Source organism: Schistocerca gregaria, unplaced genomic scaffold (assembly GCF_023897955.1).
Source record: "Schistocerca gregaria isolate iqSchGreg1 unplaced genomic scaffold, iqSchGreg1.2 ptg000292l, whole genome shotgun sequence".
NCBI classification, from domain to species: domain Eukaryota; kingdom Metazoa; phylum Arthropoda; class Insecta; order Orthoptera; family Acrididae; genus Schistocerca; species Schistocerca gregaria.
The window spans coordinates 629126-773304 of record NW_026061780.1 but is presented as its reverse complement, the minus strand read 5'-3'; positions in this window follow the sequence as shown (position 1 = coordinate 773304).

Sequence of the window (144179 nt, the reverse complement as noted above, 5' to 3'; positions counted from 1 at the left end):
GAATTGTACTACTTCTTACTGGCTATTACTTCAACTTAGAAGCTTCTTCTGTGTTTTACTATGGTGCTTTTAGTGTTTCCGCATACCGCAGCACGCGACATAGCTTTGCAGACGATAAATGTAACCGTTTCAGAGAGAAAAGCGGCCAATGTGACGATCTGGCTTTAAGTCGATTCGATAACAAATGACGAAAACGGACGGATTTCTCAGGTTTTTACTACATATGAACACTTTTCATATTCTGCCTTGCAACGCGGCTGCAAGTCCTCCTTTCACGCAAAATCTTAAGGTCCTAGGTGATGTCCAAGCCACCAAAGCCGGCTAAAAAGTAAATAATCGACAACTAAAACTTGAATTGTACTACTTCTTACTGTCTATTACTTCAACATAGAAGCTTCTTCTGTGTTCTACTATGGTGATTTTAGTGTTTCCGCATACCGCAGCACGCGACATAGCTTTGCAGACGATAAATAAAACCGTTTCAGAGAGAAGAGCGGCCAATGTGACGATCTGGCTTTAAGTCGATTTGATAACAAATGACGAAAACGGACGGATTTCTCAGGTTTTTACTGCATATGAACACTTTTCACATTCTCCCGTGCAACGCGGCTGCTAGTCCTCCTTTCATGCAAAATCTTAAGGTCCTAGGTCATGCCCAAGCCACCAAAGCCGGCTAAAAAGTGAATAATCGACAACTAAAACTTGAATTGTACTACTTCTTTCTGGCTATTGCTTCAACTTAGAAGCTTCTTCTGTGTTCTACTATGGTGCTTTTAGTGTCTCCGCATACCGCAGCACGCGACATAGCTTTGCATACGATAAATGTAACCGTCTCAGAGAGAAAAGCGGCCAATGTGACGATCTGACTTTATGTAGATTCGATAACAAGTGACGAAAGCGGACGGATTTCTCAGGTTTTTACTACATATGAACATTTTTCACATTCTCGCGGGCAACGCGGCTGCTACTCCTCCTTTCATGCAAAATCTTAAGGTCCTAGGTCATGTCCAAGCCACCAAAGACGGCTAAAGAGTGAACAATCGATAACTAAAACTTGAATTGTACTACTTCTTACTGGCTATTACTTCAACTTAGAAGCTTCTTCTGTGCTCTACTATGGTGCTTTTAGTGTCTCCGCATACCGCAGAACGCGACATAGCTTTGCAGACGATAAATGTAACCGTCTCAGAGAGAAAAGCGGCCAATGTGACGATCTGGTTTTAAGTCGATTCGATAACAAATGACGAAAACGGACTGATTTCTCAGGTTTTTACTACATATGAACACTTTTCACATTCTCCCATGCAACGCGGCTGCTAGTCCTCCTTTCATGCAACATCTTAAAGTCCTAGGTCATGTCCAATCCACCAAAGCCGGCTAAAAAGTGAATAATCGACAACTAAAACTTGAATTGTACTACTTGTTACTGGCTATTACTTCAACATAGAAGCTTCTTCTGTGTTCTACTATGGTGCTTTTAGTGTTTCCGCATACCGCAGCACGCGACATAGCTTTGCAGACGATAAATGTAACCGTTTCAGAGAGAAGAGCGGCCAATGTGACGATCTGGCTTTAAGTCGATTCGATAACAAATGACGAAAACGGACGGATTTCTCAGGTTTTTACTACATATGAACACTTTTCACATTCTCCCTTGCAACGCGGGTGCAAGTCCTCCTTTCATGCAAAATCTTAAGGTCCTAGGTGATGTCCAAGCCACCAAAGCCGGCTAAAAAGTGAATAATCAATAACTAAAACTTCAATTATACTACTTCTTACTGGCTATTACTTCAACATAGAAGCTTCTTCTGTGTTCTACTATGGTGCTTTTAGTGTTTCCGCATACCGCAGCACGCGACATAGCTTTGCAGACGATAAATGTAACCGTTTCAGAGAGAAGAGCGGCCAATGTGACGAACTGGCTTTAAGTCGATTCGATAACAAATGACGAAAACGGACGGATTTCTCAGGTTTTTACTACATATGAACACTTTTCACTTTCTCCCATGCAACGCGGCTGCTAGTCCTCCTTTCATGCAAAATCTTAAGGTCCTAGGTCATGTCCAAGCCACCAAAGCAGGCTAAAAAGTGAATAATCGACAACTAAAACTTCAATTGTACTGCTTCTTACTGGCTATTACTTCAACATAGAAGCTTATTCTGTGTTCTACTCTGGTGCTTTTAGTGTTTCCGCATACCGCAGCACGCGACATAGCTTTGCAGACGATAAATGTAACCGTGTCAGAGAGAAGAGCGGCCAATGTGACGATCTGGCTTTAAGTCGATTCGATAACAAATGACGAAAACGGACGGATTTCTCAGGTTTTTACTACATATGAACACTTTTCACATTCTCGCGTGCAACGCGGCTGCTACTCCTCCTTTCATGCAAAATATTAAGGTTCCACCTAATGTCAAAGCCACCAAAGCCGGCTAAATAGTGTATAATCGACAACTGAAACTTGAATTGTACTACTTCGTACTGGCTATCACTTCAACTTAGAAGCTTCTTCTGTGTTTTACTATGGTGCTTTTAGTGTCTCCGCTTACCGCAGCACGCGACATAGCTTTGCAGACAATATATGTAACCGTTTCAGAGAGAAGAGCGGCCAATGTGACGATCTGGCTTTAAGTCGATTCGATATCAAATGACGAAAACGGACGGATTTCTCAGGTTCTTACTACATATGAACACTTTTCACATTCTCCCGTGCTACGCGGCTGCTAGTCCTCCTTTCAAGCAAAATCTTATGGTCCTACGTCATGTCCAAGCCACCAAAGCCGGAAAAACGTGAATAATCGACAACTAAAACTTGAATTGTACTACTTCTTACTGGCTATTACTTCAACTTAGAAGCTTCTCCTGTGTTCTACTATGGTGCTTTTAGTGTTTCGGCATACCGCAGCACGCGACATAGCTTTGCAGACGATAAGTGTAACCGTTTCAGAGAGAAGAGCGGCCAATGTGACGATCTGGCTTTAAGTCGATTCGATAACAAATGACGAAAACGGACGGATTTCTCAGGTTTTTACTACATATGAACACTTTTCACACTCTCTCGTGCAACGCGGCTGCTAGTCTTCCTTTCATGCAAAATCTTAAGGTTCCACCTCATGTCCAAGCCATCAAAGCCGGCTAAAAGGTGAATAATCGACAACTAAAACTTGAATTGTACTACTTCTTACTGGCTATTACTTCAACTTAGAAGCTTCTTCTGTGTTTTACTATGGTGCTTTTAGTGTCTCCGCATACCTCAGCACGCGACATAGCTCTGCAGACGATAATTGTAACCGTCTCAGAAAGAAAAGCGGCCAATGTGACGATCTGTCTTTATGTCGATTCGATAACAAATGACGAAAGCGGACGGATTTCTCAGGTTTTTACTACATATGAACACTTTTCACATTCTCGCGTGCAACGCGGCTGCTACTCCTCCTTTCATGCAAAATATTAAAGTTCCACCAAATGTCAAAGCCACCAAAGCCGGCTAAATAGTGTATAATCGACAACTAAAACTTGAATTGTACTACTTCTTACTGGCTATTACTTCAACTTAGAAGCTTCTTCTGTGTTTTACTATGGTGTTTTTAGTGTCTCCGCTTACCGCAGCACGCGACATAGCTTTGCAGACGATAAATGTAACCGTCTCAGAGAGAAAAGCGGCCAATGTGACGATCGGGCTTTAAGTCGATTCGATAACAAATGACGAAAACGGACGGATTTCTCAGGTTTTTACTACATATGAACCCTTTTCACATTCTCCCATGCAACGCGGCTGCTAGTCCTCCATTCATGCAAAATCTTAAGGTCCTAGGTCATGTCCAAGCCACCAAAGCAGGCTAAAAGTGAATAATCGACAACTAAAACTTCGATTGTACTACTTCTTACTGGCTATTACTTCAACATAGAAGCTTCTTCTGTGTTCTACTATGGTGCTTTTAGTGTTTCCGCATACCGCAGCACGCGACATAGCTTTGCAGACGATAAATGTAACCGTTTCAGAGAGAAGAGCGGCCAATGTGACGATCTGGCTTTAAGTCGATTCGATAACAATTGACGAAAACGGACGGATTTCTCAGGTTTTTACTACATATGAACACTTTTCACATTCTCCCATGCAACGCGGCTGCTACTCCTCCTTTCATTTAACATCTTAAAGTCCTAGGTCACGTCCAATCCACCAAAGCCGGCTAAAAAGTGAATAATCGACAACTAAAACTTGAATTGTACTACATCTTACTGGCTATTACTTCAACATAGAAGCTTCTTATGTGTTCTACTATGGTGCTTTTAGTGTTTCGGTATACCGCAGCACGCGACATAGCTTTGCAGACGATAAATGTAACCGTTTCAGAGAGAAAAGCGGCCAATGTGACGATCTGGCTTTAAGTCGATTCGATAACAAATGACGAAAACGGACGGATTTCTCAGGTTTTTACTACATATGAACACTTTTCATATTCTGCCTTGCAACGCGGCTGCAAGTCCTCCTTTCACGCAAAATCTTAAGGTCCTAGGTGATGTCCAAGCCACCAAAGCCGGCTAAAAAGTGAATAATCGACAACTAAAACTTGAATTGTACTACTTCTTACTGTCTATTACTTCAACATAGAAGCTTCTTCTGTGTTCTACTATGGTGATTTTAGTGTTTCCGCATACCGCAGCACGCGACATAGCTTTGCAGACGATAAATGTAACCGTGTCAGAGAGAAGAGCGGCCAATGTGACGATCTGGCTTTAAGTCGATTCGATAACAAATGACGAAAAAGGACGGATTTCTCAGGTTTTTACTACATATGAACACTTTTCACATTCTCGCGTGCAACGCGGCTGCTACTCCTCCTTTCATGCAAAATATTAAGGTTCCACCTAATGTCAAAGCCACCAAAGCCGGCTAAATAGTGTATAATCGACAACTAAAACTTGAATTGTACTACTTCTTACTGGCTATTACTTCAACTTAGAAGCTTCTTCTGTGTTTTACTATGGTGCTTTTAGTGTCTCCGCTTACCGCAGCACGCGACATAGCTTTGCAGACGATATATGTAACCGTTTCAGAGAGAAGAGCGGCCAATGTGACGATCTGGCTTTAAGTCGATTCGATAACAAATGACGAAAACGGACGGATTTCTCAGGTTCTTACTACATATGAACACTTTTCACATTCTCCCGTGCTACGCGGCTGCTAGTCCTCCTTTCAAGCAAAATCTTATGGTCCTACGTCATGTCCAAGCCACCAAAGCCGGAAAAACGTGAATAATCGACAACTAAAACTTGAATTGTACTACTTCTTACTGGCTATTACTTCAACTTAGAAGCTTCTTCTGTGTTCTACTATGGTGCTTTTAGTGTTTCGGCATACCGCAGCACGCGACATAGCTTTGCAGACGATAAGTGTAACCGTTTCAGAGAGAAGAGCGGCCAATGTGACGATCTGGCTTTAAGTCGATTCGATAACAAATGACGAAAACGGACGGATTTCTCAGGTTTTTACTACATATGAACACTTTTCACACTCTCTCGTGCAACGCGGCTGCTAGTCTTCCTTTCATGCAAAATCTTAAGGTTCCACCTCATGTCCAAGCCATCAAAGCCGGCTACAAGGTGAATAATCGACAACTAAAACTTGAATTGTACTACTTCTTACTGGCTATTACTTCAACTTAGAAGCTTCTTCTGTGTTTTACTATGGTGCTTTTAGTGTCTCCGCATACCTCAGCACGCGACATAGCTTTGCAGACGATAATTGTAACCGTCTCAGAAAGAAAAGCGGCCAATGTGACGATCTGTCTTTATGTCGATTCGATAACAAATGACGAAAGCGGACGGATTTCTCAGGTTTTTACTACATATGAACACTTTTCACATTCTCGCGTGCAACGCGGCTGCTACTCCTCCTTTCATGCAAAATATTAAAGTTCCACCTAATGTCAAAGCCACCAAAGCCGGCTAAATAGTGTATAATCGACAACTAAAACTTGAATTGTACTACTTCTTACTGGCTATTACTTCAACTTAGAAGCTTCTTCTGTGTTTTACTATGGTGCTTTTAGTGTCTCCGCTTACCGCAGCACGCGACATAGCTTTGCAGACGATATATGTAACCGTTTCAGAGAGAAGAGCGGCCAATGTGACGATCTGGCTTTAAGTCGATTCGATAACAAATGACGAAAACGGACGGATTTCTCAGGTTCTTACTACATATGAACACTTTTCACATTCTCCCGTGCTACGCGGCTGCTAGTCCTCCTTTCAAGCAAAATCTTATGGTCCTACGTCATGTCCAAGCCACCAAAGCCGGAAAAACGTGAATAATCGACAACTAAAACTTGAATTGTACTACTTCTTACTGGCTATTACTTCAACTTAGAAGCTTCTTCTGTGTTCTACTATGGTGCTTTTAGTGTTTCGGCATACCGCAGCACGCGACATAGCTTTGCAGACGATAAGTGTAACCGTTTCAGAGAGAAGAGCGGCCAATGTGACGATCTGGCTTTAAGTCGATTCGATAACAAATGACGAAAACGGACGGATTTCTCAGGTTTTTACTACATATGAACCCTTTTCACATTCTCCCATGCAACGCGGCTGCTAGTCCTCCTTTCATGCAAAATCTTAAGGTCCTAGGTCATGTCCAAGCCACCAAAGCAGGCTAAAAGTGAATAATCGACAACTAAAACTTCAATTTTACTACTTCTTACTGGCTATTACTTCAACATAGAAGCTTCTTCTGTGTTCTACTATGGTGCTTTTAGTGTTTCCGCATACCGCAGCACGCGACATAGCTTTGCAGACGATAAATGTAACCGTTTCAGAGAGAAGAGCGGCCAATGTGACGATCTGGCTTTAAGTCGATTCGATAACAATTGACGAAAACGGACGGATTTCTCAGGTTTTTACTACATATGAACACTTTTCACTTTCTCCCTTGCAACGCGGCTGCAAGTCCTCCTTTCACTCAAAATCTTAAGGTCCTAGGTGATGTCCAAGCCACCAAAGCCGGCTAAAATGTGAATAATCGACAACTAAAACTTGAATTGTACTACTTCTTACTGGCTATTGCTTCAACGTAGATGCTACTTCTGTGTTCTACTATGGTGCTTTTAGTGTCTCCGCATACCGCAGCACGCGACATAGCTTTGCATACGATAAATGTAACCGTCTCAGAGAGAAAAGCGGCCAATGTGACGATCTGGCTTTAAGTCGATTCGATAACAAATGACGAAAACGGACTGATTTCTCAGGTTTTTACTACATATGAACACTTTTCACATTCTCCCATGCAACGTGGCTGCTAGTCCTCCTTTCATGCAACATATTAAAGTCCTAGGTCACGTCCAATCCACCAAAGCCGGCTAAAAAGTGAATAATCGACAACTAAAACTTGAATTGTACTACTTCTTACTGGCTATTACTTCAACATAGAAGCTTCTTCTGTGTTCTACTATGGTGCTTTTAGTGTTTCGGTATACTGCAGCACGTGACATAGCTTTGCAGACGATAAATGTAACCGTTTCAGAGAGAAGAACGGCCAATGTGACGATCTGGCTTTAAGTCGATTCGATAACAAATGACGAAAATGGACGGATTTATCAGGTTTTTATTACATATGAACAATTTTCACATTCTCCCGTGCAACGCGGCTGCTAGTCCTCCTTTCATGCAAAATCTTAAGGTCCTAGGTCATGTCCAAGCCACCAAAGCAGGCTAAAAAGTGAATAATCGACAACTAAAACTTCAACTGTAGTACTTCTTACTGGCTATTACTTCAACATAGAAGCTTCTTCTGTGTTCTACTATGGTGCTTTTAGTGTTTCCGCATACCGCAGCACGCGACATAGCTTTGCAGACGATAAATGTAACCGTTTCAGAGAGAAAAGCGGCCAATGTGACGATCTGGCTTTAAGTCGATTCGATAACAAATGACGAAAACGGACGGATTTCTCAGGTTTTTACTACATATGAACACTTTTCATATTCTGCCTTGCAACGCGGCTGCAAGTCCTCCTTTCACACAAAATCTTAAGGTCCTAGGTGATGTCCAAGCCACCAAAGCCGGCTAAAAAGTGAATAATCGACAACTAAAACTTGAATTGTACTACTTCTTACTGTCTATTACTTCAACATTGAAGCTTCTTCTATGTTCTACTATGGTGATTTTAGTGTTTCCGCATACCGCAGCACGCGACATAGCTTTGCATACGATAAATGTAACCGTTTCAGAGAGAAAAGCGGCCAATGTGACGATCTGGCTTTAAGTCGATTCGATAACAAATGACGAAAGCGGACGGATTTCTCAGGTTTTTACTACATATGAACATTTTTCACATTCTCGCGGGCAACGCGGCTGCTACTCCTCCTTTCATGCAAAATCTTAAGGTCCTAGGTCATGTCCAAGCCACCAAAGACGGCTAAAAAGTGAATAATCGATAACTAAAACTTGAATTGTACTACTTCTTACTCTCTATTACTTCAACTTAGAAGCTTCTTCTGTGTTCTACTATGGTGCTTTTAGTGTCTCCGCATACCGCAGAACGCGACATAGCTTTGCAGACGATAAATGTAACCGTCTCAGAGAGAAAAGCGGCCAATGTGACGATCTGGCTTTAAGTCGATTCGATAACAAATGACGAAAACGGACTGATTTCTCAGGTTTTTACTACATATGAACACTTTTCACATTCTCCCATGCAACGCGGCTGCTAGTCCTCCTTTCATGCAACATTTTAAAGTCCTAGGTCATGTCCAATCCACCAAAGCCGGCTAAAAAGTGAATAATCGACAACTAAAACTTGAATTGTACTACTTGTTACGTGCTATTACTTCAACATAGAAGCTTCTTCTGTGTTCTACTATGGTGCTTTTAGTGTTTCCGCATACCGCAGCACGCGACATAGCTTTGCAGACGATAAATGTAACCGTTTCAGAGAGAAGAGCGGCCAATGTGACGATCTGGCTTTAAGTCGATTCGATAACAAATGACGAAAACGGACGGATTTCTCAGGTTTTTACTACATATGAACACTTTTCACATTCTCCCTTGCAACGCGGGTGCAAGTCCTCCTTTCATGCAAAATCTTAACGTCCTAGGTGATGTCCAAGCCACCAAAGCCGGCTAAAAAGTGAATAATCAATAACTAAAACTTCAATTATACTACTTCTTACTGGCTATTACTTCAACATAGAAGCTTCTTCTGTGTTCTACTATGGTGCTTTTAGTGTTTCCGCATACCGCAGCACGCGACATAGCTTTGCAGACGATAAATGTAACCGTTTCAGAGAGAAGAGCGGCCAATGTGACGAACTGGCTTTAAGAAGATTCGATAACAAATGACGAAAACGGACGGATTTCTCAGGTTTTTACTACATATGAACACTTTTCACTTTCTCCCATGCAACGCGGCTGCTAGTCCTCCTTTCATGCAAAATCTTAAGGTCCTAGGTCATGTCCAAGCCACCAAAGCAGGCTAAAAAGTGAATAATCGACAACTAAAACTTCAATTGTACTGCTGCTTACTGGCTATTACTTCAACATAGAAGCTTATTCTGTGTTCTACTCTGGTGCTTTTAGTGTTTCCGCATACCGCAGCACGCGACATAGCTTTGCAGACGATAAATGTAACCGTGTCAGAGAGAAGAGCGGCCAATGTGACGATCTGGCTTTAAGTCGATTCGATAACGAATGACGAAAACGGACGGATTTCTCAGGTTTTTACTACATATGAACACTTTTCACTTTCTCGCGGGCAACGCGGCTGCTACTCCTCCTTTCATGCAAAATCTTAAGGTCCCAGGTCATGTCCAAGCCACCAAAGCCGGCTAAAAAGTGAATAATCGACAACTAAAACTTGAATTGTACTACTTCTTACTGTCTATTACTTCAACATAGAAGCTTCTTCTGTGTTCTACTATGGTGATTTTAGTGTTTCCGCCTACCGTAGCACGCGACATAGCTTTGCAGACGATAAATGTAACCGTTTCAGAGAGAAGAGCGGCCAATGTGACGATCTGGCTTTAAGTCGATTTGATAACAAATGACGAAAACGGACGGATTTCTCAGGTTTTTACTGCATATGAACACTTTTCACATTCTCCCGTGCAACGCGGCTGCTAGTCCTATTTTCATGCAAAATCTTAAGGTCCTAGGTCATGCCCAAGCCACCAAAGCCGGCTAAAAAGTGAATAATCGACAACTAAAACTTGAATTGTACTACTTCTTACTGGCTATTGCTTCAACTTAGAAGCTTCTTCTGTGTTCTACTATGGTGCTTTTAGTGTCTCCGCATACCGCAGCACGCGACATAGCTTTGCATACGATAAATGTAACCGTCTCAGAGAGAAAAGCGGCCAATGTGACGATCTGGCTTTAAGTCGATTCGATAACAAATGACGAAAACGGACTGATTTCTCAGGTTTTTACTACATATGAACACTTTTCACATTCTCCCATGCAACGCGGCTGCTAGTCCTCCTTTCATGCAACATCTTAAAGTCCTAGGTCATGTCCAATCCACCAAAGCCGGCTAAAAAGTGAATAATCGACAACTAAAACTTGAATTGTACTACTTGTTACTGGCTATTACTTCAACATAGAAGGTTCTTCTGTGTTCTACTATGGTGCTTTTAGTGTTTCCGCATACCGCAGCACGCGACATAGCTTTGCAGACGATAAATGTAACCGTTTCAGAGAGAAGAGCGGCCAATGTGACGATCTGGCTTTAAGTCGATTCGATAGCAAATGACGAAAACGGACGGATTTCTCAGGTTTTTACTACATATGAACACTTTTCACATTCTCCCTTGCAACGCGGGTGCAAGTCCTCCTTTCATGCAAAATCTTAAGGTCCTAGGTGATGTCCAAGCCACCAAAGCCGGCTAAAAAGTGAATAATCGATAACTAAAACTTGAATTGTACTACTTCTTACTGGCTATTGCTTCAACTTAGAAGCTTCTTCTGTGTTCTACTATGGTGCTTTTAGTGTCTCCGCATACCGCAGCACGTGACATAGCTTTGCAGACGATAAATGTAACCGTTTCAGAGAGAAGAACGGCCAATGTGACGATCTGGCTTTAAGTCGATTCGACAACAAATGACGAAAACGGACGGATCTATCAGGTTTTTACTACATATGAACACTTTTCACATTCTCCCGTGCAACGCGGCTGCTAGTCCTCCTTTCATGCAAAATCTTAAGGTCCTAGGTCATGTCCAAGCCACCAAAGCAGGCTAAAAAGTGAATAATCGACTACTAAAACTTCAATTATACTACTTCTTACTGGCTATTACTTCAACATAGAAGCTTCTTCTGTTATCTACTATGGTGCTTTTAGTGTTTCCGCATACCGCAGCACGCGACATAGCTTTGCAGACGATAAATGTAACCATTTCAGAGAGAAGAGCGGCCAATGTGACGAACTGGCTTTAAGTCGATTCGATAACAAATGACGAAAACGGACGGATTTCTCAGGTTTTTACTACATATGAACACTATTCACTTTCTCCCATGCAACGCGGCTGCTAGTCCACCTTTCATACAAAATCTTAAGGTCCTAGGTCATGTCCAAGCCACCAAAGCAAGCTAAAAAGTGAATAATCGACAACTGAAACTTCAATTGTACTGCTTCTTACTGGCTATTACTTCAACATAGAAGCTTCTTCTGTGTTCTACTATGGTGCTTTTAGTGTTTCCGCATACCGCAGCACGCGACATAGCTTTGCAGACGATAAATGTAACCGTTTCAGAGAGAGGAGCGGCCAATGTGACGATCTGGCTTTAAGTCGATTCGATAACAAATGACGAAAACGGACGGATTTCTCAGGTTTTTACTACATATGAACACTTTTCACATTCTCGCGGGCAACACGGCTGCTACTCCTCCTTTCATGCAAAATCTTAAGGTCCTAGGTCATGTCCAAGCCACCAAAGCCGGCTAAAAAGTGAATAATCGACAACTAAAACTTGAATTGTACTACATCTTACTGGCTATTACTTCAAATTAGAAGCTTCTTCTGTGTTCTACTATGGTGCTTTTAGTGTTTCGGTATACTGCAGCACGCGACATAGCTTTGCAGACGATAAATGTAACCGTTTCAGAGAGAAGAGCGGCCAATGTGACGATCTAGCTTTAAGTCGATTCGATAACAAATGACGAAAACGTACGGATTTCTCAGGTTTTTACTGCATATGAACACTTTTCACATTCTCCCGTGCAACGCGGCTGCTAGTCCTCCTTTCATGCAAAATCTTAAGGTCCTAGGTCATGCCCAAGCCACCAAAGACGGCTAAAAAATGAATAATCGATAACTAAAACTTGAATTGTACTACTTCTTACTGGCTATTACTTCAACATAGAAACTTCTTCTGTGCTCTACTATGGTGCTTTTAGTGTCTCCGCATACCGCAGCACGCGACATAGCTTTGCAGACGATAAATGTAACCGTCTCAGAGAGAAAAGCGGCCAATGTGACGATCTGGCTTTAAGTCGATTCGATAACAAATGACGAAAACGGACTGATTTCTCAGGTTTTTACTACATATGAACACTTTTCACATTCTCCCATGCAACGCGGCTGCTAGTCCTCCTTTCATGCAACATCTTAAAGTCCTAGGTCATGTCCAATCCACCAAAGCCGGCTAAAAAGTGAATAATCGACAACTAAATCTTGAATTGTACTACTTCTTACTGGCTATTACTTCAACATAGAAGCTTATTCTGTGTTCTACTATGGTTTATTTAGTGTTTCCGCATACCGCAGCACGCGACATAGCTTTGCAGACGATAAATGTAACCGCTTCAGAGAGAAGAGCGGCCAATGTGACGATCTGGCTTTAAGTCGATTCGATAGCAAATGACGAAAACGGACGGATTTCTCAGGTTTTTACTACATATGAACACTTTTCACATTCTCCCTTGCAACGCGGGTGCAAGTCCTCCTTTCATGCAAAATCTTAAGGTCCTAGGTGATGTCCAAGCCACCAAAGCCGGCTAAAAAGTGAATAATCGATAACTAAAACTTGAATTGTACTACTTCTTATTGGCTATTGCTTCAACTTAGAAGCTTCTTCTGTGTTCTACTATGGTACTTTTAATGTCTCCGCATACCGCAGCACGTGACATAGCTTTGCAGACGATAAATGTAACCGTCTCAGAGAGAAAAGCGGCCAATGTGACGATCTGTCTTTAAGTCGATTCGATAACAAATGACGAAAGCGGACGGATTTCTCAGGTTTTTACTACATATGAACACTTTTCTCATTCTCGCGGGCAACGCGGCTGCTACTCCTCCTTTCATGCAAAATCTTAAGGTCTTAGGTCATGTCCAAGCCACCAAAGCCGGCTAAAAAGTGATTAATCGACAACTAAAACTTGAATTGTACTACTTCTTACTGGCTATTACTTCAAATTAGAAGCTTCTTCTGTGTTCTACTATGGTGCTTTTAGTGTTTCGGTATACTGCAGCACGCGACATAGCTTTGCAGACGATAAATGTAACCGTTTCAGAGAGAAGAACGGCCAATGTGACGATCTGGCTTTAAGTCGATTCGATAACAAATGACGAAAACGGACGGATCTATCAGGTTTTTACTACATATGAACACTTTTCACATTCTCCCGTGCAACGCGGCTGCTAGTCCTCCTTTCATGCAAAATCTTAAGGTCCTAGGTCATGTCCAAGCCACCAAAGCAGGCCAAAAAGTGAATAATCGACAACTAAAACTTCAATTGTACTACTTCTTACTGGCTATTACTTCAACATAGAAGCTTCTTTTGTGTTCTACTATGGTGCTTTTAGTGTTTCCGCATACCGCAGCACGCGACATAGCTTGGCAGACTATAAATGTAACCGTTTCAGAGAGAAGAGCGGCCAATGTGACGATCTTGCTTTAAGTCGATTCGATAACAAATGACGAAAACGGACGGATTTCTCAGGTTTTTACTACATATGAACACTTTTCACATTCTCCCTTGCAACGCGGCTGCACGTCCTCCTTTCACGCAAAATCTTAAGTTCCTAGGTGATTTCCAAGCCACCAAAGCCGGCTAAAAAGTGAATAATCGACAACTAAAACTTCAATTGTACTACTCCTTACTGGCTATTGCTTCAACTTAGAAGCTTCTTCTGTGCTCTACTATGGTGCTATTAGTGTCTCCGCATACCGCAGCACGCGACATAGCTTTGCAGACGATAAATGTAACCGTCTCAGAGAGAAGAACGGCCAATGTGACGATCTAGCTTTAAGTCGATTCGATAGCAAATGACGAAAACGGACGGATTTCTCAGGTTTTTACTACATATGAACACTTTTCACATTCTCCCTTGCAACGCGGGTGCAAGTCCTCCTTTCATGCAAAATCTTAAGGTCCTAGGTGATGTCCAAGCCACCAAAGCCGGCTAAAAAGTGAATAATCGATAACTAAAACTTGAATTGTACTACTTCTTACTGGCTATTGCTTCAACTTAGAAGCTTCTTCTGTGTTCTGCTATGGTACTTTTAGTGTCTCCGCATACCGCAGAACGAGACATAGCTTTGCAGACGATAAATGTAACCGTCTCAGAGAGAAAAGCGGCCAATGTGACGATCTGTCTTTAAATCGATTAGATAACAAATGACGAAAGCGGACGGATTTCTCAGGTTTTTACTACATAGGAACACTTTTCACATTCTCCCGTGCAACGCGGCTGCTACTCCTCCTTTCATGCAAAATCTTAAGGTCCTAGGTCATGTCCAAGCCACCAAAGCCGGCTAAAAAGTGATTAATCGACAACTAAAACTTGAATTGTACTACTTCTTACCGGCTATTACTTCAAATTAGAAGCTTCTTCTGTGTTCTACTATGGTGCTTTTAGTGTTTCGGTTTACTGCAGCACGCGACATAGCTTTGCAGACGATAAATGTAACCGTTTCAGAGAGAAGAACGGCCAATGTGACGATCTGGCTTTAAGTCGATTTGATAACAAATGACGAAAACGGACGGATTTCTCAGGTTTTTACTACATATGAACACTTTTCACATTCTCCCGTGCAACGCGGCTGCTAGTCCTCCTTTCATGCAAAATCTTAAGGTCCTAGGTCATGTCCAAGCCACCAAAGCAGGCCAAAAAGTGAATAATCGACAACTAAAACTTCAATTGTACTACTTCTTACTGGCTATTACTTCAACATAGAAGCTTCTTCTGTGTTCTACTATGGTGCTTTTAGTGTTTCCGCATACCGAAGCACGCGACATAGCTTGGCAGACTATAAACGTAACCGTTTCAGAGAGAAGAGCGGCCAATGTGACGAACTGGCTTTAAGTCGATTCGATAACAAATGACGAAAACGGACGGATTTCTCAGGTTTTTACTACATATGAACACTTTTCACTTTCTCCCATGCAACGCGGCTGCTAGTCCTCCTTTCATGCAAAATCTTAAGGTCCTAGGTCATGTCCAAGCCACCAAAGAAGGCTAAAAAGTGAATAATCGACAACTAAAACTTCAATTGTACTACTTCTTACTGGCTATTACTTCAACATAGAAGCTTCTTCTGTGTTCTACTATGGTGCTTTTAGTGTTTCCGCATACCGCAGCACGCGACATAGCTTTTCAGACGATAAATGTAACCGTTTCAGAGAGAAGAGCGGCCAATGTGACGATCTGGCTTTAAGTCGATTCGATAACAAATGACGAAAACGGACGGATTTCTCAGGTTTTTACTACATATGAACACTTTTCACATTCTCCCTTGCAACGCGGCTGCAAGTCCTCCTTTCACGCAAAATCTTAAGGTCCTAGGTGATGTCCAAGCCACCAAAGCCGGCTAAAAAGTGAATAATCGACAACTAAAACTTGAATTGTACTACTTCTTACTGGCTATTACTTCAAATTTGAAGCTTCTACTGTGTTCTACTATGGTGCTTTTAGTGTTTCGGTATACTGCAGCACGCGACATAGCTTTGCAGACGATAAATGTAACCGTTTCAGAGAGAAGAGCGGCCAATGTGACGATCTAGCTTTAAGTCGATTCGATAACAAATGACGAAAACGTACGGATTTCTCAGGTTTTTACTGCATATGAACACTTTTCACATTCTCCCGTGCAACGCGGCTGCTAGTCCTCCTTTCATGCGAAATCTTAAGGTCCTAGGTCATGTCCAAGCCACCAAAGACGGTTAAAAAATGAATAATCGATAACTAAAACTTGAATTGTACTACTTCTTACTGGCTATTACTTCAACTTAGAAGCTTCTTCTGTGCTCTACTATGGTGCTTTTAGTGTCTCCGCATACCGCAGCACGCGACATAGCTTTGCAGACGATAAATGTAACCGTCTCAGAGAGAAGAACGGCCAATGTGACGATCTGGCTTTAAGTCGATTCGATAGCAAATGACGAAAACGGACGGATTTCTCAGGTTTTTACTACATATGAACACTTTTCACATTCTCCCTTGCAACGCGGGTGCAAGTCCTCCTTTCATGCAAAATCTTAAGGTCCTAGGTGATGTCCAAGCCACCAAAGCCGGCTAATAAGTGAATAATCGATAACTAAAACTTGAATTGAACTACTTCTTACTGGCTATTGCTTCAACTTAGAAGCTTCTTCTGTGTTCTACTATGGTACTTTTAGTGTCTCCACATACCGCAGCACGTGACATAGCTTTGCAGACGATAAATGTAACCGTCTCAGAGAGAAAAGCGGCCAATGTGACGATCTGTCTTTAAATCGATTAGATAACAAATGACGAAAGCGGACGGATTTCTCAGGTTTTTACTGCATATGAACACTTTTCACATTCTCCCGTGCAACGCGGCTGCTAGTCCTCCTTTCATGCAAAATCTTAAGGTCCTAGGTCATGCCCAAGCCACCAAAGACGGCTAAAAAATGAATAATCGATAACTAAAACTTGAATTGTACTACTTCTTACTGGCTATTACTTCAACATAGAAACTTCTTCTGTGCTCTACTATGGTGCTTTTAGTGTCTCCGCATACCGCAGCACGCGACATAGCTTTGCAGACGATAAATGTAACCGTCTCAGAGAGAAAAGCGGCCAATGTGACGATCTGGCTTTAAGTCGATTCGATAACAAATGACGAAAACGGACTGATTTCTCAGGTTTTTACTACATATGAACACTTTTCACATTCTCCCATGCAACGCGGCTGCTAGTCCTCCTTTCATGCAACATCTTAAAGTCCTAGGTCATGTCCAATCCACCAAAGCCGGCTAAAAAGTGAATAATCGACAACTAAATCTTGAATTGTACTACTTCTTACTGGCTATTACTTCAACATAGAAGCTTATTCTGTGTTCTACTATGGTTTATTTAGTGTTTCCGCATACCGCAGCACGCGACATAGCTTTGCAGACGATAAATGTAACCGCTTCAGAGAGAAGAGCGGCCAATGTGACGATCTGGCTTTAAGTCGATTCGATAGCAAATGACGAAAACGGACGGATTTCTCAGGTTTTTACTACATATGAACACTTTTCACATTCTCCCTTGCAACGCGGGTGCAAGTCCTCCTTTCATGCAAAATCTTAAGGTCCTAGGTGATGTCCAAGCCACCAAAGCCGGCTAAAAAGTGAATAATCGATAACTAAAACTTGAATTGTACTACTTCTTACTGGCTATTGCTTCAACTTAGAAGCTTCTTCTGTGTTCTACTATGGTACTTTTAATGTCTCCGCATACCGCAGCACGTGACATAGCTTTGCAGACGATAAATGTAACCGTCTCAGAGAGAAAAGCGGCCAATGTGACGATCTGTCTTTAAGTCGATTCGATAACAAATGACGAAAGCGGACGGATTTCTCAGGTTTTTACTACATATGAACACTTTTCTCATTCTCGCGGGCAACGCGGCTGCTACTCCTCCTTTCATGCAAAATCTTAAGGTCTTAGGTCATGTCCAAGCCACCAAAGCCGGCTAAAAAGTGATTAATCGACAACTAAAACTTGAATTGTACTACTTCTTACTGGCTATTACTTCAAATTAGAAGCTTCTTCTGTGTTCTACTATGGTGCTTTTAGTGTTTCGGTATACTGCAGCACGCGACATAGCTTTGCAGACGATAAATGTAACCGTTTCAGAGAGAAGAACGGCCAATGTGACGATCTGGCTTTAAGTCGATTCGATAACAAATGACGAAAACGGACGGATCTATCAGGTTTTTACTACATATGAACACTTTTCACATTCTCCCGTGCAACGCGGCTGCTAGTCCTCCTTTCATGCAAAATCTTAAGGTCCTAGGTCATGTCCAAGCCACCAAAGCAGGCCAAAAAGTGAATAATCGACAACTAAAACTTCAATTGTACTACTTCTTACTGGCTATTACTTCAACATAGAAGCTTCTTTTGTGTTCTACTATGGTGCTTTTAGTGTTTCCGCATACCGCAGCACGCGACATAGCTTGGCAGACTATAAATGTAACCGTTTCAGAGAGAAGAGCGGCCAATGTGACGATCTTGCTTTAAGTCGATTCGATAACAAATGACGAAAACGGACGGATTTCTCAGGTTTTTACTACATATGAACACTTTTCACATTCTCCCTTGCAACGCGGCTGCACGTCCTCCTTTCACGCAAAATCTTAAGTTCCTAGGTGATTTCCAAGCCACCAAAGCCGGCTAAAAAGTGAATAATCGACAACTAAAACTTCAATTGTACTACTCCTTACTGGCTATTGCTTCAACTTAGAAGCTTCTTCTGTGCTCTACTATGGTGCTATTAGTGTCTCCGCATACCGCAGCACGCGACATAGCTTTGCAGACGATAAATGTAACCGTCTCAGAGAGAAGAACGGCCAATGTGACGATCTAGCTTTAAGTCGATTCGATAGCAAATGACGAAAACGGACGGATTTCTCAGGTTTTTACTACATATGAACACTTTTCACATTCTCCCTTGCAACGCGGGTGCAAGTCCTCCTTTCATGCAAAATCTTAAGGTCCTAGGTGATGTCCAAGCCACCAAAGCCGGCTAAAAAGTGAATAATCGATAACTAAAACTTGAATTGTACTACTTCTTACTGGCTATTGCTTCAACTTAGAAGCTTCTTCTGTGTTCTGCTATGGTACTTTTAGTGTCTCCGCATACCGCAGAACGAGACATAGCTTTGCAGACGATAAATGTAACCGTCTCAGAGAGAAAAGCGGCCAATGTGACGATCTGTCTTTAAATCGATTAGATAACAAATGACGAAAGCGGACGGATTTCTCAGGTTTTTACTACATAGGAACACTTTTCACATTCTCCCGTGCAACGCGGCTGCTACTCCTCCTTTCATGCAAAATCTTAAGGTCCTAGGTCATGTCCAAGCCACCAAAGCCGGCTAAAAAGTGATTAATCGACAACTAAAACTTGAATTGTACTACTTCTTACCGGCTATTACTTCAAATTAGAAGCTTCTTCTGTGTTCTACTATGGTGCTTTTAGTGTTTCGGTTTACTGCAGCACGCGACATAGCTTTGCAGACGATAAATGTAACCGTTTCAGAGAGAAGAACGGCCAATGTGACGATCTGGCTTTAAGTCGATTTGATAACAAATGACGAAAACGGACGGATTTCTCAGGTTTTTACTACATATGAACACTTTTCACATTCTCCCGTGCAACGCGGCTGCTAGTCCTCCTTTCATGCAAAATCTTAAGGTCCTAGGTCATGTCCAAGCCACCAAAGCAGGCCAAAAAGTGAATAATCGACAACTAAAACTTCAATTGTACTACTTCTTACTGGCTATTACTTCAACATAGAAGCTTCTTCTGTGTTCTACTATGGTGCTTTTAGTGTTTCCGCATACCGCAGCACGCGACATAGCTTGGCAGACTATAAACGTAACCGTTTCAGAGAGAAGAGCGGCCAATGTGACGAACTGGCTTTAAGTCGATTCGATAACAAATGACGAAAACGGACGGATTTCTCAGGTTTTTACTACATATGAACACTTTTCACTTTCTCCCATGCAACGCGGCTGCTAGTCCTCCTTTCATGCAAAATCTTAAGGTCCTAGGTCATGTCCAAGCCACCAAAGAAGGCTAAAAAGTGAATAATCGACAACTAAAACTTCAATTGTACTACTTCTTACTGGCTATTACTTCAACATAGAAGCTTCTTCTGTGTTCTACTATGGTGCTTTTAGTGTTTCCGCATACCGCAGCACGCGACATAGCTTTTCAGACGATAAATGTAACCGTTTCAGAGAGAAGAGCGGCCAATGTGACGATCTGGCTTTAAGTCGATTCGATAACAAATGACGAAAACGGACGGATTTCTCAGGTTTTTACTACATATGAACACTTTTCACATTCTCCCTTGCAACGCGGCTGCAAGTCCTCCTTTCACGCAAAATCTTAAGGTCCTAGGTGATGTCCAAGCCACCAAAGCCGGCTAAAAAGTGAATAATCGACAACTAAAACTTGAATTGTACTACTTCTTACTGGCTATTACTTCAAATTTGAAGCTTCTACTGTGTTCTACTATGGTGCTTTTAGTGTTTCGGTATACTGCAGCACGCGACATAGCTTTGCAGACGATAAATGTAACCGTTTCAGAGAGAAGAGCGGCCAATGTGACGATCTAGCTTTAAGTCGATTCGATAACAAATGACGAAAACGTACGGATTTCTCAGGTTTTTACTGCATATGAACACTTTTCACATTCTCCCGTGCAACGCGGCTGCTAGTCCTCCTTTCATGCGAAATCTTAAGGTCCTAGGTCATGTCCAAGCCACCAAAGACGGTTAAAAAATGAATAATCGATAACTAAAACTTGAATTGTACTACTTCTTACTGGCTATTACTTCAACTTAGAAGCTTCTTCTGTGCTCTACTATGGTGCTTTTAGTGTCTCCGCATACCGCAGCACGCGACATAGCTTTGCAGACGATAAATGTAACCGTCTCAGAGAGAAGAACGGCCAATGTGACGATCTGGCTTTAAGTCGATTCGATAGCAAATGACGAAAACGGACGGATTTCTCAGGTTTTTACTACATATGAACACTTTTCACATTCTCCCTTGCAACGCGGGTGCAAGTCCTCCTTTCATGCAAAATCTTAAGGTCCTAGGTGATGTCCAAGCCACCAAAGCCGGCTAATAAGTGAATAATCGATAACTAAAACTTGAATTGAACTACTTCTTACTGGCTATTGCTTCAACTTAGAAGCTTCTTCTGTGTTCTACTATGGTACTTTTAGTGTCTCCACATACCGCAGCACGTGACATAGCTTTGCAGACGATAAATGTAACCGTCTCAGAGAGAAAAGCGGCCAATGTGACGATCTGTCTTTAAATCGATTAGATAACAAATGACGAAAGCGGACGGATTTCTCAGGTTTTTACTACATAGGAACACTTTTCACATTCTCGCGGGCAACGCGGCTGCTACTCCTCCTTTCATGCAAAATCTTAAGGTCCTAGGTCATGTCCAAGCCACCAAAGCCGTCTAAAAAGTGATTAATCGACAACTAAAACTTGAATTGTACTACTTCTTACCGGCTATTACTTCAAATTAGAAGCTTCTTCTGTGTTCTACTATGGTGCTTTTAGTGTTTCGGTATACTGCAGCACGCGACATAGCTTTGCAGACGATAAATGTAACCGTTTCAGAGAGAAGAACGGCCAATGTGACAATCTGGCTTTAAGTCGATTCGATAACAAATGACGAAAACGGACGGATCTATCAGGTTTTTACTACATATGAACACTTTTCACATTCTCCCGTGCAACGCGGCTGCTAGTCCTCCTTTCATGCAAAATCTTAAGGTCCTAGGTCATGTCCAAGCCACCAAAGCAGGCCAAAAAGTGAATAATCGACAACTAAAACTTCAATTGTACTACTTCTTACTGGCTATTACTTCAACATAGAAGCTTCTTCTGTGTTCTACTATGGTGCTTTTAGTGTTTCCGCATACCGCAGCACGCGACATAGCTTGGCAGACTATAAATGTAACCGTTTCAGTGAGAAGAGCGGCCAATGTGACGAACTGGCTTTAAGTCGATTCGATAACAAATGATGAAAACGGACGGATTTCTCAGGTTTTTACTACATATGAACACTTTTCACTTTCTCCCATGCAACGCGGCTGCTAGTCCTCCTTTCATGCAAAATCTTAAGGTCCTAGGTCATGTCCAAGCCACCAAAGCAGGCTAAAAAGTGATTAATCGACAACTAAAACTTGAATTGTACTACTTCTTACCGGCTATTACTTCAAATTAGAAGCTTCTTCTGTGTTCTACTATGGTGCTTTTAGTGTTTCGGTATACTGCAGCACGCGACATAGCTTTGCAGACGATAAATGTAACCGTCTCAGAGAGAAGAACGGCCAATGTGACGATCTGGCTTTAAGTCGATTCGATAACAAATGACGAAAACGGACGGATCTATCAGGTTTTTACTACATATGAACACTTTTCACATTCTCCCGTGCAACGCGGCTGCTAGTCCTCCTTTCATGCAAAATCTTAAGGTCCTAGGTCATGTCCAAGCCACCAAAGCCGGCTAAAAAGTGAATAATCGACAACTAAAACTTGAATTGTACTACTTCTTACTGGCTATTACTTCAAATTAGAAGCTTCTTCTGTGTTCTACTATGGTGCTTTTAGTGCTTCGGTATACTGCAGCACGCGACATAGCTTTGCAGACGATAAATGTAACCGTTTCAGAGAGAAGAGCGGCCAATGTGACGATCTAGCTTTAAGTCGATTCGATAACAAATGACGAAAACGTACGGATTTCTCAGGTTTTTACTGCATATGAACACTTTTCACATTCTCCCGTGCAACGCGGCTGCTAGTCCTCCTTTCATGCAAAATCTTAAGGTCCTAGGTCATGCCCAAGCCACCAAAGACGGCTAAAAAATGAATAATCGATAACTAAAACTTGAATTGTACTACTTCTTACTGGCTATTACTTCAACTTAGAAGCTTCTTCTGTGCTCTACTATGGTGCTTTTAGTGTCTCCGCATACCGCAGCACGCGACATAGCTTTGCAGACGATAAATGTAACCGTCTCAGAGAGAAAAGCGGCCAATGTGACGATCTGGCTTTAAGTCGATTCGATAACAAATGACGAAAACGGACTGATTTCTCAGGTTTTTACTACATATGAACACTTTTCACATTCTCCCATGCAACGCGGCTGTTAGTCCTCCTTTCATGCAACATCTTAAAGTCCTAGGTCATGTCCAATCCACCAAAGCCGGCTAAAAAGTGAATAATCGACAACTAAAACTTGAATTGTACTACTTCTCACTGGCTATTACTTCAACATAGAAGCTAATTCTGTGTTCTACTATGGTTTATTTAGTGTTTCCGCATACCGCAGCACGCGACATAGCTTTGCAGACGATAAATGTAACCGTTTCAGAGAGAAGAGCGGCCAATGTGACGATCTGGCTTTAAGTCGATTCGATAGCAAATGACGAAAACGGACGGATTTCTCAGGTTTTTACTACATATGAACACTTTTCACATTCTCCCTTGCAACGCGGGTGCAAGTTCTCCTTTCATGCAAAATCGTAAGGTCCTAGGTGATGTCCAAGCCACCAAAGCCGGCTAAAAAGTGATTAATCGACAACTAAAACTTGAATTGTACTACTTCTTACTGGCTATTACTTCAAATTAGAAGCTTCTTCTGTGTTCTACTATGGTGCTTTTAGTGTTTCGGTATACTGCAGCACGCGACATAGCTTTGCAGACGATAAATGTAACCGTTTCAGAGAGAAGAACGGCCAATGTGACGATCTGGCTTTAAGTCGATTCGATAACAAATGACGAAAACGGACGGATCTATCAGGTTTTTACTACATATGAACACTTTTCACATTCTCCCGTGCAATGCGGCTGCTAGTCCTCCTTTCATGCAAAATCTTAAGGTCCTAGGTCATGTCCAAGCCACCTAAGCAGGCCAAAAAGTGAATAATCGACAACTAAAACTTCAATTGTACTACTTCTTACTGGCTATTACTTCAACATAGAAGCTTCTTCTGTGTTCTACTATGGTGCTTTTAGTGTTTCCGCATACCGCAGCACGCGACATAGCTTTGCAGACTATAAATGTAACCGTTTCAGAGAGAAGAGCGGCCAATGTGACGAACTGGCTTTAAGTCGATTCGATAACAAATGACGAAAACGGACGGATTTCTCAGGTTTTTACTACATATGAACACTTTTCACTTTCTCCCATGCAACGCGGCTGCTAGTCCTCCTTTCATGCAAAATCGTAAGGTCCTAGGTCATGTCCAAGCCACCAAAGCAGGCTAAAAAGCGAATAATCGACAACTAAAACTTCAATTGTACTACTTCTTACTGGCTATTACTTCAACATAGAAGCTTCTTCTGTGTTCTACTATGGTGCTTTTAGTGTTTCCGCATACCGCAGCACGCGACATAGCTTTGCAGATGATAAATGTAACCGTTTCAGAGAGAAGAGCGGCCAATGTGACGATCTGGATTTAAGTCGATTCGATAACAAATGACGAAAATGGACGGATTTCTCAGGTTTTTACTACATATGAACACTTTTCACATTCTCCCTTGCAACGCGGCTGCAAGTCCTCCTTTCATGCAAAATCTTAAGGTCCTAGGTCATGTCCAAGCCACCAAAGCCGGCTAAAAAGTGATTAATCGACAACTAAAACTTGAATTGTACTACTTCTTACCGGCTATTACTTCAAATTAGAAGCTTCTTCTGTGTTCTACTATGGTGCTTTTAGTGTTTCGGTATACTGCAGCACGCGACATAGCTTTGCAGACGATAAATGTAACCGTTTCAGAGAGAAGAACGGCCAATGTGACGATCTGGCTTTAAGTCGATTCGATAACAAATGACGAAAACGGACGGATCTATCAGGTTTTTACTACATATGAACACTTTTCACATTCTCCCGTGCAACGCGGCTGCTAGTCCTCCTTTCATGCAAAATCTTAAGGTCCTAGGTCATGTCCAAGCCACCAAAGCAGGCCAAAAAGTGAATAATCGACAACTAAAACTTCAATTGTACTACTTCTTACTGGCTATTACTTCAACATAGAAGCTTCTTCTGTGTTCTACTATGGTGCTTTTAGTGTTTCCGCATACCGCAGCACGCGACATAGCTTGGCAGACTATAAATGTAACCGTTTCAGAGAGAAGAGCGGCCAATGTGACGAACTGGCTTTAAGTCGATTCGATAACAAATGACGAAAACCCACGGATTTCTCAGGTTTTTACTACATATGAACACTTTTCACTTTCTCCCATGCAACGCGGCTGCTAGTCCTCCTTTCATGCAAAATCTTAAGGTCCTAGGTCATGTCCAAGCCACCAAAGCAGGCTAAAAAGTGAATAATCGACAACTAAAACTTGAATTGTACTACTCCTTACTGGCTATTGCTTCAACTTAGAAGCTTCTTCTGTGCTCTACTATGGTGCTATTAGTGTCTCCGCATACCGCAGCACGCGACATAGCTTTGCAGACGATAAATGTGACCGTCTCAGAGAGAAAAGCGGACAATGTGACGATCTGGCTATAAGTCGATTCGATAACAAATGACGAAAACGGACAGATTTCTCAGGTTTTTACTACATATGAACACTTTTCACATTCTGCCGTGCAACGTGGCTGCTAGTCCTCCTTTCATGCAAAATCTTACCGTTCCACCTCATGTCCAAGCCTCCAAAGCCGGCTAAAAAGTGAATAATCGATAACTAAAACTTGAATTGTACAACTTCTTACTGGCTATCACTTCAACTTAGAAGCTTCTTCTGTGTTCTACTATGGTGCTTTTAGTGTCTCCGCATACCGCAGTTCGCGACATAGCTTTGCAGACGATTAGTGTAACCGTCTCAGAGAGAAGAGCGGCCAATGTGACGATCTGGCTTTAAGGCGATTCGATAACAAATGACGAAAATGGACGGATTTCTCAGGTTTTTACTACATATGAACACATTTCACATTCTCCCATGCAACGCGGCTGCTAGTCCTCCTTTCATGCAAAATCTTAAGGTCCTAGGTCATGTCCAAGCCACCAAAGCCGGCTATCAGGTGAATAATCGATAACTAAAACTTGAATTGTACTACTTCTTACTGGCTATTGCATCAACGTAGAAGCTTCTTCTGTGTTCTACTATGGTGCTTTTAGTGTTTCCGCATAACGAAGCACACGACATAGCTTTGCAGACGATAAATGTAACCGTCTCAGAGAGAAAAGCGGCCAATGTGACGATCTGGCTTTAAGTCGATTCGATAACAAATGACGAAAACGGACTGATTTCTCAGGTTTTTACTACATATGAACACTTTTCACATTCTCCCATGCAACGCGGCTGCTAGTCCTCCTTTCATGCAACATCTTAAAGTCCTAGGTCATGTCCAATCCACCAAAGCCGGCTAAAAAGTGATTAATCGACAACTAAAACTTGAATTGTACTACTTCTTACTGGCTATTACTTCAACATAGAAGCTTATTCTGTGTTCTACTATGGTTTATTTAGTGTTTCCGCATACCGCAGCACGCGACATAGCTTTGCAGACGATAAATGTAACCGTTTCAGAGAGAAGAGCGGCCAATGTGACGATCTGGCTTTAAGTCGATTCGATAGCAAATGACGAAAACGGACGGATTTCTCAGGTTTTTACTACATATGAACACTTTTCACATTCTCCCTTGCAACGCGGGTGCAAGTCCTCCTTTCATGCAAAATCGTAAGGTCCTAGGTGATGTCCAAGCCACCAAAGCCGGCTAAAAAGTGATTAATCGACAACTAAAACTTGAATTGTACTACTTCTTACTGGCTATTACTTCAAATTAGAAGCTTCTTCTGTGTTCTACTATGGTGCTTTTAGTGTTTCGGTATACTGCAGCACGCGACATAGCTTTGCAGACGATAAATGTAACCGTTTCAGAGAGAAGAACGGCCAATGTGACGATCTGGCTATAAGTCGATTCGATAACAAATGACGAAAACGGACGGATCTATCAGGTTTTTACTACATATGAACACTTTTCACATTCTCCCGTGCAATGCGGCTGCTAGTCCTCCTTTCATGCAAAATCTTAAGGTCCTAGGTCATGTCCAAGCCACCAAAGCAGGCCAAAAAGTGAATAATCGACAACTAAAACTTCAATTGTACTACTTCTTACTGGCTATTACTTCAACATAGAAGCTTCTTCTGTGTTCTACTATGGTGCTTTTAGTGTTTCCGCATACCGCAGCACGCGACATAGCTTTGCAGACTATAAATGTAACCGTTTCAGAGAGAAGAGCGGCCAATGTGACGAACTGGCTTTAAGTCGATTCGATAACAAATGACGAAAACGGACGGATTTCTCAGGTTTTTACTACATATGAACACTTTTCACTTTCTCCCATGCAACGCGGCTGCTAGTCCTCCTTTCATGCAAAATCGTAAGGTCCTAGGTCATGTCCAAGCCACCAAAGCAGGCTAAAAAGTGAATAATCGACAACTAAAACTTCAATTGTACTACTTCTTACTGGCTATTACTTCAACATAGAAGCTTCTTCTGTGTTCTACTATGGTGCTTTTAGTGTTTCCGCATACCGCAGCACGCGACATAGCTTTGCAGAGGATAAATGTAACCGTTTCAGAGAGAAGAGCGGCCAATGTGACGATCTGGATTTAAGTCGATTCGATAACAAATGACGAAAATGGACGGATTTCTCAGGTTTTTACTACATATGAACACTTTTCACATTCTCCCTTGCAACGCGGCTGCAAGTCCTCCTTTCACGCAAAATCTTAAGGTCCTAGGTAATGTCCAAGCCACCAAAGCCGGCTAAAAAGTGAATAATCGACAACTAAAACTTGAATTGTACTACTCCTTACTGGCTATTGCTTCAACTTAGAAGCTTCTTCTGTGCTCTACTATGGTGCTATTAGTGTCTCCGCATACCGCAGCACGCGACATAGCTTTGCAGACGATAAATGTAACCGTCTCAGAGAGAAGAACGGCCAATGTGACGATCTGGCTTTAAGTCGATTCGATAGCAAATGACGAAAACGGACGGATTTCTCAGGTTTTTACTACATATGAACACTTTTCACATTCTCCCTTGCAACGCGGGTGCAAGTCCTCCTTTCATGCAAAATCTTAAGGTCCTAGGTGATGTCCAAGCCACCAAAGCCGGCTAAAAAGTGAATAATCGATAACTAAAACTTGAATTGTACTACTTCTTACTGACTATTGCTTCAACTTAGAAGCTTCTTCTGTGTTCTACTATGGTACTTTTAGTGTCTCCGCATACCACAGCACGTGACATAGCTTTGCAGACTATAAATGTAACCGTCTCAGAGAGAAAAGTGGCCAATGTGACGATCTGTCTTTAAATCGATTAGATAACAAATGACGAAAGCGGACGGATTTCTCAGGTTTTTACTACATAGGAACACTTTTCACATTCTCGCGGGCAACGCGGCTGCTACTCCTCCTTTCATGCAAAATCTTAAGGTCCTAGGTCATGTCCAAGCCACCAAAGCCGGCTAAAAAGTGATTAATCGACAACTAAAACTTGAATTGTACTACTTCTTACCGGCTATTACTTCAAATTAGAAGCTTCTTCTGTGTTCTACTATGGTGCTTTTAGTGTTTCGGTATACTGCAGCACGCGACATAGCTTTGCAGACGATAAATGTAACCGTTTCAGAGAGAAGAACGGCCAATGTGACGATCTGGCTTTAAGTCGATTCGATAACAAATGACGAAAACGGACGGATCTATCAGGTTTTTACTACATATGAACACTTTTCACATTCTCCCGTGCAACGCGGCTGCTAGTCCTCCTTTCATGCAAAATCTTAAGGTCCTAGGTCATGTCCAAGCCACCAAAGCAGGCCAAAAAGTGAATAATCGACAACTAAAACTTCAATTGTACTACTTCTTACTGGCTATTACTTCAACATAGAAGCTTCTTCTGTGTTCTACTATGGTGCTTTTAGTGTTTCCGCATACCGCAGCACGCGACATAGCTTTGCAGACTATAAATGTAACCGTTTCAGAGAGAAGAGCGGCCAATGTGACGAACTGGCTCTAAGTCGATTCGATAACAAATGACGAAAACGGACGGATTTCTCAGGTTTTTACTACATATGAACACTTTTCACTTTCTCCCATGCAACGCGGCTGCTAGTCCTCCTTTCATGCAAAATCTTAAGGTCCTAGGTCATGTCCAAGCCACCAAAGCCGGCTAAAAAGTGAATAATCGACAACTAAAACTTGAATTGTACTACTTCTTACTGGCTATTGCTTCAACTTAGAAGCTTCTTCTGTGCTCTACTATGGTGCTATCAGTGTCTCCGCATACCGCAGCACGCGACATAGCTTTGCAGACGATAAATGTAACCGTCTCAGAGAGAAGAACGGCCAATGTGACGATCTGGCTTTGTCGATTCGATAACAAATGACGAAAACCTACGTATTTCTCAGGTTTTTACTACATATGAACACTTTTCACATTCTTCCGTGCAGCGCGGCTGCTAGTCCTCCTTTCATGCAAAATCTTAAGGTCCTAGGTCATGTCCAAGCCACCAAAGCCGGCTAAAGAGTGAATAATCGACAACTAAAACTTGAAGTGAACTACTTCTTACTGGCTTTTACTTCAACTTAGAAGCATCTTCTGTGTTCTACTATCGTGCTTTTAGTGTCTCCGGATACCGCAGCACGCGACATAGCTTTGCAGACGATAAATGTAACCGTCTCAGAGAGAAGAGCGACCAATGTGACGATTTGGCTTTAAGTCGATTCAATAACAAAGACGAAACCGGACGGATTTCTCAGGTTTTTACTACATATGAACACTTTGCACATTCTCGCGGGCAACGCGGCTGCTACTCCTCCTTTCATGCAAAATCTTAAGGTCCTAGGTCATGTCCAAGCCACCAAAGCCGGCTAAAAAGTGATTAATCGACAACTAAAACTTGAATTGTACTACTTCTTACTGGCTATTACTTCAAATTAGAAGCTTCTTCTGTGTTCTACTATGGTGCTTTTAGTGTTTTGGTATACTGCAGCACGCGACATAGCTTTGCAGACGATAAATGTAACCGTTTCAGAGAGAAGAACGGCCAATGTGACGATCTGGCTTTAAGTCGATTCGATAACAAATGACGAAAACGGACGGATCTATCAGGTTTTTACTACATATGAACACTTTTCACATTCTCCCGTGCAACGCGGCTGCTAGTCCTCCTTTCATGCAAAATCTTAAGGTCCTAGGTCATGTCCAAGCCACCAAAGCAGGCCAAAAAGTGAATAATCGACAACTAAAACTTCAATTGTACTACTTCTTACTGGCTATTACTTCAACATAGAAGCTTCTTCTGTGTTCTACTATGGTGCTTTTAGTGTTTCCGCATACCGCAGCACGCGACATAGCTTTGCAGACTATAAATGTAACCGTTTCAGAAAGAAGAGCGGCCAATGTGACGAACTGGCTTTAAGTCGATTCGATAACAAATGACGAAAACGGACGGATTTCTCAGGTTTTTACTACATATGAACACTTTTCATTTTCTCCCATGCAACGCGGCTGCTAGTCCTCCTTTCATGCAAAATCTTAAGGTCCTAGGTCATGTCCAAGCCACCAAAGCAGGCTAAAAAGTGAATAATCGACAACTAAAACTTCAATTGTACTACTTCTTACTGGCTATTACTTCAACATAGAAGCTTCTTCTGTGTTCTACTATGGTGCTTTTAGTGTTTCCGCATACCGCAGCACGCGACATAGCTTTGCAGACGATAAATGTAACCGTTTCAGAGAGAAGAGCGGCCAATGTGACGATCTGGCTTTAAGTCGATTCGATAACAAATGACGAAAACGGACGGATTTCTCAGGTTTTTACTACAAATGAACACTTTTCACTTTCTCCCATGCAACGCGGCTGCTAGTCCTCCTTTCATGCAAAATCTTAAGGTCCTATGTCATGTCCAAGCCACCAAAGCAGGCTAAAAAGTGAATAATCGACAACTAAAACTTCAATTGTACTACTTCTTACTGGCTATTACTTCAACATAGAAGCTTCTTCTGTGTTCTACTATGGTGCTTTTAGTGTTTCCGCATACCGCAGCACGCGACATAGCTTTGCAGACGATAAATGTAACCGTTTCAGAGAGAAGAGCGGCCAATGTGACGATCTGGCTTTAAGTCGATTCGATAACAAATGACGAAAACGGACGGATTTCTCAGGTTTTTACTACATATGAACACTTTTCACATTTTCCCTTGCAACGCGGCTGCAAGTCCTCCTTTCACGCAAAATCTTAAGGTCCTAGGTGATGTCCAAGCCACCAAAGCCGGCTAAAAAGTGAATAATCGACAACTAAAACTTGAATTGTACTACTTCTTACTGGCTATTGCTTCAACTTAGAAGCTTCTTCTGTGCTCTACTATGGTGCTATCAGTGTCTCCGCATACCGCAGCACGCGACATAGCTTTGCAGACGATAAATGTAACCGTCTCAGAGAGAAGAACGGCCAATGTGACGATCTGGCTTTAAGTCGATTCGATAGCAAATGACGAAAACGGACGGATTTCTCAGATTTTTACTACATATGAACACTTTTCACATTCTCCCTTGCAACGCGGGTGCAAGTCATCCTTTCATGCAAAATCTTAAGGTCCTAGGTGATGTCCAAGCCACCAAAGCCGGCTGAAAAGTGAATAATCGATAACTAAAACTTGAATTGTACTACTTCTTACTGGCTATTACTTCAACTTAGAAGCTTCTTCTGTGTTCTACTATGGTACTTTTTGTGTCTCCGCATACCGCAGCACGTGACATAGCTTTGCAGACGATAAATGTAACCGTCTCAGAGAGAAAAGCGGCCAATGTGACGATCTGTCTTTAAATCGATTAGATAACAAATGACGAAAGCGGACGGATTTCTCAGGTTTTTACTACATAGGAACACTTTTCACATTCTCGCGGGCAACGCGGCTGCTACTCCTCCTTTCATGCAAAATCTTAAGGTCCTAGGTCATGTCCAAGCCACCAAAGCCGGCTAAAAAGTGATTAATCGACAACTAAAACTTGAATTGTACTACTTCTTACCGGCTATTACTTCACATTAGAAGCTTCTTCTGTGTTCTACTATGGTGCTTTTAGTGTTTCGGTATACTGCAGCTCGCGACATAGCTTTGCAGACGATAAATGTAACCGTTTCAGAGAGAAGAACGGCCAATGTGACGATCTGGCTTTAAGTCGATTCGATAACAAATGACGAAAACGGACGGATCTATCAGGTTTTTACTACATATGAACACTTTTCACATTCTCCCGTGCAACGCGGCTGCTAGTTCTCCTTTCATGCAAAATCTTAACGTCCTAGGTCATGTCCAAGCCACCAAAGCAGGCCAAAAAGTGAATAATCGACAACTAAAACTTCAATTGTACTACTTCTTACTGGCTATTACTTCAACATAGAAGCTTCTTCTGTGTTCTACTATGGTGCTTTTAGTGTTTCCGCATACCGCAGCACGCGACATAGCTTTGCAGACTATAAATGTAACCGTTTCAGAGAGAAGAGCGGCCAATGTGACGAACTGGCTTTAAGTCGATTCGATAACAAATGACGAAAACGGACGGATTTCTCAGGTTTTTACTACATATGAACACTTTTCACTTTCTCCCATGCAACGCGGCTGCTAGTCCTCCTTTCATGCAAAATCTTAAGGTCCTAGGTCATGTCCAAGCCACCAAAGCAGGCTAAAAAGTGAATAATCGACAACTAAAACTTCAATTGTACTACTTCTTACTGGCTATTACTTCAACATAGAAGCTTCTTCTATGCTCTACTATGGTGCTATCAGTGTCTCCGCATACCGCAGCACGCGACATAGCTTTGCAGACGATAAATGTAACCGTCTCAGAGAGAAGAACGGCCAATGTGACGATCTGGCTTTAAGTCGATTCGATAGCAAATGACGAAAACGGACGGATTTCTCAGGTTTTTACTACATATGAACACTTTTCACATTCTCCCTTGCAACGCGGGTGCAAGTCCTCCTTTCATGCAAAATCTTAAGGTCCTAGGTGATGTCCAAGCCACCAAAGCCGGCAAAAAAGTGAATAATCGATAACTAAAACTTGAATTGTACTACTTCTTACTGGCTATTGCTTCAAATTAGAAGCTTCTTCTGTGTTCTACTATGGTACTTTTAGTGTCTCCGCATACCGCAGCACGTGACATAGCTTTGCAGACGATAAATGTAACCGTCTCAGAGAGAAAAGCGGCCAATGTGACGATTTGTCTTTAAGTCGATTCGATAACAAATGACGAAAGCGGACGGATTTCTCAGGTTTTTACTACATATGAACACTTTACACATTCTCGCGGGCAACGCGGCTGCTACTCCTCCTTTCATGCAAAATCTTAAGGTCCTAGGTCATGTCCAAGCCACCAAAGCCGACTAAAAAGTGATTAATCGACAACTAAAACTTGAATTGTACTACTTCTTACTGGCTATTACTTCAAATTAGAAGCTTCTTCTGTGTTCTACTATGGTGCTTTTAGTGTTTTGGTATACTGCAGCACGCGACATAGCTTTGCAGACGAGAAATGTAACCGTTTCAGAGAGAAGAACGGCCAATGTGACGATCTGGCTTTAAGTCGATTCGATAACAAATGACGAAAACGGACGGATCTATCAGGTTTTTACTACATATGAACACTTTTCACATTCTCCCGTGCAACGCGGCTGCTAGTCCTCCTTTCATGCAAAATCTTAAGGTCCTAGGTCATGTCCAAGCCACCAAAGCAGGCCAAAAAGTGAATAATCGACAACTAAAACTTCAATTGTACTACTTCTTACTGGCTATTACTTCAACATAGAAGCTTCTTCTGTGTTCTACTATGGTGCTTTTAGTGTTTCCGCATACCGCAGTACGCGACATAGCTTTGCAGACTATAAATGTAACCGTTTCAGAGAGAAGAGCGGCCAATGTGACGAACTGGCTCTAAGTCGATTCGATAACAAATGACGAAAACGGACGGATTTCTCAGGTTTTTACTACATATGAACACTTTTCACTTTCTCCCATGCAACGCGGCTGCTAGTCCTCCTTTCATGCAAAATCTTAAGGTCCTAGGTCATGTCCAAGCCACCAAAGCCGGCTAAAAAGTGAATAATCGACAACTAAAACTTGAATTGTACTACTTCTTACTGGCTATTGCTTCAACTTAGAAGCTTCTTCTGTGCTCTACTATGGTGCTATCAGTGTCTCCGCATACCGCAGCACGCGACATAGCTTTGCAGACGATAAATGTAACCGTCTCAGAGAGAAGAACGGCCAATGTGACGATCTGGCTTTGTCGATTCGATAACAAATGACGAAAACCTACGTATTTCTCAGGTTTTTACTACATATGAACACTTTTCACATTCTTCCGTGCAGCGCGGCTGCTAGTCCTCCTTTCATGCAAAATCTTAAGGTCCTAGGTCATGTCCAAGCCACCAAAGCCGGCTAAAGAGTGAATAATCGACAACTAAAACTTGAAGTGAACTACTTCTTACTGGCTTTTACTTCAACTTAGAAGCATCTTCTGTGTTCTACTATCGTGCTTTTAGTGTCTCCGGATACCGCAGCACGCGACATAGCTTTGCAGACGATAAATGTAACCGTCTCAGAGAGAAGAGCGACCAATGTGACGATTTGGCTTTAAGTCGATTCAATAACAAAGACGAAACCGGACGGATTTCTCAGGTTTTTACTACATATGAACACTTTGCACATTCTCGCGGGCAACGCGGCTGCTACTCCTCCTTTCATGCAAAATCTTAAGGTCCTAGGTCATGTCCAAGCCACCAAAGCCGGCTAAAAAGTGATTAATCGACAACTAAAACTTGAATTGTACTACTTCTTACTGGCTATTACTTCAAATTAGAAGCTTCTTCTGTGTTCTACTATGGTGCTTTTAGTGTTTTGGTATACTGCAGCACGCGACATAGCTTTGCAGACGATAAATGTAACCGTTTCAGAGAGAAGAACGGCCAATGTGACGATCTGGCTTTAAGTCGATTCGATAACAAATGACGAAAACGGACGGATCTATCAGGTTTTTACTACATATGAACACTTTTCACATTCTCCCGTGCAACGCGGCTGCTAGTCCTCCTTTCATGCAAAATCTTAAGGTCCTAGGTCATGTCCAAGCCACCAAAGCAGGCCAAAAAGTGAATAATCGACAACTAAAACTTCAATTGTACTACTTCTTACTGGCTATTACTTCAACATAGAAGCTTCTTCTGTGTTCTACTATGGTGCTTTTAGTGTTTCCGCATACCGCAGCACGCGACATAGCTTTGCAGACTATAAATGTAACCGTTTCAGAAAGAAGAGCGGCCAATGTGACGAACTGGCTTTAAGTCGATTCGATAACAAATGACGAAAACGGACGGATTTCTCAGGTTTTTACTACATATGAACACTTTTCATTTTCTCCCATGCAACGCGGCTGCTAGTCCTCCTTTCATGCAAAATCTTAAGGTCCTAGGTCATGTCCAAGCCACCAAAGCAGGCTAAAAAGTGAATAATCGACAACTAAAACTTCAATTGTACTACTTCTTACTGGCTATTACTTCAACATAGAAGCTTCTTCTGTGTTCTACTATGGTGCTTTTAGTGTTTCCGCATACCGCAGCACGCGACATAGCTTTGCAGACGATAAATGTAACCGTTTCAGAGAGAAGAGCGGCCAATGTGACGATCTGGCTTTAAGTCGATTCGATAACAAATGACGAAAACGGACGGATTTCTCAGGTTTTTACTACAAATGAACACTTTTCACTTTCTCCCATGCAACGCGGCTGCTAGTCCTCCTTTCATGCAAAATCTTAAGGTCCTATGTCATGTCCAAGCCACCAAAGCAGGCTAAAAAGTGAATAATCGACAACTAAAACTTCAATTGTACTACTTCTTACTGGCTATTACTTCAACATAGAAGCTTCTTCTGTGTTCTACTATGGTGCTTTTAGTGTTTCCGCATACCGCAGCACGCGACATAGCTTTGCAGACGATAAATGTAACCGTTTCAGAGAGAAGAGCGGCCAATGTGACGATCTGGCTTTAAGTCGATTCGATAACAAATGACGAAAACGGACGGATTTCTCAGGTTTTTACTACATATGAACACTTTTCACATTTTCCCTTGCAACGCGGCTGCAAGTCCTCCTTTCACGCAAAATCTTAAGGTCCTAGGTGATGTCCAAGCCACCAAAGCCGGCTAAAAAGTGAATAATCGACAACTAAAACTTGAATTGTACTACTTCTTACTGGCTATTGCTTCAACTTAGAAGCTTCTTCTGTGCTCTACTATGGTGCTATCAGTGTCTCCGCATACCGCAGCACGCGACATAGCTTTGCAGACGATAAATGTAACCGTCTCAGAGAGAAGAACGGCCAATGTGACGATCTGGCTTTAAGTCGATTCGATAGCAAATGACGAAAACGGACGGATTTCTCAGATTTTTACTACATATGAACACTTTTCACATTCTCCCTTGCAACGCGGGTGCAAGTCATCCTTTCATGCAAAATCTTAAGGTCCTAGGTGATGTCCAAGCCACCAAAGCCGGCTGAAAAGTGAATAATCGATAACTAAAACTTGAATTGTACTACTTCTTACTGGCTATTACTTCAACTTAGAAGCTTCTTCTGTGTTCTACTATGGTACTTTTTGTGTCTCCGCATACCGCAGCACGTGACATAGCTTTGCAGACGATAAATGTAACCGTCTCAGAGAGAAAAGCGGCCAATGTGACGATCTGTCTTTAAATCGATTAGATAACAAATGACGAAAGCGGACGGATTTCTCAGGTTTTTACTACATAGGAACACTTTTCACATTCTCGCGGGCAACGCGGCTGCTACTCCTCCTTTCATGCAAAATCTTAAGGTCCTAGGTCATGTCCAAGCCACCAAAGCCGGCTAAAAAGTGATTAATCGACAACTAAAACTTGAATTGTACTACTTCTTACCGGCTATTACTTCACATTAGAAGCTTCTTCTGTGTTCTACTATGGTGCTTTTAGTGTTTCGGTATACTGCAGCTCGCGACATAGCTTTGCAGACGATAAATGTAACCGTTTCAGAGAGAAGAACGGCCAATGTGACGATCTGGCTTTAAGTCGATTCGATAACAAATGACGAAAACGGACGGATCTATCAGGTTTTTACTACATATGAACACTTTTCACATTCTCCCGTGCAACGCGGCTGCTAGTTCTCCTTTCATGCAAAATCTTAACGTCCTAGGTCATGTCCAAGCCACCAAAGCAGGCCAAAAAGTGAATAATCGACAACTAAAACTTCAATTGTACTACTTCTTACTGGCTATTACTTCAACATAGAAGCTTCTTCTGTGTTCTACTATGGTGCTTTTAGTGTTTCCGCATACCGCAGCACGCGACATAGCTTTGCAGACTATAAATGTAACCGTTTCAGAGAGAAGAGCGGCCAATGTGACGAACTGGCTTTAAGTCGATTCGATAACAAATGACGAAAACGGACGGATTTCTCAGGTTTTTACTACATATGAACACTTTTCACTTTCTCCCATGCAACGCGGCTGCTAGTCCTCCTTTCATGCAAAATCTTAAGGTCCTAGGTCATGTCCAAGCCACCAAAGCAGGCTAAAAAGTGAATAATCGACAACTAAAACTTCAATTGTACTACTTCTTACTGGCTATTACTTCAACATAGAAGCTTCTTCTATGCTCTACTATGGTGCTATCAGTGTCTCCGCATACCGCAGCACGCGACATAGCTTTGCAGACGATAAATGTAACCGTCTCAGAGAGAAGAACGGCCAATGTGACGATCTGGCTTTAAGTCGATTCGATAGCAAATGACGAAAACGGACGGATTTCTCAGGTTTTTACTACATATGAACACTTTTCACATTCTCCCTTGCAACGCGGGTGCAAGTCCTCCTTTCATGCAAAATCTTAAAGTCCTAGGTGATGTCCAAGCCACCAAAGCCGGCAAAAAAGTGAATAATCGATAACTAAAACTTGAATTGTACTACTTCTTACTGGCTATTGCTTCAAATTAGAAGCTTCTTCTGTGTTCTACTATGGTACTTTTAGTGTCTCCGCATACCGCAGCACGTGACATAGCTTTGCAGACGATAAATGTAACCGTCTCAGAGAGAAAAGCGGCCAATGTGACGATTTGTCTTTAAGTCGATTCGATAACAAATGACGAAAGCGGACGGATTTCTCAGGTTTTTACTACATATGAACACTTTACACATTCTCGCGGGCAACGCGGCTGCTACTCCTCCTTTCATGCAAAATCTTAAGGTCCTAGGTCATGTCCAAGCCACCAAAGCCGACTAAAAAGTGATTAATCGACAACTAAAACTTGAATTGTACTACTTCTTACTGGCTATTACTTCAAATTAGAAGCTTCTTCTGTGTTCTACTATGGTGCTTTTAGTGTTTTGGTATACTGCAGCACGCGACATAGCTTTGCAGACGAGAAATGTAACCGTTTCAGAGAGAAGAACGGCCAATGTGACGATCTGGCTTTAAGTCGATTCGATAACAAATGACGAAAACGGACGGATCTATCAGGTTTTTACTACATATGAACACTTTTCACATTCTCCCGTGCAACGCGGCTGCTAGTCCTCCTTTCATGCAAAATCTTAAGGTCCTAGGTCATGTCCAAGCCACCAAAGCAGGCCAAAAAGTGAATAATCGACAACTAAAACTTGAATTGTACTACTTCTTACTGGCTATTACTTCAACATAGAAGCTTATTCTGTGTTCTACTATGGTTTATTTAGTGTTTCCGCATACCGCAGCACGCGACATAGCTTTGCAGACGATAAATGTAACCGTTTCAGAGAGAAGAGCGGCCAATGTGACGAACTGGCTTTAAGTCGATTCGATAACAAATGACGAAAACGGACGGATTTCTCAGGTTTTTACCACATATAAACACTTTTCACTTTCTCCCATGCAACGCGGCTGCTAGTCCTCCTTTCATGCAAAATCTTAAGGTCCTAGGTCATGTCCAAGCCACCAAAGCAGGCTAAAAAGTGAATAATCGACAACTAAATCTTGAATTGTACTACTTCTTACTGGCTATTACTTCAACATAGAAGCTTCTTCTGTGTTCTACTATGGTGCTTTTAGTGTTTCCGCATACCGCAGCACGCGACATAGCTTTGCAGACGATAAATGTAACCGTTTCAGAGAGAAGAACGGCCAATGTGACGATCTGGCTTTAAGTCGATTCGATAACAAATGACGAAAACGGACGGATTTCTCAGGTTTTTACTACATATGAACACTTTTCACATTCTCCCTTGCAACGCGGCTGCAAGTCTTCATTTCACGCAAAATCTTAAGGTCCTTGGTGATGTCCAAGCCACCAAAGCCGACTAAAAAGTGAATAATCGACAACTAAAACTTGAATTGTACTACTTCTTACTGGCTATTGCTTCAACTTAGAAGCTTCTTCTGTGCTCTACTATGGTGCTATTAGTGTCTCCGCATACCGCAGCACGCGACATAGCTTTGCAGACGATAAATGTAACCGTCTCAGAGAGAAGAACGGCCAATGTGACGATCTAGCTTTAAGTCGATTCGATAACAAATGACGAAAACGGACGGATCTATCAGGTTTTTACTACATATGAACACTTTTCACATTCTCCCATGCAACGCGGCTGCTAGTCCTCCTTTCATGCAACATCTTAAGGTCCTAGGTCATGTCCAAGCCACCAAAGCAGGCTAAAAAGTGAATAATCGAAAACTAAAACTTGATTTGTACTACTTCTTACTGGCTTTTACTTCAAATTAGAAGCTTCTTCTTTGTTCTACTATGGTGCTTTCAGTGTTTCGGTATACTGCAGCACGCGACATAGCTTTGCAGACGATAAATGTAACCGTTTCAGAGAGAAGAACGGCCAATGTGACGATCTGGCTTTAAGTCGATTCGATAACGAATGACGAAAACGGACGGATTTATCAGGTTTTTACTACATATGAACACTTTTCACATTCTCCCGTGCAACGCGGCTGCTAGTCCTCCTTTGATGCAAAATCTTAAGGTCCTAGGTCATGCACAAGCCACCAAAGCCGGCTAAAAAGTGAATAATCGACAACTAAAACTTGAATTGTACTACTTCTTACTGGCTATTGCTTCAACTTAGAAGCTTCTTCTGTGTTCTACTATGGTGCTTTTAGTGTCTCCGCATACCGCAGCACGCGACATAGCTTTGCAGACGATAAATGTAACCGTCTCAGAGAGAAAAGCGGCCAATGTGACGATCTGGCTTTAAGTCGATTCGATAGCAAATGACGAAAACGGACGGATTTCTTAGGTTTTTACTACATATGAACACTTTTCACATTCTCCCTTGCAACGCGGGTGCAAGTCATCCTTTCATGCAAAATCTTAAGGTCCTAGGTGATGTCCAAGCCACCAAAGCCGGCTAAAAAGTGAATAATCGATAACTAAAACTTGAATTGTACTACTTCTTACTGGCTCTTACTTCAACTTAGAAGCTTCTTCTGTGTTCTACTATGGTACTTTTTGTGTCTCCGCATACCGCAGCACGTGACATAGCTTTGCAGACGATAAATGTAACCGTCTCAGAGAGAAAAGCGGCCAATGTGACGATCTGTCTTTAAATCGATTAGATAACAAATGACGAAAGCGGACGGATTTCTCAGGTTTTTACTACATAGGAACACTTTTCACATTCTCGCGGGCAACGCGGCTGCTACTCCTCCTTTCATGCAAAATCTTAAGGTCCTAGGTCATCTCCAAGCCACCAAAGCCGGCTAAAAAGTGATTAATCGACAACTAAAACTTGAATTGTACTACTTCTTACCGGCTATTACTTCAAATTAGAAGCTTCTTCTGTGTTCTACTATGGTGCTTTTAGTGTTTCGGTATACTGCAGCACGCGACATGGCTTTGCAGACGATAAATGTAACCGTTTCAGAGAGAAGAACGGCCAATGTGACGATCTGGCTTTAAGTCGATTCGATAACAAATGACGAAAACGGACGGATCTATCAGGTTTTTACTACATATGAACACTTTTCACATTCTCCCGTGCAACGCGGCTGCTAGTCCTCCTTTCATGCAAAATCTTAAGGTCCTAGGTCATGTCCAAGCCACCAAAGCAGGCCAAAAAGTGAATAATCGACAACTAAAACTTCAATTGTACTACTTCTTACTGGCTATTACTTCAACATAGAAGCTTCTTCTGTGTTCTACTATGGTGCTTTTAGTGTTTCCGCATACCGCAGCACGCGACATAGCTTTGCAGACTATAAATGTAACCGTTTCAGAGAGAAGAGCGGCCAATGTGACGAACTGGCTTTAAGTCGATTCGATAACAAATGACGAAAACGGACGAATTTCTCAGGTTTTTACTACATATGAACACTTTTCACTTTCTCCCATGCAACGCGGCTGCTAGTCCTCCTTTCATGCAAAATCTTAAGGTCCTAGGTCATGTCCAAGCTACCAAAGCAGGCTAAAAAGTGAATAATCGACAACTGAAACTTCAATTGTACTACTTCTTACTGGCTATTACTTCTACATAGAAGCTTCTTCTGTGTTCTACTATGGTGCTTTTAGTGTTTCCGCATACCGCAGCACGCGACATAGCTTTGCAGACGATAAATGTAACCGTTTCAGAGAGAAGAGCGGCCAATGTGACGAACTGGCTTTAAGTCGATTCGATAACAAATGACGAAAACGGACGGATTTCTCAGGTTTTTACTACATATGAACACTTTTCACATTCTCCCTTGCAACGCGGCTGCTAGTCCTCCTTTGATGCAAAATCTTAAGGTCCTAGGTCATGCACAAGCCACCAAAGCCGGCTAAAAAGTGAATAATCGACAACTAAAACTTGAATTGTACTACTTCTTACTGGCTATTGCTTCAACTTAGAAGCTTCTTCTGTGTTCTACTATGGTGCTTTTAGTGTCTCCGCATACCGCAGCACGCGACATAGCTTTGCAGACGATAAATGTAACCGTCTCAGACAGAAAAGCGGCCAATGTGACGATCTGGCTTTAAGTCGATTCGATAACAAATGACGAAAACGGACTCATTTCTCAGGTTTCTACTACATATGAACACTTTTCACATTCTCCCATGCAACGCGGCTGCTAGTCCTCCTTTCATGCAACATCTTAAAGTCCTAGGTCATGTCCAATCCACCAAAGCCGGCTAAATAGTGAATAATCGACAACTAAAACTTGAATTGTACTACTTCTTACTGGCTATTACTTCAACATAGAAGCTTCTTCTGTGTTCTACTATGGTGCTTCTAGTGTTTCCGCATACCGCAGCACGCGACATAGCTTTGCAGACGATAAATGTAACCGTTTCAGACAGAAGAGCGGCCAATGTGACGATCTGGCTTTAAGTCGATTCGATAACAAATGACGAAAACGGACGTATTTCTCAGGTTTTTACTACATATGAACACTTTTCACATTCTCCCTTGCAACGTGGGTGCAAGTCCTCCTTTCATGCAAAATCTTAAGGTCCTAGGTGATGTCCAAGCCACCAAAGCCGGCTAAAAAGTGAATAATCGATAACTAAAACTTGAATTGCACTATTTCTTACTGGCTATTGCTTCAACTTAGAAGCTTCTTCTGTGTTCTACTATGGTGCTTTTAGTGTCTCCGCATACCGCAGCACGTGACATAGCTTTGCAGACGATAAATGTAACCGTCTCAGAGAGAAAAGCGGCCAATGTGACGATCTGTCTTTAAGACGATTCGATAACAAATGACGAAAGCGGACGGATTTCTCAGGTTTTTACTACATATGAACACTTTTCACATTCTCCCTTGCAACGCGGCTGCAAGTCTTCCTTTCACGCAAAATCTTTAGGTCCTTGGTGATGTCCAAGCCACCAAAGCCGGCTAAAAAGTGAATAATCGACAACTAAAACTTGAATTGTACTACTTCTTACTGGCTATTGCTTCAACTTAGAAGCTTCTTCTGTGCTCTACTATGGTGCTATTAGTGTCTCCGCATACCGCAGCACGCGACATAGCTTTGCAGACGATAAATGTAACCGTCTCAGAGAGAAGAACGGCCAATGTGACGATCTAGCTTTAAGTCGATTCGATAACAAATGACGAAAACGGACGGATCTATCAGGTTTTTACTACATATGAACACTTTTCACATTCTCCCATGCAACGCGGCTGCTAGTCCTCCTTTCATGCAACATCTTAAAGTCCTAGGTCATGTCCAAGCCACCATAGCCGGCTTAAAAGTGAATAATCGAAAATTAAAACTTGATTTGTACTACTTCTTACTGGCTTTTACTTCAAATTAGAAGCTTCTTCTTTGTTCTACTATGGTGCTTTCAGTGTTTCGGTATACTGCAGCACGCGACATAGCTTTGCAGACGATAAATGTAACCGTTTCAGAGAGAAGAACGGCCAATGTGACGATCTGGCTTTAAGTCGATTCGATAACGAATGACGAAAACGGACGGATTTATCAGGTTTTTACTACATATGAACACTTTTCACATTCTCCCGTGCAACGCGGCTGCTAGTCCTCCTTTCATGCAACATCTTAAAGTCCTAGGTCATGTCCAATCCACCAAAGCCGGCTAAATAGTGAATAATCGACAACTAAAACTTGAATTGTACTACTTCTTACTGGCTATTGCTTCAACTTAGAAGCTTCTTCTGTGTTCTACTATGGTGCTTTTAGTGTCTCCGCATACCGCAGCACGCGACATAGCTTTGCAGACGATAAATGTAACCGTCTCAGAGAGAAAAGCGGCCAATGTGACGATCTGGCTTTAAGTCGATTCGATAACAAATGACGAAAACGGACTCATTTCTCAGGTTTTTACTACATATGAACACTTTTCACATTCTCCCATGCAACGCGGCTGCTAGTCCTCCTTTCATGCAACATCTTAAAGTCCTAGGTCATGTCCAATCCACCAAAGCCGGCTAAAAAGTGAATAATCGACAACTAAAACTTGAATTGTACTACTTCTTACTGGCTATTACTTCAACATAGAAGCTTCTTCTGTGTTCTACTATGGTGCTTTTAGTGTTTCCGCATACCGCAGCACGCGACATAGCTTTGCAGACGATAAATGTAACCGTTTCAGACAGAAGAGCGGCCAATGTGACGATCTGGCTTTAAGTCGATTCGATAACAAATGACGAAAACGGACGGATTTCTCAGGTTTTTACTACATATGAACACTTTTCACATTCTCCCTTGCAACGTGGGTGCAAGTCCTCCTTTCATGCAAAATCTTAAGGTCCTAGGTGATGTCCAAGCCACCAAAGCCGGCTAAAAAATGAATAATCGATAACTAAAACTTGAATTGCACTACTTCTTACTGGCTATTGCTTCAACTTAGAAGCTTCTTCTGTGTTCTACTATGGTGCTTTTAGTGTCTCCGCATACCGCAGCACGTGACATAGCTTTGCAGACGATAAATGTAACCGTCTCAGAGAGAAAAGCGGCCAATGTGACGATCTGTCTTTAAGACGATTCGATAACAAATGACGAAAGCGGACGGATTTCTCAGGTTTTTACTACATATGAACACTTTTCACATTCTCGCGGGCAACGCGGCTGCTACTCCTCCTTTCATGCAAAATCTTAAGGTCCTAGGTCATGTCCAAGCCACCAAAGCCGGCTAAAAGAGAATAATCGACAACTAAAACTTGAATTGTACTACTTCTTACTGGCTATTACTTCAAATTAGAAGCTTCTTCTGTGTTCTACTATGGTGCTTTTAGTGTTTCGGTATACTGCAGCGCGCGACATAGCTTTGCAGACGATAAATGTAACCGTTTCAGAGAGAAGAACGGCCAATGTGACGATCTGGCTTTAAGTCGATTCGATAACAAATGACGAGAACGGACGGATTTATCAGGTTTTTACTACATATGAACACTTTTCACATTCTCCCGTACAACGCGGCTGCTAGTCCTCCTTTCATGCAAAATCTTAAGGTCCTAGGTCATGTCCAAGCCATCAAAGCAGGCTAAAAAGTGAATAATCGACAACTAAAACTTCAATTGTACTACTTCTTACTGGCTATTACTTCAACATAGAAGCTTCTTCTGTGTTCTACTATGGTGCTTTTAGTGTTTCCGCATACCGCAGCACGCGACATAGCTTTGCAGACGATAAATGTAACCGTTTCAGAGAGAAGAGCGGCCAATGTGACGAACTGGCTTTAAGTCGATTCGATAACAAATGACGAAAACGGACGGATTTCTCAGGTTTTTTCTACATATGAACACTTTTCAGTGTCTCCGCATACCGCAGCACGCGACATAGCTTTGCGTACGATAAATGTAACCGTCTCAGAGAGAAAAGCGGCCAGTGTGACGATCTGACTTTAAGTCGATTCGATAACAAGTGACGAAAGAAGACGGATTTCTCAGGTTTTTACTACATATGAACACTTTTCACATTCTCGCGGGCAACGCTGCTGCTACTCCTCCTTTCATGCAAAATCTTAAGGTCCTAGGTCATGTCCAAGCCACCAAAGACGGCTAAAAAGTGAATAATCGATAACTAAAACTTGAATTGTACTACTTCTTACTGGCTGTTACTTCAACTTAGAAGCTTCTTCTGTGCTCTACTATGGTGCTTTTAGTGTCTCCGCATAACGCAGCACGCGACATAGCTTTGCAGACGATAAATGTAACCGTTTCAGAGAGAAGAGCGGCCAATGTGACGAACTGGCTTTAAGTCGATTCGATAACAAATGACGAAAACGGACGGATTTCTCAGGTTTTTACTACATATGAACACTTTTCACATTCTCCCGTGCAACGCGGCTGCTACTCCTCCTTTCATGCAAAATATTAAGGTTCCACCTATTGTCCAAGCCACCAAAGCCGGCTAAAAAGTGAATAATCGACAACTAAAACTTGAATTGTACTACTTCTTACTGGCTATTACTTCAAATTAGAAGCTTCTTCTGTGTTCTACTAAGGTGCTTTTAGTGTTTCGGCATACCGCAGCACGCGACACAGCTTTGCAGACGATAAATGTAACCGTTTCAGAGAGAAGAACGGCCAACGTGACGATCTGGCTTTAAGTCGATTCGATAACAAATGAAGAAAACGGACGGATTTCTCAGGTTTTTACTACATATGAATACTTTTCACATTCTCCCATGCAACGCGGCTGCTAGTCCTCCTTTCATGCAAAATCTTAAGGTCCTAGGTCATGTCCAAGCCACCAAAGACGGCTAAAAAGTGAATAATCGATAACTAAAACTTGAATTGTACTACTTCTTACTGGCTGTTACTTCAACTTAGAAGCTTCTTCTGTGTTCTACTAAGGTGCTTTTAGTGTTTCGGCATACCGCAGCACGCGACACAGCTTTGCAGACGATAAATGTAACCGTTTCAGAGAGAAGAACGCCCAACGTGACGATCTGGCTTTAAGTCGATTCGATAACAAATGAAGAAAACGGACGGATTTCTCAGGTTTTTACTACATATGAATACTTTTCACATTCTCCCATGCAACGCGGCAGCTAGTCCACCTTTCATGCAAAATCTTAGGGTTCCACCTAATGTCAAAGCTACCAAAGCCGGCTAAAAAGTGAATAATCGACAACTAAAACTTGAATTGTACTACTTCTTACAGGCTATTACTTCAAATTAGAAGCTTTTTCTGTGTTCTACTATGGTGCTTTTAGTGTTTCCGCATACCGCAGCAAGCGACTTAGCTTTGCAGACGATAAATGTAACCGTCTCAGAGCGAAAAGCGGCAAATGTGACGATCTGGCTTTAAGTCAATTCGATAATAAATGACGAAAACGGACGGATTTCTCAGGTTTTTACTACATATGAACACTTTTCACATTCTCCCATGCAACGCTGCTGCTAGTCCGCCTTTCATGCAAAATCTTAAGGTCCTAGGTCATGTCCAAGCTACCAAAGACGGCTAAAAAGTGAATAATCGATAACTAAAACTTTAATTTTACTACTTCTTACTGGCTATTAGTTCAACTTAGAAGCTTCTTCTGTGTTCTACTATGGTGCTTTTTGTGTCTCCGCATACCGCAGCACGCGACATAGCTTTGCAGACGATAAATGTAACCGTTTCAGACAGAAGAGCGGCCAATGTGACGAACGGGCTTTAAGTCGATTCGATAACAAATGACGAAAACGGACGGATTTCTCAGGTTTTTCTACATATGAACACTTTTCACATTCTCCCTTGCAACGCGGCTGCAAGTCCTCCTTTCCTGCAAAATCTTAAGGTCCTAGGTGATGTCCAAACCACCAAAGCCGGCTAAAAAGTGAATAATCGACAACTAAAACTTGAATTGTACTACTTCTTACTGGCTATTGCTTCAACTTAGAAGCTTCTTCTGTGTTCTACTATGGTGCTTTTAGTGTCTCCGCATACCGCAGCACGCGACATAGCTTTGCAGACGATAAATGTAACCGTCACAGAGAGAAGAGCGGCGAATGTGACGATCTGACTTTAAGTCTATTCGATAACAAGTGACGACAGCGGACGGATTTCTCAGGTTTTTACTACATCTGAACAATTTTCACATTCTCGCGGGCAACGCGGCTGCTACTCCTCCTTTCATGCAAAATCTTAAGGTCCTAGGTCATGTCAAAGCCACCAAAGACGGCTAAAAAGTGAATAATCGATAGCTAAAACTTGAATTGTACTACTTCTTACTGGTTATTACTACAACAAGAGCGGCCAATTTGACGATCTGGCTTTAAGTCGATTCGATAACAAATGACTAAAACGAACCGATTTCTCAGGTTTTTACTACATATGAGCACTATTCACATTCTCCCGTGCAACGCGGCTGCAAGTCCTCCTTTCATGCAAAATCTTAAGGTCCTAAGTCATGTCCAAATCACCAAAGACGACTAAAACTTGAATTGTACTACTTCTTAATGGCTATTACTTCAACTGAGAAGCTTCTTCTGTGTTCTACTCTACTATGGTGCTTTTAGTGTCTCCGCATACCGAAGCACGCGACATAGCTTTGCAGACGATAAATGTAACCGTCTCAGAGATAAAAGCGGCCAATGTGACGATCTGACTTTAAGTCGATTCGATAACAAATGACGAAAACGGACTGATTTCTCAGGTTTTTACTACATATGAACACTTTTCACATTCTCCCATGCAACGCGGCTGCAAGTCCTCCTTTCATGCAAAATCTTAAGGTCATAGGTCATGTCCAAGCCACCAAAGCAGGCTAAAAAGTGAATAATCGACAACTAAAACTTGAATTGTACTACTTCTTACTGGATATTACTTCAACATAGAAGCTTCTTCTGTGTTCTACTATGGTGCTTTTAGTGTTTCCGCATACCGCAGCACGCGACATAGCTTTGCAGACGATAAATGTAACCGTTTCAGACAGAAGAGCGGCCAAAGTGACGATGTGGCTTTAAGTCGATTCGACAACAATTGACGAAAACGAACGGATTTCTAAGGTTTTTACTACATATGAACACTTTTCACATTTTACCGTGCAACTCGGCTGCTAGTACACCTTTCATGCAAAATCTTATGGTCCTAGGTCATGTCATAGCCACCAAAGCCGGCTAAAAAGTGAATAATCGACAACTAAAACTTGAATTGTACTACTTCTTACTGGCTATTACTTCAACTTAGAACCTTCTTCTGTGTTCTACTATGGTGCTTTTAGTGTTTACGCATACTGCAGCACGCGACATAGCTTTGCAGACGATAAATGTAACCGTCTCAGAGAGAAAAGCGGCCAATGCGACGATCTGGCTTTAAGTCGATTCGATAACAAATGACGAAAACGGACGGATTTCTCAGGTTTTTACTACATATGAACACTTTTCACATTCTCCCGTGCAACGCGGCTGCTACTCCTCCTTTCATGCAAAATATTAAGGTTCCACTTAATGTCCAAGCCAGTAAAGCCGGCTAAAAAGTGAATAATCGACAACTAAAACTTGAATTGTACTACTTCTTACTGGCTATTACTTCAAATTAGAAGCTTCTTCTGTGTTCTACTAAGGTGCTTTTAGTGTTTCGGCATACCGCAGCACGCGACATAGCTTTGCAGACGATAAATGTAACCGACTCAGAGAGAAAAGCGGCCAATGCGACGATCTGGCTTTAAGTCGATTCGATTACAAATGACGAAAACGGACTGATTTCTCAGGTTTTTACTACATATGAACACTTTTCACATTCTCTCGTGCAACGCGGCTGCAAGTCCTCCTTTCATGAAAAATCTTAAGGTCCTAGGTCATATCCAAGCCACCAAAGCCGGCTAAAAAGTGAATAATCGACAACTAAAACTTGAATTGTACTACCTCTTACTGGCTATAACTTCAACTTAGAAGCTTCTTCTGTGTTCTACTATGGTGCTTTAAGTATTTCCGCATACCGCAGCACGCGACATAGCTTTGCAGACGATAAATGTAACCGACTCAGAGAGAAAAGCGGCCAATGCGACGATCTGGCTTTAAGTCGATTCGATTACAAATGACGAAAACGGACTGATTTCTCAGGTTTTTACTACAAATGAACACTTTTCACATTCTCCCATGCAACGCGCCTGCTAGTCCTCCTTTCATGCAAAATCTTAAGGTCCTAGGTCATGTCCAAGCCACCAAAGCAGGCTAAAAAGTGAATAATCGACAAATAAACTTGAATTGTACTACTTCTTACAGGCTATTACTTCAACATAGAAGCTTCTTCTGTGTTCTACTATGGTGCTTTTAGTGTTTCCGCATACCGCAGTACGCGACATAGCTTTGCAGACGATAAATGTAACCGTTTCAGAGAGAAGAGCGGCCAATGTGACGATCTGGCTTTAAGTCGATTCGATAACAAATGACGAAAACGGACGGATTTCTCAGGTTTTTACTACATATGAACACTTTTCACATTCTCCCTTGCAACGCGGGTGCAAGTCCTCCTTTCATGCAAAATCTTAAGGTCCTAAGTGATGTCCAAGCCACCAAAGCCGGCTAAAAAGTGAATAATTGACAACTAAAACTTGAATTGTACTACTTCTTACTGGCCATTGTTTCAACTTAGAAGCTTCTTCTGTGTTCTACTATGGTGCTTTTAGTGTCTCCGCATACCGCAGCACGTGACATAGCTTTGCAGACGATAAATGTAACCGTATCAGAGAGAAAAGCGCCCAATGTGACGATCTGGCTTTAAGTCGATTCGATAACAAATGAGGAAAACGGACGGATTTCTCAGGTTTTTACTACATATGAACACTTTTCACATTCTCCCATGCAACGCGGCTGCTAGTCCTCCTTTCATGCAAAATCTTAAGGTCCTAGGTCATGTCCAAGCCACCAAAGCCGGCTAAAAAGTGAATAATCGACAACTAAATCTGGAATAGTACTACTTCTTTCTGGCTATTACGTCAACTTAGAAGCTTTTCTGTGTTCTACTATGGTGCTTTTAGTGTTTCCGCATACCGCAGCACGCGACATAGCTTTGCAGACGATAAATGTAACCGTTTCAGAGAGAAGAGCGGAAAATGTGACGATCTGGCTTTAAGTCAATTCGATAACAAATGACGAAAGCGGACGGATTTCTCAGGTTTTTACTACATATGAACACTTTTCACATTCTCGCGTGCAACGCGGCTGCTAGTCCTCCTTTCATGCAAAATCTTAAGGTTCCACCTAATGTCAAAGCCACCAAAGCCGGCTAAATAGTGAATAATCGACAACTAAAACTTGAATTCTACTACTTCTTACTGGCTATTACTTCAAATTAGAAGCTTCTTCTGTGTTCTACTATGGTGCTTTTAGTGTTTCGTCATACCGCAGCACGCGACATAGCTTTGCAGACGATAAATGTAACCGTCTCAGAGAGAAAAGCGGCCAATGTGACGATCTGGCTTTAAGTCGATACTATAACAAATGACGAAAACCCACGGATTTCTCAGGTTTTTACTACATATGAACACTTTTCACATTCTCCCGTGCAACGCGGCTGCAAGTCCTCCTTTCATGGAAAATCTTAAGGTCCCATGTCATGTCCAAGCCACCAAAGAAGGCTAAAAAGTGAATAATCGACAACTAAAACTTGAATTGTACTACTTCTTACTGGCTATTACCTCAAATTAGAAGCTTCTTCTGTGTTCTCCTATGGTGCTTTTAGTGTTTCGGCATACCGCAGCACGCGACATAGCTTTGCAGACAATAAGTGTAACCTTCTCAGAGAGAAAGGCGGCAAATGTGACGATCTGGCTTTAAGTCGATTCGATAACAAATGACGAAAACGGACGGATTTCTCAGGTTTTTACTACATATGAACACTTTTCACATTCTCCCATGCAACGCTGCTGCTAGTCCTCCTTTTATGCAAGATCTTAAGGTCCTAGGTCATGTCCAAGCCACCAAAGACGGCTAAAAAGTGAATAATCGATAACTAAAACTTGAATTGTACTACTTCTTACTGGCTATTACTTTAACTTAGAAGCTTCTTCTGTGTTCTACTATGGTCCTTTTAGTGTCTCCGCATACCGCAGCACGCGACATAGCTTTGCAGACGATAAATGTAACCGTCTCAGAGAGAAAAGCGCCCAATGTGACGATCTGGCTTTAAGTCGATTCGATAACAAATGACGAAAACGGACTGATTTCTCAGGTTTTTACTACATATGAACACTTTTCACATTCTCCCATGCAACGCGGATGCTAGTCCTCCTTTTATGCAAGATCTTAAGGTCCTAGGTCATGTCAAAGCCACCAAAGCCGGCTAAAAAGTGAATAATCGACAACTAAAACTTGAATTGTACTACTTCTTACTGGCTATTACTTCAAATTAGAAGCTTCTTCTGTGTTCTACTATGGTACTTTTAGTGTTTCGGCATACCGCAGCACGCGACATAGTTTTGCAGACGATAAATGTAACCGTCTCAGAGAGAAAAGCGGCCAATGTGACGATGTGGCTTTAAGTCGATACGATAACAAATGACGAAAACCCACGGATTTCTCAGGTTTTTACTACATATGAACACTTTTCACATTCTCCCATGCAACGCTGCTGCTAGTCCTCTTTTCATGGAAAATCTTAAGGTCCTAGGTTATGTCCAAGCCACCAAAGACGGCTAAAAAGTGAATAATCGATAACTAAAACTTGAATTGTACTACTTCTTACTGGCTATTACTTCAACTTAGAAGCTTCTTCTGTGTTGTTCTATGGTGCTTTTAGTGTTTCCGCATACCGCAGCACGCAAAATAGCTTTGCAGCCGATAACTGTAACCGTTTCAGAGAGAAGAGCGATCTGGCTTTAAGTCGATTCGATAAAAAATGACGAAAACGGACGGATTTCTCAGGATTTTACTACATATGAACACTTTTCACATTCTCCCATGCAACGCGGCTGCTAGTCCTCCTTTCATGCTAAATCGTAAGGTCTTAGGTCATGTCCAAGCCACCAAAGCCGGCTAAAAAGTGAATAATCGACAGCTAAAACTTGAATTGTACTACTTCTTACTGGCTATTACTTCAACTTAGAAGCTTCTTCTGTGTTCTACTATGGTGCTTTTAGTGTTTCCGCATACCGCAGCACGCGACATAGCTTTGCAGACAACAAATGTAACCGTCTCAGAGAGAAAAGCGGCCAATGTGAAGATCTGGCTTTAAGTCGATTCGATAAAAAATGACGAAAACGGACGGATTTCTCAGGTTTTTACTGCATATGAACACTTTTCACATTCTCCCGTGCAACTCGGCTGCTAGTCCTCCTTTCATGCAAAATCTTAAGGTCCTAGGTCATGTCCAAGCAACCAAAACCGGCTAAAAAGTAAATAATCGACAACTAAAACTTGAATTGTACTACTTCTTACTGGCTATTACTTCAACTTAGAAGCTTCTTCTGTGTTGTTCTATGGTGCTTTTAGTGTTTCCGCATACCGCAGCAGGCAAAATAGCTTTGCAGCCGATAAGTGTAACCGTTTCAGAGAGAAGAGCGATCTGGCTTTAAGTCGATTCGATATCAAATGACGAAAACGGACGGATTTCTCAGGTTTTTACTACATATGAACACTTTTCACATTCTCCCGTGCAACGCGGCTGATAGTCCTCCTTCCATGCAAAATCTTAAGGTCCTAGGTCATGTCCAAGCCACCAAAGCCGGCTAAAAAGTGAATAATCGACAACTAAAACTTGAATTGTACTACGTCTTACTGGCTATTACTTCAACGTAGAAGCTTCTTCTGTGTTCTTCTATGGTGCTTTTAGTGTCTCCGCATACCGCAACACGCGACATAGCTTTGCAGACGATAAATGTAACCGTTTCAGAGAGAAGAACGGCCAATGTGACGATCTGGCTTTAAGTCGATTCGATAACAAATGACGAAAACGGACGGATTTCTCAGGTTTTTACTACATATGAACACTTTTCACATTCTCCCGTGCAACGCGGCTGCAAGTCCTCCTTTCATGGAAAATCTTAAGGTCCTAGGTCATGTCCAAGCCACCAAAGAAGGCTAAAAAGTGAATAATCGACAACTAAAACTTGAATTGTACTACTTCTTACTGGCTATTACTTCAACTTAGAAGCTTCTTCTGTGTTCTACTATGGTGCTTTTAGTGTTTCCGCATACCGCACCACGCGACATAGCTTTGCAGACGATAAATGTAACCGTCTCAGAGAGAAAAGCGGCCAATGTGACGATCTGGCTTTAAGTCGATTCGATAACAAATGACGAAAACGGACGGATTTCTCAGGTTTTTACTACGTATGAACACTCTTCACATTCTCCCGTGCAACGCGGCTGCTAGTCCTCCTTTCATGCTAAATCGTAAGGTCCCAGGTCATGTCCAAGCCACCAAAGCCGGCTAAAAAGTGAATAATCGACAACTAAAACTTGAATTGTACTACTTCTTACTGGCTATTACTTCAACATAGAAGCTTCTTCTGTGTTCTACTATGGTGCTTTTAGTGTTTCCGCATACCGCAGCACGCGACATAGCTTTGTAGACAATAAATGTACCATTTCAGAGAGAAGAGCGGCCAATGTGACGATCTGGCTTTAAGTCGATTCGATAACAAATGATGAAAACGGACGGATTTCTCAGGTTTGCACTACATATGAACACTTTTCACATTCTCCCGTGCAATGCCGCTGCTAGTCCTCCTTTCATGCAAAATCTTATGATCCTAGGTCATGTCATAGCCACCAAAGCCGGCTAAAAAGTGAACAATCGACAACTAAAACTTGAATTGTACTACTTCTTACTGGCTTTTACTTCAACTTAGAAGCTTCTTCTGTGTTCTACTATCGTGCTTTTAGTGTCTCCGCATACCGCAGCACGCGACATAGCTTTGCAGACGATAAATGTGACCGTCTCAGAGAGAAAAGCGGCCAATGTGACGATCTGGCTATAAGTCGATTCGATAACAAATGACGAAAACGGACAGATTTCTAAGGTTTTTACTACATATGAACACTTTTCACATTCTCCCGTGCAACGTGGCTGCTAGTCCTCCTTTCATGCAAAATCTTAACGTTCCACCTCATGTCCAAGACTCCAAAGCCGGCTAAAAAGTGAATAATCGATAACTAAAACTTGAATTGTACAACTTCTTACTGGCTATCACTTCAACTTAGAAGCTTCTTCTGTGTTCTACTATGGTGCTTTTAGTGTCTCCGCATACCGCAGTTCGCGACATAGCTTTGCAGACGATTAATGTAACCGTCTCAGAGAGAAGAGCGGCCAATGTGACGATCTGGCTTTAAGGCGATTCGATAACAAATGACGAAAATGGACGGATTTCTCAGGTTTTTACTACATATGAACACATTTCACATTCTCCCATGCAACGCGGCTGCTAGTCCTCCTTTCATGCAAAATCTTAAGGTCCTAGGTCATGTCCAAGCCACCAAAGCCGGCTATCAGGTGAATAATCGATAACTAAAACTTGAATTGTACTACTTCTTACTGGCTATTGCATCAACTTAGAAGCTTCTTCTGTGTTCTACTATGGTGCTTTTAGTGTTTCCGCATAACGAAGCACACGACATAGCTTTGCAGACGATAAATGTAACCGTCTTAGAGAGAAAAGCGGCCCATGTGACGATCTGGCTTTAAGTCGATTCGATAACAAATGACGAAAACGTACGGATTTCTCAGGTTTTTACTACATATGAACACTTTTCACATTCTCCCATGCAACGCGGCTGCTAGTCCTCCTTTCATGCAAAATCTTAAGGTCCTAGGGCATGTTCAAGCCAACAAAGGCGGCTAAAAAGTGAATAATTGACAACTAAAACTTCAGTTGTACTACTTCTTACTGGCTATTACTTCAACATAGAAGCTTCTTCTGTGTTCTACTATGGTGCTTTTAGTGTTTCCGCATACCGCAGCACGCGACATAGCTTTGTAGACGATAAATGTACCATTTCATAGAGAAGAGCGGCCAATGAGACGATCTGGCTTTAAGTCGATTCGATAACAAATGATGAAAACGGCCGGATTTCTCAGGTTTGTACTTCATATGAACACTTATCACATTCTCCCGTGCAACGCGGCTGCTAGTCCTCCTTTCATGCAAAATCTTAAGGTCCTAGGTCATGTCATAGCCACCAAAGCCGGCTAATAAGTGAACAATCGACAACTAAAACTTGAATTGTACTACTTCTTACTGGCTATTACTTCAACTTAGGAGCTTCTTCTGTGTTCTACTATCGTGCTTTTAGTGTTTCCGCATACCGCAGCACGCGACATAGCTTTGCAGACAACAAATGTAACCGTCTCAGAGAGAAAAGCGGCCAATGTGAAGATCTGGCTTTAAGTCGATTCGATAAAAAATGACGAAAACGGACGGATTTCTCAGGTTTTTACTGCATATGAACACTTTTCACATTCTCCCGTGCAACTCGGCTGCTAGTCCTCCTTTCATGCAAAATCTTAAGGTCCTAGGTCATGTCCAAGCCACCAAAACCGGCTAAAAAGTAAATAATCGACAACTAAAACTGGAATTGTACAACTTCTTACTGGCTATTACTTCAACTTAGAAGCTTCTTCTGTGTTGTTCTATGGTGCTTTTAGTGTTTCCGCATACCGCAGCAGGCAAAATAGCTTTGCAGCCGATAAGTGTAACCGTTTCAGAGAGAAGAGCGATCTGGCTTTAAGTCGATTCGATATCAAATGACGAAAACGGACGGATTTCTCAGGTTTTTACTACATATGAACACTTTTCACATTCTCGCGTGCAACGCGGCTGCTAGTCCTCCTTTCATGCAAAATCTTAAGGTTCCACCTAATGTCAAAGCCACCAAAGCCGGCTAAAATGTGAATAATCGACAACTAAAACTTGAATTGTACTACTTCTTACTGGCTATTACTTCAAATTAGAAGCTTCTTCTGTGTTCTCCTATGGTGCTTTTAGTGTTTCGGCATACCGCAGCACGCGACATAGCTTTGCAGACAATAAATGTAACTGTTTCAGAGAGAAGAACGGCCAATGTGACGATCTGGCTTTAAGTCGATTCGATAACAAATGACGAAAGCGGACGGGTTTCTCAGGTTTTTACTACATATGAACACTTTTCACATTCCCGCGTGCAACGCGGCTGCTAGTCCTCCTTTCATGCAAAATCTTAAGGTTCCACCTAATGTCAAAGCCACCAAAGCCGGCTAAAAAGTGAATAATCGACAACTAAAACTTGAATTGTACTACTTCTTACTGGCTATTACTTCAAATTAGAAGCTTCTTCTGTGTTCTACTATGGTACTTTTAGTGTTTCGGCATACCGCAGCACGCGACATAGTTTTGCAGACGATAAATGTAACCGTCTCAGAGAGAAAAGCGGCCAATGTGACGATCTGGCTTTAAGTCGATACGATAACAAATGACGAAAACCCACGGATTTCTCAGGTTTTTACTACATATGAACACTTTTCACATTCTCCCATGCAACGCTGCTGCTAGTCCTCTTTTCATGGAAAATCTTAAGGTCCTAGGTTATGTCCAAGCCACCAAAGACGGCTAAAAAGTGAATAATCGATAACTAAAACTTGAATTGTACTACTTCTTACTGGCTATTACTTCAACTTAGAAGCTTCTTCTGTGTTGTTCTATGGTGCTTTTAGTGTTTCCGCATACCGCAGCACGCAAAATAGCTTTGCAGCCGATAAGTGTAACCGTTTCAGAGAGAAGAGCGATCTGGCTTTAAGTCGATTCGATAAAAAATGACGAAAACGGACGGATTTCTCAGGTTTTTACTACATATGAACACTTTTCACATTCTCCCATGCAACACGGCTGCTAGTCCTCCTTTCAAGCTAAATCGTAAGGTCTTAGGTCATGTCCAAGCCACCAAAGCCGGCTAAAAAGTGAATAATCGACAGCTAAAACTTGAATTGTACTACTTCTTACTGGCTATTACTTCAACTTAGAAGCTTCTTCTGTGTTCTACTATGGTGCTTTTAGTGTTTCCGCATACCGCAGCACGCGACATAGCTTTGCAGACAACAAATGTAACCGTCTCAGAGAGAAAAGCGGCCAATGTGAAGATCTGGCTTTAAGTCGATTCGATAAAAAATGACGAAAACGGACGGATTTCTCAGGTTTTTACTGCATATGAACACTTTTCACATTCTCCCGTGCAACTCGGCTGCTAGTCCTCCTTTCATGCAAAATCTTAAGGTCCTAGGTCATGTCCAAGCAACCAAAACCGGCTAAAAAGTAAATAATCGACAACTAAAACTTGAATTGTACTACTTCTTACTGGCTATTACTTCAACTTAGAAGCTTCTTCTGTGTTGTTCTATGGTGCTTTTAGTGTTTCCGCATACCGCAGCAGGCAAAATAGCTTTGCAGCCGATAAGTGTAACCGTTTCAGAGAGAAGACCGATCTGGCATTAAGTCGATTCGATATCAAATGACGAAAACGGACGGATTTCTCAGGTTTTTACTACATATGAACACTTTTCACATTCTCCCGTGCAACGCGGCTGATAGTCCTCCTTCCATGCAAAATCTTAAGGTCCTAGGTAATGTCCAAGCCACCAAAGCCGGCTAAAAAGTGAATAATCGACAACTAAAACTTGAATTGTACTACGTCTTACTGGCTATTACTTCAACGTAGAAGCTTCTTCTGTGTTCTTCTATGGTGCTTTTAGTGTCTCCGCATACCGCAGCACGCGACATAGCTTTGCAGACGATAAATGTAATCGTTTCAGAGAGAAGAGCGGCCAATGTGACGATCTGGCTTTAAGTCGATTCGATAACAAATGACGAAAACGGACGGATTTCTCAGGTTTTTACTACATATGAACACTTTTCACATTCTCCCGTGCAACGCGGCTGCAAGACCTCCTTTCATGGAAAATCTTAAGGTCCTAGGTCATGTCCAAGCCACCAAAGAAGGCTAAAAAGTGAATAATCGACAACTAAAACTTGAATTGTACTACTTCTTACTGGCTATTACTTCAACTTAGAAGATTCTTCTGTGTTCTACTATGGTGCTTTTAGTGTTTCCGCATACCGCACCACGCGACATAGCTTTGCAGACGATAAATGTAACCGTCTCAGAGAGAAAAGCGGCCAATGTGACGATCTGGCTTTAAGTCGATTCGATAACAAATGACGAAAACGGACGGATTTCTCAGGTTTTTACTACGTATGAACACTCTTCACATTCTCCCGTGCAACGCGGCTGCTAGTCCTCCTTTCATGCTAAATCGTAAGGTCCCAGGTCATGTCCAAGCCACCAAAACCGGCTAAAAAGTAAATAATCGACAACTAAAACTTGAATTGTACTACTTCTTACTGGCTTTTACTTCAACTTAGAGGCTTCTTCTGTGTTCTACTATCGTGCTTTTAGTGTCTCCGCATACCGCAGCACGCGACATAGCTTTGCTGACGATAAATGTAACCGTTTCAGGGAGTAGAGCGGCCAATGTGACTATGTGGCTTAAAGTCGATTCGATAACAAATGACGAAAACGGACGGATTTCTCAGGTTTTTACTACATATGAACACCTCTCACATTCTCCCGTGCAACGCTTCTACTAGTCCTCCTTTCATGCAAAATCTTAAGGTCCTAGGTCATGTCCAAGCCACCAAAGCCGGCTAAAAAGTGAATAATCGACAACTAAAACTTGAATTGTACTACGTCTTACTTGCTATTACTTCAACGTAGGAGCTTCTTCTGTGTTCTTCTATGGTGCTTTTAGTGTCTCCGCATACCGCAGCACGCGACATAGCTTTGCAGACGATAAATGTAACCGTTTCAGAGAGAAGAACGGCCAATGTGACGATCTGGCTTTAAGTCGATTCGATAACAAATGACGAAAACGGACGGATTTCTCAGGTTTTTACTACTTATGAACACTATTCACATTCTCCCGTGCAACGCGGCTGCAAGTCCTCCTTTCATGGAAAATCTTAAGGTCCTAGGTCATGTCCAAGCCACCAAAGAAGGCTAAAAAGTGAATAATCGACAACTAAAACTTGAATTGTACTACTTCTTACTGGCTATTACTTCAACATAGAAGCTTCTTCTGTGTTCTACTATGGTGCTTTTAGTGTTTCGGCATACCGCAGCACGCGACATAGCTTTGCAGACGATAAATGTAACTGTTTCAGAGAGAAGAACGGCTAATGTGACGATCTGGCTTTAAGTCGATTCGATAACAAATGACGAAAACGGACGGATTTCTCAGGTTTTTACTACATATGAACACTTTTCACATTCTCCCATGCAACGCTGCTGCTAGTCCTCCTTTTATGCAAGATCTTAAGGTCCTAGGTCATGTCCAAGCCACCAAAGACGGCTAAAAAGTGAATAATCGATAACTAAAACTTGAATTGTACTACTTCTTACTGGGTATTACTTTAACTTAGAAGCTTCTTCTGTGTTCTACTATGGTCCTTTTAGTGTCTCCGCATACCGCAGCACGCGACATAGCTTTGCAGACGATAAATGTAACCGTCTCAGAGAGAAAAGCGAACAATGTGACGATCTGGCTTGAAGTCGATTCGATAACAAATGACGAAAACGGACTGATTTCTCAGGTTTTTACTACATATGAACACTTTTCACATTCTCCCATGCAACGCGGATGCTAGTCCTCCTTTCATGCAAAATCTTAAGGTCCTAGGTCATGTCCAAGCCACCAAAGCCGGCTAAAAAGTGAATAATCGACAACTAAAACTTGAATTGTACTACTTCTTTCTGGCTATTACTTCAAGTTAGAAGCGTTTCTGTGTTCTACTATGGTGCTTTTAGTGTTTCCGCATACCGCAGCACGCGACATAGCTTTGCAGACGATAAATGTAACCGTTTCAGAGAGAAGAGCGGCCAATGTGACGATCTGGCTTTAAGTCGATTCGATAACAAATGACGAAAGCGGACGGGTTTCTCAGGTTTTTACTACATATGAACACTTTTCACATTCCCGCGTGCAACGCGGCTGCTAGTCCTCCTTTCATGCAAAATCTTAAGGTTCCACCTAATGTCAAAGCCACCAAATCCGGCTAAAAAGTGAATAATCGACAACTAAAACTTGAATTGTACTACTTCTTACTGGCTATTACTTCAAATTAGAAGCTTCTTCTGTGTTCTACTATGGTACTTTTAGTGTTTCGGCATACCGCAGCACGCGACATAGTTTTGCAGACGAAAAATGTAACCGTCTCAGAGAGAAAAGCGGCCAATGTGACGATCTGGCTTTAAGTCGATACGATAACAAATGACGAAAACCCACGGATTTCTCAGGTTTTTTACTACATATGAACACTTTTCACATTCTCCCATGCAACGCTGCTGCTAGTCCTCTTTTCATGGAAAATCTTAAGGTCCTAGGTTATGTCCAAGCCACCAAAGACGGCTAAAAAGTGAATAATCGATAACTAAAACTTGAATTGTACTACTTCTTACTGGCTGTTACTTCAACTTAGAAGCTTCTTCTGTGTTGTTCTATGGTGCTTTTAGTGTTTCCGCATACCGCAGCACGCAAAATAGCTTTGCAGCCGATAAGTGTAACCGTTTCAGAGAGAAGAGCGATCTGGCTTTAAGTCGATTCGATAAAAAATGACGAAAACGGACGGATTTCTCAGGTTTTTACTACATATGAACACTTTTCACATTCTCCCATGCAACACGGCTGCTAGTCCTCCTTTCATGCTAAATCGTAAGGTCTTAGGTCATGTCCAAGCCACCAAAGCCGGCTAAAAAGTGAATAATCGACAGCTAAAACTTGAATTGTACTACTTCTTACTGGCTATTACTTCAACTTAGAAGCTTCTTCTGTGTTCTACTATGGTGCTTTTAGTGTTTCCGCATACCGCAGCACGCGACATAGCTTTGCAGACAACAAATGTAACCGTCTCAGAGAGAAAAGCGGCCAATGTGAAGATCTGGCTTTAAGTCGATTCGATAAAAAATGACGAAAACGGACGGATTTCTCAGGTTTTTACTGCATATGAACACTTTTCACATTCTCCCGTGCAACTCGGCTGCTAGTCCTCCTTTCATGCAAAATCTTAAGGTCCTAGGTCATGTCCAAGCAACCAAAACCGGCTAAAAAGTAAATAATCGACAACTAAAACTTGAATTGTACTACTTCTTACTGGCTATTACTTCAACTTAGAAGCTTCTTCTGTGTTGTTCTATGGTGCTTTTAGTGTTTCCGTATACCGCAGCAGGCAAAATAGCTTTGCAGCCGATAAGTGTAACCGTTTCAGAGAGAAGAGCGATCTGGCTTTAAGTCGATTCGATATCAAATGACGAAAACGGACGGATTTCTCAGGTTTTTACTACATATGAACACTTTTCACATTCTCCCGTGCAACGCGGCTGATAGTCCTCCTTCCATGCAAAATCTTAAGGTCCTAGGTCATGTCCAAGCCACCAAAGCCGGCTAAAAAGTGAATAATCGACAACTAAAACTTGAATTGTACTACGTCTTACTGGCTATTACTTCAACGTAGAAGCTTCTTCTGTGTTCTTCTATGGTGCTTTTAGTGTCTCCGCATACCGCAGCACGCGACATAGCTTTGCAGACGATAAATGTAACCGTTTCAGAGAGAAGAGCGGCCAATGTGACGATCTGGCTTTAAGTCGATTCGATAACAAATGACGAAAACGGACGGATTTCTCAGGTTTTTACTACATATGAACACTTTTCACATTCTCCCGTGCAACGCGGCTGCAAGACCTCCTTTCATGGAAAATCTTAAGGTCCTAGGTCATGTCCAAGCCACCAAAGAAGGCTAAAAAGTGAATAATCGACAACTAAAACTTCAATTGTACTACTTCTTACTGGCTATTACTTCAACTTAGAAGATTCTTCTGTGTTCTACTATGGTGCTTTTAGTGTTTCCGCATACCGCACCACGCGACATAGCTTTGCAGACGATAAATGTAACCGTCTCAGAGAGAAAAGCGGCCAATGTGACGATCGGGCTTTAAGTCGATTCGTAAACAAATGACGAAAACGGACGGATTTCTCAGGTTTTTACTACGTATGAACACTCTTCACATTCTCCCGTGCAACGCGGCTGCTAGTCCTCCTTTCATGCTAAATCGTAAGGTCCCAGGTCATGTCCAAGCCACCAAAGCCGGCTAAAAAGTGAATAATCGACAACTAAAACTTGAATTGTACTACTTCTTACTGGCTATTACTTCAACATAGAAGCTTCTTCTGTGTTCTACTATGGTGCTTTTAGTGTTTCCGCATACCGCAGCACGCGACATAGCTTTGTAGACAATAAATGTACCATTTCAGAGAGAAGAGCGGCCAATGTGACGATCTGGCTTTAAGTCGATTCGATAACAAATGATGAAAACGGACGGATTTCTCAGGTTTGCACTACATATGAACACTTTTTACATTCTCCCGTGCAACGCGGCTGCTAGTCCTCCTTTCATGCAAAATCTTATGATCCTAGGTCATGTCATAGCCACCAAAGCCGGCTAAAAAGTGAACAATCGACAACTAAAACTTGAATTGTACTACTTCTTACTGGCTATTCCTTCAACTTAGAAGCTTCTTCAGTGTTCTACTATGGTGCTTTTAGTGTCTCCGCATACCGCAGCACGCGACATAGCTTTGCAGACGATAAATGTGACCGTCTCAGAGAGAAAAGCGGACAATGTGACGATCTGGCTATAAGTCGATTCGATAACAAATGACGAAAACGGACAGATTTCTCAGGTTTTTACTACATATGAACACTTTTCACATTCTGCCGTGCAACGTGGCTGCTAGTCCTCCTTTCATGCAAAATCTTACCGTTCCACCTCATGTCCAAGCCTCCAAAGCCGGCTAAAAAGTGAATAATCGATAACTAAAACTTGAATTGTACAACTTCTTACTGGCTATCACTTCAACTTAGAAGCTTCTTCTGTGTTCTACTATGGTGCTTTTAGTGTCTCCGCATACCGCAGTTCGCGACATAGCTTTGCAGACGATTAATGTAACCGTCTCAGAGAAAAGAGCGGCCAATGTGACGATCTGGCTTTAAGGCGATTCGGTAACAAATGACGAAAATGGACGGATTTCTCAGGTTTTTACTACATATGAACACATTTCACATTCTCCCATGCAACGCGGCTGCTAGTCCTCCTTTCATGCAAAATCTTAAGGTCCTAGGTCATGTCCAAGCCACCAAAGCCGGCTATCAGGTGAATAATCGATAACTAAAACTTGAATTGTACTACTTCTTACTGGCTATTGCATCAACTTAGAAGCTTCTTCTGTGTTCTACTATGGTGCCTTTAGTGTTTCCGCATAACGAAGCACACGACATAGCTTTGCAGACGATAAATGTAACCGTCTTAGAGAGAAAAGCGGCCTATGTGACGATCTGGCTTTAAGTCGATTCGATAACAAATGACGAAAACGTACGGATTTCTCAGGTTTTTACTACATATGAACACTTTTCACATTCTCCCATGCAACGCGGCTGCTAGTCCTCCTTTCATGCAAAATATTAAGGTCCTAGGGCATGTTCAAGCCAACAAAGGCGGCTAAAAAGTGAATAGTTGACAACTAAAACTTCAATTGTACTACTTCTTACTGGCTATTACTTCAACATAGAAGCTTCTTCTGTGTTCTACTATGGTGCTTTTAGTGTTTCCGCATACCGCAGCACGCGACATAGCTTTGTAGACGATAAATGTACCATTTCAGAGAGAAGAGCGGCCAATGTGACGATCTGGCTTTAAGTCGATTCGATAACAAATGATGAAAACGGCCGGATTTCTCAGGTTTGTACTACATATGAACACTTTTCACATTCTCCCGTGCAACGCGGCTGCTAGTCCCTTCTTTCATGCAAGATCTTATGATCCTAGGTCATGTCATAGCCACCAAATCCGGCTAAAAAGTGAACAATCGACAACTAAAACTTGAATTTTACTACTTCTTACTGGCGTTTACTTCAACTTAGAAGCTTCTTCTGTGTTCTACTATCGTGCTTTTAGTGTCTCCGCATACCGCAGCACGCGACATAGCTTTGCAGACGATGAATGTTACCATCTCAGAGAGAAAAGCGGCCAATGTGACGATCTGGTTTTAAGTCGATTCGATAAAAAATGACGAAAACGGACGGATTTCTCAGGTTTTTACTGCATATGAACACTTTTCACATTCTCCCGTGCAACTCGGCTGCTAGTCCTCCTTTCATGCAAAATCTTAAGGTCCTAGGTCATGTCATAGCCACCAAAGCCGGCTAATAAGTGAACAATCGACAACTAAAACTTGAATTGTACTACTTCTTACTGGCTATTACTTCAACTTAGGAGCTTCTTCTGTGTTCTACTATCGTGCTTTTAGTGTTTCCGCATACCGCAGCACGCGACATAGCTTTGCAGACAACAAATGTAACCGTCTCAGAGAGAAAAGCGGCCAATGTGAAGATCTGGCTTTAAGTCGATTCGATAAAAAATGACGAAAACGGACGGATTTCTCAGGTTTTTACTGCATATGAACACTTTTCACATTCTCCCGTGCAACTCGGCTGCTAGTCCTCCTTTCATGCAAAATCTTAAGGTCCTAGGTCATGTCCAAGCCACCAAAACCGGCTAAAAAGTAAATAATCGACAACTAAAACTTGAATTGTACAACTTCTTACTGGCTATTACTTCAACTTAGAAGCTTCTTCTGTGTTGTTCTATGGTGCTTTTAGTGTTTCCGCATACCGCAGCAGGCAAAATAGCTTTGCAGCCGATAAGTGTAACCGTTTCAGAGAGAAGAGCGATCTGGCTTTAAGTCGATTCGATATCAAATGACGAAAACGGACGGATTTCTCAGGTTTTTACTACATATGAACACTTTTCACATTCTCCCATGCAACGCGGCTGATAGTCCTCCTTCCATGCAAAATCTTAAGGTCCTAGGTCATGTCCAAGCCACCAAAGCCGGCTAAAAAGTGAATAATCGACAACTAAAACTTGAATTGTACTACGTCTTACTGGCTATTACTTCAACGTAGGAGCTTCTTCTGTGTTCTTCTATGGTGCTTTTAGTGTCTCCGCATACCGCAGCACGCGACATAGCTTTGCAGACGATAAATGTAACCGTTTCAGAGAGAAGAGCGGCCAATGTGACGATCTGGCTTTAAGTCGATTCGATAACAAATGACGAAAACGGACGGATTTCTCAGGTTTTTACTACATATGAACACTATTCACATTCTCCCGTGCAACGCGGCTGCAAGTCCTCCTTTCATGGAAAATCTTAAGGTCCTAGGTCATGTCCAAGCCACCAAAGAAGGCTAAAAAGTGAATAATCGACAACTAAAACTTCAATTGTACTACTTCTTACTGGCTATTACTTCAACTTAGAAGATTCTTCTGTGTTCTACTATGGTGCTTTTAGTGTTTCCGCATACCGCACCACGCGACATAGCTTTGCAGACGATAAATGTAACCGTCTCAGAGAGAAAAGCGGCCAATGTGACGATCTGGCTTTAAGTCGATTCGATAACAAATGACGAAAACGGACGGATTTCTCAGGTTTTTACTACGTATGAACACTCTTCACATTCTCCCGTGCAACGCGGCTACTAGTCCTCCTTTCATGCTAAATCGTAAGGTCCCAGGTCATGTCCAAGCCACCAAAGCCGGCTAAAAAGTGAATAATCGACAACTAAAACTTGAATTGTACTACTTCTTACTGGCTATTACTTCAACATAAAAGCTTCTTCTGTGTTCTACTATGGTGCTTTTAGTGTTTCCGCATACCGCAGCCCGCGACATAGCTTTGTAGACAATAAATGTACCATTTCAGAGAGAAAAGCGGCCAATGTGACGATCTGGCTTTAAGTCGATTCGATAACAAATGATGAAAACGGACGGATGTCTCAGGTTTGCACTACATATGAACACTTTTCACATTCTCCCGTGCAACGCGGCTGCTAGTCCTCCTTTCATGCAAAATCTTATGATCCTAGGTCATGTCATAGCCACCAAAGCCGGCTAAAAAGTGAACAATCGACAACTAAAACTTGAATTGTACTACTTCTTACTGGCTTTTACTTCAACTTAGAAGCTTCTTCTGTGTTCTACTATCGTGCTTTTAGTGTCTCCGCATACCGCAGCACGCGACATAGCTTTGCAGACGATAAATGTGACCGTCTCAGAGAGAAAAGCGGCCAATGTGACGATCTGGCTATAAGTCGATTCGATAACAAATGACGAAAACGGACAGATTTCTCAGGTTTTTACTACATATGAACACTTTTCAAATTCTCCCGTGCAACGTGGCTGCTAGTCCTCCTTTCATGCAAAATCTTAACGTTCCACCTCATGTCCAAGCCTCCAAAGCCGGCTAAAAAGTGAATAATCGATAACTAAAACTTGAATTGTACAACTTCTTACTGGCTATCACTTCAACTTAGAAGCTTCTTCTGTGTTCTACTATCGTGCTTTTAGTGTCTCCGCATACCGCAGCACGCGACATAGCTTTGCAGACGATAAATGTGACCATCTCAGAGAGAAAAGCGGCCAATGTGACGATCTGGTTTTAAGTCGATTCGATAAAAAATGACGAAAACGGACGGATTTCTCAGGTTTTTACTGCATATGAACACTTTTCACATTCTCCCGTGCAACTCGGCTGCTAGTCCTCCTTTCATGCAAAATCTTAAGGTCCTAGGTCGGGTCATAGCCACCAAAGCCGGCTAATAAGTGAACAATCGACAACTAAAACTTGAATTGTACTACTTCTTACTGGCTATTACTTCAACTTAGGAGCTTCTTCTGTGTTCTACTATCGTGCTTTTAGTATTTCCGCATACCGCAGCACGCGACATAGCTTTGCAGACAACAAATGTAACCGTCTCAGAGAGAAAAGCGGCCAATGTGAAGATCTGGCTTTAAGTCGATTCGATAAAAAATGACGAAAACGGACGGATTTCTCAGGTTTTTACTGCATATGAACACTTTTCACATTCTCCCGTGCAACTCGGCTGCTAGTCCTCCTTTCATGCAAAAACTTAAGGTCCTAGGTCATGTCCAAGCCACCAAAACCGGCTAAAAAGTAAATAATCGACAACTAAAACTTGAATTGTACAACTTCTTACTGGCTATTACTTCAACTTAGAAGCTTCTTCTGTGTTGTTCTATGGTGCTTTTAGTGTTTCCGCATACCGCAGCAGGCAAAATAGCTTTGCAGCCGATAAGTGTAACCGTTTCAGAGAGAAGAGCGATCTGGCTTTAAGTCGATTCGATATCAAATGACGAAAACGGACGGATTTCTCAGGTTTTTACTACATATGAACACTTTTCACATTCTCCCATGCAACGCGGCTGATAGTCCTCCTTCCATGCAAAATCTTAAGGTCCTAGGTCATGTCCAAGCCACCAAAGCCGGCTAAAAAGTGAATAATCGACAACTAAAACTTGAATTGTACTACGTCTTACTGGCTATTACTTCAACGTAGGAGCTTCTTCTGTGTTCTACTATGGTGCTTTTAGTGTCTCCGCATACCGCAGCACGCGACATAGCTTTGCAGACGATAAATGTAACCGTTTCAGAGAGAAGAACGGCCAATGTGACGATCTGGCTTTAAGTCGATTCGATAACAAATGACGAAAACGGACGGATTTCTCAGGTTTTTACTACATATGAACACTATTCACATTCTCCCGTGCAACGCGGCTGCAAGTCCTCCTTTCATGGAAAATCTTAAGGTCCTAGGTCATGTCCAAGCCACCAAAGAAGGCTAAAAAGTGAATAATCGACAACTAAAACTTCAATTGTACTACTTCTTACTGGCTATTACTTCAACATAGAAGCTTCTTCTGTGTTCTACTATGGTGCTTTTAGTGTTTCCGCATACCGCAGCCCGCGACATAGCTTTGTAGACAATAAATGTACCATTTCAGAGAGAAGAGCGGCCAATGTGACGATCTGGCTTTAAGTCGATTCGATAACAAATGATGAAAACGGACGGATGTCTCAGGTTTGCACTACATATGAACACTTTTCACATTCTCCCGTGCAACGCGGCTGCTAGTCCTCCTTTCATGCAAAATCTTATGATCCTAGGTCATGTCATAGCCACCAAAGCCGGCTAAAAAGTGAACAATCGACAACTAAAACTTGAATTGTACTACTTCTTACTGGCTTTTACTTCAACTTAGAAGCTTCTTCTGTGTTCTACTATCGTGCTTTTAGTGTCTCCGCATACCGCAGCACGCGACATAGTTTTGCAGACGATAAATGTAACCGTCTCAGAGAGAAAAGCGGCCAATGTGACGATCTGGCTATAAGTCGATTCGATAACAAATGACGAAAACGGACAGATTTCTCAGGTTTTTACTACATATGAACACTTTTCAAATTCTCCCGTGCAACGTGGCTGCTAGTCCTCCTTTCATGCAAAATCTTAACGTTCCACCTCATGTCCAAGCCTCCAAAGCCGGCTAAAAAGAGAATAATCGATAACTAAAACTTGAATTGTACAACGTCTTACTGGCTATCACTTCAACTTAGAAGCTTCTTCTGTGTTCTACTATGGTGCTTTTAGTGTCTCCGCATACCGCAGTTCGCGACATAGCTTTGCAGACGATTAATGTAACCGTCTCAGAGAGAAGAGCGGCCAATGTGACGATCTGGCTTTAAGGCGATTCGATAACAAATGACGAAAACGGACGGATTTCTCAGGTTTTTACTACATATGAACACTTTTCACATTCTCCCGTGCAACGCGGCTACTAGTCCTCCTTTCATGCAAAATCTTAAGGTCCTAGGTAATGTCCAAGCCACCAAAGCCGGCTATCAGATGAATAATCGATAACTAAAACTTGAATTGTACTACTTCTTACTGGCTATTGCATCAACTTAGAAGCTTCTTCTGTGTTCTACTATGGTGCTTTTATTGTTTCCGCATAACGAAGCACACGACATAGCTTTGCAGACGATAAATGTAACCGTCTTAGAGAGAAAAGCGGCCTATGTGACGATCTGGCTTTAAGTCGATTCGATAACAAATGACGAAAACGTACGGATTTCTCAGGTTTTTACTACCTATGAACACTTTTCACATTCTCCCATGCAACGCGGCTGCTAGTCCTCCTTTCATGCAAAATCTTAAGGTCCTAGGGCATGTTCAAGCCAACAAAGGCGGCTAAAAAGTGAATAATTGACAACTAAAACTGCAATTGTACTACTTCTTACTGGCTATTACTTCAACATAGAAGCTTCTTCTGTGTTCTACTATGGTGCTTTTAGTGTTTCCGCATACCGCAGCACGCGACATAGCTTTGTAGACGATAAATGTACCATTTCAGAGAGAAGAGCGGCCAATGTGACGATCTGGCTTTAAGTCGATTCGATAACAAATGATGAAAACGGCCGGATTTCTCAGGTTTGTACTACATATGAACACTTTTCACATTCTCCCGTGCAACGCGGCTGCTAGTCCTCCTTTCATGCAGGATCTTATGATCCTAGGTCATGTCATAGCCACCAAAGCCGGCTAAAAAGTGAACAATCGACAACTAAAACTTGAATTGTACTACTTCTTACTGGCGTTTACTTCAACTTAGAAGCTTCTTCTGTGTTCTACTATCGTGCTTTTAGTGTCTCCGCATACCGCAGCACGCGACATAGCTTTGCAGACGATAAATGTGACCGTCTCAGAGAGAAAAGCGGCCAATGTGACGTTCTGGCTATAAGTCGATTCGATAACAAATGACGAAAACGGACAGATTTCTCAGGTTTTTACTACATATGAACACTTTTCAAATTCTCCCGTGCAACGTGGCTCCTAGTCCTCCTTTCATGCAAAATCTTAACGTTCCACCTCATGTCCAAGCCTCCAAAGCCGGCTAAAAAGTGAATAATCGATAACTAAAACTTGAATTGTACTACTTCTTACTGGCTATCACTTCAACTTAGAAGCTTCTTCTGTGTTCTACTATGGTGCTTTTAGTGTCTCCGCATACCGCAGTTCGCGACATAGCTTTGCAGACGATTAATGTAACCGTCTCAGAGAGAAGAGCGGCCAATGTGACGATCTGGCTTTAAGGCGATTCGATAACAAATGACGAAAATGGACGGATTTCTCAGGTTTTTACTACATATGAACACATTTCACATTCTCCCGTGCAACGCGGCTGCTAGTCCTCCTTTCATGCAAAATCTTATGGTCCTAGGTAATGTCCAAGCCACCAAAGCCGGCTATCAGGTGAATAACCGATAACTAAAACTTGAATTGTACTACTTCTTACTGGCTATTGCATCAACTTAGAAGCTTCTTCTGTGTTCTACTATGGTGCTTTTAGTGTTTCCGCATAACGAAGCACACGACATAGCTTTGCAGACGATAAATGTAACCGTCTTAGAGAGAAAAGCGGCCTATGTGACGATCTGGCTTTAAGTCGATTCGATAACAAATAACGAAAACGTACGGATTTCTCAGGTTTTTACTACATATGAACACTTTTCACATTCTCCCATGCAACGCGGCTGCTAGTCCTCCTTTCATGCAAAATCTTAAGGTCCTAGGGCATGTTCAAGCCAACAAAGGCGGCTAAAAAGTGAATAATTGACAACTAAAACTTCAATTGTACTACTTCTTACTGGCTATTACTTCAACATAGAAGCTTCTTCTCTGTTCTACTATGGTGCTTTTAGTGTTTCCGCATACCGCAGCACGCGACATAGCTTTGTAGACGATAAATGTACCATTTCAGAGAGAAGAGCGGCCAATGTGACGATCTGGCTTTAAGTCGATTCGATAACAAATGATGAAAACGGCCGGATTTCTCAGGTTTGTACTACATATGAACACTTTTCACATTCTCCCGTGCAACGCGGCTGCTAGTCCTCCTTTCATGCAAGATCTTATGATCCTAGGTCATGTCATAGCCACCAAAGCCGGCTAAAAAGTGAACAATCGACAACTAAAACTTGAATTGTACTACTTCTTACTGGCGTTTACTTCAACTTAGAAGCTTCTTCTGTGTTCTACTATCGTGCTTTTAGTGTCTCCGCATACCGCAGCACGCGACATAGCTTTGCAGACGATAAATGTGACCGTCTCAGAGAGAAAAGCGGATAATGTGACGATCTGGCTATAAGTCGATTCAATAACTAATGACGAAAACGGACAGATTTCTCAGGTTTTTACTACATATGAACACTTTTCAAATTCTCCCGTGCAACGTGGCTGCTAGTCCTCCTTTCATGCAAAATCTTAACGTTCCACCACATGTCCAAGCCTCCAAAGCCGGCTAAAAAGTGAATAATCGATAACTAAAACTTGAATTGTACAACTTCTTACTGGCTATCACTTCAACTTAGAAGCTTCTTCTGTGTTCTACTATGGTGCTTTTAGTGTCTCCGCATACCGCAGTTCGCAACATAGCTTTGCAGACGATTAATGTAACCGTCTCAGAGAGAAGAGCGGCCAATGTGACGATCTGGCTTTAAGGCGATTCGATAACAAATGACGAAAATGGACGGATTTCTCAGGTTTTTACTACATATGAACACATTTCACATTCTCCCGTGCAACGCGGCTGCTAGTCCTCCTTTCATGCAAAATCTTAAGGTCCTAGGTAATGTCCAAGCCACCAAAGCCGGCTATCAGGTGAATAATCGATAACTAAAACTTGAATTGTACTACTTCTTACTGGCTATTGCATCAACTTAGAAGCTTCTTCTGTGTTCTACTATGGTGCTTTTAGTGTTTCCGCATAACGAAGCACACGACATAGCTTTGCAGACGATAAATGTAACCGTCTTAAAGAGAAAAGCGGCCTATGTGACGATCTGGCTTTAAGTCGAATCGATAACAAATGACGAAAACGTACGGATTTCTCAGGTTTTTACTACATATGAACACTTTTCACATTCTCCCATGCAACGCGGCTGCTAGTCCTCCTTTCATGCAAAATCTTAAGGTCCTAGGGCATGTTCAAGCCACAAAAGAAGGCTAAAAAGTGAATAATCGACAACTAAAACTTGAATTGTACTACTTCTTACTGGCTATTGCATCAACTTAGAAGCTTCTTCTGTGTTCTACTATGGTGCTTTTAGTGTTTCCGCATAACGAAGCACACGACATAGCTTTGCAGACGATAAATGTAACCGTCTTAGAGAGAAAAGCGGCCTATGTGACGATCTGGCTTTAAGTCGATTCGATAACAAATGATGAAAACGGCCGGATTTCTCAGGTTTTTACTACATATGAACACTTTTCACATTCTCCCATGCAACGCGGCTGCTAGTCCTCCTTTCATGCAAAATCTTAAGGTCCTAGGGCATGATCAAGCCAACAAAGGCGGCTAAAAAGTGAATAATTGACAACTAAAACTTCAATTGTACTACTTCTTACTGGCTATTACTTCAACATAGTAGCTTCTTCTGTGTTCTACTATGGTGCTTTTAGTGTTTCCGCATACCGCAGCACGCGACATAGCTTTGTAGACGATAAATGTACCATTTCAGAGAGAAGAGCGGCCAATGTGACGATCTGGCTTTAAGTCGATTCGATAACAAATGATGAAAACGGCCGGATTTCTCAGGTTTGTACTACATATGAACACTTTTCACATTCTCCCGTGCAACGCGGCTGCTAGTCCTCCTTTCATGCAAGATCTTATGATCCTAGGTCATGTCATAGCCACCAAAGCCGGCTAAAAAGTGAACAATCGATAACTAAAACTTGAATTGTACAACTTCTTACTGGCTATCACTTCAACTTAGAAGCTTCTTCTGTGTTCTACTATGGTGCTTTTAGTGTCTCCGCATACCGCAGTTCGCAACATAGCTTTGCATACGATTAATGTAACCGTCTCAGAGAGAAGAGCGGCCAATGTGACGATCTGGCTTTAAGGCGATTCGATAACAAATGACGAAAATGGACGGATTTCTCAGGTTTTTACTACATATGAACACATTTCACATTCTCCCGTGCAACGCGGCTGCTAGTCCTCCTTTCATGCAAAATCTTAAGGTCCTAGGTAATGTCCAAGCCACCAAAGCCGGCTATCAGGTGAATAATCGATAACTAAAACTTGAATTGTACTACTTCTTACTGGCTATTGCATCAACTTAGAAGCTTCTTCTGTGTTCTACTATGGTGCTTTTAGTGTTTCCGCATAACGAAGCACACGACATAGCTTTGCAGACGATAAATGTAACCGTCTTAGAGAGAAAAGCGGCCTATGTGACGATCTGGCTTTAAGTCGATTCGATAACAAATGACGAAAACGTACGGATTTCTCAGGTTTTTACTACATATGAACACTTTTCACATTCTCCCATGCAACGCGGCTGCTAGTCCTCCTTTCATGCAAAATCTTAAGGTCCTAGGGCATGTTCAAGCCAACAAAGGCGGCTAAAAAGTGAATAATTGACAACTAAAACTTCAATTGTACTACTTCTTACTGGCTATTACTTCAACATAGAAGCTTCTTCTGTGTTCTACTATGGTGCTTTTAGTGTTTCCGCATACCGCAGCACGCGACATAGCTTTGTAGACGATAAATGTACCATTTCAGAGAGAAGAGCGGCCAATGTGACGATCTGGCTTTAAGTCGATTCGATAACAAATGATGAAAACGGCCGGATTTCTCAGGTTTGTACTACATATGAACACTTTTCACATTCTCCCGTGCAACGCGGCTGCTAGTCCTCCTTTCATGCAAGATCTTATGATCCCAGGTCATGTCATAGCCACCAAAGCCGGCTAAAAAGTGAACAATCGACAACTAAAACTTGAATTGTACTACTTCTTACTGGCGTTTACTTCAACTTAGAAGCTTCTTCTGTGTTCTACTATCGTGCTTTTAGTGTCTCCGCATACCGCAGCACGCGACATAACTTTGCAGACGATAAATGTGACCATCTCAGAGAGAAAAGCGGCCAATGTGACGATCTGGTTTTAAGTCGATTCGATAAAAAATGACGAAAACGGACGGATTTCTCAGGTTTTTACTGCATATGAACACTTTTCACATTCTCCCGTGCAACTCGGCTGCTAGTCCTCCTTTCATGCAAAATCTTAAGGTCCTAGGTCATGTCCAAGCCACCAAAGCCGGCTAAAAAGTAAATAATCGACAACTAAAACTTGAATTGTACTACTTCTTACTGGCTATTACTTCAACTTAGAAGTTTCTTCTGTGTTGTTCTATGGTGCTTTTAGTGTTTCCGCATACCGCAGCACGCAAAATAGCTTTGCAGCCGATAAGTGTAACCGTTTCAGAGAGAAGAGCGATCTGGCTTTAAGTCGATTCGATATCAAATGACGAAAACGGACGGATTTCTCAGGTTTTTACTACATATGAACACTTTTCAAATTCTCCCGTGCAACGTGGCTGCTAGTCCTCCTTTCATGCAAAATCTTAACGTTCCACCTCATGTCCAAGCCTCCAAAGCCGGCTAAAAAGTGAATAATCGATAACTAAAACTTGAATTGTACAACTTCTTACTGGCTATCACTTCAACTTAGAAGCTTCTTCTGTGTTCTACTATGGTGCTTTTAGTGTCTCCGCATACCGCAGTTCGCGACATAGCTTTGCAGACGATTAATGTAACCGTCTCAGAGAGAAGAGCGGCCAATGTGACGATCTGGCTTTAAGGCGATTCGATAACAAATGACGAAAATGGACGGATTTCTCAGGTTTTTACTACATATGAACACATTTCACATTCTCCCGTGCAACGCGGCTGCTAGTCCTCCTTTCATGCAAAATCTTAAGGTCCTAGGTAATGTCCAAGCCACCAAAGCCGGCTATCAGGTGAATAATCGATAACTAAAACTTGAATTGTACTACTTCTTACTGGCTATTGCATCAACTTAGAAGCTTCTTCTGTGTTCTACTATGGTGCTTTTAGTGTTTCCGCATAACGAAGCACACGACATAGCTTTGCAGACGATAAATGTAACCGTCTTAGAGAGAAAAGCGGCCTATGTGACGATCTGGCTTTAAGTCGATTCGATAACAAATGACGAAAACGTACGGATTTCTCAGGTTTTTACTACATATGAACACTTTTCACATTCTCCCATGCAACGCGGCTGCTAGTCCTCCTTTCATGCAAAATCTTAAGGTCCTAGGGCATGTTCAAGCCAACAAAGGCGGCTAAAAAGTGAATAATTGACAACTAAAACTTCAATTGTACTACTTCTTACTGGCTATTACTTCAACATAGAAGCTTCTTCTGTGTTCTACTATGGTGCTTTTAGTGTTTCCGCATACCGCAGCACGCGACATAGCTTTGTAGACGATAAATGTACCATTTCAGAGAGAAGAGCGGCCAATGTGACGATCTGGCTTTAAGTCGATTCGATAACAAATGATGAAAACGGCCGGATTTCTCAGGTTTGTACTACATATGAACACTTTTCACATTCTCCCGTGCAACGCGGCTGCTAGTCCTCCTTTCATGCAAGATCTTATGATCCTAGGTCATAGCCACCAAAGCCGGCTAAAAAGTGAACAATCGACAACTAAAACTTGAATTGTACTACTTCTTACTGGCGATTACTTCAACTTAGAAGCTTCTTCTGTGTTCTACTATGGTGCTTTTAGTGTCTCCGCATACCGCAGCACGCGACATAGCTTTGCAGACGATAAATGTAACCGTCTCAGAGAGAAAAGCGGCCAATGTGACGATCTGGCTTTAAGTCGATTCGATAACAAATGACGAAAACGGACGGATTTCTCAGGTTTTTACTACATATGAACACTCTTCCCATTCTCCCGTGCAACGCGGCTGCTAGTCCTCCTTTAATGCTAAATCGTAAGGTCCTAGGTCATGTCCAAGCCACCAAAGCCGGCTAAAAAGTGAATAATCGACAACTAAAACTTCAATTGTACTACTTCTTACTGGCTATTACTTCAACATAGAAGCTTCTTCTGTGTTCTACTATGGTGCTTTTAGTGTTTCCGCATACCGCAGCACGCGACATAGCTTTGCAGACAACAAATGTAACCGTCTCAGAGAGAAAAGCGGCCAATGTGACGATCTGGCTTTAAGTCGATTCGATAACAAATCACGAAAACGGACAGATTTCTCAGGTTTTTACTACATATGAACACTTTTCACATTCTCCCGTGCAACGTGGCTGCTAGTCCTCCTTTCATGCAAAATCTTAAGGTTCCACCTCATGTCCAAGCCTCCAAAGCCGGATAAAAAGTGAATAATCGATAACTAAAACTTGAATTGTACAACTTCTTACTGGCTATCACTTCAACTTAGAAGCTTCTTCTGTGTTCTACTATGGTGCTTTTAGTGTCTCCGCATACTGCAGTTCGCGACATAGCTTTGCAGACGATTAATGTAACCGTCTCAGAGAGAAGAGCGGCCAATGTGACGATCTGGCTTTAAGGCGATTCGATGACAAATGACGAAAATGGACGGATTTCTCAGGTTTTTACTACATATGAACACAATTCACATTCTCCCGTGCAACGCGGTTGCTAGTCCTCCTCTCATGGAAAATCTTAAGGTCCTAGGTCATGTCATAGCCACCAAAGCCGGCTAATAAGTGAACAATCGACAACTAAAACTTCAATTGTACTACTTCATACTGGCTATTACTTCAACTTAGGAGCTTCTTCTGTGTTCTACTATCGTGCTTTTAGTGTCTCCGATTACCGAAGCACGCGACATAGCTTTGCAGACAACAAATGTAACCGTCTCAGAGAGAAAAGCGCCAATGTGACGATCTGGCTTTAAGTCGATTCGATAACAAATGACGAAAACGGGCGGATTTCTCAGGTTTTTACTACATATGAACACTCTTCACATTCTCCCGTGCAACGCGGCTGCTAGTCCTCCTTTCATGCAAAATCTTAAGGTCCTAGGTCATGTCCAAGCCACCAAAGCCGGCTAAAGAGTGAATAATCGACAGCTAAAACTTGAATAGTACTACTTATTACTGGCTATTACTTCAACTTAGAAGCTTCATCTGTGTTCTACTATGGTGCCTTTAGTGTCTCCGCATACCGCAGCACGCGACATAGCTTTACAGACGATAAATGTAACCGTTTCAGAGAGAAAAGCGGCCAATGTGACGATCTGGCTTTAAGTCGATTCGATAACAAATGACGAAAACGGAAGGATTTATCAGGTTTGTACTACATATGAACACTTTTCACATTCTCCCGTGCAACGCGGCTGCTAGTCCTCCTTTCATGCAAAATCTTATGATCCTAGGTCATGTCATAGCCACCAAAGCCGGCTAAAAAGTGAACAATCGACAACTAAAACTTGAATTGTACTACTTCTTACTGGCTTTTACTTCAACTTAGAAGCTCCGTCAGTGTTCTACTATGGTGCTTTTAGTGTTTCCGCATACCGCAGCACGCGACATAGCTTTGCAGACAGTATATGTAACCTTCTCAGAGAGAAAAGCGGCCTATGTGACGATCTGGCTTTAAGTCGATTCGATAACAAAAGACGAAAACGGACGGATTTCTCAGGTTTTTACTACATATGAACACTTTTCACATTTTCCCGTGCAACGCGGCTGCTATTCCTCCTTTCATGCAAGATCTTAAGGTCCTAGGTCATGTCCAAGCCACCAAAGCCGGCTAAAAAGTGAATAATCGACAACTAAAACTTGAATTGTACTAATTCTTACTGGCTATTACTTCAACTTAGAAGCTTCTTCTGTGTTCTACTATGGTGCTTTTAGTGTCTCCGCACACCGCAGCACGCGACGTAGTTTTGCAGACGATAAATGTAACCGTCTCAGAGAGAAAAGCGGCCAATGTGACGATCTGGCTTTAAGTCGATTCGATAACAAATGACGAAAACGGACGCATTTCTCAGGTTTTTACTACATATGAACACATCTCACATTCTCCCGTGCAACGCGGCTGCTAGTCCTCCTTTCATGCAAAATCTTAAAGTCCTAGGTCATGTCCAAGCCACCAAAGCCGGCTAAAGAGTGAATAATCGACAACTAAAACTTGAATAGTACTACTTATTACTGGCTATTACTTCAACTTAGAAGCTTCTTCTGTGTTCTACTATGGTGCTTTTAGTGTCTCCGCATACCGCAGTTCGCGACATAGCTTTGCAGACGATAAATGTGACCGTCTCAGAGAGAAAAGCGGCCAATGTGACGATCTGGCTTTAAGTCGATTCGATAACAAATGACGAAAACGGATAGATTTCTTATGTTTTTACTACATATGAACACTTTTCACATTCTCCCGTGCAACGCGGCTGCTAGTCCTCCTTTGATGCAAAATCATAAGGTTCCACCTCATGTCCGAGCCACCAAAGCCGGCTAAAAAGTGAATAATCGACAACTAAAACTTGAATAGTACTACATCTTACTGGCAATTACTTCAACTTAGAAGCTTCTTCTGTGTTCTACTATGGTGCTTTTAGTGTCTCCGCATACCGCAGCACGCGACATAGCTTTGCAGGCGATAATTGTAACCGTCTCAGAGAGAAAAGCGGCCAATGTGACGATCTGGCTTTAAGTCGATTCGATAACAAATGACGAAGACGGACGGATTTCTCAGGTTTTTACTACATATGAACACTTTTCACATTCTCCCATGCAACGTGGCTGCTAGTCCTCAATTCATGCAAAATCTTAAGGTCCTAGGTCATGTCCAAGCCACCAAAGCCGGCTAAAAAGTGAATAATCGACAACCAAAACTTCAATTGTACTACTTCTTACTGGCTGTTACTTCAACATAAAAGCTTCTTCTGTGTTCTACTATGGTGCTTTTAGTGTTTCCGCATACCGCAGCACGCGACATAGCTTTGCAGGCGATAAATGTAACCGTTTCAGAGAGAAGAGCGGCCAATGTGACGATCTGGCTTTAAGTCGATTCGATAACAAATGACGAAAACGGACGGATTTCTCAGGTTTTTACTACATATGAACACTTTTCACATTCTCCCGTGCAACGCAGCTGCTAGTCTTCCTTTCATGCAAAATCTTAAGGTCCTAGGTCATGTCCAAGCCACCAAAGCCGGCTAAAGAGTGAATAATCGACAACTAAAACTTGAATTGTACTACTTCTTACTCGCTTTTACTTCAACTTAGAAGCTTCTTCTGTGTTCTACTATCGTGCTTTTAGTGTCTCCGCATACCGCAGCACGCGGCATAGCTTTGCAGACGATAAATGTAACCGTCTCAGAGAGAAGAGCGACCATGTGACGATCTGGCTTTAAGTCGATTCAATAACAAAGACGAAACCGGACGGATTTCTCAGGTTTTTACTACATATGAACACTTTTCACATTCTCCCGTGCAACGCGGCTGCTAGTCTTCTTTTCATGCAAAATCTTAATGTCCTAGGTCATGTCCAAGCCACCAAAGCCGGCTTAAAAGTTACTAATCAATAACTAAAACTTGAATTGTACTACTTCTTACTGGCTATTACTTCAACTTAGATGCATCTTCTGTGTACTTCTATGGTGCTTTTAGTGTCTCCGCATACCGCAGCACGCGACATAGCTTTGCAGACAATAAATGTAACCTTCTCAGAGTGAAAGGCGGCCAATGTAACGATCTGGCTTTGAGTCGATTCGATAACAAATGACGAAAACGGACGGATTTCTCAGGTTTTTACTACATATCAACACCTTTCATATTCTCCCATGCAACGTGGCTGCTAGTCCTCATTTCAGGCAAAATCATAAGGTCCTAGGTCATGTCCAAGCCACCAAAGCCGGCTAAAAAGTAAATAATCGGCAACCAAAACTTCAATTGTACTACTTCTTACTGGCTGTTACGTCAACATAGAAGCTTCTTCTGTGTTCGACTATGGTGCTTTTAGTGTTTCCGCATACCGCAGCACGCGACATAGCTTTGTAGACGATAAATGTAACCGTTTCAGAGAGAAGAGCGGCCAATGTGACGATCTGGCTTTAAGTCGATTCGATAACTAATGACGAAAACGGACGGATTTCTCAGGTTTTTACTACATATGAACACATTTCACATTCTCCCGTGCAACGCGGCTGAAACTACGCCTTTCATGCAAATTTTTAATGTCCTAGGTCATGTCCAAACCACCAAATCCGGCTAAAATGTGAATAATAGACAACTAAAACTTGAATTGTACTGCTTCTTACTGGCTATTACTTCAACTTAGAAGCTTCTTCTGTGTTCTACTATGGCGCTTTTAGTATCTCCGCATACCGCAGCACGTGACATAGCTTTGCAGACAGTATATGTAACCTTCTCAGAGAGAAAAGCGGCCAATGTGACGATCTGGCTTTAAGTCGATTCGATAACAAATGACGAAAACGGACGGATTTCTCAGGTTTTTACTACATATGAACACTTTTCACATTTTTCCGTGCAACGCGGCTGCTATTCCTCCTTTCATGCAAAATCTTAAGGTCCTAGGTCATGTCCAAGCCACCAAAGCCGGCTAAAAAGTGAATAATCGACAACTAAAACTTGAATTGTACTAATTCTTACTGGCTATTACTTCAACTTAGAAGCTTCTTCTGTGTTCTACTATGGTGCTTTTAGTGTCTCCGCACACCGCAGCACGCGACGTAGCTTTGCAGACGATAAATGTAACCGTCTCAGAGAGAAAAGCGGCCAATGTGACGATCTGGCTTTAAGTCGATTCGATAACAAATGACGAAAACGGACGGATTTCTCAGGTTTTTACTACATATGAACCTTTTTCACATTCTCCCATGCAACGCGGCTGCTAGTCCTCCTTTCATGCAAAATCTTAAGGTCCTAGGTCATGTCCAAGCCACCAAAGCCGGCTAAAATGTGAATAATCGACAACTAAAACTTGAATTGTACTATTTCTTACTGGCTATTACTTCAACTTAGAAGCTTCTTCTGTGTTCTACTATGGTGCTTTTAGTGTTTCGGCATACCGCAGCACGCGAAATAGCTTTGTAGAGGATAAATGTAACCGTTTCAGAGGGAAGAGCGGCCAATGTGACGATCTATCTTTAAGTCGATTCGATAACAAATGACGAAAACGGACGGATTTCTCAGGTTTTTACTACATATGAACACTTTTCACATTCTCCCGTGCAACGCGGCTGCTAGTCCTCCTTTCATGCCAAATCTTAAGGTCCTAGGTCATGTCCAAGCCACCAAAGCCGGCTAAAGAGTGAATAAATGACAACTAAAACTTGAATAGTACTACTTATTACTGGCTATTACTTCAACTTAGAAGCTTCTTCTGTGTTCTACTATGGTGCTTTTAGTGTCTCCGCATACCGCAGCACGCGACATAGCTTTGCAGACAACAAATGTAACCGTCTCAGAGAGAAAAGGGGGCCAATGTGAGGATCTCACTTTAAGTCGATTCGATTACAAATGACGAAAACGGGCGGATATCTCAGGTTTTTACTACATATGAACACTCTTCACATTCTCCCGTGCAACGCGGCTGCTAGTCCTCCTTTCATGCAAAATCTTAAGGTCCTAGGTCATGTCCAAGCCACCAAAGCCGGCTAAAGAGTGAATAATCGACAACTAAAACTTGAATTGTACTACTTCTTACTGGCTATTACTTCAACTTAGAAGCTTCATCTGTGTTCTACTATGGTGCCTTTAGTGTCTCCGCATACCGCAGCACGCGACATAGCTTTGCAGACGATAAATGTAACCGTTTCAGAGAGAAAAGCGGCCAATGTGACGATCTGGCTTTAAGTCGATTCGATAACAAATGACGAAAACGGACGGATTTCTCAGGTTGTTACTACATATGAACACTTTTCACATTCTCCCATGCAACGCGGCTGCTAGTCCTCCTTTCATGCAAAATCTTAAGGTCCTAGGGCATGTTCAAGCCAACAAAGGCGGCTAAAAAGTGAATAATTGACAACTCAAAACTTCAATTGTACTACTTCTTACTGGCTATTACTTCAACTTAGAAGCTTCTTCTGTGTTCTCCTATGGTGCTTTTAGTGTTTCCGCATACCGCAGCACGCGACATAGTTTTGTAGACGATAAATGTACCATTTCAGAGAGAAGAGCGGCCAATGTGACGATCTGGCTTTAAGTCGATTCGATAACAAATGATGAAAACGGACGGATTTCTCAGGTTTATACTACATATGAACACTTTTCACATTCTCCCGTGCAACGCGGCTGCTAGTCCTCATTTCATGCAAAATCTTATGATCCTAGGTCATGTCATAGCAACCAAAGCCGTCTAAAAAGTGAACAATCGACAACTAAAACTTGAATTGTACTACTTCTTACTGGCTTTTACTTCAACTTAGAAGCTTCTTCTGTGTTCTACTATCGTGCTTTTAGTGTCTCCGCATACCGCAGCACGCGACATAGCTTTGCAGACGATAAATGTGACCGTCTCAGAGAGAAAAGCGGCCAATGTGACGATCTGGCTTTAAGTAGATTCGATAACAAATGACGAAAACGGACGGATTTCTCAGGTTTTTACTACATATGAACACTTTTCACATTCTCCCGTGCAACGCGGCTGCTAGTCCTCCTTTCATGCAAAATCTTAAGGTTCCACCTGATGTCCAAGCCACCAAAGCCGGCTAAAAAGTGAATAATCAATAACTAAAACTTGAATTGTACTACTTCTTACTGACTATTACTTCAACTTCGAAGCTTCTTCTGTGTTCTACTATGGTGATTTAGTGTCTCCGCATACCGCAGCACGCGACATAGCGTTAAAGACGATAAATGTAACCGTCTCAGAGAGAAAAGCGGCCAATGTGACGATCTTTCTTTAAGTCGATTCGATAACAATTGATGAAAATGGACGCATTTCTCAGGTTTTTACCACATATGAACACTTTTCACATTTTCCCGTGCAACGCGGCTGCCAGTCCTCCTTTCATGCATAATCTTAACGTCCTAGGTGATGTCCAAGCCACCAAAGCCGGCTAAAAAGTGAATAATCGACAACTAAAACTTGAATTGTACTACTTCTTACTGGCTATTACTTCAACTTAGAAGCATCTTCTGTGTTCTTCTATGGTGCTTTTAGTGTCTCCGCATACCGCAGCACGTGACATAGCTTTGCAGACGATAAATGTGACCGTCTCAGAGAGAAAAGCGGCCAATGTGACGATCTGCCTTTAAGTCGATTCGATAACAAATGACGAAAACGGACAGATTTCTTATGTTTTTACTACATATGAACACTTTTCACATTCTCCGGTGCAACGCGGCTGCTAGTCCTCCTTTGATGCAAAATCTTAAGGTTCCACCTCATGTCCAAGCCACCAAAGCCGGCTAAAAAGTAAATAATCGACAACTAAAACTTGAATAGTACTACTTCTTACTGGCTATTACTTCAACTTAGAACCTTCTTCTGTGTTCTACTATGGTGCTTTTAGTGTCTCCGCATACCGCAGCACGCGACATAGCTTTGCAGGCGATAAATGTAACCGTCTCAGAGAGAATAGCGGCCTATGTGACGATCTGGCTTTAAGTCTATTCGATAACAAATGACGAAAACGGACGGATTTCTCAGGTTTCTACTACATATGAACACTTTTCACATTCTCACATGCAACGTGGCTGCTAGTCCTCCTTTCATGCAAAATCTTAAGGTCCTAGGTCATGTCCAAGCCACCAAAGCCGGCTAAAAAGTGAATAATCGACATCCAAAACTTCATTTGTACTACTTCTTACTGGCTGTTACTTCAACATAAAAGCTTCTTCTGTGTTCTACTATGGTGCTTTTAGTGTTTCCGCATACCGCAGCACGCGACATAGCTTTGTAGACGATAAATGTAACCGTTTCAGAAAGAAGAGCGGCCAATGTGACGATCTGGCTTTAAGTCGATTCGATAACAAATGACGAAAACGGACGGATTTCTCAGGTTTTTACTACATATGATCCCTTTTCACATTCTGCCGTGCAAAGCGGTTGCTAGTCCTCCTTTCATGCAAAATCTTAAGGTCCTAGGTCATGTCCAAGCCACCAAAGCCAGATAAAAAGTGAATAATCGACAACTAAAACTTGAATTGTACTACTTCTTACTGGCTATTACTTCAACTTAGAAGCTTCTTCTGTGTTCTACTATGGTGCTTTTAGTGTCTCCGCACACCGCAGCACGCGACATAGCTTTGCAGACGATAAATGTAACCTTCTCAGACAGAAAAGCGGCCAATGTATCGATCTGGCTTTATGTCGATTCGATAACAAATGACGAAAACGGACGGATTTCTCAGGTTATTACTACATATGAACCCTTTTCACATTCTCCCATGCAACGCGGCTGTTAGACCTCCTTTCATGCAAAATCTTAAGGTCCTAGGTCATGTCCAAGCCACCAAAGCCGGCTAAAAAGTGAATAATCGACAACTAAAACATGAATTTTACTACTTCTTACTGGCTATTACTTCAACTTAGAAGCATCTTCTGTGATCTTCTATGGTGCTTTTAGTGTCTCCGCATACCGCAGCACGCGACATAGCTTTGCAGACAATAAATGTAACCTTCTCAGAGTGAAAGGCGGCCAATGTGACGATCTGGCTTTGAGTCGATTCGATAACAAATCACGAAAACGGACGGATTTCTCAGGTTTTTACTACATATGAACACATTTCACATTCTCCCGTGCAACGCGGCTGAAACTACTCCTTTCATGCAAATTCTTAATGTCCTAGGTCAAGTCCAAACCACCAAATCCGGCTAAAATGTGAATAATAGACAACTAAAACTTGAATTGTACTGCTTCTTACTGGCTATTACTTCAACTTAGAAGCTTCTTCTGTGTTCTACTATGGCGCTTTTAGTGTCTCCGCATACCGCAGCACGCGACATAGCTTTGCAGACAGTATATGTAACCTTCTCAGAGAGAAAAGCGGCCAATGTGACGATCTGGCATTAAGTCGATTCGATATCAAATGACGAAAACGGACGGATTTCTCAGGTTTTTACTACATATAAACACATTTCACATTTTCCCGTGCAACGCGGTTGCTATTCCTCCTTTCATGCAAAATCTTAAGTTCCTAGGTCATGTCCAAGCCACCAAAGCCGGCTAAAAAGTGAATAATCGACAACTAAAACTTGAATTGTACTAATTCTTACTGGCTATTACTTCAACTTAGAAGCTTCTTCTGTGTTCTACTATGGTGCTTTTAGTGTCTCCGCACACCGCAGCACGCGACGTAGCTTTGCAGACGATAAATGTAACCGTCTCAGAGAGAAAATCGGACAATGTGACGATCTGGCTTTAAGTCGATTCGATAACAAATGACGAAAACGGACGGATTTCTCAGGTTTTTACTACATATGAACACTTTTCACATTCTCCCATGCAACGCGGCTGCTAGTCCTCCTTTCATGCAAAATCGTAAGGTCCTAGGTCATGTCCAAGCCACCAAAGCCGGCTAAAACGTGATAATCGACAACTAAAACTTGAATTGTACTATTTCTTACTGGCTATTACTTCAACTTAGAAGCTTCTTCTATGTTCTACTATGGTGCTTTTAGTGTTTCGGCATACCGCAGCACGCGACATAGCTTTGTAGACGATAAATGTAACCGTTTCAGAGAGAAGAGCGGCCAATGTGACGATCTATCTTTGTCGATTCGATAACAAATGACGAAAACCTACGGATTTCTCAGGTTTTTACTACATATGAACACTTTTCACATTCTCCCGTGCAGCGCGGCTGCTAGTCCTCCTTTCATGCAAAATCTTAAGGTCCTAGGTCATGTCCAAGCCACCAAAGCCGGCTAAAGAGTGAATAATCGACAACTAAAACTTGAAGTGAACTACTTCTTACTGGCTTTTACTTCAACTTAGAAGCATCTTCTGTGTTCTACTATCGTGCTTTTAGTGTCTCCGGATACCGCAGCACGCGACATACCTTTGCAGACGATAAATGTAACCGTCTCAGAGAGAAGAGCGACCAATGTGACGATCTGGCTTTAAGTCGATTCAATAACAAAGACGAAACCGGACGGATTTCTCAGGTTTTTACTACATATGAACACTTTTCACATTCTCCCAAGCAACGCGGCTTCTAGTCTTCCTTTCATGCAAAATCTTAAGGACCTAGGTCATGTCCAAGCCACCAAAGCCGGCTAAAAAATGAATAATCAATACCTAAAACTTAAATTGTACTACTTCTTACTGGCTATTGCTTCGACTTAGAAGCATGTTCTGTGTTCTACTATGGTGCTCTTATTGTCTCCGCATACCGCAGCACGCGACATAGCGTTAAAGACGATAAATGTAACCGTCTCAGAGAGAAAAGCGGCCAATGTGACGATCTGGCTTTAAGTCGATTCGATAACAAATGACGAAAACGGACGCATTTATCAGGTTTTTACCACATATGAACACTATTCACATCCTCCCGTGCAACGCGGCTGCCAGTCCTCCTTTCATGCATAATCTTAACGTCCTATGTGCTGTCCAAGCCACCAAAGCCGGCTAAAAAGTGAATAGTCGACAACTAATACTTGAATTTTACTACTTCTTACTGGCTATTACTTCAACTTAGAAGCATCTTCTGTGTTCTTCTATGGTCCTTTTAGTGTCTCCGCATACCGGAGCACGCGACATAGCTTTGCAGACAATAAATGTAACCTTCTCAGAGAGAATGGCGGCCAATGTGACGATCTGGCTTTAAGTCGATTCGATAACAAATGACGAAAACGGACGGATTTCTCAGGTTTTTACTACATATGAACACTTTTCACATTCTCCCATGCAACGCGACTGCTAGTCCTCCTTTCATGCAAAATCTTAAGGTCCTAGGTCATGTCCAAGCCACCAAAGCCGGCTAAAAAGTGATTTATCGACAACTAAAACTTGAATTTTACTATTTCTTACTGGCTATTACTTCAACTTAGAAGCTTCTTCTGTGTTCTAATATGGTACTTTTAGTGTCTCCGCATACCGCAGCACGCGACATAGCTTTGCAGACGATAAATGTGACCGTCTCAGAGAGAAAAGCGGCCAATGTGACGATCTGGCTTTAAGTCGATTCGATAACAAATGACGAAAACGGACAGATTACTTAGGTTTTTACTACATATGAACACTTTTCACATTCTCCCGTGCAACGCGGCTGCTAGTTCTCCTTTGATGCAACATCTTAAGGTTCCACCTCATGTCCAAGCCACCAAAGCCGGCTAAAATGTGAATAATAGACAACTAAAACTTGAATTGTACTACTTCTTACTGGCTATTACTTCAACTTAGAAGCTTCTTCTGTGTTCTACTATGGTGCTCTTAGTGTTTCGGCATACCGCAGCACCCGACATAGCTTTGCAGACGATTAGTGTAACCGTTTCAGAGAGAAGAGCGGCCAATGTGACGATCTGGCCTTAAGTCGATTCGATAACAAATGACGAAAACTGACGGATTTCTCAGGTTTTTACTACATATGAACACTTTTCACATTCTCCCGTGCAACGCGGCTGCTAGTTCTCCTTTCATGCTAAATCTTAACGTTCTAGGTGATGTCCAAGCCACCAAAGCCGGCTAAAAAGTGAATAATCGACAACTAAAACTTGAATTGTACTACTTCTTACTGGCTATTGCTTCAACTTAGAAGCTTCTTCAGTGTTCTACTATGGTGCTTTTAGTGTCTCCGCATACCGCAGCACGCGACATAGCTTTGCAGACGATAAATGTAACCGTCTCAGAGAGAAAAGCGGCCAATGTGACGATCTGGCTTTAAGTCGATTCGATAACAAATCACGAAAACGGACGGATTTCTCAGGTTTTTACTACATATGAACACTTTTCACATTCTCCCGTGCAACGCGGCTGTTAGTCCTCCTTTCATGCAAAATCTTATGGTCCTAGGTCATGTCCCAGCCACTAAAGCCGGCTAAAAAGTGAATAATCGACAAATAAAACTTCAATTGTACTACTTCTAACTGGCTATTACTTCAACATAGAAGCTTCTTCTGTGTTCTACTATGGTGCTTTTAGTTTTTCCGCATACCGCAGCACGCGACATAGCTTTGCAGACGATAAATGTAACCGTTTCAGAGAGTAGAGCGGCCAATGTGACGATCTGGCTTTAATTCGATTCGATAACAAATGACGAAAACGGACGGATTTCTCAGGTTTTTACTACATATTTACACTTTTCACATTCTCACGTGCAACGCGGCTGCTAGTCCTCCTTTCATGCAAAATCTTAAGGTGCTAGGTCATGTCCAAGCCACCAAAGCCGGCTAAAATGTGAATAATCGACAACTAAAACTTGAATTGTACTATTTCTTACTGGCTATTACTTCAACTTAGAAGCTTCTTCTGTGTTCTACTATGGTGCTTTTAGTGTATCGGCATACCGCAGAACGCGACATAGCTTTGCAGACGATAAGTGCAACCGTTTCAGAGAGAAGAGCGGCCAATGTGACGATCTGGCTTTAAGTCGATTCGATAACAAATGACGAAAACGGACGGATTTCTCAGGTTTTTACTACATATGAACACTTTTCACATTCTCCCGTGCAACGCGGCTGCTAGTCTTCCTTTCATGCAAAATCTTATGGTCCTAGGTCATGTCATAGCCACCAAAGCCGGCTAAAAATTGAATAATCGACAACTAAAACATGAATTGTACTACTTCTTTTTGGCTATTACTTCAACATAGGTGCTTCTTCTGTGTTCTACTGTAGTGTTTTTAGTGTTTCCGCATAACGCAGCACGCGACATAGCTTTGTAGACGATAAATGTAACCGTTTCAGAGAGAAGAGGGTCCAATGTGACGATCTGGCTTTAAGTCGATTCGATAACAAATGACGAAAACGGACGGATTTCTCAGGTTATTACTACATATGAACCCTTTTCACATTCTCCCATGCAACGCGGCTGTTAGACCTCCTTTCATGCAAAATCTTAAGGTCCTAGGTCATGTCCAAGCCACCAAAGTCGGCTAAAAAGTGAATAATCGACAACTAAAACATGAATTTTACTACTTCTTACTGGCTATTACTTCAACTTCGAAGCTTCTTCTGTGTTCTACTATGGTGATTTAGTGTCTCCGCATACCGCAGCACGCGACATAGCGTTAAAGGCGATAAATGTAACCGTCTCAGAGAGAAAAGCGGCCAATGTGACGATCTTTCTTTAAGTCGATTCGATAACAATTGATGAAAATGGACGCATTTCTCAGGTTTTTACCACATATGAACACTTTTCACATTTTCCCGTGCAACGCGGCTGCCAGTCCTCCTTTCATGCATAATCTTAACGTCCTAGGTGATGTCCAAGCCACCAAAGCCGGCTAAAAAGTGAATAATCGACAACTAAAACTTGAATTGTACTACTTCTTACTGGCTATTACTTCAACTTAGAAGCATCTTCTGTGTTCTTCTATGGTGCTTTTAGTGTCTCCGCATACCGCAGCACGTGACATAGCTTTGCAGACGATAAATGTGACCGTCTCAGAGAGAAAAGCGGCCAATGTGACGATCTGCCTTTAAGTCGATTCGATAACAAATGACGAAAACGGACAGATTTCTTATGTTTTTACTACATATGAACACTTTTCACATTCTCCGGTGCAACGCGGCTGCTAGTCCTCCTTTGATGCAAAATCTTAAGGTTCCACCTCATGTCCAAGCCACCAAAGCCGGCTAAAAAGTAAATAATCGACAACTAAAACTTGAATAGTACTACTTCTTACTGGCTATTACTTCAACTTAGAACCTTCTTCTGTGTTCTACTATGGTGCTTTTAGTGTCTCCGCATACCGCAGCACGCGACATAGCTTTGCAGGCGATAAATGTAACCGTCTCAGAGAGAATAGCGGCCAATGTGACGATCTGGCTTTAAGTCGATTCGATAACAAATGACGAAAACGGACGGATTTCTCAGGTTTCTACTACATATGAACACTTTTCACATTCTCACATGCAACGTGGCTGCTAGTCCTCCTTTCATGCAAAATCTTAAGGTCCTAGGTCATGTCCAAGCCACCAAAGCCGGCTAAAAAGTGAATAATCGACATCCAAAACTTCATTTGTACTACTTCTTACTGGCTGTTACTTCAACATAAAAGCTTCTTCTGTGTTCTACTATGGTGCTTTTAGTGTTTCCGCATACCGCAGCACGCGACATAGCTTTGTAGACGATAAATGTAACCGTTTCAGAAAGAAGAGCGGCCAATGTGACGATCTGGCTTTAAGTCGATTCGATAACAAATGACGAAAACGGACGGATTTCTCAGGTTTTTACTACATATGATCCCTTTTCACATTCTGCCGTGCAAAGCGGTTGCTAGTCCTCCTTTCATGCAAAATCTTAAGGTCCTAGGTCATGTCCAAGCCACCAAAGCCAGATAAAAAGTGAATAATCGACAACTAAAACTTGAATTGTACTACTTCTTACTGGCTATTACTTCAACTTAGAAGCTTCTTCTGTGTTCTACTATGGTGCTTTTAGTGTCTCCGCACACCGCAGCACGCGACATAGCTTTGCAGACAATAAATGTAACCTTCTCAGAGTGAAAGGCGGCCAATGTGACGATCTGGCTTTGAGTCGATTCGATAACAAATCACGAAAACGGACGGATTTCTCAGGTTTTTACTACATATGAACACATTTCACATTCTCCCGTGCAACGCGGCTGAAACTACTCCTTTCATGCAAATTCTTAATGTCCTAGGTCAAGTCCAAACCACCAAATCCGGCTAAAATGTGAATAATAGACAACTAAAACTTGAATTGTACTGCTTCTTACTGGCTATTACTTCAACTTAGAAGCTTCTTCTGTGTTCTACTATGGCGCTTTTAGTGTCTCCGCATACCGCAGCACGCGACATAGCTTTGCAGACAGTATATGTAACCTTCTCAGAGAGAAAAGCGGCCAATGTGACGATCTGGCATTAAGTCGATTCGATATCAAATGACGAAAACGGACAGATTTCTCAGGTTTTTACTACATATAAACACATTTCACATTTTCCCGTGCAACGCGGTTGCTATTCCTCCTTTCATGCAAAATCTTAAGTTCCTAGGTCATGTCCAAGCCACCAAAGCCGGCTAAAAAGTGAATAATCGACAACTAAAACTTGAATTGTACTAATTCTTACTGGCTATTACTTCAACTTAGAAGCTTCTTCTGTGTTCTACTATGGTGCTTTTAGTGTCTCCGCACACCGCAGCACGCGACGTAGCTTTGCAGACGATAAATGTAACCGTCTCAGAGAGAAAATCGGACAATGTGACGATCTGGCTTTAAGTCGATTCGATAACAAATGACGAAAACGGACGGATTTCTCAGGTTTTTACTACATATAAACACTTTTCACATTCTCCCATGCAACGCGGCTGCTAGTCCTCCTTTCATGCAAAATCGTAAGGTCCTAGGTCATGTCCAAGCCACCAAAGCCGGCTAAAACGTGATAATCGACAACTAAAACTTGAATTGTACTATTTCTTACTGGCTATTACTTCAACTTAGAAGCTTCTTCTATGTTCTACTATGGTGCTTTTAGTGTTTCGGCATACCGCAGCACGCGATATAGCTTTGTAGACGATAAATGTAACCGTTTCAGAGAGAAGAGCGGCCAATGTGACGATCTATCTTTGTCGATTCGATAACAAATGACGAAAACCTACGGATTTCTCAGGTTTTTACTACATATGAACACTTTTCACATTCTCCCGTGCAGCGCGGCTGCTAGTCCTCCTTTCATGCAAAATCTTAAGGTCCTAGGTCATGTCCAAGCCACCAAAGCCGGCTAAAGAGTGAATAATCGACAACTAAAACTTGAAGTGAACTACTTCTTACTGGCTTTTACTTCAACTTAGAAGCATCTTCTGTGTTCTACTATCGTGCTTTTAGTGTCTCCGGATACCGCAGCACGCGACATAGCTTTGCGGACGATAAATGTAACCGTCTCAGAGAGAAGAGCGACCAATGTGACGATCTGGCTTTAAGTCGATTCAATAACAAAGACGAAACCGGACGGATTTCTCAGGTTTTTACTACATATGAACACTTTTCACATTCTCCCAAGCAACGCGGCTTCTAGTCTTCCTTTCATGCAAAATCTTAAGGACCTAGGTCATGTCCAAGCCACCAAAGCCGGCTAAAAAATGAATAATCAATACCTAAAACTTAAATTGTACTACTTCTTACTGGCTATTGCTTCGACTTAGAAGCATGTTCTGTGTTCTACTATGGTGCTCTTATTGTCTCCGCATACCGCAGCACGCGACATAGCGTTAAAGACGATAAATGTAACCGTCTCAGAGAGAAAAGCGGCCAATGTGACGATCTGGCTTTAAGTCGATTCGATAACAAATGACGAAAACGGACGCATTTATCAGGTTTTTACCACATATGAACACTATTCACATCCTCCCGTGCAACGCGGCTGCCAGTCCTCCTTTCATGCATAATCTTAACGTCCTATGTGCTGTCCAAGCCACCAAAGCCGGCTAAAAAGTGAATAGTCGACAACTAATACTTGAATTTTACTACTTCTTACTGGCTATTACTTCAACTTAGAAGCATCTTCTGTGTTCTTCTATGGTGCTTTTAGTGTCTCCGCATACCGGAGCACGCGACATAGCTTTGCAGACAATAAATGTAACCTTCTCAGAGAGAATGGCGGCCAATGTGACGATCTGGCTTTAAGTCGATTCGATAACAAATGACGAAAACGGACGGATTTCTCAGGTTTTTACTACATATGAACACTTTTCACATTCTCCCATGCAACGCGACTGCTAGTCCTCCTTTCATGCAAAATCTTAAGGTCCTAGGTCATGTCCAAGCCACCAAAGCCAGATAAAAAGTGAATAATCGACAACTAAAACTTGAATTGTACTACTTCTTACTGGCTATTACTTCAACTTAGAAGCTTCTTCTGTGTTCTACTATGGTGCTTTTAGTGTCTCCGCACACCGCAGCACGCGACATAGCTTTGCAGACGATAAATGTAACCTTCTCAGACAGAAAAGCGGCCAATGTGTCGATCTGGCTTTATGTCGATTCGATAACAAATGACGAAAACGGACGGATTTCTCAGGTTATTACTACATATGAACCCTTTTCACATTCTCCCATGCAACGCGGCTGTTAGACCTCCTTTCATGCAAAATCTTAAGGTCCTAGGTCATGTCCAAGCCACCAAAGCCGGCTAAAAAGTGAATAATCGACAACTAAAACATGAATTTTACTACTTCTTACTGGCTATTACTTCAACTTAGAAGCATCTTCTGTGATCTTCTATGGTGCTTTTAGTGTCTCCGCATACCGCAGCACGCGACATAGCTTTGCAGACAATAAATGTAACCTTCTCAGAGTGAAAGGCGGCCAATGTGACGATCTGGCTTTGAGTCGATTCGATAACAAATCACGAAAACGGACGGATTTCTCAGGTTTTTACTACATATGAACACATTTCACATTCTCCCGTGCAACGCGGCTGAAACTACTCCTTTCATGCAAATTCTTAATGTCCTAGGTCAAGTCCAAACCACCAAATCCGGCTAAAATGTGAATAATAGACAACTAAAACTTGAATTGTACTGCTTCTTACTGGCTATTACTTCAACTTAGAAGCTTCTTCTGTGTTCTACTATGGCGCTTTTAGTGTCTCCGCATACCGCAGCACGCGACATAGCTTTGCAGACAGTATATGTAACCTTCTCAGAGAGAAAAGCGGCCAATGTGACGATCTGGCATTAAGTCGATTCGATATCAAATGACGAAAACGGACGGATTTCTCAGGTTTTTACTACATATAAACACATTTCACATTTTCCCGTGCAACGCGGTTGCTATTCCTCCTTTCATGCAAAATCTTAAGTTCCTAGGTCATGTCCAAGCCACCAAAGCCGGCTAAAAAGTGAATAATCGACAACTAAAACTTGAATTGTACTAATTCTTACTGGCTATTACTTCAACTTAGAAGCTTCTTCTGTGTTCTACTATGGTGCTTTTAGTGTCTCCGCACACCGCAGCACGCGACGTAGCTTTGCAGACGATAAATGTAACCGTCTCAGAGAGAAAATCGGACAATGTGACGATCTGGCTTTAAGTCGATTCGATAACAAATGACGAAAACGGACGGATTTCTCAGGTTTTTACTACATATGAACACTTTTCACATTCTCCCATGCAACGCGGCTGCTAGTCCTCCTTTCATGCAAAATCGTAAGGTCCTAGGTCATGTCCAAGCCACCAAAGCCGGCTAAAACGTGATAATCGACAACTAAAACTTGAATTGTACTATTTCTTACTGGCTATTACTTCAACTTAGAAGCTTCTTCTATGTTCTACTATGGTGCTTTTAGTGTTTCGGCATACCGCAGCACGCGACATAGCTTTGTAGACGATAAATGTAACCGTTTCAGAGAGAAGAGCGGCCAATGTGACGATCTATCTTTGTCGATTCGATAACAAATGACGAAAACCTACGGATTTCTCAGGTTTTTACTACATATGAACACTTTTCACATTCTCCCAAGCAACGCGGCTTCTAGTCTTCCTTTCATGCAAAATCTTAAGGACCTAGGTCATGTCCAAGCCACCAAAGCCGGCTAAAAAATGAATAATCAATACCTAAAACTTAAATTGTACTACTTCTTACTGGCTATTGCTTCGACTTAGAAGCATGTTCTGTGTTCTACTATGGTGCTCTTATTGTCTCCGCATACCGCAGCACGCGACATAGCGTTAAAGACGATAAATGTAACCGTCTCAGAGAGAAAAGCGGCCAATGTGACGATCTGGCTTTAAGTCGATTCGATAACAAATGACGAAAACGGACGCATTTATCAGGTTTTTACCACATATGAACACTATTCACATCCTCCCGTGCAACGCGGCTGCCAGTCCTCCTTTCATGCATAATCTTAACGTCCTATGTGCTGTCCAAGCCACCAAAGCCGGCTAAAAAGTGAATAGTCGACAACTAATACTTGAATTTTACTACTTCTTACTGGCTATTACTTCAACTTAGAAGCATCTTCTGTGTTCTTCTATGGTGCTTTTAGTGTCTCCGCATACCGGAGCACGCGACATAGCTTTGCAGACAATAAATGTAACCTTCTCAGAGAGAATGGCGGCCAATGTGACGATCTGGCTTTAAGTCGATTCGATAACAAATGACGAAAACGGACGGATTTCTCAGGTTTTTACTACATATGAACACTTTTCACATTCTCCCATGCAACGCGACTGCTAGTCCTCCTTTCATGCAAAATCTTAAGGTCCTAGGTCATGTCCAAGCCACCAAAGCCGGCTAAAAAGTGATTTATCGACAACTAAAACTTGAATTTTACTATTTCTTACTGGCTATTACTTCAACTTAGAAGCTTCTTCTGTGTTCTAATATGGTACTTTTAGTGTCTCCGCATACCGCAGCACGCGACATAGCTTTGCAGACGATAAATGTGACCGTCTCAGAGAGAAAAGCGGCCAATGTGACGATCTGGCTTTAAGTCGATTCGATAACAAATGACGAAAACGGACGGATTTCTCAGGTTTTTACTACATATGAACACTTTTCACATTCTCACGTGCAACGCGGCTGCTAGTCCTCCTTTCATGCAAAATCTTAAGGTGCTAGGTCATGTCCAAGCCACCAAAGCCGGCTAAAATGTGAATAATCGACAACTAAAACTTGAATTGTACTATTTCTTACTGGCTATTACTTCAACTTAGAAGCTTCTTCTGTGTTCTACTATGGTGCTTTTAGTGTATCGGCATACCGCAGAACGCGACATAGCTTTGCAGACGATAAGTGCAACCGTTTCAGAGAGAAGAGCGGCCAATGTGACGATCTGGCTTTAAGTCGATTCGATAACAAATGACGAAAACGGACGGATTTCTCAGGTTTTTACTACATATGAACACTTTTCACATTCTCCCGTGCAACGCGGCTGCTAGTCTTCCTTTCATGCAAAATCTTAAGGTTCCACCGCATGTCCAAGCCACCAAAGCCGGCTAAAAAGTAAATAATCGACAACTAAAACTTGAATTGTACTACTTCTTACTGGCTATTGCTTCGACTTAGAAGCTTCTTCAGTGTTCTACTATGGTGCTTTTAGTGTCTCCGCATACCGCAGCACGCGACATAGCTTTGCAGACGATAAATGTAACCGTCTCAGAGAGAAAAGCGGCCAATGTGACGATCTGGCTTTAAGTCGATTCGATAACAAATGACGAAAACGGACGGATTTCTCAGGTTTTTACTACATATGAACACTTTTCACATTCTCCCGTGCAACGCGGCTGTTAGTCCTCCTTTCATGCAAAATCTTATGGTCCTAGGTCATGTCATAGCCACCAAGCCGGCTAAAAAGTGAATAATCGACAACTAAAACATGAATTGTACTACTTCTTACTGGCTATTACTTCAACATAGGTGCTTCTTCTGTGTTCTACTGTAGTGTTTTTAGTGTTTCCGCATAACGCAGCACGCGACATAGCTTTGTAGACGATAAATGTAACCGTTTCAGAGAGAAGAGGGTCCAATGTGACGATCTGGCTTTAAGTCGATTCGATAACAAATGACGAAAACGGACGGATTTCTCAGGTTATTACTACATATGAACCCTTTTCACATTCTCCCATGCAACGCGGCTGTTAGACCTCCTTTCATGCAAAATCTTAAGGTCCTAGGTCATGTCCAAGCCACCAAAGCCGGCTAAAAAGTGAATAATCGACAACTAAAACATGAATTTTACTACTTCTTACTGGCTATTACTTCAACTTCGAAGCTTCTTCTGTGTTCTACTATGGTGATTTAGTGTCTCCGCATACCGCAGCACGCGACATAGCGTTAAAGACGATAAATGTAACCGCCTCAGAGAGAAAAGCGGCCAATGTGACGATCTTTCTTTAAGTCGATTCGATAACAATTGATGAAAATGGACGCATTTCTCAGGTTTTTACCACATATGAACACTTTTCACATTTTCCCGTGCAACGCGGCTGCCAGTCCTCCTTTCATGCATAATCTTAACGTCCTAGGTGATGTCCAAGCCACCAAAGCCGGCTAAAAAGTGAATAATCGACAACTAAAACTTGAATTGTACTACTTCTTACTGGCTATTACTTCAACTTAGAAGCATCTTCTGTGTTCTTCTATGGTGCTTTTAGTGTCTCCGCATACCGCAGCACGTGACATAGCTTTGCAGACGATAAATGTGACCGTCTCAGAGAGAAAAGCGGCCAATGTGACGATCTGCCTTTAAGTCGATTCGATAACAAATGACGAAAACGGACAGATTTCTTATGTTTTTACTACATATGAACACATTTCACATTCTCCCGTGCAACGCGGCTGAAACTACTCCTTTCATGCAAATTCTTAATGTCCTAGGTCAAGTCCAAACCACCAAATCCGGCTAAAATGTGAATAATAGACAACTAAAACTTGAATTGTACTGCTTCTTACTGGCTATTACTTCAACTTAGAAGCTTCTTCTGTGTTCTACTATGGCGCTTTTAGTGTCTCCGCATACCGCAGCACGCGACATAGCTTTGCAGACAGTATATGTAACCTTCTCAGAGAGAAAAGCGGCCAATGTGACGATCTGGCATTAAGTCGATTCGATATCAAATGACGAAAACGGACGGATTTCTCAGGTTTTTACTACATATAAACACATTTCACATTTTCCCGTGCAACGCGGTTGCTATTCCTCCTTTCATGCAAAATCTTAAGTTCCTAGGTCATGTCCAAGCCACCAAAGCCGGCTAAAAAGTGAATAATCGACAACTAAAACTTGAATTGTACTAATTCTTACTGGCTATTACTTCAACTTAGAAGCTTCTTCTGTGTTCTACTATGGTGCTTTTAGTGTCTCCGCACACCGCAGCACGCGACGTAGCTTTGCAGACGATAAATGTAACCGTCTCAGAGAGAAAATCGGACAATGTGACGATCTGGCTTTAAGTCGATTCGATAACAAATGACGAAAACGGACGGATTTCTCAGGTTTTTACTACATATGAACACTTTTCACATTCTCCCATGCAACGCGGCTGCTAGTCCTCCTTTCATGCAAAATCGTAAGGTCCTAGGTCATGTCGAAGCCACCAAAGCCGGCTAAAACGTGATAATCGACAACTAAAACTTGAATTGTACTATTTCTTACTGGCTATTACTTCAACTTAGAAGCTTCTTCTATGTTCTACTATGGTGCTTTTAGTGTTTCGGCATACCGCAGCACGCGACATAGCTTTGTAGACGATAAATGTAACCGTTTCAGAGAGAAGAGCGGCCAATGTGACGATCTATCTTTGTCGATTCGATAACAAATGACGAAAACCTACGGATTTCTCAGGTTTTTACTACATATGAACACTTCTCACATTCTCCCGTGCAGCGCGGCTGCTAGTCCTCCTTTCATGCAAAATCTTAAGGTCCTAGGTCATGTCCAAGCCACCAAAGCCGGCTAAAGAGTGAATAATCGACAACTAAAACTTGAAGTGAACTACTTCTTACTGGCTTTTACTTCAACTTAGAAGCATCTTCTGTGTTCTACTATCGTGCTTTTAGTGTCTCCGGATACCGCAGCACGCGACATAGCTTTGCAGACGATAAATGTAACCGTCTCAGAGAGAAGAGCGACCAATGTGACGATCTGGCTTTAAGTCGATTCAATAACAAAGACGAAACCGGACGGATTTCTCAGGTTTTTACTACATATGAACACTTTTCACATTCTCCCAAGCAACGCGGCTTCTAGTCTTCCTTTCATGCAAAATCTTAAGGACCTAGGTCATGTCCAAGCCACCAAAGCCGGCTAAAAAATGAATAATCAATACCTAAAACTTAAATTGTACTACTTCTTACTGGCTATTGCTTCGACTTAGAAGCATGTTCTGTGTTCTACTATGGTGCTCTTATTGTCTCCGCATACCGCAGCACGCGACATAGCGTTAAAGACGATAAATGTAACCGTCTCAGAGAGAAAAGCGGCCAATGTGACGATCTGGCTTTAAGTCGATTCGATAACAAATGACGAAAACGGACGCATTTATCAGGTTTTTACCACATATGAACACTATTCACATCCTCCCGTGCAACGCGGCTGCCAGTCCTCCTTTCATGCATAATCTTAACGTCCTATGTGCTGTCCCAGCCACCAAAGCCGGCTAAAAAGTGAATAGTCGACAACTAATACTTGAATTTTACTACTTCTTACTGGCTATTACTTCAACTTAGAAGCATCTTCTGTGTTCTTCTATGGTGCTTTTAGTGTCTCCGCATACCGGAGCACGCGACATAGCTTTGCAGACAATAAATGTAACCTTCTCAGAGAGAATGGCGGCCAATGTGACGATCTGGCTTTAAGTCGATTCGATAACAAATGACGAAAACGGACGGATTTCTCAGGTTTTTACTACATATGAACACTTTTCACATTCTCCCATGCAACGCGACTGCTACTCCTCCTTTCATGCAAAATCTTAAGGTCCTAGGTCATGTCCAAGCCACCAAAGCCGGCTAAAAAGTGATTTATCGACAACTAAAACTTGAATTTTACTATTTCTTACTGGCTATTACTTCAACTTAGAAGCTTCTTCTGTGTTCTAATATGGTACTTTTAGTGTCTCCGCATACCGCAGCACGCGACATAGCTTTGCAGACGATAAATGTGACCGTCTCAGAGAGAAAAGCGGCCAATGTGACGATCTGGCTTTAAGTCGATTCGATAACAAATGACGAAAACGGACAGATTACTTAGGTTTTTACTACATATGAACACTTTTCACATTCTCCCGTGCAACGCGGCTGCTAGTTCTCCTTTGATGCAACATCATAAGGTTCCACCTCATGTCCAAGCCACCAAAGCCGGCTAAAATGTGAATAATAGACAACTAAAACTTGAATTGTACTACTTCTTACTGGCTATTACTTCAACTTAGAAGCTTCTTCTGTGTTCTACTATGGTGCTCTTAGTGTTTCGGCATACCGCAGCACCCGACATAGCTTTGCAGACGATTAGTGTAACCGTTTCAGAGAGAAGAGCGGCCAATGTGACGATCTGGCCTTAAGTCGATTCGATAACAAATGACGAAAACGGACGGATTTCTCAGGTTTTTACTACATATGAACACTTTTCACATTCTCCCGTGCAACGCGGCTGCTAGTTCTCCTTTCATGCTAAATCTTAACGTTCTAGGTGATGTCCAAGCCACCAAAGCCGGCTAAAAAGTGAATAATCGACAACTAAAACTTGAATTGTACTACTTCTTACTGGCTATTGCTTCAACTTAGAAGCTTCTTCAGTGTTCTACTATGGTGCTTTTAGTGTCTCCGCATACCGCAGCACGCGACATAGCTTTGCAGACGATAAATGTAACCGTCTCAGAGAGAAAAGCGGCCAATGTGACGATCTGGCTTTAAGTCGATTCGATAACAAATCACGAAAACGGACGGATTTCTCAGGTTTTTACTACATATGAACACTTTTCACATTCTCCCGTGCAACGCGGCTGTTAGTCCTCCTTTCATGCAAAATCTTATGGTCCTAGGTCATGTCCCAGCCACTAAAGCCGGCTAAAAAGTGAATAATCGACAAATAAAACTTCAATTGTACTACTTCTAACTGGCTATTACTTCAACATAGAAGCTTCTTCTGTGTTCTACTATGGTGCTTTTAGTTTTTCCGCATACCGCAGCACGCGACATAGCTTTGCAGACGATAAATGTAACCGTTTCAGAGAGTAGAGCGGCCAATGTGACGATCTGGCTTTAATTCGATTCGATAACAAATGACGAAAACGGACGGATTTCTCAGGTTTTTACTACATATGAACACTTTTCACATTCTCACGTGCAACGCGGCTGCTAGTCCTCCTTTCATGCAAAATCTTAAGGTGCTAGGTCATGTCCAAGCCACCAAAGCCGGCTAAAATGTGAATAATCGACAACTAAAACTTGAATTGTACTATTTCTTACTGGCTATTACTTCAACTTAGAAGCTTCTCCTGTGTTCTACTATGGTGCTTTTAGTGTATCGGCATACCGCAGAACGCGACATAGCTTTGCAGACGATAAGTGCAACCGTTTCAGAGAGAAGAGCGGCCAATGTGACGATCTGGCTTTAAGTCGATTCGATAACAAATGACGAAAACGGACGGATTTCTCAGGTTTTTACTACATATGAACACTTTTCACATTCTCCCGTGCAACGCGGCTGCTAGTCTTCCTTTCATGCAAAATCTTAAGGTTCCACCGCATGTCCAAGCCACCAAAGCCGGCTAAAAAGTAAATAATCGACAACTAAAACTTGAATTGTACTACTTCTTACTGGCTATTGCTTCGACTTAGAAGTTTCTTCAGTGTTCTACTATGGTGCTTTTAGTGTCTCCGCATACCGCAGCACGCGACATAGCTTTGCAGACGATAAATGTAACCGTCTCAGAGAGAAAAGCGGCCAATGTGACGATCTGGCTTTAAGTCGATTCGATAACAAATGACGAAAACGGACGGATTTCTCAGGTTTTTACTACATATGAACACTTTTCACATTCTCCCGTGCAACGCGGCTGTTAGTCCTCCTTTCATGCAAAATCTTATGGTCCTAGGTCATGTCATAGCCACCAAAGCCGGCTAAAAAGTGAATAATCGACAACTAAAACATGAATTGTACTACTTCTTACTGGCTATTACTTCAACATAGGTGCTTCTTCTGTGTTCTACTGTAGTGTTTTTAGTGTTTCCGCATAACGCAGCACGCGACATAGCTTTGTAGACGATAAATGTAACCGTTTCAGAGAGAAGAGGGTCCAATGTGACGATCTGGCTTTAAGTCGATTCGATAACAAATGACGAAAACAGACGGATATCTCAGGTTTTTACTACATATGAACACTTTTCACATTCTCCTGTGCAACGCGGCTGCTAGACCTCCTTTCATGCAAAATCTTACGGTCCTAGTTCATGTAAAAGCCACCAAAGCCGGCTAAAACGTGAATAATCGACAACTAAAACTTGAATTGCACTACTTCTTACTGGCTATTACTTCAACTTAGAAGCTTCTTCTGTGTTCTACTATGGTGCTTTTAGTGTCTCCGCATACCGCAGCACGCGACATAGCTTTGCAGACGATAAATGTAACCGTCTCAGAGAGAAATGCGGCCAATGTAACGATCTGGATTTAAGTCGATTCGATAACAAATGACTAAAACGGACGGATTTCTCAGGTTTTTACTACATATGAACACTTTTCACGTTCTCCCATGCAACGCGGCTACTAGACCTCCTTTCATGCAAAATCGTAAGGTCCTAGGTCATGTCCAAGCCACCAAAGCCGGCTAAAATGTGAATAATCGACAACTAAAACTTGAATTGTACTATTTCTTACTGGCTATTACTTCAACTTAGAAGCTTCTTCTGTGTTCTACTATGGTGCTTTTAGTGTTTCAGCATACCGCAGCACGCGACATAGCTTTCCAGACGATAAGTGCAACCGTTTCAGAGAGAAGAGCGGCCAATGTGACGATCTGGCTTTAAGTCCATTCGATAACAAATCACGAAAACGGACGGATTTCTCAGGTTTTTACTACTTATGAACACTTTTCATATTCTCCCGTGCAACGCGGCTGTTAGTCCTCCTTTCTTACAATATCTTATGGTCCTAGGTCATGACATAGCCACCAAAGCCGGCTAAAAAGTGAATAATCTACAACTAAAACTTCAATTGTACTACTTCTTACTATCTATTACTTCAACATAAAGCTTCTTTTGTGTTCTACTATGGTGCTTTTAGTGTTTCCGCATACCGCAGCATGGGACATAGCTTTGTAGACGATAAATGTAACAGTTTCAGAGAGAAGAGGGTCCAATGTGACGATCTGGCTTTAAGTCGATTCGATAACAAATGACGAAAACAGACGGATATCTCAGGTTTTTACTACATATGAACACTTTTCACATTCTCCCGTGCAACGCGGCTGCTAGTCCTCCTTTCATGCAAAATCTTAAGGTCCTAGGTCATGTCCAAGCCACCAAAGCCGGCTAAAAAGTGAATAATCGACAACTAAAACTTGAATTGAACTACCTCTTACTGGCTATTACTTCAACTTAGAAGCTTCTTCTGTGTTCTACTATGGTGCTTTTAGTATCTCCGCATACCGCAGCACGCGACATAGCTTTGCAGACGATAAATGTAACCGTCTCAGAGAGAAAAGCGGCCAATGTGACGATCTGGCTTCAAGTCGATTCGATAACAAATGACTAAAACGGACGGATTTCTCAGGTTTTTACTACATATGAACACTTTTCACATTCTCCCATGCAACGCGGCTACTAGACCTCCTTTCATGCAAAGTCTTACGGTCCTAGGTCATGTAAAAGCCACCAAGCAGGCTAAAAAGTGAATAATCGATAACTAAAACTTGAATTGCACTACTTCTTACTGGCTATTACTTCAACTTAGAAGCTTCTTCTGTGTTCTACTATGGTGCTTTTAGTGTCTCCGCATACCGCAGCACGCGACATAGCTTTGCAGACGATAAATGTAACCGTCTCAGAGAGAAAAGCGGCCAATGTGACGCTCTGGCTTTAAGCCGATTCGATAACAAATGACGAAAACGGACGGATTTCTCAGGTTTTTACTACATATGAACACTTTTCACTTTCTCCCGTGCAACGCGGCTGCTAGTCCTCCTTTCATGCAAAACCTTATGGTCCTAGGACATGTCATGGCCACCAAAGCCAGCTAAAAAGTGAATAATCGACAACTAAAACTTGAATTGTACTACTTCTTACCTTCTATTACTTCAATTTAGAAGCTTCTTCTGTGTTCTACTATGGTGCTTTTAGTGTTTCCGCATACTGCAGCACGCGACATTGCTTTGCAGACGATAAATGTAACCGTTTCAGAGAGTAGAGCGGCCAATGTGACTATGTGGCTTTAAGTCGATTCGATAACAAATGACGAAAACGGACGGATTTCTCAGGATTTTACTACATATCAACACTTTTCACATTCTCCCGTGCAACGCGTCTGCTAGTCCTCCTTTCATGCAACATCTTATGGTCCTAGGTCATGTCCAAGCCACCAAAGCCGGCTAAAAAGTGAATAATCGACAACTAAAACTTGAATTGTACTACTTCTTACTGGCTATTACTTCAACTTAGAAGCTACTTCTGTGTTCTTCTATGGTGCTTTTAGTGTCTCCGCATACCGCAGCACGCGACATAGCTTTGCAGACAATAAATGTAACCTTCTCAGAGAGAAAGGCGGCAAATGTGACGATCTGGCTTTAAGTCGATTCGATAACAAATGACGAAAACGGACGGATTTCTCAGGTTTTTACTACATATGAACACTTTTCACATTCTCCCGTGCAACGCGGACGCTAGTCCTCCTTTCGTGCAAAATCTTATGGTCCTAGGTCATGTCATAGCCACCAAAGCCGGCGAAAAGTGAATAATCGACAACTAAAACTTGAATTGTACTACTTCTTACTGGCTATTACTTCAACTTAGAAGCTACTTCTGTGTTCTTCTATGGTGCTTTTAGTGTCTCCGCATACCGCAGCACGCGACATAGCTTTGCAGACAATAAATGTAACCTTCTCAGAGAGAAAGGCGGCAAATGTGACGATCTGGCTTTAAGTCGATTCGATAACAAATGACGAAAACGGACGGATTTCTCAGGTTTTTACTACATATGAACACTTTTCACATTCTCCCGTGCAACGCGGCTGTTAGTCCTCCTTTCATGCAAAATCTTATGGCCCTAGGTCATGTCATAGCCACCAAAGCCGGCTAAAAAGAGAATAATCGACAACTAAAACTTGAATTGTACTACTTCTTACTGGCTATTACTTCAACTTAGAAGCTTCTTCTGTGTTCTACTATGGTGCTTTTAGTGTTTCCGCATATCGCAGCACGCGACATAGCTTTGCAGACGATAAATGTAACCGTTTCAGAGAGTAGAGCGGCCAAGGTGACGCTCTGGCTTTAAGTCGATTCGATGACGAATGACGAAAACGGACGGATTTCTCAGGTTTTTACTACATATGAACACTTTTCACATTCTCCCGTGCAAAGCGTTTGCTAGTCCTCCTTTCATGCAAAATCTTAAGGTCCTAGCTCATGTCATAGCCACCAAAGCCGGCTAAAAAGTGAATAATCGACAACTAAAACATGAATTGTATTACTTCTTACTGGCTATTACTTCAACTTAGAAGCTTCTTCTGTGTTCTACTATGGTTCTTTTTGTGTTTCTGTATACTGCAGCACGCGACATAGCTTTGCAGACGATAAATGTAACCGTTTCAGAGAGTAGAGCGGCCAATGTGACGCTCTGGCTTTAAGTCGATTCGACGACAAATGACGAAAACGGACGGATTTCTCAGGTTTTTACTACATATGAACACTTTTCACATTCTCCCGTGCAACGCGTCTGCTAGTCCTCCTTTCATGCAAAATCCTAAGGTCCTAGGTCATGTCCATGCTACCAATGCCGGCTAAAATGTGAATAATCGACAACTAAAACTTCAATTTTACTACTTCTTACTGGCTATTGCTTCAACTTAGAAGCTTCTTCAGTGTTCTACTATGGTGCTTTTAGTGTCTCCGCATACCGCAGCACGCGACATAGATTTGCAGACGACAAATGTAACCGTCTCAGAGAGAAAAGCGGCCAATGTGACGATCTGGCTTTTTAGTCGATTCGATAACAAATGACGAAAACGGACGGATTTCTCAGGTTTTTACTACATATGAACACTTTTCACATTCTCCCGTGCAACGCGGCTGTTATTCCTCCTTTCATGCAGAATCTTATGGTCCTAGGTCATGTCATAGCCACCAAAGCCGGCTAAAAAGTGAATAATCGACAACTAAAACTTGAATTGTACTACTTCTTACTGGCTATTACTTCAACTTAGAAGCTTTTTCTGTGTTCTACTATGGTGCTTTTAGAGTCTCCGCATACCGCAGCACGCGACATAGCTTTGCAGACGATAAATGTAACCGTCTCAGAGAGAAAAGCGGCCAATGTGACGATCTGGCTTTAAGTCGATTTGATAACAAATGACGAAAACAGACGGATATCTCAGGTTTTTACTACATATGAACACTTTTCACATTCTCCCGTGCAACGCAACTGCTAGTCCTCCTTTCATGCAAAATCTTAAGGTCCTAGGTCATGTCCAAGCCACCAAAGCCGGCTAAAAAGTGAATAATCGACAACTAAAACTTGAATTGAACTACTTCTTACTGGCTATTACTTCAACTTAGAAGCTTCTTCTGTGTTCTACTATGGTGCTTTTAGTATCTCCGCATACCGCAGCACGCGACATAGCTTTGCAGACGATAAATGTAACCGTCTCAGAGAGAAAAGCGGCCAATGTGACGATCTGGCTTCAAGTCGATTCGATAACAAATGACTAAAACGGACGGATTTCTCAGGTATTTACTACATATGAACACTTTTCACATTCTCCCATGCAACGCGGCTACTAGACCTCCTTTCATGCAAAATCTTACGGTCCTAGGTCATGTAAAAGCCACCAAGCCGGCTAAAAAGTGAATAATCGATAACTAAAACTTGAATTGCACTACTTCTTACTGGCTATTACTTCAACTTAGAAGCTTCTTCTGTGTTCTACTATGGTGCTTTTAGTGTCTCCGCATACCGCAGCACGCGACATAGCTTTGCAGACGATAAATGTAACCGTCTCAGGGAGAAAAGCGGCCAATGTGACGCTCTGGCTTTAAGCCGATTCGATAACAAATGACGAAAACGGACGGATTTCTCAGGTTTTTACTACATATGAACACTTTTCACTTTCTCCCGTGCAACGCGGCAGCTAGTCCTCCTTTCATGCAAAATCTTATGGTCCTAGGTCATGTCATGGCCACCAAAGCCAGCTAAAAAGTAAATAATCGACAACTAAAACTTGAATTGTACTACTTCTTACTTTCTATTACTTCAATTTAGAAGCTTCTTCTGTGTTCTACTATGGTGCTTTTAGTGTTTCCGCATACTGCAGTACGCGACATAGCTTTGCAGGCGATAAATGTAACCGTTTCAGAGAGGAGAGCGGCCAATATGACGATCTGGCTTTAAGTCGATTCGATAACAAATGACGAAAACGGACGGATTTCTCAGGTTTTTACTACATATGAACAAATTTCACATTCTCCCTAGCAACGCTGCTACTAGTCTTCTTTTCATGCAAAATCTTATGGTTCCACCTCATGTCCAAGCCACCAAAGCTGGCTAAAAAGTGAATAATCGACAACTACAACTTCAATTGTACTACTTCTTACTGGCCATTACTTCAACATAGAAGCTTCTTCTGTGTTCTACTATAGTGCTTTTAGTGTTTCCGCATAACGCAGCACGCGACATAGCTTTGTAGACGATCAATGTAACCGTTTCAGAGAGAAGAGCGGCCAATGCGACGATCTGCCTTTAAGTCGTTTCGATAACAAATAACGAAAACGGACGGATTTATCAGGTTTTTACCACATATGAACTCTTTTCACATTCTCCCGTGCAACGCGGCTGCCAGTCCTCCTTCCATGCAAAATCTTAACGTCCTAGGTGATGTGCAAGCCACCAAAGTCGGCTAAAAAGTGAATAATCGACAACTAAAACTTGAATTGTACTACTTCTTACTGGCTATTACTTCAACTTAGAAGCTACTTCTGTGTTCTTCTATGGTGCTTTTAGTGTCTCCGCATACCGCAGCACGCGACATAGCTTTGCAGACAATAAATTTAACCTTCTCAGAGAGAAAGGCGGCAAATGTGACGATCTGGCTTTAAGTCGATTCGATAACAAATGACGAAAACGGACGGATTTCTCAGGTTTTTACTACACACGAACACTTTTCACATTCTCCCATGCAACGCGGCTGCTAGTCCTCCTTTCATGCAAAATCGTAAGGTCCCAGGTCATGTCCAAGCCACCAAAACCGGCTAAGAAGTGAATAATCAACAACTAAAACTTCAATTGTACTACTTCTTACTGGCTATTACTTCAACTTAGATGCTTCTTCTGTGTTCTCCTATGGTGCTTTTAGTGTCTCCGCAGACCGCAGCAATCGACATAGATTTGCAGACGATAAATGTAACCGTCTCAGAGAGAAAAGCGGCCAATGTGACGATCTGGCTTTAAGTCGATTCGATAACAGATGACGAAAACGGACGGATTTCTCAGGTTTTTACTACATATGTACACTTTTCACATTCTCCCGTGCAACGCGGCTGTTAGTCCTCCTTTCATGCAAAATCTTATGGCCCTAGGTCATGTCATAGCCACCAAAGCCGGCTAAAAAGAGAATAATCGACAACTAAAACTTGAATTGTACTACTTCTTACTGGCTATTACTTCAACTTAGAAGTTTCTTCTGTGTTCTACTATGGTGCTTTTAGTGTTTCCGCATATCGCAGCACGCGACATAGCTTTGCAGACGATAAATGTAACCGTTTCAGAGAGAAGAGGGGCCAATGTGACGATCTGGCCTTAAGTCGATTCGATAACAAATGACGAAAACGGACGGATTTCTCAGGTTTTTACTACATATGAACAATTTTCACATTCTCCCGTGCAACGCGGCTGTTAGTCCTCCTTTCATGCAAAATCTTATGGTCCTAGGTCATGTCATAGCCACCAAAGCCGGCTAAAAAGTGAATAATCGACAACTAAAACATGAATTGTACTACTTCTTACTGGCTATTACTTCAACTTAGAAGCTTCTTCTGTGTTCTACTATGGTTCTTTTTGTGTTTCTGCATACTGCAGCACGCGACATAGCTTTGCAGACGATAAATGTAACCGTTTCAGAGAGTAGAGCGGCCAAGGTGACGCTCTGGCTTTAAGTCGATTCGATGACGAATGACGAAAACGGACGGATTTCTCAGGTTTTTACTACATATGAACACTTTTCACATTCTCCCGTGCAACGCGGCTGTTAGTCCTCCTTTCATGCAAAATCTTATGGTCCTAGGTCATGTCATAGCCACCAAAGCCGGCTAAAAAGTGAATAATCGACAACTAAAACTTGAATTGTACTACTTCTTACTGGCTATTACTTCAACTTAGAAGCTTTTTCTGTGTTCTACTATGGTGCTTTTAGAGTCTCCGCATACCGCAGCACGCGACATAGCTTTGCAGACGATAAATGTAACCGTCTCAGAGAGAAAAGCGGCCAATGTGACGATCTGGCTTTAAGTCGATTCGATAACAAATGACGAAAACGGACGGATTTCTCAGGTTTTTACTACATATGTACACTTTTCACTTTCTCCCGTGCAACGCGGACGCTAGTCCTCCTTTCATGCAAAATCTTATGGTCCTAGGTCATGTCATAGCCACCAAAGCCGGCAAAAAGTGAATAATCGACAACTAAAACTTGAATTGTACTACTTCTTACTCTCTATTACTTCAATTTAGAAGCTTCCTCTGTGTTCTACTATGGTGCTTTTAGTGTTTCCGCATACTGCAGTACGCGACATAGCTTTGCAGACGATAAATGTAACCGTTTCAGAGAGGAGAGCGGCCAATGTGACGATCTGGCTTTAAGTCGATTCGAAAACAAATTACGAAAACGGACGGATTTCTCAGGTTTTTACTACATATGAACAATTTTCACATTCTCCCGTGCAACGCGGCTGTTAGTCCTCCTTTCATGCAAAATCTTATGGTCCTAGGTCATGTCATAGCCACCAAAGCCGGCTAAAAAGTGAATAATCGACAACTAAAACATGAATTGTACTACTTCTTACTGGCTATTACTTCAACTTAGAAGCCTCTTCTGTGTTCTACTATGGTTCTCTTTGTGTTTCTGCACACTGCAGCACGCGACATAGCTTTACAGACGATAAATGTAACCGTTTCAGAGAGTAGAGCGGCCAAGGTGACGCTCTGGCTTTAAGTCGATTCGATGACAAATGACGAAAACGGACGGATTTCTCAGGTTTTTACTACATATGAACACTTTTCACATTCTCCCGTGCAACGCGTTTGCTAGTCCTCCTTTCATGCAAAATCTTAAGGTCCTAGGTCATGTCCAAGCTACCAAAGCCGGCTAAAATGTGAATAATCGACAACTAAAACTTGAATTTTACTATTTCTTACTGGCTATTACTTCAACTTAGAAGCTTCTTCTGTGTTCTACTATGGTGCTTTTAGTGTTTCGGCATACCGCAGCACGCGACATAGCTTTGCAGACGATAAGTGTAACCGTTTCAGAGAGAAGAGCGGCCAATGTGACGATCTGGCCTTAAGTCGATTCGATAACAAATGACGAAAACGGACGGATTTCTCAGGTTTTTACTACATGTGAACACTTTTCACATTCTCCCGTGCAACTTGTCTGCTAGTCCTCCTTTCATGCAAAATCATGTGGTCCAAGGTCATGTCCAAGCCACCGAAGTCGGCTAAAAAGTGAATAATCGACAACTAAAACTTCAATTTTACTACTTCTTACTGGCTATTGCTTCAACTTAGAAGTTTCTTCAGTGTTCTACTATGGTGCTTTTAGTGTCTCCGCATACCGCAGCACGCGACATAGAGTTGCAGACGATAAATGTAACCGTCTCAGAGAGAAAAGCGGCCAATGTGACGATCTGGCTTTAAGTCGATTCGATAACAAATGACGAAAACGGACGGATTTCTCAGGTTTTTACTACATATGAACACTTTTCACATTCTCCCGTGCAACGCAGCTGTTAAAGTTCCTTTCATGCAAAATCTTAAGGTTCCAACTCATGTCCAAGCCACAAAAGCCGGCTAAAAAGTGAATAATCGACAACTAAAACTTTAATTGTACTACTTCTTACTGGCTATTACTTCAACATAGAAGCTTCTTCTGTGTTCTACTATGGTGCTTTTAGTGTTTCCGCATACCGCAGCACGCGACATAGCTTTGCAGACGATAAATGTAACCGTTTCAGAGAGGAGAGGGGCCAATGTGACGATCTGGCCTTAAGTCGATTCGATAACAAATGACGAAAACAGACGGATATCTCAGGTTTTTACTACATATGAACACTTTTCACATTCTCCCGTGCAACGCGGCTGTTAGTCCTCCTTTCATGCAAAATCTTATGGTCCTAGGTCATGTCCAAGCCACCAAAGCCGGCTAAAAAGTGAATAATCGACAACTAAAACTTCAATTTTACTACTTCTTACTGGCTATTGCTTCAACTTAGAAGCTTCTTCAGTGTTCTACTATGGTGCTTTTAGTGTCTCCGCATACCGCAGCACGCGACATAGCTTTGCAGACGATAAATGTAACCATCTCAGAGAGAAAAGCGGCCAATGTGACGATCTGGCTTTAAGACGATTCGATAACAAATGACGAAAACGGACGGATTTCTCAGGTTTTTACTACATATGAACACTTTTCACATTCTCCCGTGCAACGCGGCTGTTAGTCCTCCTTTCATGCAAAATCTTATGGTCCTAGGTCATGTCCAAGCCACCAAAGCCGGCTAAAAAGTGAATAATCGACAACTAAAACTTCAATAGTACTACTTCTTACTGGCTATTGCTATAACTTAGAAGCTTCTTCAGTGTTCTACTATGGTGCTTTTAGTGTCTCCGCATACCGCAGCACGCGACATAGATTTGCGGACGATAAATGTAACCGTCTCAGAGAGAAGAGCAGCCAATGTGACGATCTGGCTTTAAGACGATTCGATAACAAATGACGAAAACGGACGGATTTCTCAGGTTTTTACTACATATGAACACTTTTCACATTCTCCGGTGCAACGTGGCTGCTAGTCTTCCTTTCATGCAAAATTTTATGGTTCCACCTCATGTCCAAGCCACCAAAGCCGGCTAAAAAGTGAATAATCGGCAACTAAAACTTCAATTGTACTACTTCTTACTGGCTATTACTTCAACATAGAAGCTTCTTCAGTGTTCTACTATGGTGCTTTTAGTGTTTCCGCATAATGCAGCACGCGACATAGCTTTGTAGACGATAAATGTAACCGTTTTAGAGAGAAGAGCGACCAATGTGACGATCTGGCTTTAAGTCGATTCGATAACAAATGACGAAAACGGACGGATTTCTCAGGTTTTTACTACATATGAACACTTTTCACATTCTCCCGTGCAACGCGGCTGCTAGTCCTCCCTTCATGCAAAATCTTAAGGTCCTAGGTCATGTCCAAGCCACCAAAGCCGGCTAAAATGTGAATAATCGACAACTAAAACATGAATTGTATTCCTTCTTACTGGCTATTACTTCAACTTAGAAGCTTCTTCTGTGTTCTACTATGGTGCTTTTAGTGTCTCCGCATACCGCAGCACGCGACATAGCGTTGCAGACGATAAATGTAACCGTCTCAGAGTGAAAAGCTGCCAATGTGACGATCTGCCTTTAAGTCGATTCGATAACAAATGACGAAAACGGACGGATTTATCAGGTTTTTACTACATATGAAAACTTTTCACATTCTCCCGTGCAACGCGGATGCCAGTCCTCCTTTCATGTAAAATCTTATGGTCCCAGATCATGTCCAAGCCACCAAAGACGGCTAAAAAGTGAATAATCGACAACTAAAACTTCAATTGTACTACTTCTTACTGGCTATTACTTCAACTTAGAAGCTTCTTCTGTGTTCTACTATGGTGCTTTTAGTGTTTCCGCATACTGCAGCACGCGACATTGCTTTGCAGACGATAAATGTAACCGTTTCAGAGAGTAGAGCGGCCAATGTGACTATGTGGCTTTAAGTCGATTCGATAACAAATGACGAAAACGGACGGATTTCTCAGGATTTTACTACATATCAACACTTTTCACATTCTCCCGTGCAACGCGTCTGCTAGTCCTCCTTTCATGCAAAATCGTATGGTCCTAGGTCATGTCCAAGCCACCAAAGCCGGCTAAAAAGTGAATAATCGACAACTAAAACTTGAAATGTACTACTTCTTACTGGCTATTACTTCAACTTTGAAGTTTCTTCTGTGTTCTACTATGGTGCTTTTAGTGTCTCCGCATACCGCAGCACGCGACATAGCTTTTGCAGACGATAAATGTAACCGTCTCAGAGAGAAAAGCGGCCAATGTGACGATCTGGCTTTAAGTCGATTCGATAACAAATGACGAAAACGGACGGATTTCTCAGGTTTTTACTACATATGAACACTTTTCACATTCTCCCGTGCAACGTGGCTGTTAGTCCTCCTTTCATGCAAAATCTTATGGTCCTAGGTCATGTCCAAGCCAACATAGCCGGCTAAAAAGTGAATAATCGACAACTAAAACTTCAATTGTACTACTTCTTACTGGCTATTGCTTCAACTTAGAAGCTTCTTCAGTGTTCTACTATGGTGCTTTTAGTGTCTCCGCATACCGCAGCACGCGACATAGCTTTGCAGACGATAAATGTAACCGTCTCAGAGAGAAAAGCGGCCAATGTGACGATCTGGCTTTAAGACGATTCGATAACAAATGACGAAAACGGACGGATTTCTCAGGTTTTTAATACATATGAACACTTTTCACATTCTCCCGTGCAACGCGGCTGTTAGTCCTCCTTTCATGAAAAATCGTATGGTCCTAGGTCATATCCAAGCCACCAAAGCCGGCTAAAAAGTGAATAATCGACAACTAAAACTTCAATTGTACTACTTCTTACTGGCTACTGCTTCAACTTAGAAGCTTCTTCAGTGTTCTACTATGGTGCTTTTAGTGTCTCCGCATACCGCAGCACGCGACATAGCTTTGCAGACGATAAATGTAACCGTCTCAGAGAGAAAAGCGGCCAATGTGACGATCTGGCTTTAAGACGATTCGATAACAAATGACGAAAACGGACGGATTTATCAGGTTTTTACTACATATGAACACTTTTCACATTCTCCCGTGCAACGCGGCTGCTAGTCCTCCTTTCATGCAAAATCTTAAGGTCCTAGGTCATGTCCAAGCCACCAAAGCCGTCTAAAATGTGAATAATCGACAACTAAAACATGAATTGTATTCCATCTTACTGGCTATTACTTCAACTTAGAAGCTTCTTCTGTGTTCTACTATGGTGCTTTTAGTGTCTCCGCATACCGCAGCACGCGACATAGCGTTGCAGACGATAAATGTAACCGTCTCAGAGTGAAAAGCGGCCAATGTGACGATCTGGCTTTAAGTCGATTCGATAACAAATGACGAAAACGGACGGATTTATCAGGTTTTTACTACATATGAACACTTTTCACATTCTCCCGTGCAACGCGGCTGCCAGTCCTCCTTTCATGTAAAATCTTATGGTCCCAGATCATGTCCAAGCCACCAAAGACGGCTAAAAAGTGAATAATCGACAACTAAAACTTCAATTGTACTACTTCTTACTGAATATTACTTCAACTTAGAAGCTTCTTCTGTGTTCTACTATGGTGCTTTTAGTGTTTCCGCATATTGCAGCACGCGACATTGCTTTGCAGACGATAAATGTAACCGTTTCAGAGAGTAGAGCGGCCAATGTGACTATGTGGCTTTAAGTCGATTCGATAACAAATGACGAAAACGGACGGATTTCTCAGGATTTTACTACATATCAACACTTTTCACATTCTCCCGTGCAACGCGTCTGCTAGTCCTCCTTTCATGCAAAATCGTATGGTCCTAGGTCATGTCCAAGCCACCAAAGCCGGCTAAAAAGTGAATAATCGACAACTAAAACTTGAATTGTACTACTTCTTACTGGCTATTACTTCAACTTTGAAGTTTCTTCTGTGTTCTACTATGGTGCTTTTAGTGTCTCCGCATACCGCAGCACGCGACATAGCTTTGCAGACGATAAATGTAACCGTCTCAGAGAGAAAAGCGGCCAATGTGACGATCTGGCTTTAAGTCGATTCGATAACAAATGACGAAAACGGACGGATTTCTCAGGTTTTTACTACATATGAACATTTTTCACATTCTCCCGTGCAACGTGGCTGTTAGTCCTCCTTTCATGCAAAATCTTATGGTCCTAGGTCATGTCCAAGCCAACATAGCCGGCTAAAAAGTGAATAATCGACAACTAAAACTTCAATTGTACTACTTCTTACTGGCTATTGCTTCAACTTAGAAGCTTCTTCAGTGTTCTACTATGGTGCTTTTAGTGTCTCCGCATACCGCAGCACGCGACATAGCTTTGCAGACGATAAATGTAACCGTCTCAGAGAGAAAAGCGGCCAATGTGACGATCTGGCTTTAAGTCGATTCGATAACAAATGACGAAAACGGACGGATTTCTCAGGTTTTTAATACATATGAACACTTTTCACATTCTCCCGTGCAACGCGGCTGTTAGTCCTCCTTTCATGAAAAATCGTATGGTCCTAGGTCATGTTCAAGCCACCAAAGCCGGCTAAAAAGTGAATAATCGACAACTAAAACTTCAATTGTACTACTTCTTACTGGCTACTGCTTCAACTTAGAAGCTTCTTCAGTGTTCTACTATGGTGCTTTTAGTGTCTCCGCATACCGCAGCACGCGACATAGCTTTGCAGACGATAAATGTAACCGTCTCAGAGAGAAAAGCGGCCAATGTGACGATCTGGCTTTAAGAAGATTCGATAACAAATGACGAAAACGAACGGATTTCTCAGGTTTTTACTACATATGAACACTTTTCACGTTCTCCCGTGCAACGCGGCTGTTAGTCCTCCTTGCATGCAAAATCTTATGGTCCTAGGTCATGTCCAAGCCACCAAAGCCGGCTAAAAAGTGAATAATCGACAACTAAAACTTCAATTGTACTACGTCTTACTGGCTATTGCTTCAACTTAGAAGCTTCTTCAGTGTTCTACTATGGTGCTTTTAGTGTCTCCGCATACTGCAGCACGCGACATAGCTTTGCAGACGATAAATGTAAACGTTTCAGAGAGTAGAGCGGCCAATGTGACTATGTGGCTTTAAGTCGATTCGATAACAAATGACGAAAACGGACGGATTTCTCAGGTTTTTACTACATATGAACACTTTTCACATTCTCCCGTGCAACGTGGCAGTTAGTCCTCCTTTCATGAAAACTCGTATGTTCCTAGGTCATGTCCAAGCCACCAAAGCCGGCTAAAAAGTGAATAATCGACAACTAAAACTTCAATTGTACTACTTCTTACTGGCTATTACTTCAACTTAGAAGCTTCTTCTGTGTTCTACTATGGTGCTTTTAGTGTTTCCGCATACTGCAGCACGCGACATTGCTTTGCAGACGATAAATGTAACCGTTTCAGAGAGTAGAGCGGCCAATGTGACTATGTGGCTTTAAGTCGATTCGATAACAAATGACGAAAACGGACGGATTTCTCAGGATTTTACTACATATCAACACTTTTCACATTCTCCCGTGCAACGCGTCTGCTAGTCCTCCTTTCATGCAAAATCTTATGGTCCTAGGTCATGTCCAAGCCACCAAAGCCGGCTAAAAAGTGAATAATCGACAACTAAAACTTGAATTGTACTACTTCTTACTGGCTATTACTTCAACTTTGAAGTTTCTTCTGTGTTCTACTATGGTGCTTTTAGTGTCTCCGCATACCGCAGCACGCGACGTAGCTTTGCAGACGATAAATGTAACCGTCTCAGAGAGAAAAGCGGCCAATGTGACGATCTGGCTTTAAGTCGATTCGATAACAAATGACGAAAACGGACGGATTTCTCAGGTTTTTACTACATATGAACACTTTTCACATTCTCCCTTGCAACGTGGCTGTTAGTCCTCCTTTCATGCAAAATCTTATGGTCCTAGGTCATGTCCAAGCCAACATAGCCGGCTAAAAAGTGAATAATCGACAACTAAAACTTCAATTGTACTACTTCTTACTGGCTATTGCTTCAACTTAGAAGCTTCTTCAGTGTTCTACTATGGTGCTTTTAGTGTCTCCGCATACCGCAGCACGCGACATAGCTTTGCAGACGATAAATGTAACCGTCTCAGAGAGAAAAGCGGCCAATGTGACGATCTGGCTTTAAGACGATTCGATAACAAATGACGAAAACGGACGGATTTCTCAGGTTTTTAATACATATGAACACTTTTCACATTCTCCCGTGCAACGCGGCTGTTAGTCCTCCTTTCATGAAAAATCGTATGGTCCTAGGTCATGTCCAAGCCACCAAAGCCGGCTAAAAAGTGAATAATCGACAACTAAAACTTCAATTGTACTACTTCTTACTGGCTACTGCTTCAACTTAGAAGCTTCTTCAGTGTTCTACTATGGTGCTTTTAGTGTCTCCGCATACCGCAGCACGCGACATAGCTTTGCAGACGATAAATGTAACCGTCTCAGAGAGAAAAGCGGCCAATGTGACGATCTGGCTTTAAGACGATTCGATAACAAATGACGAAAACGGACGGATTTCTCAGGTTTTTACTACATATGAACACTTTTCACATTCTCCCGTGCAACGCGGCTGTTAGTCCTCCTTGCATGCAAAATCTTATGGTCCTAGGTCATGTCCAAGCCACCAAAGCCGGCTAAAAAGTGAATAATCGACAACTAAAACTTCAATTGTACTACTTCTTACTGGCTATTGCTTCAACTTAGAAGCTTCTTCAGTGTTCTACTATGGTGCTTTTAGTGTCTCCGCATACCGCAGCACGCGACATAGCTTTGCAGACGATAAATGTAACCGTCTCAGAGAGAAAAGCGGCCAATGTGACGATCTGGCTTTAAGACGATTCGATAACAAATGACGAAAACGGACGGATTTCTCAGGTTTTTACTACATATGAACACTTTTCACATTCTCCCGTGCAACGCGGCTGTTAGTCCTCCTTTCATGCAAAATCTTATGGTCCTAGGTCATGTCCAAGCCACCAAAGCCGGCTAAAAAGTGAATAATCGACAACTAAAACTTCAATAGTACTACTTCTTACTGGCTATTGCTATAACTTAGAAGCTTCTTCAGTGTTCTACTATGGTGCTTTTAGTGTCTCCGCATACCGCAGCACGCGACATAGATTTGCGGACGATAAATGTAACCGTCTCAGAGAGAAGAGCAGCCAATGTGACGATCTGGCTTTAAGACGATTCGATAACAAATGACGAAAACGGACGGATTTCTCAGGTTTTTACTACATATGAACACTTTTCACATTCTCCGGTGCAACGTGGCTGCTAGTCTTCCTTTCTTGCAAAAGTTTATGGTTTCACCTCATGTCCAAGCCACCAAAGCCGGCTAAAAAGTGAATAATCGGCAACTAAAACTTCAATTGTACTACTTCTTACTGGCTATTACTTCAACATAGAAGCTTCTTCAGTGTTCTACTATGGTGCTTTTAGTGTTTCCGCATAATGCAGCACGCGACATAGCTTTGTAGACGATAAATGTAACCGTTTTAGAGAGAAGAGCGACCAATGTGACGATCTGGCTTTAAGTCGATTCGATAACAAATGACGAAAACGGACGGATTTCTCAGGTTTTTACTACATATGAACACTTTTCACATTCTCCCGTGCAACGCGGCTGCTAGTCCTCCTTTCATGCAAAATCTTAAGGTCCTAGGTCATGTCCAAGCCACCAAAGCCGGCTAAAATGTGAATAATCGACAACTAAAACTTGAATTGTATTCCTTCTTACTGGCTATTACTTCAACTTAGAAGCTTCTTCTGTGTTCTACTATGGTGCTTTTAGTGTCTCCGCATACCGCAGCACGCGACATAGCGTTGCAGACGATAAATGTAACCGTCTCAGAGTGAAAAGCGGCCAATGTGACGATCTGCCTTTAAGTCGATTCGATAACAAATGACGAAAACGGACGGATTTATCAGGTTTTTACTACATATGAACACTTTTCACATTCTCCCGTGCAACGCGGCTGCCAGTCCTCCTTTCATGTAAAATCTTATGGTCCCAGATCATGTCCAAGCCACCAAAGACGGCTAAAAAGTGAATAATCGACAACTAAAACTTCAATTGTACTACTTCTTACTGGCTATTACTTCAACTTAGAAGTTTCTTCTGTGTTCTACTATGGTGCTTTTAGTGTCTCCGCATACCGCAGCACGCGACATAGCTTTGCAGACGATAAATGTAACCGTCTCAGAGAGAAAAGCGGCCAATGTGACGATCTGGCTTTAAGTCGATTCGATAACAAATGACGAAAACGGACGGATTTATCAGGTTTTTACTACATATGAACACTTTTCACATTCTCCCGTGCAACGTGGCTGTTAGTCCTCCTTTCATGCAAAATCTTATGGTCCTAGGTCATGTCCAAGCCAACATAGCCGGCTAAAAAGTGAATAATCGACAACTAAAACTTCAATTGTACTACTTCTTACTGGCTATTGCTTCAACTTAGAAGCTTCTTCAGTGTTCTACTATGGTGCTTTTAGTGTCTCCGCATACCGCAGCACGCGACATAGCTTTGCAGACGATAAATGTAACCGTCTCAGAGAGAAAAGCGGCCAATGTGACGATCTGGCTTTAAGACGATTCGATAACAAATGACGAAAACGGACGGATTTCTCAGGTTTTTAATACATATGAACACTTTTCACATTCTCCCGTGCAACGCGGCTGTTAGTCCTCCTTTCATGAAAAATCGATTGGTCCTAGGTCATGTCCAAGCCACCAAAGCCGGCTAAAAAGTGAATAATCGACAACTAAAACTTCAATTGTACTACTTCTTACTGGCTACTGCTTCAACTTAGAAGCTTCTTCAGTGTTCTACTATGGTGCTTTTAGTGTCTCCGCATACCGCAGCACGCGACATAGCTTTGCAGACGATAAATGTAACCGTCTCAGAGAGAAAAGCGGCCAATGTGACGATCTGGCTTTAAGACGATTCGATAACAAATGACGAAAACGGACGGATTTATCAGGTTTTTACTACATATGAACACTTTTCACATTCTCCCGTGCAACGCGGCTGCTAGTCCTCCTTTCATGCAAAATCTTAAGGTCCTAGGTCATGTCCAAGCCACCAAAGCCGGCTAAAATGTGAATAATCGACAACTAAAACATGAATTGTATTCCTTCTTACTGGCTATTACTTCAACTTAGAAGCTTCTTCTGTGTTCTACTATGGTGCTTTTAGTGTCTCCGCATACCGCAGCACGCGACATAGCTTTGCAGACGATAAATGTAACCGTCTCAGAGTGAAAAGCGGCCAATGTGACGATCTGCCTTTAAGTCGATTCGATAACAAATGACGAAAACGGACGGATTTATCAGGTTTTTACTACATATGAACACTTTTCACTTTCTCCCGTGCAACGCGGCTGCCAGTCCTCCTTTCATGTAAAATCTTATGGTCCCAGATCATGTCCAAGCCACCAAAGACGGCTAAAAAGTGAATAATCGACAACTAAAACTTCAATTGTACTACTTCTTACTGGCTATTACTTCAACTTAGAAGCTTCTTCTGTGTTCTACTATGGTGCTTTTAGTGTTTCCGCATATTGCAGCACGCGACATTGCTTTGCAGACGATAAATGTAACCGTTTCAGAGAGTAGAGCGGCCAATGTGACTATGTGGCTTTAAGTCGATTCGATAACAAATGACGAAAACGGACGGATTTCTCAGGATTTTACTACATATCAACACTTTTCACATTCTCCCGTGCAACGCGTCTGCTAGTCCTCCTTTCATGCAAAATCGTATGGTCCTAGGTCATGTCCAAGCCACCAAAGCCGGCTAAAAAGTGAATAATCGACAACTAAAACTTGAATTGTACTACTTCTTACTGGCTATTACTTCAACTTTGAAGTTTCTTCTGTGTTCTACTATGGTGCTTTTAGTGTCTCCGCATACCGCAGCACGCGACATAGCTTTGCAGACGATAAATGTAACCGTCTCAGAGAGAAAAGCGGCCAATGTGACGATCTGGCTTTAAGTCGATTCGATAACAAATGACGAAAACGGACGGATTTCTCAGGTTTTTACTACATATGAACATTTTTCACATTCTCCCGTGCAACGTGGCTGTTAGTCCTCCTTTCATGCAAAATCTTATGGTCCTAGGTCATGTCCAAGCCAACATAGCCGGCTAAAAAGTGAATAATCGACAACTAAAACTTCAATTGTACTACTTCTTACTGGCTATTGCTTCAACTTAGAAGCTTCTTCAGTGTTCTACTATGGTGCTTTTAGTGTCTCCGCATACCGCAGCACGCGACATAGCTTTGCAGACGATAAATGTAACCGTCTCAGAGAGAAAAGCGGCCAATGTGACGATCTGGCTTTAAGTCGATTCGATAACAAATGACGAAAACGGACGGATTTCTCAGGTTTTTAATACATATGAACACTTTTCACATTCTCCCGTGCAACGCGGCTGTTAGTCCTCCTTTCATGAAAAATCGTATGGTCCTAGGTCATGTTCAAGCCACCAAAGCCGGCTAAAAAGTGAATAATCGACAACTAAAACTTCAATTGTACTACTTCTTACTGGCTACTGCTTCAACTTAGAAGCTTCTTCAGTGTTCTACTATGGTGCTTTTAGTGTCTCCGCATACCGCAGCACGCGACATAGCTTTGCAGACGATAAATGTAACCGTCTCAGAGAGAAAAGCGGCCAATGTGACGATCTGGCTTTAAGAAGATTCGATAACAAATGACGAAAACGAACGGATTTCTCAGGTTTTTACTACATATGAACACTTTTCACGTTCTCCCGTGCAACGCGGCTGTTAGTCCTCCTTGCATGCAAAATCTTATGGTCCTAGGTCATGTCCAAGCCACCAAAGCCGGCTAAAAAGTGAATAATCGACAACTAAAACTTCAATTGTACTACGTCTTACTGGCTATTGCTTCAACTTAGAAGCTTCTTCAGTGTTCTACTATGGTGCTTTTAGTGTCTCCGCATACTGCAGCACGCGACATAGCTTTGCAGACGATAAATGTAAACGTTTCAGAGAGTAGAGCGGCCAATGTGACTATGTGGCTTTAAGTCGATTCGATAACAAATGACGAAAACGGACGGATTTCTCAGGTTTTTACTACATATGAACACTTTTCACATTCTCCCGTGCAACGTGGCAGTTAGTCCTCCTTTCATGAAAACTCGTATGTTCCTAGGTCATGTCCAAGCCACCAAAGCCGGCTAAAAAGTGAATAATCGACAACTAAAACTTCAATTGTACTACTTCTTACTGGCTATTACTTCAACTTAGAAGCTTCTTCTGTGTTCTACTATGGTGCTTTTAGTGTTTCCGCATACTGCAGCACGCGACATTGCTTTGCAGACGATAAATGTAACCGTTTCAGAGAGTAGAGCGGCCAATGTGACTATGTGGCTTTAAGTCGATTCGATAACAAATGACGAAAACGGACGGATTTCTCAGGATTTTACTACATATCAACACTTTTCACATTCTCCCGTGCAACGCGTCTGCTAGTCCTCCTTTCATGCAAAATCTTATGGTCCTAGGTCATGTCCAAGCCACCAAAGCCGGCTAAAAAGTGAATAATCGACAACTAAAACTTGAATTGTACTACTTCTTACTGGCTATTACTTCAACTTTGAAGTTTCTTCTGTGTTCTACTATGGTGCTTTTAGTGTCTCCGCATACCGCAGCACGCGACGTAGCTTTGCAGACGATAAATGTAACCGTCTCAGAGAGAAAAGCGGCCAATGTGACGATCTGGCTTTAAGTCGATTCGATAACAAATGACGAAAACGGACGGATTTCTCAGGTTTTTACTACATATGAACACTTTTCACATTCTCCCTTGCAACGTGGCTGTTAGTCCTCCTTTCATGCAAAATCTTATGGTCCTAGGTCATGTCCAAGCCAACATAGCCGGCTAAAAAGTGAATAATCGACAACTAAAACTTCAATTGTACTACTTCTTACTGGCTATTGCTTCAACTTAGAAGCTTCTTCAGTGTTCTACTATGGTGCTTTTAGTGTCTCCGCATACCGCAGCACGCGACATAGCTTTGCAGACGATAAATGTAACCGTCTCAGAGAGAAAAGCGGCCAATGTGACGATCTGGCTTTAAGACGATTCGATAACAAATGACGAAAACGGACGGATTTCTCAGGTTTTTAATACATATGAACACTTTTCACATTCTCCCGTGCAACGCGGCTGTTAGTCCTCCTTTCATGAAAAATCGTATGGTCCTAGGTCATGTCCAAGCCACCAAAGCCGGCTAAAAAGTGAATAATCGACAACTAAAACTTCAATTGTACTACTTCTTACTGGCTACTGCTTCAACTTAGAAGCTTCTTCAGTGTTCTACTATGGTGCTTTTAGTGTCTCCGCATACCGCAGCACGCGACATAGCTTTGCAGACGATAAATGTAACCGTCTCAGAGAGAAAAGCGGCCAATGTGACGATCTGGCTTTAAGACGATTCGATAACAAATGACGAAAACGGACGGATTTCTCAGGTTTTTACTACATATGAACACTTTTCACATTCTCCCGTGCAACGCGGCTGTTAGTCCTCCTTGCATGCAAAATCTTATGGTCCTAGGTCATGTCCAAGCCACCAAAGCCGGCTAAAAAGTGAATAATCGACAACTAAAACTTCAATTGTACTACTTCTTACTGGCTATTGCTTCAACTTAGAAGCTTCTTCAGTGTTCTACTATGGTGCTTTTAGTGTCTCCGCATACCGCAGCACGCGACATAGCTTTGCAGACGATAAATGTAACCGTCTCAGAGAGAAAAGCGGCCAATGTGACGATCTGGCTTTAAGACGATTCGATAACAAATGACGAAAACGGACGGATTTCTCAGGTTTTTACTACATATGAACACTTTTCACATTCTCCCGTGCAACGCGGCTGTTAGTCCTCCTTTCATGCAAAATCTTATGGTCCTAGGTCATGTCCAAGCCACCAAAGCCGGCTAAAAAGTGAATAATCGACAACTAAAACTTCAATAGTACTACTTCTTACTGGCTATTGCTATAACTTAGAAGCTTCTTCAGTGTTCTACTATGGTGCTTTTAGTGTCTCCGCATACCGCAGCACGCGACATAGATTTGCGGACGATAAATGTAACCGTCTCAGAGAGAAGAGCAGCCAATGTGACGATCTGGCTTTAAGACGATTCGATAACAAATGACGAAAACGGACGGATTTCTCAGGTTTTTACTACATATGAACACTTTTCACATTCTCCGGTGCAACGTGGCTGCTAGTCTTCCTTTCTTGCAAAATTTTATGGTTTCACCTCATGTCCAAGCCACCAAAGCCGGCTAAAAAGTGAATAATCGGCAACTAAAACTTCAATTGTACTACTTCTTACTGGCTATTACTTCAACATAGAAGCTTCTTCAGTGTTCTACTATGGTGCTTTTAGTGTTTCCGCATAATGCAGCACGCGACATAGCTTTGTAGACGATAAATGTAACCGTTTTAGAGAGAAGAGCGACCAATGTGACGATCTGGCTTTAAGTCGATTCGATAACAAATGACGAAAACGGACGGATTTCTCAGGTTTTTACTACATATGAACACTTTTCACATTCTCCCGTGCAACGCGGCTGCTAGTCCTCCTTTCATGCAAAATCTTAAGGTCCTAGGTCATGTCCAAGCCACCAAAGCCGGCTAAAATGTGAATAATCGACAACTAAAACTTGAATTGTATTCCTTCTTACTGGCTATTACTTCAACTTAGAAGCTTCTTCTGTGTTCTACTATGGTGCTTTTAGTGTCTCCGCATACCGCAGCACGCGACATAGCGTTGCAGACGATAAATGTAACCGTCTCAGAGTGAAAAGCGGCCAATGTGACGATCTGCCTTTAAGTCGATTCGATAACAAATGACGAAAACGGACGGATTTATCAGGTTTTTACTACATATGAACACTTTTCACATTCTCCCGTGCAACGCGGCTGCCAGTCCTCCTTTCATGTAAAATCTTATGGTCCCAGATCATGTCCAAGCCACCAAAGACGGCTAAAAAGTGAATAATCGACAACTAAAACTTCAATTGTACTACTTCTTACTGGCTATTACTTCAACTTAGAAGTTTCTTCTGTGTTCTACTATGGTGCTTTTAGTGTCTCCGCATACCGCAGCACGCGACATAGCTTTGCAGACGATAAATGTAACCGTCTCAGAGAGAAAAGCGGCCAATGTGACGATCTGGCTTTAAGTCGATTCGATAACAAATGACGAAAACGGACGGATTTATCAGGTTTTTACTACATATGAACACTTTTCACATTCTCCCGTGCAACGTGGCTGTTAGTCCTCCTTTCATGCAAAATCTTATGGTCCTAGGTCATGTCCAAGCCAACATAGCCGGCTAAAAAGTGAATAATCGACAACTAAAACTTCAATTGTACTACTTCTTACTGGCTATTGCTTCAACTTAGAAGCTTCTTCAGTGTTCTACTATGGTGCTTTTAGTGTCTCCGCATACCGCAGCACGCGACATAGCTTTGCAGACGATAAATGTAACCGTCTCAGAGAGAAAAGCGGCCAATGTGACGATCTGGCTTTAAGACGATTCGATAACAAATGACGAAAACGGACGGATTTCTCAGGTTTTTAATACATATGAACACTTTTCACATTCTCCCGTGCAACGCGGCTGTTAGTCCTCCTTTCATGAAAAATCGATTGGTCCTAGGTCATGTCCAAGCCACCAAAGCCGGCTAAAAAGTGAATAATCGACAACTAAAACTTCAATTGCACTACTTCTTACTGGCTACTGCTTCAACTTAGAAGCTTCTTCAGTGTTCTACTATGGTGCTTTTAGTGTCTCCGCATACCGCAGCACGCGACATAGCTTTGCAGACGATAAATGTAACCGTCTCAGAGAGAAAAGCGGCCAATGTGACGATCTGGCTTTAAGACGATTCGATAACAAATGACGAAAACGGACGGATTTATCAGGTTTTTACTACATATGAACACTTTTCACATTCTCCCGTGCAACGCGGCTGCTAGTCCTCCTTTCATGCAAAATCTTAAGGTCCTAGGTCATGTCCAAGCCACCAAAGCCGGCTAAAATGTGAATAATCGACAACTAAAACATGAATTGTATTCCTTCTTACTGGCTATTACTTCAACTTAGAAGCTTCTTCTGTGTTCTACTATGGTGCTTTTAGTGTCTCCGCATACCGCAGCACGCGACATAGCTTTGCAGACGATAAATGTAACCGTCTCAGAGTGAAAAGCGGCCAATGTGACGATCTGCCTTTAAGTCGATTCGATAACAAATGACGAAAACGGACGGATTTATCAGGTTTTTACTACATATGAACACTTTTCACTTTCTCCCGTGCAACGCGGCTGCCAGTCCTCCTTTCATGTAAAATCTTATGGTCCCAGATCATGTCCAAGCCACCAAAGACGGCTAAAAAGTGAATAATCGACAACTAAAACTTCAATTGTACTACTTCTTACTGGCTATTACTTCAACTTAGAAGCTTCTTCTGTGTTCTACTATGGTGCTTTTAGTGTTTCCGCATACTGCAGCACGCGACATTGCTTTGCAGACGATAAATGTAACCGTTTCAGAGAGTAGAGCGGCCAATGTGACTATGTGGCTTTAAGTCGATTCGATAACAAATGACGAAAACGGATGGATTTCTCAGGATTTTACTACATATCAACACTTTTCACATTCTCCCGTGCAACGCGTCTGCTAGTCCTCCTTTCATGCAAAATCGTATGGTCCTAGGTCATGTCCAAGCCACCAAAGCCGGCTAAAAAGTGAATAATCGACAACTAAAACTTGAATTGTACTACTTCTTACTGGCTATTACTTCAACTTTGAAGTTTCTTCTGTGTTCTACTATGGTGCTTTTAGTGTCTCCGCATACTGCAGCACGCGACATAGCTTTGCAGACGATAAATGTAACCGTCTCAGAGAGAAAAGCGGCCAATGTGACGATCTGGCTTTAAGTCGATTCGATAACAAATGACGAAAACGGACGGATTTATCAGGTTTTTACTACATATGAACACTTTTCACATTCTCCCGTGCAACGTGGCTGTTAGTCCTCCTTTCATGCAAAATCTTATGGTCCTAGGTCATGTCCAAGCCAACATAGCCGGCTAAAAAGTGAATAATCGACAACTAAAACTTCAATTGTACTACTTCTTACTGGCTATTGCTTCAACTTAGAAGCTTCTTCAGTGTTCTACTATGGTGCGTTTAGTGTCTCCGCATACCGCAGCACGCGACATAGCTTTGCAGACGATAAATGTAACCGTCTCAGAGAGAAAAGCGGCCAATGTGACGATCTAGCTTTAAGTCGATTCGATAACAAATGACGAAAACGGACGGATTTCTCAGGTTTTTAATACATATGAACACTTTTCACATTCTCCCGTGCAACGCGGCTGTTAGTCCTCCTTTCATGAAAAATCGTATGGTCCTAGGTCATGTCCAAGCCACCAAAGCCGGCTAAAAAGTGAATAATCGACAACTAAAACTTCAATTGTACTACTTCTTACTGGCTACTGCTTCAACTTAGAAGCTTCTTCAGTGTTCTACTATGGTGCTTTTAGTGTCTCCGCATACCGCAGCACGCGACATAGCTTTGCAGACGATAAATGTAACCGTCTCAGAGAGAAAAGCGGCCAATGTGACGATCTGGCTTTAAGACGATTCGATAACAAATGACGAAAACGGACGGATTTCTCAGGTTTTTACTACATATGAACACTTTTCACATTCTCCCGTGCAACGCGGCTGCTAGTCCTCCTTTCATGCAAAATCTTAAGGTCCTAGGTCATGTCCAAGCCACCAAAGCCGGCTAAAATGTGAATAATCGACAACTAAAACATGAATTGTATTCCTTCTTACTGGCTATTACTTCAACTTAGAAGCTTCTTCTGTGTTCTACTATGGTGCTTTTAGTGTCTCCGCATACCGCAGCACGCGACATAGCGTTGCAGACGATAAATGTAACCGTCTCAGAGTGAAAAGCGGCCAATGTGACGATCTGCCTTTAAGTCGATTCGATAACAAATGACGAAAACGGACGGATTTCTCAGGTTTTTACTACATATGAACACTTTTAACATTCTCCCGTGCAACGCGGCTGCCAGTCCTCCTTTCATGTAAAATCTTATGGTCCCAGATCATGTCCAAGCCACCAAAGACGGCTAAAAAGTGAATAATCGACAACTAAAACTTCAATTGTACTACTTCTTACTGGCTATTACTTCAACTTAGAAGCTTCTTCTGTGTTCTACTATGGTGCTTTTAGTGTTTCCGCATACTTCAGCACGCGACATTGCTTTGCAGACGATAAATGTAACCGTTTCAGAGAGTAGAGCGGCCAATGTGACTATGTGGCTTTAAGTCGATTCGATAACAAATGACGAAAACGGACGGATTTCTCAGGATTTTACTACATATCAACACTTTTCACATTCTCCCGTGCAACGCGTCTGCTAGTCCTCCTTTCATGCAAAATCGTATGGTCCTAGGTCATGTCCAAGCCACCAAAGCCGGCTAAAAAGTGAATAATCGACAACTAAAACTTGAATTGTACTACTTCTTACTGGCTATTACTTCAACTTTGAAGTTTCTTCTGTGTTCTACTATGGTGCTTTTAGTGTCTCCGCATACCGCAGCACGCGACATAGCTTTGCAGACGATAAATGTAACCGTCTCAGAGAGAAAAGCGGCCAATGTGACGATCTGGCTTTAAGTCGATTCGATAACAAATGACGAAAACGGACGGATTTCTCAGGTTTTTACTACATATGAACATTTTTCACATTCTCCCGTGCAACGTGGCTGTTAGTCCTCCTTTCATGCAAAATCTTATGGTCCTAGGTCATGTCCAAGCCAACATAGCCGGCTAAAAAGTGAATAATCGACAACTAAATCTTCAATTGTACTACTTCTTACTGGCTATTGCTTCAACTTAGAAGCTTCTTCAGTGTTCTACTATGGTGCTTTTAGTGTCTCCGCATACCGCAGCACGCGACATAGCTTTGCAGACGATAAATGTAACCGTCTCAGAGAGAAAAGCGGCCAATGTGACGATCTGGCTTTAAGTCGATTCGATAACAAATGACGAAAACGGACGGATTTCTCAGGTTTTTAATACATATGAACACTTTTCACATTCTCCCGTGCAACGCGGCTGTTAGTCCTCCTTTCATGAAAAATCGTATGGTCCTAGGTCATGTCCAAGCCACCAAAGCCGGCTAAAAAGTGAATAATCGACAACTAAAACTTCAATTGTACTACTTCTTACTGGCTACTGCTTCAACTTAGAAGCTTCTTCAGTGTTCTACTATGGTGCTTTTAGTGTCTCCGCATACCGCAGCACGCGACATAGCTTTGCAGACGATAAATGTAACCGTCTCAGAGAGAGAAGCGGCCAATGTGACGATCTGGCTTTAAGACGATTCGATAACAAATGACGAAAACGAACGGATTTCTCAGGTTTTTACTACATATGAACACTTTTCACATTCTCCCGTGCAACGCGGCTGTTAGTCCTCCTTGCATGCAAAATCTTATGGTCCTAGGTCATGTCCAAGCCACCAAAGCCGGCTAAAAAGTGAATAATCGACAACTAAAACTTCAATTGTACTACTTCTTACTGGCTATTGCTTCAACTTAGAAGCTTCAACAGTGTTCTCCTATGGTGCTTTTAGTGTCCCCGCATACTGCAGCACGCGACATAGCTTTGCAGACGATAAATGTAAACGTTTCAGAGAGTAGAGCGGCCAATGTGACTATGTGGCTTTAAGTCGATTCGATAACAAATGACGAAAACGGACGGATTTCTCAGGTTTTTACTACATATGAACACTTTTCACATTCTCCGGTGCAACGTGGCTGCTAGTCTTCCTTTCATGCAAAATTTTATGGTTCCACCTCATGTCCAAGCCACCAAAGCCGGCTAAAAAGTGAATAATCGACAACTAAAACTTTAATCGTACTACTTCTTACTGGCTATTACTTCAACATAGAAGCTTCTTCAGTGTTCTACTATGGTGCTTTTAGTGTTTCCGCATAACGCAGCACGCGACATAGCGTTGTAGACGATAAATGTAACCGTTTCAGAGAGAAGAGCGGCCAATGTGACGATCTGGCTTTAAGTCGATTCGATAACAAATGACGAAAACGGACGGATTTCTCTGGTTTTTACTACATATGAACTCTTTTCACATTCTCCCGTGCAACGCGGCTGCTAGTCCTCCTTTCATGCAAAATCTTAAGGTCCTAGGTCATGTCCAAGCCACCAAAGAAGGCTAAAATGTGAATAATCGACAACTAAAACTTGAATTGTATTACTTCTTACTGGCTATTGCTTCAACTTAGAAGCTTCATCAGTGTTCTACTATGGTGCTTTTAGTGTCTCCGCATACTGCAGCACGCGACATAGCTTTGCAGACGATAAATGTAAACGTTTCAGAGAGTAGAGCGGCCAATGTGACTATGTGGCTTTAAGTCGATTCGATAACAAATGACGAAAACGGACGGATTTCTCAGGTTTTTACTACATATGAATACTTTTCACATTCTCCCGTGCAACGCGGCTGTTAGTCCTCCTTTCTTGAAAACTCGTATGGTCCTAGGTCATGTCCAAGCCACCAAAGCCGGCTAAAAAGTGAATAATCGACAACTAAAACTTCAATTGTACTACTTCTTACTGGCTATTACTTCAACTTAGAAGCTTCTTCTGTGTTCTACTATGGTGCTTTTAGTGTTTCCGCATACTGCAGCACGCGACATTGCTTTGCAGACGATAAATGTAACCGTTTCAGAGAGTAGAGCGGCCAATGTGACTATGTGGCTTTAAGTCGATTCGATAACAAATGACGAAAACGGACGGATTTCTCAGGATTTTACTACATATCAACACTTTTCACATTCTCCCGTGCAACGCGTCTGCTAGTCCTCCTTTCATGCAACATCTTATGGTCCTAGGTCATGTCCAAGCCACCAAAGCCGGCTAAAAAGTGAATAATCGACAACTAAAACTTGAATTGTACTACTTCTTACTGGCTATTACTTCAACTTTGAAGTTTCTTCTGTGTTCTACTATGGTGCTTTTAGTGTCTCCGCATACCGCAGCACGCGACTTAGCTTTGCAGACGATAAATGTAACCGTCTCAGAGAGAAAAGCGGCCAATGTGACGATCTGGCTTTAAGTCGATTCGATAACAAATGACGAAAACGGACGGATTTCTCAGGTTTTTACTACATATGAACATTTTTCACATTCTCCCGTGCAACGTGGCTGTTAGTCCTCCTTTCATGCAAAATCTTATGGTCCTAGGTCATGTCCAAGCCAACATAGCCGGCTAAAAAGTGAATAATCGACAACTAAAACTTCAATTGTACTACTTCTTACTGGCTATTGCTTCAACTTAGAAGCTTCTTCAGTGTTCTACTATGGTGCTTTTAGTGTCTCCGCATACCGCAGCACGCGACATAGCTTTGCAGACGATAAATGTAACCGTCTCAGAGAGAAAAGCGGCCAATGTGACGATCTGGCTTTAAGTCGATTCGATAACAAATGACGAAAACGGACGGATTTCTCAGGTTTTTAATACATATGAACACTTTTCACATTCTCCCGTGCAACGCGGCTGTTAGTCCTCCTTTCATGAAAAATCGTATGGTCCTAGGTCATGTCCAAGCCACCAAAGCCGGCTAAAAAGTGAATAATCGACAACTAAAACTTCAATTGTACTACTTCTTACTGGCTACTGCTTCAACTTAGAAGCTTCTTCAGTGTTCTACTATGGTGCTTTTAGTGTCTCCGCATACCGCAGCACGCGACATAGCTTTGCAGACGATAAATGTAACCGTCTCAGAGAGAGAAGCGGCCAATGTGACGATCTGGCTTTAAGACGATTCGATAACAAATGACGAAAACGGACGGATTTCTCAGGTTTTTACTACATATGAACACTTTTCACATTCTCCCGTGCAACGCGGCTGTTAGTCCTCCTTGCATGCAAAATCTTATGGTCCTAGGTCATGTCCAAGCCACCAAAGCCGGCTAAAAAGTGAATAATCGACAACTAAAACTTCAATTGTACTACTTCTTACTGGCTATTGCTTCAACTTAGAAGCTTCAACAGTGTTCTCCTATGGTGCTTTTAGTGTCCCCGCATACTGCAGCACGCGACATAGCTTTGCAGACGATAAATGTAAACGTTTCAGAGAGTAGAGCGGCCAATGTGACGATCTGGCTTTAAGTCGATTCGATAACAAATGACGAAAACGGACGGATTTCTCAGGTTTTTACTACATATGAACACTTTTCACATTCTCCGGTGCAACGTGGCTGCTAGTCTTCCTTTCATGCAAAATTTTATGGTTCCACCTCATGTCCAAGCCACCAAAGCCGGCTAAAAAGTGAATAATCGACAACTAAAACTTGAATCGTACTACTTCTTACTGGCTATTACTTCAACATAGAAGCTTCTTCAGTGTTTTACTATGGTGCTTTTAGTGTTTCCGCATAACGCAGCACGCGACATAGCGTTGTAGACGATAAATGTAACCGTTTCAGAGAGAAGAGCGGCCAATGTGACGATCTGGCTTTAAGTCGATTCGATAACAAATGACGAAAACGGACGGATTTCTCAGGTTTTTACTACATATGAACACTTTTCACATTCTCCCGTGCAACGCGGCTGCTAGTCCTCCTTTCATGCAAAATCTTAAGGTCCTAGGTCATGTCCAAGCCACCAAAGAAGGCTAAAATGTGAATAATCGACAACTAAAACTTGAATTGTATTACTTCTTACTGGCTATTGCTTCAACTTAGAAGCTTCATCAGTGTTCTACTATGGTGCTTTTAGTGTCTCCGCATACTGCAGCACGCGACATAGCTTTGCAGACGATAAATGTAAACGTTTCAGAGAGTAGAGCGGCCAATGTGACTATGTGGCTTTAAGTCGATTCGATAACAAATGACGAAAACGGACGGATTTCTCAGGTTTTTACTACATATGAATACTTTTCACATTCTCCCGTGCAACGCGGCTGTTAGTCCTCCTTTCTTGAAAACTCGTATGGTCCTAGGTCATGTCCAAGCCACCAAAGCCGGCTAAAAAGTGAATAATCGACAACTAAAACTTCAATTGTACTACTTCTTACTGGCTATTACTTCAACTTAGAAGCTTCTTCTGTGTTCTACTATGGTGCTTTTAGTGTTTCCGCATACTGCAGCACGCGACATTGCTTTGCAGACGATAAATGTAACCGTTTCAGAGAGTAGAGCGGCCAATGTGACTATGTGGCTTTAAGTCGATTCGATAACAAATGACGAAAACGGACGGATTTCTCAGGATTTTCTACATATCAACACTTTTCACATTCTCCCGTGCAACGCGTCTGCTAGTCCTCCTTTCATGCAACATCTTATGGTCCTAGGTCATGTCCAAGCCACCAAAGCCGGCTAAAAAGTGAATAATCGACAACTAAAACTTGAATTGTACTACTTCTTACTGGCTATTACTTCAACTTTGAAGTTTCTTCTGTGTTCTACTATGGTGCTTTTAGTGTCTCCGCATACCGCAGCACGCGACATAGCTTTGCAGACGATAAATGTAACCGTCTCAGAGAGAAAAGCGGCCAATGTGACGATCTGGCTTTAAGTCGATTCGATAACAAATGACGAAAACGGACGGATTTCTCAGGTTTTTACTACATATGAACACTTTTCACATTCTCCCTTGCAACGTGGCTGTTAGTCCTCCTTTCATGCAAAATCTTATGGTCCTAGGTCATGTCCAAGCCAACATAGCCGGCTAAAAAGTGAATATTCGACAACTAAAACTTCAATTGTACTACTTCTTACTGGCTATTGCTTCAACTTAGAAGCTTCTTCAGTGTTCTACTATGGTGCTTTTAGTGTCTCCGCATACCGCACCACGCGACATAGCTTTGCAGACGATAAATGTAACCGTCTCAGAGAGAAAAGCGGCCCATGTGACGATCTGGCTTTAAGACGATTCGATAACAAATGACGAAAACGGACGGATTTATCAGGTTTTTAATACATATGAACACTTTTCACATTCTCCCGTGCAACGCGGCTGTTAGTCCTCCTTTCATGAAAAATCGTATGGTCCTAGGTCATGTCCAAGCCACCAAAGCCGGCTAAAAAGTGAATAATCGACAACTAAAACTTCAATTGTACTACTTCTTACTGGCTACTGCTTCAACTTAGAAGCTTCTTCAGTGTTCTACTATGGTGCTTTTAGTGTCTCCGCATACCGCAGCACGCGACATAGCTTTGCAGACGATAAATGTAACCGTCTCAGAGAGAGAAGCGGCCAATGTGACGATCTGGCTTTAAGACGATTCGATAACAAATGACGAAAACGGACGGATTTCTCAGGTTTTTACTACATATGAACACTTTTCACATTCTCCGGTGCAACGTGGCTGCTAGTCTTCCTTTCATGCAAAATTTTATGGTTCCACCTCATGTCCAAGCCACCAAAGCCGGCTAAAAAGTGAATAATCGACAACTAAAACTTGAATTGTACTACTTCTTACTGGCTATTACTTCAACATAGAAGCTCCTTCAGTGTTCTACTATGGTGCTTTTAGTGTTTCCGCATAACGCAGCACGCGACATAGCGTTGTAGACGATAAATGTAACCGTTTCAGAGAGAAGAGCGGCCAATGTGACGATCTGGCTTTAAGTCGATTCGATAACAAATGACGAAAACGGACGGATTTCTCAGGTTTTTACTACATATGAACACTTTTCACATTCTCCCGTGCAACGCGGCTGCTAGTCCTCCTTTCATGCAAAATCTTAAGGTCCTAGGTCATGTCCAAGCCACCAAAGCCGGCTAAAATGTGAATAATCGACAACTAAAACTTGAATTGTATTACTTCTTACTGGCTATTACTTCAACTTAGAAGCTTCTTCTGTGTTCTACTATGGTGCTTTTAGTGTCTCTGCATACCGCAGCACGCGACATAGCGGTGCAGACGATAAATGTAACCGTCTTAGAGAGTAAAGCGGCCAGTGTGACGATCTGCCTTTAAGTCGATTCGATAACAAATGACGAAAACGGACGGATTTATCAGGTTTTTACCACATATGAACACTTTTCACATTCTCCCGTGCAACGCGGCTGTTAGTCCTCCTTTCATGCAAAATCTTATGGTCCTAGGTCATGTCCAAGCCAACAAAGCCGGCTAAAATGTGAATAATCGTCAACTAAAACTTCAATTTTACGACTTCTTACTGGCTATTGCTTCAACTTAGAAGCTTCTTCAGTGTTCTACTATAGAGCTTTTAGTGTCTCCGCATACCGCAGCACGCGACATAGCTTTGAAGACGATAAATGTAACCGTCTCAGAGAGAAAAGTGGCCAATGTGACGATCTGGCTTTAAGACGATTCGATAACAAATGACGAAAACGGACGGATTTCTCAGGTTTTTACTACATATGAACACTTTTCACATTCTCCGGTGCAACGTGGCTGCTAGTCTTCCTTTCATGCAAAATTTTATGGTTCCACCTCATGTCCAAGCAACTAATGCCGGCTAAAAAGTGAATAATCGACAACTAAAACTTCATTTGTACTACTTCTTACTGGCTATTACTTCAACATAGAAGCTTCTTCAGTGTTCTAGTATGGTTCTTTTAGTGTTTCCGCATAACGCAGCACGCGACATAGCTTTATAGACGATAAATGTAAACGTTTCAGAGAGAAGAGCGGCCAATGTGACGATCTGGCTTTAAGTCGATTCGATAACAAATGACGAAAACGGACGGATTTCTCAGGTTTTTACTACATATGAACACTTTTCACATTCTCCCGTGCAACGCGGCTGCTAGTCCTCCTTTCATGCAAAATCTTAAGGTCCTAGGTCATGTCCAAGCCACCAAAGCCGGCTAAAATGTGAATAATCGACAACTAAAACTTGAATTGTATTACTTCTTACTGGCTATTACTTCAACTTAGAAGCTTCTTCTGTGTTCTACTATGGTGCTTTTAGTGTCTCCGCATACCGCAGCACGCGACATAGTGTTGCAGACGATAAATGTAACATTCTCAGAGAGAAAAGCGGCCAATGTGACGATCTGCCTTTAAGTCGATTCGATAACAAATGACGAAAACGGACGGATTTCTCAGGTTTTTACTACATATGAACACTTTTCACATTCTCCGGTGCAACGTGGCTGCTAGTCTTCCTTTCATGCAAAATTTTATGGTTCCACCTCATGTCCAAGCCACCAAAGCCGGCTAAAAAGTGAATAATCGACAACTAAAACTTGAATTCTACTACTTCTTACTGGCTATTGCTTCAACTTAGAAGCTTCTTCTGTGTTCTACTATGGTGCTTTTAGTGTCTCCGCATACCGCAGCACGCGACATAGCTTTGCAGACGATAAATGTAACCGTCTCAGAGAGAAAAGCGGCCAATTTGACGATCTGGCTTTAAGTCGATTCGGTAACAAATGACGAAAACGGACGGATTCCTCAGGTTTTTACTACATATGAACACTTTTCACATTCTCCGGTGCAACGTGGCTGCTAGTCTTCCTTTCATGCAAAATTTTATGGTTCCACCTCATGTCCAAGCCACCAAAGCCGGCTAAAAAGTGAATAATCGACAACTAAAACTTCAATTGTACTACGTCTTACTGGCTATTGCTTCAACTTAGAAGCTTCTTCAGTGTTCTACTATGGTGCTTTTAGTGTCTCCGCATACTGCAGCACGCGACATAGCTTTGCAGACGATAAATGTAAACGTTTCAGAGAGTAGAGCGGCCAATGTGACTATGTGGCTGTAAGTCGATTCGATAACAAATGACGAAAACGGACGGATTTCTCAGGTTTTTACTACATATGAACACTTTTCACATTCTCCCGTGCAACGTGGCAGTTAGTCCTCCTTTCATGAAAACTCGTATGTTCCTAGGTCATGTCCAAGCCACCAAAGCCGGCTAAAAAGTGAATAATCGACAACTAAAACTTCAATTGTACTACTTCTTACTGGCTATTACTTCAACTTAGAAGCTTCTTCTGTGTTCTACTATGGTGCTTTTAGTGTTTCCGCATACTGCAGCACGCGACATTGCTTTGCAGACGATAAATGTAACCGTTTCAGAGAGTAGAGCGGCCAATGTGACTATGTGGCTTTAAGTCGATTCGATAACAAATGACGAAAACGGACGGATTTCTCAGGATTTTACTACATATCAACACTTTTCACATTCTCCCGTGCAACGCGTCTGCTAGTCCTCCTTTCATGCAAAATCTTATGGTCCTAGGTCATGTCCAAGCCACCAAAGCCGGCTAAAAAGTGAATAATCGACAACTAAAACTTGAATTGTACTACTTCTTACTGGCTATTACTTCAACTTTGAAGTTTCTTCTGTGTTCTACTATGGTGCTTTTAGTGTCTCCGCATACCGCAGCACGCGACGTAGCTTTGCAGACGATAAATGTAACCGTCTCAGAGAGAAAAGCGGCCAATGTGACGATCTGGCTTTAAGTCGATTCGATAACAAATGACGAAAACGGACGGATTTCTCAGGTTTTTACTACATATGAACACTTTTCACATTCTCCCTTGCAACGTGGCTGTTAGTCCTCCTTTCATGCAAAATCTTATGGTCCTAGGTCATGTCCAAGCCAACATAGCCGGCTAAAAAGTGAATAATCGACAACTAAAACTTCAATTGTACTACTTCTTACTGGCTATTGCTTCAACTTAGAAGCTTCTTCAGTGTTCTACTATGGTGCTTTTAGTGTCTCCGCATACCGCAGCACGCGACATAGCTTTGCAGACGATAAATGTAACCGTCTCAGAGAGAAAAGCGGCCAATGTGACGATCTGGCTTTAAGACGATTCGATAACAAATGACGAAAACGGACGGATTTCTCAGGTTTTTAATACATATGAACACTTTTCACATTCTCCCGTGCAACGCGGCTGTTAGTCCTCCTTTCATGAAAAATCGTATGGTCCTAGGTCATGTCCAAGCCACCAAAGCCGGCTAAAAAGTGAATAATCGACAACTAAAACTTCAATTGTACTACTTCTTACTGGCTACTGCTTCAACTTAGAAGCTTCTTCAGTGTTCTACTATGGTGCTTTTAGTGTCTCCGCATACCGCAGCACGCGACATAGCTTTGCAGACGATAAATGTAACCGTCTCAGAGAGAAAAGCGGCCAATGTGACGATCTGGCTTTAAGACGATTCGATAACAAATGACGAAAACGGACGGATTTCTCAGGTGTTTACTACATATGAACACTTTTCACATTCTCCCGTGCAACGCGGCTGTTAGTCCTCCTTGCATGCAAAATCTTATGGTCCTAGGTCATGTCCAAGCCACCAAAGCCGGCTAAAAAGTGAATAATCGACAACTAAAACTTCAATTGTACTACTTCTTACTGGCTATTGCTTCAACTTAGAAGCTTCTTCAGTGTTCTACTATGGTGCTTTTAGTGTCTCCGCATACTGCAGCACGCGACATAGCTTTGCAGACGATAAATGTAAACGTTTCAGAGAGAAGAGCGGCCAATGTGACGATCTGGCCTTAAGTCGATTCGATAACAAATGACGAAAACGGACGGATTTCTCAGGTTTTTACTACATATGAACACTTTTCACATTCTCCCGTGCAACTTGTCTGCTAGTCCTCCTTTCATGCAAAATCATGTGATCCTAGGTCATGTCCAAGCCACCGAAGCCGGCTAAAAAGTGAATAATCGACAACTAAAACTTCAATTTTACTACTTCTTACTGGCTATTGCTTCAACTTAGAAGCTTCTTCAGTGGTCTACTATGGTGCTTTTAGTGTCTCCGCATACCGCAGCACGCGACATAGAGTTGCAGACGATAAATGTAACCGTCTCAGAGAGAAAAGCGGCCAATGTGACGATCTGGCTTTAAGTCGATTCGATAACAAATGACGAAAACGGACGGATTTCTCAGGTTTTTACTACATATGAACACTTTTCACATTCTCCCGTGCAACGCAGCTGTTAGTCTTCCTTTCATGCAAAATCTTAAGGTTCCAACTCATGTCCAAGCCACAAAAGCCGGCTAAAAAGTGAATAATCGACAACTAAAACTTTAATTGTACTACTTCTTACTGGCTATTACTTCAACATAGAAGCTTCTTCTGTGTTCTACTATGGTGCTTTTAGTGTTTCCGCATACCGCAGCACGCGACATAGCTTTGCAGACGATAAATGTAACCGTTTCAGAGAGAAGAGGGGCCAATGTGACGATCTGGCCTTAAGTCGATTCGATAACAAATGACGAAAACAGACGGATATCTCAGGTTTTTACTACATATGAACACTTTTCACATTCTCCCGTGCAACGCGGCTGTTAGTCCTCCTTTCATGCAAAATCTTATGGTCCTAGGTCATGTCCAAGCCACCAAATCCGGCTAAAAAGTGAATAATCGACAACTAAAACTTCAATTTTACTACTTCTTACTGGCTATTGCTTCAACTTAGAAGCTTCTTCAGTGTTCTACTATGGTGCTTTTAGTGTCTCCGCATACCGCAGCACGCGACATAGCTTTGCAGACGATAAATGTAACCGTCTCAGAGAGAAAAGCGGCCAATGTGACGATCTGGCTTTAAGACGATTCGATAACAAATGACGAAAACGGACGGATTTCTCAGGTTTTTACTACATATGAACACTTTTCACATTCTCCCGTGCAACGCGGCTGTTAGTCCTCCTTTCATGCAAAATCTTATGGTCCTAGGTCATGTCCAAGCCACCAAAGCCGGCTAAAAAGTGAATAATCGACAACTAAAACTTCAATAGTACTACTTCTTACTGGCTATTGCTATAACTTAGAAGCTTCTTCAGTGTTCTACTATGGTGCTTTTAGTGTCTCCGCATACCGCAGCACGCGACATAGATTTGCGGACGATAAATGTAACCGTCTCAGAGAGAAGAGCAGCCAATGTGACGATCTGGCTTTAAGACGATTCGATAACAAATGACGAAAACGGACGGATTTCTCAGGTTTTTACTACATATGAACACTTTTCACATTCTCCGGTGCAACGTGGCTGCTAGTCTTCCTTTCATGCAAAATTTTATGGTTTCACCTCATGTCCAAGCCACCAAAGCCGGCTAAAAAGTGAATAATCGGCAACTAAAACTTCAATTGTACTACTTCTTACTGGCTATTACTTCAACATAGAAGCTTCTTCAGTGTTCTACTATGGTGCTTTTAGTGTTTCCGCATAATGCAGCACGCGACATAGCTTTGTAGACGATAAATGTAACCGTTTTAGAGAGAAGAGCGACCAATGTGACGATCTGGCTTTAAGTCGATTCGATAACAAATGACGAAAACGGACGGATTTCTCAGGTTTTTACTACATATGAACACTTTTCACATTCTCCCGTGCAACGCGGCTGCTAGTCCTCCTTTCATGCAAAATCTTAAGGTCCTAGGTCATGTCCAAGCCACCAAAGCCGGCTAAAATGTGAATAATCAACAACTAAAACTTGAATTGTATTCCTTCTTACTGGCTATTACTTCAACTTAGAAGCTTCTTCTGTGTTCTACTATGGTGCTTTTAGTGTCTCCGCATACCGCAGCACGCGACATAGCGTTGCAGACGATAAATGTAACCGTCTCAGAGTGAAAAGCGGCCAATGTGACGATCTGCCTTTAAGTCGATTCGATAACAAATGACGAAAACGGACGGATTTATCAGGTTTTTACTACATATGAACACTTTTCACAATCTCCCGTGCAACGCGGCTGCCAGTCCTCCTTTCATGTAAAATCTTATGGTCCCAGATCATGTCCAAGCCACCAAAGACGGCTAAAAAGTGAATAATCGACAACTAAAACTTCAATTGTACTACTTCTTACTGGCTATTACTTCAACTTAGAAGTTTCTTCTGTGTTCTACTATGGTGCTTTTAGTGTCTCCGCATACCGCAGCACGCGACATAGCTTTGCAGACGATAAATGTAACCGTCTCAGAGAGAAAAGCGGCCAATGTGACGATCTGGCTTTGAGTCGATTCGATAACAAATGACGAAAACGGACGGATTTATCAGGTTTTTACTACATATGAACACTTTTCACATTCTCCCGTGCAACGTGGCTGTTAGTCCTCCTTTCATGCAAAATCTTATGGTCCTAGGTCATGTCCAAGCCAACATAGCCGGCTAAAAAGTGAATAATCGACAACTAAAACTTCAATTGTACTACTTCTTACTGGCTATTGCTTCAACTTAGAAGCTTCTTCAGTGTTCTACTATGGTGCTTTTAGTGTCTCCGCATACCGCAGCACGCGACATAGCTTTGCAGACGATAAATGTAACCGTCTCAGAGAGAAAAGCGGCCAATGTGACGATCTGGCTTTAAGACGATTCGATAACAAATGACGAAAACGGACGGATTTCTCAGGTTTTTAATACATATGAACACTTTTCACATTCTCCCGTGCAACGCGGCTGTTAGTCCTCCTTTCATGAAAAATCGATTGGTCCTAGGTCATGTCCAAGCCACCAAAGCCGGCTAAAAAGTGAATAATCGACAACTAAAACTTCAATTGTACTACTTCTTACTGGCTACTGCTTCAACTTAGAAGCTTCTTCAGTGTTCCACTATGGTGCTTTTAGTGTCTCCGCATACCGCAGCACGCGACATAGCTTTGCAGACGATAAATGTAACCGTCTCAGAGAGAAAAGCGGCCAATGTGACGATCTGGCTTTAAGACGATTCGATAACAAATGACGAAAACGGACGGATTTATCAGGTTTTTACTACATATGAACACTTTTCACATTCTCCCGTGCAACGCGGCTGCTAGTCCTCCTTTCATGCAAAATCTTAAGGTCCTAGGTCATGTCCAAGCCACCAAAGCCGGCTAAAATGTGAATAATCGACAACTAAAACATGAATTGTATTCCTTCTTACTGGCTATTACTTCAACTTAGAAGCTTCTTCTGTGTTCTACTATGGTGCTTTTAGTGTCTCCGCATACCGCAGCACGCGACATAGCTTTGCAGACGATAAATGTAACCGTCTCAGAGTGAAAAGCGGCCAATGTGACGATCTGCCTTTAAGTCGATTCGATAACAAATGACGAAAACGGACGGATTTATCAGGTTTTTACTACATATGAACACTTTTCACTTTCTCCCGTGCAACGCGGCTGCCAGTCCTCCTTTCATGTAAAATCTTATGGTCCCAGATCATGTCCAAGCCACCAAAGACGGCTAAAAAGTGAATAATCGACAACTAAAACTTCAATTGTACTACTTCTTACTGGCTATTACTTCAACTTAGAAGCTTCTTCTGTGTTCTACTATGGTGCTTTTAGTGTTTCCGCATACTGCAGCACGCGACATTGCTTTGCAGACGATAAATGTAACCGTTTCAGAGAGTAGAGCGGCCAATGTGACTATGTGGCTTTAAGTCGATTCGATAACAAATGACGAAAACGGACGGATTTCTCAGGATTTTACTACATATCAACACTTTTCACATTCTCCCGTGCAACGCGTCTGCTAGTCCTCCTTTCATGCAAAATCGTATGGTCCTAGGTCATGTCCAAGCCACCAAAGCCGGCTAAAAAGTGAATAATCGACAACTAAAACTTGAATTGTACTACTTCTTACTGGCTATTACTTCAACTTTGAAGTTTCTTCTGTGTTCTACTATGGTGCTTTTAGTGTCTCCGCATACTGCAGCACGCGACATAGCTTTGCAGACGATAAATGTAACCGTCTCAGAGAGAAAAGCGGCCAATGTGACGATCTGGCTTTAAGTCGATTCGATAACAAATGACGAAAACGGACGGATTTATCAGGTTTTTACTACATATGAACACTTTTCACATTCTCCCGTGCAACGTGGCTGTTAGTCCTCCTTTCATGCAAAATCTTATGGTCCTAGGTCATGTCCAAGCCAACATAGCCGGCTAAAAAGAGAATAATCGACAACTAAAACTTCAATTGTACTACTTCTTACTGGCTATTGCTTCAACTTAGAAGCTTCTTCAGTGTTCTACTATGGTGCGTTTAGTGTCTCCGCATACCGCAGCACGCGACATAGCTTTGCAGACGATAAATGTAACCGTCTCAGAGAGAAAAGCGGCCAATGTGACGATCTAGCTTTAAGTCGATTCGATAACAAATGACGAAAACGGACGGATTTCTCAGGTTTTTAATACATATGAACACTTTTCACATTCTCCCGTGCAACGCGGCTGTTAGTCCTCCTTTCATGAAAAATCGTATGGTCCTAGGTCATGTCCAAGCCACCAAAGCCGGCTAAAAAGTGAATAATCGACAACTAAAACATGAATTGTATTCCTTCTTACTGGCTATTACTTCAACTTAGAAGCTTCTTCTGTGTTCTACTATGGTGCTTTTAGTGTCTCCGCATACCGCAGCACGCGACATAGCGTTGCAGACGATAAATGTAACCGTCTCAGAGTGAAAAGCGGCCAATGTGACGATCTGCCTTTAAGTCGATTCGATAACAAATGACGAAAACGGACGGATTTATCAGGTTTTTACTACATATGAACACTTTTAACATTCTCCCGTGCAACGCGGCTGCCAGTCCTCCTTTCATGTAAAATCTTATGGTCCCAGATCATGTCCAAGCCACCAAAGACGGCTAAAAAGTGAATAATCGACAACTAAAACTTCAATTGTACTACTTCTTACTGGCTATTACTTCAACTTAGAAGCTTCTTCTGTGTTCTACTATGGTGCTTTTAGTGTTTCCGCATACTTCAGCACGCGACATTGCTTTGCAGACGATAAATGTAACCGTTTCAGAGAGTAGAGCGGCCAATGTGACTATGTGGCTTTAAGTCGATTCGATAACAAATGACGAAAACGGACGGATTTCTCAGGATTTTACTACATATCAACACTTTTCACATTCTCCCGTGCAACGCGTCTGCTAGTCCTCCTTTCATGCAAAATCGTATGGTCCTAGGTCATGTCCAAGCCACCAAAGCCGGCTAAAAAGTGAATAATCGA